The 144,179-nt window shown below is 44.9% G+C and overlaps 2 protein-coding genes and 2 non-coding genes across 9 annotated transcripts; 1 reads left to right on the top strand and 3 right to left on the bottom strand.

The window, feature by feature from the left end:
• Nucleotides 1–18,016: 18,016 nt before the first annotated feature.
• Nucleotides 18,017–18,088, bottom strand: Trnae-cuc. Its single transcript has one exon. It is a non-coding gene; the product is annotated as a tRNA-Glu (tRNA).
• Nucleotides 18,089–37,352: 19,264 nt separating this feature from the next.
• Nucleotides 37,353–64,740, bottom strand: Znf777 (zinc finger protein 777). 3 transcript variants are annotated; one of them, XM_032906620.1, is made up of 7 exons: nt 64,532–64,740; nt 64,178–64,232; nt 60,266–61,123; nt 58,412–58,538; nt 53,471–53,584; nt 42,556–42,807; nt 37,353–38,956 (listed from the first exon to the last, which is right to left on the bottom strand). In XM_032906620.1, exons 1-7 carry the CDS (start codon nt 64,645–64,647, stop codon nt 37,776–37,778), a joined length of 2,703 nt encoding a protein of 900 aa, XP_032762511.1. In that variant the 5' UTR covers nt 64,648–64,740; the 3' UTR covers nt 37,353–37,775. The 3 variants fall into 3 exon arrangements, with proteins under 3 accessions (XP_032762511.1, XP_032762512.1, XP_032762513.1); XM_032906621.1 differs by having other exon boundaries at nt 37,353–38,953; XM_032906622.1 differs by lacking the exons at nt 64,178–64,232; nt 64,532–64,740 and adding an exon at nt 61,900–63,024.
• Nucleotides 64,741–77,226: 12,486 nt separating this feature from the next.
• Nucleotides 77,227–101,079, bottom strand: Znf746 (zinc finger protein 746). 4 transcript variants are annotated; one of them, XM_032906615.1, is made up of 7 exons: nt 100,686–101,078; nt 97,770–98,069; nt 97,559–97,640; nt 96,644–96,757; nt 81,992–82,183; nt 81,261–81,386; nt 77,227–79,820 (listed from the first exon to the last, which is right to left on the bottom strand). In XM_032906615.1, exons 1-7 carry the CDS (start codon nt 100,707–100,709, stop codon nt 78,706–78,708), a joined length of 1,953 nt encoding a protein of 650 aa, XP_032762506.1. In that variant the 5' UTR covers nt 100,710–101,078; the 3' UTR covers nt 77,227–78,705. The 4 variants fall into 4 exon arrangements, with proteins under 4 accessions (XP_032762506.1, XP_032762507.1, XP_032762509.1 ...); XM_032906616.1 differs by having other exon boundaries at nt 77,227–79,817; XM_032906618.1 differs by lacking the exon at nt 81,261–81,386 and having other exon boundaries at nt 100,686–101,079.
• Nucleotides 101,080–139,667: 38,588 nt separating this feature from the next.
• On the top strand, nt 139,668–139,739 carry Trnac-gca. The gene has a single exon. It is a non-coding gene; the product is annotated as a tRNA-Cys (tRNA).
• Nucleotides 139,740–144,179: the final 4,440 nt, after the last annotated feature.

Below are 144,179 nucleotides of genomic sequence, written 5' to 3'. Positions count from 1 at the left end.
TTATTTATTTATATGAGTACACTGTCACTCTCTTCAGACACACCAGAAGAGGGCGTCAGATCCCATTACAGGTGGTTGTGAGCCACCATGTGGTTGCTGGGATTTGAACTCAGGACCTCTGGAAGAGCAGTCGGTGCTCTTAACCACTGAGCCATCTCTCCAGCCCGACAGTAGGAATTCATATAATAGATCTTTACCAGGGATGATGTTACTGCCAGGGTAGCCACCTACAGCACAGAGGTGGACATTAACACATTTTCACCAAGTGCATAGCATCCTAGGGCTCTACAACAGAGCGATTCAAATACTTGCCATGCTTTACGTTTTAAAGGGGGACTCAATGGGTAGAGGTGCTTGCCGCTAAGTCTGACCATCTAAATTCAATTCCTGAGACACGCATGGTGGAAGGTGGGAACTGACTTCCAAAGCCATCCCCAGACTGCTACACGTGCACCATGGGCACCCACACTTTTTAAAAAGCCGAAATAACAGCACGGGTAAGGGTGGAATAGGACCTTAGCTCACCACTTCATTAGATATTCATATCTGTTCTAGTTTGTTTTCTGTTTGCTGTGATAGAGACCATGACCAAAAGTAATGTGGAGGGGAAGAGTTTATTTGGCTTACGTGTCTGATCCACTGTAGAGGGAAGTCGGGACAGAAACCTGGAGGCAGGAACTAAATCAGAGACCATGATGGAAGAATTTTTTTTTATTGGGTTGGTTTTGAGTTGAAATCTCTTTATGTAACCCTGGCTGTCGGGAACTTGTTCAGTAGATCTGTCTGCTGCCTCTCCCTGCCCCTCCTTCCCTCCCTTACCACTCCCTGCCCCTCCCCTCCCCTGCCCCGCCCCTGCCCTCCCCTGCCTCTCCCCTGCCCCTCCCCTGCTTCTCCCCTTCCCTCCCCTGCCCCTCCTGCCTCTCTTCTGCCTCTCCTCTGCCCCTCCCCTGCCCCTCCCCTGCCCCTCCCCTGCCCCTCGCCTGCCCCTCCCCTGCCCCTCGCCTGCCTCTCCTCTGCCTCTCCTCTGCCTCTCCTCTGCCTCTCCTCTGCCTCTCCTCTGCCTCTCTGCCTGTGAGTGCTGTGATTAAAGGCTTGCACCAACTGCCTCCAATTCCCAGGTCAGCTGGTCTGCCCAGAGGTGGTACTCCCTCTCATCCTGCAGCAATCACTAATCAAAAAAATGTCCCACAGACTTGCCACAGGACAACTTGATGGAGCATTTTCCCAGTTCAGGAAGGAAGTCATTCTTCCCAGATGACTCTAGCGAGGACAAGGGGTAAAATAAAGAACTATACACACAACAAAGCACACACAGTCTGACTCTGAGAAACAATTCTTTCTATCATTTTTCCATTTTAGTTTTATAATTCTGATTTTACTCCTTCTTCCTACTTGAGATACAGACAGGATGGCTGGAGCCCCAGCTGTGGATTTTGAGAATGGGATCCATATTTAAGGAAAGCTGACAGAGATAAAAGAAAGCTCTTTTCCCAAAATACACTAAAATCACCATGCCAGTCCTGGCCAGCCATGACTCCAAAGATTCTTTATTCAAAGAAAACTTTCTATCCTGTTAAAATCTCAGGGGAGAGACCTGCCCAGGGAACTCTAAATGAGCACACTTCCTTTACAGGACAGTTCCTTAGGTGAATATGTTCCCATTGCTACACTGGAAACTCCTGTGGCCTTCTCAGCTTACTTGAAATGTGAGACAGTGTAGGCAGACCTGCTGTATGTGTGGTCACTGACTGGTGTCTGTGCCCCCATACAATGGAAGGGTGCTGCTTCTTGTGGCTTCCTACAGCATCACAGGCAGGAACAGATGGGTCCCATCTTCCAGTGATAGGGATGGACATGATGGTCCAAGGCTGCAATCCCCACACGAGGCACGAGGATCCTGATCTTGGTCAAGGTCATCTTTGACTACACAAGTTTAAGGCCATTGCTCTTGTATCAGCAACCGTGAGACTACATCAGATCTGCATAAGATCAGGTCCAACAACATTTTTTCTTGGTGAGGCAGGAGCTCTTGAGTCTCTACTTAAAGATGCTGCTGCTAAAATAACTGTGTTACTGTGAACGATCATTCACCCAGGCACCTGGAAGCAACGCTAATGAAATGAATTGGCTCATTAAAGGGAGAACACTCAACACACAGGAGGCTGACCTATGCGGGAGTTGGGTGAAGATCAAACTTGCCCCAAGGAACTGAACACCCCTAATCAGCAGGAAGTACACTAACAATAACATCTCTATCCTTCCTTCTATCCTTTTCTCTCTCCTATCTAGTGTTAGGGTGTTGAAAAGGTAAAAAAGGGTGGAAAGGGGATGGAAGAAAGAAAATCACACAAAGTAGAAAATACTGGCCATAAGTGGTGTCCAAATGTGGGGCTTGAAAATTAAGGATAAAAATGGGAAATTTGATTCCAAACGTCATAGAGAAAATGGCAGGGGACAAAGGAATGGGTATTTCTTTTCAAGATGCCAGCAATATATTGAGGCTGCTACCTCTGCGAAATCCCCTGCTCTGCTCCTGGGAGGGGGGGTTTCCATTTTTTTCTTCCTTTTTTGTATATACTGTTTCATAAAAAGTTAGGAGAATGGCTAAGCAGTTGGAAAATTTTTGGGCAAAAATGAAAGGACCTAAGTGTACTGGCTGGTTTTGTATGTCAATCTGACACAAGCTGGAGTTACCACAGAGAAAGGAACCTCAGTTGAGGAACTGCCTCCATGAGATCCAGCTGTAAGGCATTGTCTCATTTGTTCCTGGGTTCTGTAAGAAGGTATGCTAAGCAAAGTAGGGGAAGCAACCCAGTAAGCAGCAGCGCCTCCAAACCCGCCCCTAACCCTATGTCCTCTGCATCAGCTCCTGCCTCCAAGTTCCTGCCCTGTGTGAGTTCCTGTCCTGACTTCCTTTGGTGATGAACAGCAAAGTGGAAGCGTAAACTGAATAAACCCTTTTCTCCCCAACTTGCTTCTTGATCATGGTGTTTCATTGCAGCAATAGGAACTCTGACTAAGACACTAAGAAACCAAAAATGTCTGAAGTGGGAAAACAAAAGTGTTCTCTCTGCACTTTCTTTTCTGAAAGGGTTGCAGATTGGCCATGCAACTGGAAAAATCTCAGGTGGAAGTGGGAGTGTGGGAAGGTGAGGAGCATGGGAAAAGAGAGGATGACCAAGTTTCTGATAACCAGAGTTTCTGGCAGAAGGGAAGAGGGAGACTGTGGCAGTCAGTCACCTTCTTCCCTCCACCATGTGAACCATTGCAACTGCAGACCGGAACGTAGCACAGCGGTTAACAATCAATCCCTTCCAGTCTTAGAGAATAATTCTATTTTGAGTAGCCCAGTTATTTAGAATTTGTTTCACATAAAGTGAATGGGTCATAAAGGGCGGTCAGGTCAGAGAAGTTGAAAAGGCGGGAGGACAATACCATGGAACAGCCAGTTTAGAGAGAAAGGGTTAATTTCAAACTATCCACAACAATGGACTGGGAAGAGGAGCAGCCTAGGGTTGCTCAGCTTTCCCAGTAGTCAGACAGCATGTGCCTGCTAAAGGTGTGGAACAAGGTTATGGCAAGATAGGAAGGTGTGCTACAGAAATGATCGATTCAAGGTGTTTTTAAAGAGGCTATGATTGCATGTAGGATTCATTCACTTTATGTATAACCATTCGCCGATGGTTAACATGGCAGAGGGAAGAAGCTGCAAATACTGAACAGTGAAATGAGCAAGGGGAATGAATATAGTTAAAAATCAGTTGCTGAATAAAGAGCGGAATTCTGATATACAGAAACAGATTCAATTTGGTGACATTACTGTGGTACAGTGTCACTTAGTGGCTTTAGGAGTTGGGACAGACTGGAGAGATGGCTTAGCCGTTAAGAACACTGACTGTTCTTCTAGAGGTCCTGAGTTCAATTCCCAGCAACTACATGGTGGTTCACATTATCTGTAATGGGATCTGATGCCCTCTTCTGGTGTGTCTGAAGACGGCTACAGTGTACTCATATATAAAACAAATAAATAAATCTTAAAAAAAAAAAAAAAAAAAAAAAGAGGTTGGGACAAAGTTGAGGAGTCTGGGAAAAGGTCCACTTCATTTACAAAGATTATACAAGGCTCTGGAGAAGCCTTCACTGATTTTTTTTTTAAAAAAAGGGTAAGTCTCAGTTGCGAACAAAGCCATATCAGATCCCAACACAAGAGGTATTGATAGAGACTTTGGTGTTTGAAATTGCAAATACTGAATGTAAAAAAGTTATTAAATCATTGTGATGGTTTATATATACTTGTCCCAGTGAGTGACCCTATTAGAAGGTGTGGCTCTGTTGGAGTAGGTGTGGCCTTGTTAGAGTAGGTGTGTCACTGTGGTTATGGGCTTTAAGACCCTCCTCCTAGCTACCTGGAAGCCAGTGTTCTGCTAGCAGCCTTCAGATGAAGACATAGAACTCTCAGCTCCTCCTGCACCATTCCTGCCTGGATGCTGCCATGCTTCCGCCTTGATGACAATGGACTGAACCTCGGAACCTGGAAGCCAGTCCCCAATTAAATGTTGTCCATGTAAGACTTGCATTGGTCATGGTGTCTGCTCACCATGTTAGTATTTAGTTACTAAGTTAGTTACTTAGAAAAATCCTAACTAAGACAACTATTAAAGGCACAGGCAGCACCTATAGACGAGTGGGTAAGGGATAAGGCTGATATTGATTCTAACATGTACCATGCTATTATAATAGGTCAAGCTATAGCTCAAGGTCTCCAAAACCAAACTGCCTGTGCTTCAACTGCAGGAGACACGCTCATCTGCAAAGAAACTGTGACCAAAAGATCTCAGATCTCAATGCCCAGTGCTTCATTTGCAGGATTGAAAACCAGGAGAGAAAAATGGTTCAATGCAGCCATCCAGGGACCAAGGAAGATAGATGCCTTGCTAGATGTAGAGCTGCTGTGCAGATGGAACACAAAGAAGCCACTTTCACAGGCTTCAAATGAGAGAAAAGTTAAGCAGCTGATATCAAACTGGTGTGTGCAGTTCTAACCTTAAGACCTCAGAATGTAACTGTTTGGGGAAGGGGAGGCGGCTGGAGAAATGGATGACTGGTAAAGCACTTGCTACTTTCACAGAGGGTCTGGATTTGGATCCCAGCATTCACACGGGCAGCTCACAATGACCTGGAAGTCCAGTTCCAGGGATCTGACATCCTCTTCTGGCCTCTGTAGGCACCAGGCATGCATGTGGTGTACAGACATGCACCATTTTTAAAGGTTGAAAACTGTTCATGTGAAGACACAGAGGCAGAGAATAAAAGAGAGAGGTTTCAGAAGTAACCAGCTAGGCCAACACCTTTTCTGACTTCAGGCTTTTTGAATTCAAAGAAAATATATTTCCCTTGTTCAAACCACCCAGTTTGGGGATGGTGGTGGTCTGAATGAAGATGGCCCCCATAGACCCAGAGGGAGTGGTGTTACTGGAGGTGTGGCTTTGTTGGAGTAGGTGTGGCTTTGTTGGAGTAGGTGTGGCTTTGTTGGAGTAGGTGTGGCTTTGTTGGAGTAGGTGTGGCTTTGTTGGAGTAGGTGTGGCTTTGTTGGAGGGAGTGTGCCACTAGGGGTGGGCTTTGAAGTTTCAGAAGCTGGAGTCAGGTCCAGTGTCACATTCTTCCTGTTGCCTGCTGATCCAGATATAGACTCGGTTACCTCCCCAGCACCGAGTCTGTCTACATGCTGTCAAGTTTCCCTGTAACTTTCATTTTTTCAAATCCTATTTTTAATAATGGTTCTTAAACATTTTAACGTCCCTTGTAGCCCACCACCCACCAGAGGTAGTGGAAAAGAAAGATGGGAGTGGGGGGAGTAGACCTGTTTAGAAAGGTTCTTTGGAGTAGCTCCCATCTGTGTTTTCTGGAAATGAGCAGTTTGGTTTACAGGTAGCAGCGGCAGCTTGCTCCACTCACAAACACCTCACGGATACACCAGCAGTCCAGTTCAGTAGAGTCAGGTAATCAACTGCTGTGACACAACCTTGAAGAGACAGCCAGGCCTCAGCCTTGGCTTGAGTCAGCAGGAGGGACCAACAGGAACATCAGGAGAAGTTTTCTGCTGTGCCTCTCTCAGGAAAGTGAAGGTCAGCAAAGACACGATACCGAGTGTTGCACAGCTAGCTGTACCAGCAAGTCAAGCTCTGCCTCTGTCACTCCGTGGGGTCCTATTTATACCCTCCAAACATCACGTGTCCTCCATGTGCCTTGCCTCAGCATGGGTCTTACCTCACCACATGCACCCAATCAGCCAGAGTCCTTAAACTGCAGCACACAAGCAGACATTTTTGGTGCATTTCTCTCTATGGAGTCCTGACAATTCAGCTCAACTACACAGTATAAGGTGGACCAATATATGCATGTCATTGGCCAAGAATCTTTTACCACATGTCCTTTCACATGCTTGCTTTAGCAGAACACCCTCTCTCCTGTGTCTGCTTCAGCGAAATGTTCCTTCTTGAATCAGATTTCACACCTGTGTTCACTTAACTACATGTTCCTTCACGTGTTTGCCCCAGCAAAACACCATCCAACTGACTTTCCAAAGAGCCCTCAGTTTCCAGTTCCTTTCCCTCCATGACAATAATGGGCCAGCCCTCTGAATTGCCTTCCTTTATAAGGATTGCTATGGTCATGGTATCTCTTTACAGCAATAGAAACCCTAAGACAGGACCCTTCTTTTAGCAGTTGCGGGAAACTAATGTACCAGAACCACATTTTTTCCCTGTAGCAACAGGGATATCCATGATTGAGCATTCTTCTAGGTAAGTGAGGTGTTGCATTTATCCTAGGTTGAGTTTTGCCTTACAAGGGCAAGTAGGAAGAGAGAGGCAAGGGAATGAAGAGCAGAGTCATGACAGGGGATTAGAGAGTTGGTGGGTAACAGTGCTTCCTGCTTTCCCAGAGGACCCAAGGTCACTTCAACTTCAGTTCCTAGCACTGACATGGGGCACCTCACAACCACCAGGGACTCCAGCTCCCGGGGATCTGAGCCTTCTTCTGGCCTCCATGGGTACTGCACTCATGTGCACAAACCCACACAGACAGGCACATAATTAAAACGAGAGTAAGTATAGGGCTGCAGAGGGCTCAGAGGCTAAGAACACATCTTGCTCTTGCAGAGGTCCTGAGTTCGATTCCTGGAACCCAGTCATGTGGCTCATGACCATCTATAACTCCATCTCTAAGGGAACCAGTGAGTCCGGTGTCCACACCCCATGGTCACCTGCACTCACATGCATATAAGCCCACATACACAAAGAGTGATACCGAGTGAATTATTTTTCCAATATTATGAACATCACTTTAATGACTTTGAACACATCTCTTTCCCTATATCAGACTATATCCCAAAGATTGACTTTTTTCCCTTTCTTGTTTTTTTGAGACAGGGTTTCCCTGTGTAGCTTGGGCTGTTCTGAAATTGCCTCTGTAGACCAGGATAGCCTACAACTCAGAGATATACCTGCCCCTGCCTCCAGAGTGCTGGGATCAAAGGTGTGTGCCACCACCACCTGGCTCAGGATTTCTTTCTTTTTTTTTTTTTTTTAAAGATTTATTTTATTCATAAGAGTACACTGTAGCTGTCTTCAGACACACCAGAAGAGGGCATCAGATCTCATTATAGATGGTTGTGAGTCACCATGTGGTTGCTGGGGATTGAACTCATGACCTCTGGAAGAGCAGTCAGTGCTCCTAACCTCTGAGTCATCTCTCCAGCCCAGGATTTATTTCTTAATGTGAGAATTTCAGGGTTCAAGGCTGCTCGTACTAATGTGTCGTACAAGTAAGTCTCAGGATAAACTCTGGAGAGTTCCTGGCAGTTCTCTTTCTCCCTCACCAGTGTCTTCTGGTTCTCAAATTCATTCTGCCCTTTGTCCTCATGAGAGTGCTAACAATTAGCTTAGAAAAAGATCCAGAAATCCCGACCTAGCAGACCTTCCGCACAGCCATCTGGGAGTGGATTTGGAACCTTGGATTTGCAGCCAGATCCCTTGACTTGTTCAGGAACCCGATTTGACTGTATTCTCAAGACCTCCTTAATTACATTCTCAAAGACTGATACATAATAAGCCAGAATGCCCTTCAGGTTACCTGGGAAACCAAATTAGCCAACAGAAGGTTGCTTAGTGAGGCTGCCATCAGAGCAAATGGAACTGAATGCTCTTGAGACTATTTTCTCAGGCTGTGGAAGAGTAATATGAACCATTCATGTTGCAAAATACCGGCCCCTCTCTAGAGGCCACAGTGCCTTCTCCCATACACAAATTCTAACCCCCAGTTGATCATCCCTGCTTTCCCAGTTCTGTGACCTGCTCTGCAGGTCTAAATCTTCGGGCACAAGGTGAGGGATAGAGGATAAAGAGGATAACTTTATTCTTTCATAGTAGAAACAACCGGAAGCTAGGCTTGATGGCACACATGAGCACTAGGGAGCAGAGGCAGGAGGCTGTCAGTGAGTAAGCCTCCTTGGTTTACATAGTGAGTTCCAGGATAGACAGGACTACTTAGTCAGTCAGACCCTGTCTCAGATAAAAGAATAAAAAATAAAACAACTTAATCTAAAGTTTGGGTTTAGCAGAAACTGAATGGTCCAAACTTAGCAGCTTCATTCCGAATCTCCCCACGCTTCTCTCACGTCTGTAAATTCTGAAGTGGCATTCTGTGCATGACAGTGGTGAGGTAGTGATGGGGCCCTGGTCTCCCAGGTTCTCTCAGTCTCATAGGGACACGAGTGCCTCTGGTCTCCTCCTGCCTGAGTTTAGGTTCTTTTCAGTGTCTCTTCGCTATATTCTTGAAAATGTCTAGCTGTGTGCAGTTGTTTCTGCTACTGGCTGTTCTCATTTCAACATCAATTTCCTGAATCCCCCAGCATGCAGTGTCTTAGGGTTTGTTTCTATTACTGCAAAGAACATGATCAAAAATCAAGTTGGGGGAAAAATGTTTGGCTGACCCGTCCACGTTGCTGTTCATCGCTGTTGGGGTCCAGGAATCGCCTCACAAAGTACTCAAAACACTGACAGTCAGACAAGGAGAGTTTATTTAGCATACAAACCAGGACTGATTGACCAGGGCCATCATCCAGTTTCAGGAAATGGCCCTTTGTTAAGATCCTACAGTGTTTTTTAAGCCCCAGATCCACAAACATTTGTGCCAAGTTATTTTACCAATCAGGATTTAGGGATGGGGATTTAGGAACATATCTTTGTCGTACACTTATCCTGCCCTGGTTGGGGTATTCAATTGTGGCAGGGGACTTGCCTTGTCTAATGTTCATGTCCTAACTTCTAATGTTCAAGTCTACCAGGATGGGACTTGTGTAATATTCATGTCTTAACTTGCCAACTAGGAAGTCAGTTTCCAGGGAGGTTTTGGGAACTTAAACTTTACTGGACCACTACTCGAAATGGAAGTCTTATTCCAAATGGCTTCTTATATTGGTACAGGTGTCTCTTATGTTGGTCCATCCCAGGGGCAACTAATACCATAAAAGTAGGAAATGCTGTTGGGCAGATAGTTCTGTCCAAGCTTGTTGTGGGTAACCATACAAAACAGTTGTATCGATTTTTATTGTAATTGGTTTCCAAGGACACAGAACAAAACAGAATATGTAACCAATCCTGGAATTAGAAAGTTCCCTACTAACAGCAGAAACATCTGAGAAAGTTTCCTTAAAATGGCAGCCAAGTAACTGTTACCCAGGCCTTAACATTTTACCTAGACCTTAACATTCCATCTAGGCCTTAGTATTTCACTTAGGCTTTAACAATCACCAAAGGAGTCAGGAAAGGAAATTAACCAGTCCAGGATCCTGGAGGCTGAAGATGATACAGAAACCATGGGATGGGTGGGGGGTTCTTACTAGTTTGTTACCCATGGCTTGCTCAGCACCCCCCCCCGTTTTCTTTCTTTCTTTCTTTCTTTTTCTTTCTTTCTTTCTTTCTTTCTTTCTTTCTTTCTCTCTTTCTTCCTTTCTTTCTTTTTGTTTTTTTGAAACAGGGTTTTGTAACTGTGAGGTTTCCCACACAGGCATAAGTTCACCAAAATAACAACTCTTGAGACTTTATATATGTGAATAAATGCCTAAACCAATAGCTTTGGCCTGTTCCCTGATTAGTTCATGATTCAATTATCCCATTTCAAGTAGTCTAAGTCATGCCATGTGGCTGGTTACCTAGTCTTCAGTTTCATGCAACCATCTTCCTCTGTGTCAGGGTAAATCTCCCTGTGCCTGACTCAATGCCAGAATTCCCTTCTCCTCACTGAATGTCCCACTATAACTTTTAAGTTTTTCAAATACTATTTTTAACGATGGTTTTTAAATGTTTAACCTCCTTTTTAGCTCACCAGCCACCAGAAGCAGTGGGAAAGAAGGGACTCAGGGGTGGGGGGAAGGGATCTGCTTCGAAAGGTTCTTTGGAGCAACTCCCGTCTGTGTTGTCTGGAAATCAGCAGTTCAGTCCACAGGTCAGCAGCAGCAGCTTGATCCACTCACAAACACCTCACAGATACACCAGCAGTCCAGTTCAGTAGAGTCAGGATAGCAACAGTGGTGATAAGATCTAGCAGAGGCAGCCAGGCCTCAGCCTCAGCTCAGGTCAGCAGGAAGGACCAACAGGAACACCAGAAGTTCTCTGCTGTGCCCCTCTCAGTGAAGACGTGAGACCGACAAGCATTGCACAGCTAGCTCTATAAGGAAGCCAAGCACAGCCTCTGTCACTGTCAAGTCCTATGTATACCCTCCAAACATCACATGTCCTCCACCGGTCAGGCCTCAGCAGGTGCATCTGTCTCGGCTGACATCACTCTGCCAATCAGCCTCAGTCCGAGGAAGCAGCAAGAAACGGCAGCACACCACCAGAAGATTTTTGGTGCAGTTTCTCTCTATGGAGTCCTAACAAATTCAGCTCAAATATGCAATGTAAGGCAGACCAATACATGTGTGTTGTTAGCAAAGGCACCTTCATCAGGTATCCTTTCACACATTGCTTGAGCAGAACATCCTCTCTCGTGTGTCCACTTCAGGAAAACATTCCTTCACGTGTTTGCCCCAGCAAAACACCATCCAACACAACTGACTTTCCAAAGAATCCTTATTCCACTTCATCCCACTTTCTTTCTTTTTTTTTTTTTTTTCCGGAGCTGGGGACCGAACCCAGGGCCTCTACCACTGAGCTAAATCCCCAACCCTCTCATCCCACTTTCTAATCCTGCCTCGGTTCATTGGCCAATCAGCAATTTATTGACAGGTGGCGATTTATTGACAGCTAGCATTCTTTGTAGATGGTTTGCCTCCGTGTAACTATGTGCAGGATGTGTCTGAGGACATCAGATCCCTACAACCGCAGTTACAGATGGTTGTGAGTGTGGGAATAGAACTTGTGTAGGCTTAGATTTTTCAAAGACTACTTTCATAAGGGTTCTTCTTTTTAAAGATTTATTTATTTATTATATGTAAGTACACTGTAGCTGTCTTCAGATACACCAGAAGAGGGCATCAGATCTCATTACAGACGGTTGTGAGCCACCATGTGGTTGCTGGGATTTGAACTCAGGATCTCTGGAAGAGCAGTCAGTGCTCTTAAGAATACTGAGCCATCTCCCCAGCCTTTAATAAGGGTTCTTATATGTTTCAACCTCCCTTGTAGTCCACCACCCACCAGAGGTAGTGGAAAAGAAAGATTAATAGGAAATGGGGTTGTGGACTGTTTAGAAATAGTTCTTTGGGATGATTCCAATCTTCATTGTCAGCAGTCCAGCCCACTCAGCAAACAGCATTTACAAATCATTAATGGCAGCTCAATTAGATCCAGAGGAAACTGAGAGGCTCTGCCAATCTGCCCTAGTCTGTGGAAGCAGCAAAAAGCCACTGGAATATCACAAGAAGTTCTCTGGCAAGTTACTCTCTATGAAGTCACAACAAGGTAAGCTAATACAAGAGTGCCATTGGTGAAGACTAGCGAGGCAGAGCAATGCGAACCAATGGCGGAGCCTCCTCCCACTGCCCACGGGGTTACATTTATATTCTTTCTAAACATTACACATGCTCTCGTGAGTCTGCTTCAGCAAAACGTCCTTTCACCTGTGCCTGCTTCAGCAAAACATCATACGACATAACTGAGTCCCCAAAGAAACCAGAATTTTCTACTTCAAACCTGGATCCTTTGCAAGTGCAGCAAGGGCTCTTAACCACTGAGCATGTCTTTGACCAGCATTCCTGAGTTCCTGGGTTCAATCGTCAGTACTGTCAGGAAATGTGGAGTGTGGAGTACGAACACCTCTGATTCTATACTGTAACCTTTTTCTCTTTTCCTAGGGACAAAACAGGGGTCAGAAAGGTCCTGACCTCACCCTCCCTGTCTGAGTGCAGGATCGAGCTTCCCAGTTCCTCTGTTGTACTTCGGTTGTCCCTCATACCCGGTTGCTCTCCATTCTTCCACACACAGATTCTGTGAGGGTTTAAGGACTGGGATGTGCCTGTTTCATTGGATTGCCTCCCTTAGTCTTCACATCAGGAGAATGGCTGTGCTCCTAACTTACAGCTGAGAGGGATCAAGTCTCACACTAGAACCAAAATCTGTGATTGTACTGTAAAAAGTCTTCCTAAAATACAGCCTGGGGCTGAGAAATTAGCTCATGGTAGGCCTTTCACCTAGCATGCACAAGGCCCTGGGTTTGGTACACAGTAGCAGAGGTGGGAGGAGAGAATTCCTGAGGGTAAATCTCTTAATGAATAATTTTTAATATAATGTAATAATATAATATAAACAGTGAATTAATCAGGCAGCTGAATTCCTTTACCTTATGCAATTCTCCAATAACTGCACAGAAAAATTAAGATTTATTTAAAACTGCACCGTAATAGCTGAGCAGTTAAATGGTCTACCTTTACCTCCTATGCTAATCTGGCTACTCCCCAGCCCCATCCAACGATGCTTGCATATTATTATTGATCTGGTTCTTCAAGCTCATTCTTTATGGCTCCAATTCCTCCAAACATCAAGCTCATCCGAATCTCCCTGTGTCCCTCTCTCCTTGTGTCCCTCTGTCCCTCTCTTCCCCTCTCCTCTCTTTCCTGTCTGGTGGACATCCCACCTTATTCTCTATTCTGCCCAGCCATTGGGTGATCAGCATTTATTGACAAGGCAGAGAATAAATTGTAAGAACTATTTAAACAAACTTGAGCCAGGAGATTCTTGGTATAAATTCTGTGTTCAGATTGAAACAAGATTTGAGAGCAGAGAAATCAGCATTCGAATAACCAAAGGCTAAACTTTACACCTTGTACAAAACATTATCCTTACACAAATCCCCTCTGGTTATAAAGAGACCCTCTCTGTTGTCTTGTGGGCAGATAGTAATTAAAGCCTGGAATCCCAGCTCTTGGGAGGTAGGGGCAGGAGGGTTCAAGGTGATCCTCAGCCATCCTGTGAATTCATGACTAGTCTGGGATAAATGACAACAATAAAAACAAATCAAAACAAAAGCCCCATATAGGGTCTTCTCAGTGGGGATAGGGAGACCTGCCAATCAATCTTCTTTCTTTCTCTAAGCAGATTGAGTTCCATTTGAATTAAACACCTTGGTTGCTCACAGATGCACATACCTGGGTCATTTCTGCACACCCTGCACACTGGCTGTCTCACTTTCTCAGGGTGACAATTATCTCTAAGTGACTAAGGATTACCTAAAGTTCTGAGAGTAGGTCCTAGTTTTATTTCTATCCTCATGACAAAATACTCAGATAAAACATTAACAGGAAAGGGTTCACTTAGCTTAACATTCCACACTGTGGCCCATCATTTGGAGGAGGTCAGCTTACTTCTCTACTCCTCTACAATTTAGACTCCAAACCGAGGAAATGGCGCCACCCACTTTCAGACTGTGTCTTCCCACACCAATGAACGTAATCGAGATAATCCCTCATAGATATACTGTCAGGCCAACCTTGATTTAGACACTATCTCATTGTCAGGATGAGAAACTCTCATATCTGTGCTACTAGAGTATCCCATAGTATCTACCCATGTGATACTCGAGTGTGTCAGGTTGACAATTAAAATTAATCACAGGGGCTGGCAAGTCTGCTCAGCAGTTAAGAGCACTTACTGCCCTCACAGAGGGTCTGAGTCCAGTTCTCAGCACCTGCATCAAGAGGCTCACAAACACCTGTAACTCCAGTTCCAGGGGATCCAACGCCCTCTGACTTCTGTTGGCACCTGCACACATGTGGTGCACACAAACTCATGCAGGCTCAACTTACATACACATAATAAATAAATCTAAAACAAACAAACAAACACCCAAGAGCATCGGCCATTTAAAATCTAAACGAGAATTGGGAAACATTTCTGCCTTGTAGCTCAGGCAGGTGATGAACTCATGAGGCACCTGCTTTAGGCTCGCAAGGCTGGGATTACAGGTGTGTGGCACATTTGTAAATTTTGAAAATTGTTTGAGGCAATGGGGATTAAACACAGGGGCTGGGTCAGCACACTACTACTGAGCTTAATCCCCAGATTTCTTTGTTCTTTGGGACAGGATCTTGTTATGAGGTATCCACCAGAGAAGTCTGCTCAGACGGGGTTTAAGCAAATAGAAAGTCTTTTATTAGCTGAGCACCTACAACACCGTGTGTTGGAGATCCCAGTGTAGCACTTTTTCAGGGTGAGCTTTTGAGCATAAAAACCACGTCCTGGGTTGACACACTTCAGTTAACAAGAACAGCTGGCAGAACTACAGGAGCCAACAAGCAAGGTTAGTACAGTTAGGGACCTCCCAGAACTAAGGACTTTGATGGATTAGGCTTTAGTTTTAGTTTTGGCAGGTGGCATTGTCGACATGCTGAGTTTACAGCTCGAATGGCACTTCTATCATGGAGTCAGTTGTGCTAAGGTTTGACTTGTTATAGTCTCACTAAGTTGCCTAATCAGGGTTTAAACAGTGTAATTAGTCTGTACCACCATGCCCAGCTTTAAATACTTAACATTTTTTAGTATTATCATTTCTGAGTGTGTGATGAAGAGGGATGTGCGACTTCATGCATGCGTAGGTTATAGGTCAACTGTGGCATTAGCTCTATTCTTCTTCTGTAAGTTCCTGGGCCAAACTCAGTATTATGCTTGTTGCGGCAAGCACTGTACCCACTAAAACATTCTGTTGGCCCCATACCCAACTTTAAATTGTGCCTTTTAAAACATTTATTTTTTTTGAGACAGGTCTCATTGTGCTGTTCTGGCTGTCCTGGAACTCCTCGTTCTGTAGATCAGGTTGGCCTCGACTCATAGAGATCTGTCTGCTTCTACCTCCTGAGTGCTGGGATTAAAGGTGTGTGCCACCATGCCCAGCTAAGTTGTATTTTTAAAACATAAACACTGGATTCACAAAGTTCACATTCCAAAGAAACATATCAAGCACTAAAGATTCTCCTCTGGTTGGTTCATAAACCTGGTTTCTGAGCCCACATGTGATGGTTAGTTTAAACTGTTAACTTGCTACGACCTTTTGGATCACAAGGAAGAGTCTCAATGAGGGACTGTTCACTGGATTGACATATAGGTCTATGGGGGTGTCTTACAAGTTAACTGATGTGAGAAGATCCAGCCCACTGGGGGCGGCGCCATTTCCTAGGCAGTGGTTCTGATCTGTGTAAGAGTAGAGCTGACCACAAACAAACAAGAGACAGAGCAAGCTTTCATTTCTCTGTTCTTGACTGAGAATATGATGTCAGTTGCAGTAAGATTTCTGGAATTTTCATTTCTTTAAAAAACCCAGATATAAGAATATGTTTTCATTTTAACCCCTGGTATGGGGAGATGGGGCTGCCTGGCAGCAGCTGAGTATGCTTTGCCTCATGCTCTAGCAGAGGAGTGATTTCACCAGCTGTAGATAGTTTCTGTAATTGTGCAAGTTTTGGAATTCTGGGAACTTTTCAGGGGGTATATATGAATGCTAGGGCCCCAGAGGTGGTGGGAGGTTGTTTCTGGTTTGTTGGTAGTCGGGTTCAAAGAAGAAATAAGCATAAAGAAATTAGATTCAGAGATCTCTCTTTCTCTCCCCTCTATCATTCTCTCCTATCTAATGATATGGGGTGAAACTGGAGGTGCAGGGGTACAGGGTGGGAAAATGAAGAACCCATAAAGTAGCAAAGGCCAGCTACAGTCAATATGTGTCTTAAGCTCCTCACCATGATGGACTAACTGTAACCTAGAATTATGAGCTTAAATAAAAATTTCAAACCCTTTTGTCCTTTTTGCCCAGGAATGAAGCTAGAACAGGAAGTTAACTTCCTTTGTGTTCTTCCAAAGGTGGGTTATTATCAAACAATCCCCCCTTTTCCATAAGCATGAATGTCAGAACACACAGACACAGACACACACACAGACACAGACACAGACACACACACACACACACACACACACACGCGCGCGCGCACACACGCACACACTGTACTGCATTTCCTTACTTTCTAATTTAATTTATTATTAATTTAGGTTTTTTTCAAGTGTAGACCTGGCTCTCCTGGAACTCACTCTGTGGACCAGGATGGCCTCAAACTTGGAGATCCAACTGCCTCTGCCTCCTGAGTCCTGGGATTAAAGTTGCATGCTACCATCCAGCATATCCTATTTAATTTTATCTCAACAGTAGTGTATGTGAGCAACCACCCACTCCCCAGATAAGGGATGTAATTCCCAATGCCTGGATGTTGTCAAAAGAGAAGGATGTCATCATTTCTCCCGGTTTCAGGAGCTTTGCTGGGAGAGGAGCATCCTGGAGAACCCAGTAGGGCACAGAAACACCTATGCTAACTAAGGGGGTGGCTGCACTTACATTTGAACCACAGATCTTTATGTCTGCCCTCAGATGATCTACTCCTAAGCTGCACCTGAAAAGCCACTGCCTGAGCACATCTCACTTTAATAGCCATGTCTAAGATGCACGCAGGACTATGCCTACGACTTTTCTTGCTTTGTGTGTATGTGTGTGTGTGTGTGTGTGTGTGTGTGTGTGTGTGTGTGTATACACCTTTTTTTGTTTTTAAACAAAAGAGATTTTATAGATTTATTTATCCCCGCATGAGTTTATATGTACTGGGTGTGGTACTGTGTGTGGAGGAGTCTGTGAAGAACCGAGCGGGTCAGAATTGAACAGTTGCGGCATTATCCTGAGGTCAGCTGTCCTTCCTGCTGCTGCTTCACAACCAACTAATGCTTCCTTCTTGTCTGTTTTTGACCAGTGCCTCCCTCTGTGAAGAGGTTGCCTGAGGATCAGAGATGCCACTTGGCCTAGTACCTTGAGAGGGCTCAACAGACAACGGATGTTTAATGTGAAATTTATTGTTTGGTTGGTTTTTGCTGTTTCGAAACAGGGTCTATACAGCGCTGGCATCCTGGAACACACTGTGTGGCCATGCCTGCCTTGGACTGGTCTTTATACCTCAGAGCTAGGATTACAGGCTACACCACGAAACCTGGCTAAACTGAGCTCTTTATTTTATTTTATTTTATTTTATTTTGTTTTATTTTATTTCATTATTTTTTGAGGGCATGTGAGCTAATTTGCCCTTGTATGAACTGTGGTTTCACACAGATGAAAATGGAAAAGGCACAAAATGGCACACAGCAATTTAAGACTCCAATCTGTCACGTAGTCTCCATGTTACCCATTTCTTATACAGCCTTGAACAGGAAGTGCTTTCTTAGCCTCCCAGGGTTTAGTTTATCCTGAGGCTTGTATACAAATAGCTACATAGACTGAGACATAAATGCCCACGCCTCAAATTTCATATAAGATTTATTTATTTTATGTATATGAATACACTATAGCTGTCTTCAGACACACCAGAAGAGGGCATCAGATCTCATTACAGATGGCTGTGAGCCACCATGTGGTTGCTGGGAATTGAACTCAGGACCTCTGGAAGAGCAGTCAGTGCTCTTAACTGTTGAGCCATCTCTCCAGCCCCAAACTTAACTTCCCTGACAGGGAATTGAACCCAGGCAGTAGCAGTGAGAGTGCTGAATCCTAACCACTAGACCACCAGGGAAATTTCATACATTGTTAAGGCAAAATAATTTTAGAAATAAATACGAATGAAACTGAAAGTGGTAATTTGCACCTATAATCCCAGCTTTCAGAAGACTGAGGCAGGAGGATCGCCATAAACTTGAGGCCAGCTATAGTGCAATAATCTGTCTCAAAATTAAACCAGAATCATATCTCTCTAGACTCTCAAGTTAACAGCCATTCGGTGACACTGTTTACGCTAGATCTGACAGGCTGTGCTCGAGATACTTATGAGGCTGCCAAGCGTACGACCACCCCATTGACCCCAGTACTCCTCTAACAATATAGCCAGCTCTTGTCCTTCTGCTATCACAGGTGTTAAAGTACCCTGGAGTGAAGCTGAGCACGCAGACACTCTAAAGCACCGAGTATCTATAAGTAGCTCTTGATTATAAAGCGGCCAGTCAAGCAATTCCCAGCATGCTTGCATGGAAATCGTCAACGCTGCGGGACTGATGGATTGCTGGAGTGGTTTGTATGCCTGTAGTCCCAGCACTTGAAATGTGGCAGCAGAAGGATCCGGAGTTTAAAGTCATCCCTAACTGCACAGTGAATTTGAGGTCAGCCTGGATTATGTGACAGCCTGTCTCAAACAAAACAAACAAAAAGCAAGCAAGCAAACATACAAACAAACAACCCTGAAAAGAGGGCCAGCAGTTAAGAAAACCCAGGTTTAATTCCCAGCACCCATGTGGTGGCTAACAACTGTCTGTGACTCTAGTCCCTTGAAATCTGACACAGGCATGCGGTTCACATACATGTAGGCAGATACCTACATACATATAAAAGAAGTGGGGTTACAGGCATGCCCCCCCCACAGACACACACACAGAGAGAGAGAGAGAGAGAGAGAGAGAGAGAGAGAGAGAGAGGCACAGAGAAATATAAGACATAGAAGAAAGACAAAAAAAGAGTATTCATAAACTCTTAAGAGACAATTCCTTTGAGCTCTGTCTGAAAGAGGCTCCAGGTTGCATGGCACCATGGGGGCGGTGGTGACATTCAAGGATGGGAGATTTGGCTTTTCTGGAGTCTAAGCCTCAGACCCCCAGGAGTGGGGTTTGCCTCTGCTTCTCCCTGCTCTATGTCCATTCCAGCTGCAAGTTCATTCTCCTGAGAGTCACCAGCAAGTGCTGCAGCTTCAGGAGCTGCACAGCCCTCTTCTCCTATGGGGAGCATGAGTCACAGTGGCAGCAGGGACAGTTATACTGTCAGGTCGGTTGCACTGGCATCAGTAGTGAGAATGTTGGTTTCCTTGAAGACACAGAAATAATAATGCGTTTTCATTTAAATCCTGGGTGTGGGATATGGGGCTGCTTCAGACTGTCCACAGCAGCTGACTATGATTCGCCTCATACTCTGTCAGAGGCATGATTTTGCTAGCTGCAGATAGTTCCTGCTAGTGTGTGAAGTTTGGAATTCTGGGAACTTGTCAAAGGGTATATAAATGCTAGAACCCTGATAGCTAGGTTGTTGTTGTTTACAGTTTGTTAAGTAGTTGTGCACAAAGAAACAAGAAATTAGACATACTGATGGCCATAGACTGCAGCCCCTCACCTCATCTCTGGAGGAGTCCTATGGTGTCACCCCAGGCTTCACCATATGCTTCACCTTCTCCGTCCTTCTAATCACAGACATATTAATCAACTTATCTCCTGGTTAATTCCCCCATCCCACGGCTGCCACGTTTTAGAAATGTCACTACCTCAGGGAATTCTTGGGACCACTCATTTGAGAGTAATGTCTTGGCCTTGTTCTGGGCTCATAGCACCTACCACAGTTATAACTAAGGTGACGTTGAATGACTATGGTGTGTTCACTAGAAGCCTCTCCTCAAGGGTGGGAACCAGGAAGACTGCATGAGGTTTATTGACTCAAACTTGCCCCAAGGAACTCAACGCCCCTAAACAGAAGGAAGTAGTTTAACAATGATATCACCCCCCCTCCCCTTCTATCCTTTTTTCTCTCCTATCTAATGTTAGGGGTTTGAAAGGGTGGAAGAAAAGGGGTATAGAAGGGTAGAAGAAAGAAGGACCCACAAAGTAGCAAAAGACTGGTTACAGGCATCTATTCAGGACATCAAGCTCACCTTTTGTCTAAGGTGAAAACCTCAAAGCACAATCAGCACTTAAGAGTGAGGCCATTTTGGTCAGGGTGAGAGCTCCAGTTCACATGCACTGCCTCCCCCACCCCTGGGGGATGGTGACAGTCAGATTAGGACCTCCTGATGACAGGACCAGTACCTCTGAGACCTGCCTGATGAGCATTTGCAGTGGGCTTCACATCTGAACTCATTACCTCTGACCTGTCCTATTGAAACAGGCTTCCCATGCCAGCCTTCATGCATCTCAGCCATGTTGAGTTACTGATTCAATAAACCTCATGCAGTCTTCCTGGTTCCCACCCTTGAGGAGAGGCTTCTAGTGGAGGAAGCACAGGTGAACACACCATAGTCATTCAACGTCATCTTAGTTATAACTGTGGTAGGTGCTATGAGCCCAGAACAAGGCCAAGACATTACTCTCAAATGAGTGGTCCCAAGAATTCCCTGAGGTAGTGACATTTCTAAAACGTGGCAGCCGTGGGATGGGGGAATTAACCAGGAGATAAGTTGATTAAGATGTCTGTGATTGGGGTTGGGGATTTAGCTCAGTGGTAGAGCGCTTGCCTAGCAAGTGCAAGGCCCTGGGTTCAGTCCCCAGCTCCGAAAAAAAAGAAAAGGAAAAAAAAAAAAGATGTCTGTGATTAGAAGGATGGAGATGGTGAAGGCTGGGGTGACACCATAGGACTCCTCCAGAGATGAGGTGAGGGGCTGCAGTCTGAGGCCATACTGTAAAGGAGGAGCCTTCAATTCACTATGGCTCTTGTCCTTCTAATGAGAGAGAACTGGAGTCAGGAAACAGCCACATGAGGTGAGACAAGCCTGATGTAGAATAGAAAGATAGAAAAAAATGAAGCAACGTGGGAAGGGGATGGGGGCCCTGCCGGCCCTGTGGCTGAGTGTGACAAGAATCTCACAGGTGCTGTAATTCTAGCACTTAGAAGGCTGAAGCCGGACCATCACATTTAAGGCTACCCCTACCACCCTGGGCTACAAAATGTAGAGGGCTGCGAGGTCCCGGGCCCTGGGGAGGGCGCCGAATTCCGCCTTCCCCTCATTAAGAAAAACAAGTCCGGTTCCTGCCATCTGCTCATTGAGAAAAACAAGTCCTTGAGAAAAACAAGTCCTTATTTGGCTGTTCCTGCTTGGCCTGGTCGTTTCCACAAAGTACAACCTATCCCACATGGCTTGCTGGGATTGGCTAGTGCTAGCTATTTAAGTGTGGTGCAGGGATTTCCCGGGGTCAGAAGATTGTATCAAGGTTCCTGAGTAAAACTGCTTGAAGAAGATCTTCGCTGGTCGTGTCTTCCATGCCGGTCGAGGTTGGGTGCGACAAGTGGTGGCCCATACGGGGATGGAGATGAGAACTTCTCGCAGTCAGGGCAGCGCTGGAAAAGTTGCCAAGGTAAGGTGGGACGATGAGGACCGCGGGAAATTAGCAGCTATAAAGTTTCAGGGTAGTGAGCAAGAAAGTTCGCAGTAGTAGCGAACCGAAGGTAAAAACAGGCAGCCTTGTAGTTGATGGACTTTTTCATCCTCCTTATTTTGTGGCTGCTTCTAAACCTTGTTTTTCATTTAGGAATCATTTTTGCCTATTGCTGTGATGGGAAATTCACAATACCACCCGATTTTTCTGGCTCTTCAGGAGCTGTTTGAATCAAGAAAGTTAAAGATAAAAAGGAGCACCATAGAGAGGTTTCTGAGTGAATGTAAAGCCATTGCACCCTGGTTCACAGTCTCAGGTAATCTTTCTGTTGCCTGTTGGGACAAACTAGGCGAAGACTTAGACCTTGCATGGTCCCAAGGAACCTTAGAACCAGGAGTTCGCCAAGTTTGGTGTCTGGTTGAAAGTTGCTTGGAGGATCAGAGGTGCTGTCAGGAAGTGTTAGAAAAGGGATGTACAGCTCTCGAAATGCTCCAGGAAAAAAGATCGGAAAAGCAAGGAAGTGAGAAAAAAACAGATACGGAAAGATCAGATACAGACAGAGAGACAGAGGGGACGGATACTGAGGATGAGTTACAGGAATTAATAGAACAAGTCAGTCCTTGGTTTATAGCTAGTGGTGGTTTGAATATTCTGGATTGGAAAGGGAGGTTGAGAAATTGGGAGAAAATGGGCCAGGAAAGGCCCCAGTAAGCAGAATTCAGAAGGACTGCAGAAATTGAAAGCAGGTGCAAAGATAAAGATTTGGGGTAGTGCTGAGTAAACCTTGTCAAAAGGGACAGGGTTATAATGGTAAAATTTTTTTTGTATATGTGTTCTCTTAGAGTTATGCTAAAATCTAAAGAAGCAAAGTTGATTCTCATAGATGCTTTTAGTCTTTGGACCCTGACTGGAGACAGTTTACACCCTAGACAAGAGAGAGAATGGGGTTGAGAGAAACAGTCCTCCCGGATTCTCCACAGATGTTTTGGCAAAAGAAGAAAATGAGCTTAAGCCTTTTTGGAGCTCTCCTGGGAACAGAAGGAGGTGGGAGACGTCTTGCCTCCTTGCTGGCTCCTCTTGGAGAAGTGCTTATTTCTGGTTCTGGGTCCTTTAGGATGTCTGGGTCCCTTTGGTTGAACACCATCTAATTCTTTTCCTCTATGTCTATTGTTTGTCCTTGGTGCACCAAGTTGTCCATGTATGTCAATTTATGTCTGGGTTTTGCTTCTCGTTGCTTGAATGTTTTGTGTTTCATGTTTGAAAGAAAAAAAAATGGTTAAAACTTTAAATGCTGGTTGATTCACCCATTGATGTAGTTTTAACTCCTTTCAAGAAAGGAACAAATACAAAGTTTCAATTGGCTTTTGGAGCCTACATCTATAGCTAGAAGCCTAAGTCCGCTGAGGAAGCTCCCCAGGGGGCTGGCTAAATGTTTACACTGGCCGATCCTAGAGGCACTAGGAGCTTCTATGGTAATGGAACTGAATTTTTCTCTTAGAAAAATTTTTGACTGGGATTATTGGACTCTACAGGTGACAAGGTGTTTCTCTTAAAACTATAACTAGAAAAAGTAAAAATGGTGATTGGTTTAAATATTAAAGATATGTGTAGCCACTTCAATTTTGTTTCTGATTGGTTTTAAGTGTATAATACCTCTACATTGTCTTGGTTAAAGGTTACTGGCTTTTAAGTTAATGAGTATGGTTAAAAGGTTATAACATTGGTAACATAAAGTTGGCTTAAACCCCATGATAGAGTAATTTTAGACAACACGTGGCATGAGCCAATCCAGGGAAACAGGTCTTAATTGGAATAATATTTTAATATAATTCTTATCCTAGAAACCAGACTTATAAAAATTTAGGACAATGTCTCTTTGTTGAGAAATTAGAGCCTACACCATCATCCATTCATATGCAAGAATTGGCGGTCAAACTTTAAAACATGAGGAATGGACTTGGTTTTGGAGAGACTGGATTTTGGAGAACAGATGGTTTGTTGGAGGTTGAAGTTTTGTTTTCCAAAGTTATGGTTGTGCTCTGGTGTTAAAGGGAAGCTTAAAGATTGTGGTTAAAGATTGCCAGTGTTGCACTGGCTACAGTTTACAGTTTGATCACAGACAGGCTCAAGATTCTAACTCACACATATTTGTAATTAAGAAAAATCAAACAGGTGGAGATTGTTAACAGGATTTACAAAAGGTTGATGAGGCTATAGACACTATTTGTTTACTCAAACTGCTATTTCGAGAAATATATATAAAATTATTATGGATTTAAGAGATTGTTTTTATGCTGTTTCTTTACATCCTGGTGATTGTAAAAGATTTTCATTTAGTGAGCTTGCTTGTAATTTTGGAGAGCCCATGAAAGTGATACCATTGGAAAGTTTTGCCTTGAATCACTTTTGGCCCTACATTATGTAAAAATTTTCTTTGTCACTGCTTCAATACAAGAAGACTTTGAAATTTTCAGTGTATTATTCATTATATAGACATTTTAATTTTACTACAAGCTTACAATGTGCTTTAAATTTTTGGGAGTAGCTGCTGCTCCAGAAAAGATTCAGTATTTCTTTTCAGTATTTGAGACGTTGGTCAACTAAGAAGAAAGAAAAAATGTTCTAAAATCTGTGCCATGTGGGTTGGCACCCCTTTTCCTTTGGTTCTGAATGGGGCTAGGACAGTGTCAAGGGAGGAGATTCTCAATTGTTCTTCCAGGTCCTATCCTACTGACCAGTTGTTGGGAACAAGAAGATTCTACATGGATTGTTCGAGTTCCTGGTGTGATCCCCATACCTCTGGATAAAGGCTGATTCCCAGTGATACTCTACAGGCATAAAAGAGACTTTGACATTACTGCGACAGTCATTGCTGCCATCGCCATTTCAGCCACTACTGCTACAGTGGCCAGTGTGGCTATATCTCAGTTGACAGTTGTCGTTGGGACTGTGGGACTATGGATACAGTCTAGAGAAGTCGCCACGTCATTGGCTGTACAAAATAACATTAATATTCAGATTCAGTCGGTTATTCTTCATCTCAACCAACAAACTGTTCTCAATTAGACTTCCTCTGTGAAACCCATGTTATATCTTGTTCTGACTTTTATCATTTTATGTGTGTAAACCCTGTTAAGGTCCTTAATAGCGGCAAGGCTGTTGGGGATGAATGCTTATCTTGATTGCTCGCTCTTAGCAGCTGCCCTTGGGCTGTTTTAAGGTACCAACAGATCCAGTATTTGTAAAAAAAAAAAAAAAAAAAAAAAAAATTTTAATTTAAACAGGTGAAGATTGTTACAAGATTTACAAATGAATAATGATGGCCTTTCTGCCGCTGCCCGACATCAATGTCGGGCGGGCATGTTGAAAGGTTATGTGAAATGGAAAGATGTGATCACTGGCTTATGGCATGGGCCAGATCCCGTTCTGGCGTGGGCGAGAGGGTCTGTTTGTGTGTTTCCTCAGGACCGACAAGATCCGTTGTGGGTCCCTGAAAGATTGACCAAGAGGTACAACAAGATTAAAGATCCTGCTGTTGCTGACACTTCTCTTGGTGTGACCCAAGTGCTGGTCCAAACGGAGCCCTGGTGGGGGATACTATCGGTGTTCCCGAGACCCATGCCGATACGTCATGACCATTAAGCCCACTCCGTTAATTTGTCTAAACAGTTGTTAAGTTATCTTTTGGGTAATTGGACTGGAGAATTCGATTTTTTAAAGCATCAGCTACGTGTAGCCATCGTGACCGTGAATTCCACGCGTACGGATGCTGGACTGGCTTCGGGATTGTCATCTTGGATTGCTGCTGCTGTGAATCATCTAGGGAGTGGGCGGGTATGGGAGCCCTAGCTGGACTCTTGCTGCTGGTCTCCCTAGTGAGCCTGTGGTGTTTGTACAGGATGAGGTTCGTACAGAGGCGACATGCGGCCATGGTCGTACAGGCATTTACAGTCATTGAGACAGGACAGTCCCCCCCAGGCGTTGCTAACAGTCATATAAGATATATAGCCACCCTTACTCTACTGGGCCCCTGTTTCCCCTGACATATTCCATCGTCCCTGAGCATATCGAGTGACCCTACTCAGTGACGGACAACTTCCCTTCTCACCTAAGACATGGAGCCTTGAGGACGACAAGGTAATCCTACGACGGGTACACAAAGGGACGATCCTAAGACAGGGGGGGTCACCACACTCAGTATATGCCAGTGTCGTCTGGGTGCCAATAAAACAAAAAGGGGGAACTGTAGAGGGCTGCGAGGTCCCGGGCCCTGGGGAGGCGCCCGAATTCCGCCTTCCCTCATTAAGAAAAAACAAGTCCGGTTCCTGCCATCTGCTCATTGAGAAAAACAAGTCCTTGAGAAAAACAAGTCCTTATTTGGCTGTTCCTGCTTGGCCTGGTCGTTTCCACAAAGTACAACCTATCCCACATGGCTTGCTGGGATTGGCTAGTGCTAGCTATTTAAGTGTGGTGCAGGGATTTCCCGGGGTCAGAAGATTGTATTAAGGTTCCTGAATAAAACTGCTTGAAGAAGATCTTGCTGGTCGTGTCTTCCTTGCCGGTCGAGGTTGGGCGCGACAACAAAAAACATTTTAATTACACACACACACACACACACACACACACACACACACACACACACACACACACACGACAGAGTCTTACTGTGTAGTCCTGGAACTCCCCGTGTCACAGCCTGGACCTCACAGAGATTCTCCTTCCTACCTCTGTCTCCACAGTGCTAGGATTAACGGAATGAGCTACCACACCTGGTTAAAGAGAATATTTTATAAACAAAGTTATGAGGTGTGTTTATATCCTGACTTCCTTGTGACCCGGGTATGATTTAGAATTCCTTGGGATGGGAGAGGCAATGACCTAAGAGTTCTTGTAGAGGCCTGGAGTCAGTACACAGAGGCTCAGGAGCTGTCTGTAACTCCAGTTCTGGGGACCTCCCCATTCCTCTGGAAGAGCACCAGATGTGTTTCCAGCCCTGGTTCATGCGGTGCTTGTGGAGACAGGGTCTCATGTTGCCCAGATTCACCTCAAATTAGCTGTGTAGCTGAGGATGAATCTGAATTCCTGATCCACCAAGTGCTGGAATTACAAGCATGGGCTACACTCCAGTTTCTCTCTCTCTCCTACTGTTAACATCTGTGTTCAAATTACATTAAACCCTGTTCTCCAAGAACTCTGATTTTACTTCACCCTGACTTGTCCTGAGATTATTTTCCTCTTCTGAGATTCTTTGGTTTTGAGACAGGGTCTCACGAAACACAAGTTGGCCTTCATCTACCTATGCAGATGAGGATGACTTTGAACCCCTGATTCTGGTGCCTCCATATCCCAAGAGCTTGGATTACCGGTTTCACCTCTGGGACCAGCTCTTGACATAAGTCATTGATCTCAGCTCTATCTTACTCTTCAGGCTCCTACAGTAGTGCAGAGGGCAAAGAGTGCTGATCTACACAGACAAGCACAGGAGCCAGGAAAGTTAAACTCTCAGCCCCCTTCATAGGAAAGAGATGTTTAACCTGTCTTCCTCCTGGAATGCTGAGAATGGATGTAGTTTATAGCCTGTTGATCCTTTGCCATCTGGTGAGTCGGGCTCTGCATGTGCGTATCTCCCAGAGTTTATGTTTTACTTCTCCCAGACCCCTTTTCCCTGAAACCTTGAATATTATGTCTAGGCCATAAAACTCACCCTTGTGAGAGATGTCATTTGTACTTTAAAGTGACTTCTATGCTCTCTTAGGGCCAAATCCTGACTTCCACGGGGGTTGTATTCATCTCAGTCATTCTCCTTAGAGAATTCTCCCTAGACCCTTACTTTGGGTTTTATCGCTTCCACAAGAACGGATCTTAAGGACGAAGCCACAACTACTTTGTAAAGAGCTTCCATGAAATATGTCTTAAGCATTGTGGTACTCACTGGGCTGAGTTGATATCTGAAAACTTTCCCCAAAATTGTGCTATGCTTTAGAGCAACATTAAAGGAGCTGATGTCAGACTCCAAGAAGTCTTGACCTACCTGAATCAGGCTAAACTGTGTTTGAGTTTTACCATCACTGTGATAATTTCCCTGCCCGCAGTGTCTCCTGCTGAAGCTGGTGGGTCTACAAGCCAAGGGTTGCTGAGCAACCATCAGAAGCTAAGAGACAGGCAGAGAGCAGATTCATTGCCAAGGTCTCTGTACCTAAACTGGGTCCTTTTCCCTTCTAGGAATTGTGGAGCCAATATAAAGACTGAGTAGTGAGACGTTTGTTATTATCCGAGAATAGGAGGCGTGGGAGGAAAATCCATAGTCAACTCTTGGTGTCTAGGAAGTTACAGAGTAAAGGAAATGGGGACAGGTGGGCTCATGTAAGAGAGCAGGAGCAGGCTTTTTGAGAATGGGAAATTTGCAGAGAATTCTGACGCCTCTCTCTCTCCCACCTCATCCTTCTCGGTGGTTCTTTCTAGATATAGCTGTGGAAACTGTTAATCGTTATGGCAACAGTGGTGTGTTCTTCAACATGCAAACGATTGATGATGAAGTCACAGGGTGTCTAGTGGTCATTCTGTCAAGCATCTTAAATAGTAGGTTCTGATGGCTCACCTAAGGAGAGATTTCTGGCTTACAAGCATCCTGTCTTCAAAGAGAAGAATGGGGCACAGTGGAAGCTCAATTGGGCACAGAGGCAGTACTCAGGCTAACACCTAGCTGTCCCACAGTGAACTTAAACTTTCCTCCATGATTGTGAGAGAATCAGTGAGTGTGGTGATCCAGCACTGGGAAGACTGAGGCAGGAGGATGTTGAAAATGTGAGGTCATCTGCATAGTAAGTTGTAGACCAGCCAGGGCCATATAGTAAGGCCTTCTTCTCAAAAGACAGAGTCTGGAGGATGGCTGACCGGTTAAGAGGACCAGGATTCAGTTCCCAGTACCCACACCATGTCTCATAAGGAGTGTCCATAACTCCAGCTCCAAGGGACCCCACGCCTTGTTTTGACCTTTGCGGTGAACATGTAAAACACTCTTACACATAAAATAAAATAAAAGTTCAAAAACCAAGCAGCAGCTCAGGTCCCAGCACTCACATCAGGCAGCTCCCAACCAACAATGGAGCGGGTGTCTCTGGCCTTGGGAGCTGCACTTATGTGCACACACCCATGCTCAGAGGCACATACACATTAAAAAACAAAAAACCCAAAAACCATAAACCTTAAAGGACCGTAAACTCATTCATTTCTTTCTCCTCACTTTTGGCTTTCTTCTCTGCAATTGCTTTGAGCCGTCGGTTGGGAGTCTCTTATCTATTATCACCTGCAAATCCCTGAGGCCAAGCCTTGGTGTTTGCACAACAATTTGCTTGGAGATTAGGAGAAAGAACCCGCAGCACAAGCCCCAGGGAACAAGGCCATGCTGCCCCGAGGGTGCAGGGCAAAGAGAACGCCGGCGTTGAGGAATCGCTGCAGTGGAAGGGCACGCCGTGGCAGGCGAGGCTGGGACTGGCCTTTCAGGGGCCAGCCACCCCTGGGCGTGGCGCGGGGGGACTCTGCGCGCGGAAACAGTCTGCGCCGCCACCACCGAGAGGCCCCCCCCTTCCCATTCCTAGAGCGGCCACCAGCAGCCAGGTGGGCGCCGGCCTCCGAGGCCTTCTCGGTGCTGGCCGCCAGGGGGCAGCACAACGGCCAGCGCGGCCCGACGTGGCGGGGCCTGCAGGAGCTTATGTAGTGTGCCTGGTCTACAGAGGCCAGGGAGATTCTGGAAGGAAGGACGTTTGGAATTGACACCATTAAAATTGGTTTAAACGTATAAACAAATGTCGATTTATATTTATTGAAAATATAGAACCCTAAAAATTCTGTTTGGGGATTAGAAAATAGGATGGCTTTCTGGAGTCTTGGTTCATTGTCTCTCTGCCACACTTGTGTTCGGGATTTGAGAGGTTTCTATAAAAGAAACCTTGGGGTAGAAGTGATGGGCCCTCCTGGGGGTGGGGTTCTCTGGGACTCTGGAGGGCTTGCCCCCTCTGGAAGGGGTTAGATGAGGGGGATGGAAGATCTCGCCCAGGGTCAGAGCTTCTGTTCGTGCCACAGTGGTCAGACAGCTAAATCAGGTTTCTAAAACAAGGGCCCCAGAACCTGGCGTATTTTGGATTCCAACAGTTTATGCCCAGTTAAAAAGGTGGAGTGGGGTCCTTGGGGTATGGTGACACAGCACACCATCTTCCTTGGGTCTTGCTTTCAGCCTGCCTACCTTTGGATTCCTTGTCAGACTCTAATTACCTTTCTCTCACACACCAGGCATATCCATTTGAAGGGTTTAGCAGGGGCCTGGAGACTCTACCTAGTATGTGGGCTAAATATGAGAGGCAATATTAGAGTGAATACATATTAAAAGATAGTACCATTTAAAAGTTTTGATTTTTGTTTGTTTGTTTTTTGTTTACTGAGGCAAAATTTTGCTATAGCCCTGGCTGGCCTCCAATCATCTATACAGTGCATGCCGGCCTCAGCCTCCTGAACACTGACATCACTGTGCCACCACACATGGCTCTGGATTGGGATTGTCTATAATTAAGGAAGTATTTCTGACTGGGAAGGTTGTATCGCATGGTGATCTTGAGTACTTAGGAGGAAGAGGCAGGGTTCTGTAAATTTGAGACTAGCCTAGTCTACATAGCAAGTTCCAGACCAGTCAGGGCTACCCAGTCTCTCTCTCTGTCTCTCTGTCTCTCTCTGTCTCTCTGTCTCTCTCTGTCTCTCTCTGTCTCTGTCTCTCTCTCTCTCTCTGTCTGTCTCTCTGTCTCTCTCTCTCTGTGTGTGTGTGTGTGTGTGTGTGTGTAGTATATATTCCTACAAGGCCAAGTTTTTTTTTTTTTTTTTTTTTTGGTTCTTTTTTTTTTTTTTTTTTTTTCGGAGCTGGGGACCGAACCCAGGGCCTTGCACTTCCTAGGCAAGCGCTCTACCACTGAGCTAAATCCCCAACCCCCCAAGACCAAGTTTTTATCATTGTTGACCTGTAGCGTATATATCCATGAGATTGATAAGGCTGGGTGTCAGACTCCAGAGCAAGTGCAAAACAAGTAAAAACTACCCCAATTGTGGGGAAATTAAACACATGATGGCTATGAAGTGCTGCCCCCAGGAAGTACCAGTAATCCCAGGACAGCACAACCCTTCCAGGAGGCTTACAAGTTATGACGCAAGGTCCCTGAATCTTCCCTGGAAAAGGGAAGTGGAAGCATGTGCTGTGATTATAATGTACCCGTTAAGGACATCTGTAATTATAATGTATCCTTTAGGGACATCTGTGCTGTCATTTCCAAACCCTTCCAGGAATTCCTGGTAAGTTTTGGCTTCTGAGATTTTCCTGGTGAGTTCATAGGGACTTACCATCTCCTGATAAGAATATCTGCCAAGCGTACGAAACCCTAAAGGAAATTGAAGTTAAGAAACTTCACTCTATCCAAGAGTGAGGTAACCATAGCAAGTGTCACTGAATAAATTAAACATCCGGAGCTTGTTTTGAGACTGGGAAATGTTAAGGAAAGGCACGAGTACTTGGTCAGAACCTTCGGTTTGAAGCAAGCTTCTCCCTTAGTAGTCCCCTCACAGAAGCCCAGGCGGCAGTGGCCAGCAGGAAGGATGCCATGGAAATTGATCTATTTGAACAAGGGAGTTAGAGCTGAAAACAAAAGTTCTGGGATACTGACAGAGTGTGGAAAATCTGAGCTGCAGATTTGCTAATCTTCATGTAGTTGATAAAGCTTTGTGTCTTGAAACTGGTTGTTCCGGCACTTGGAGGACGAGGCAGATGGTCATCCTTCCATACATAGTTCTCCACCGACCTGTGTCCGTGAGACCCTGTCTTTAAGAGGGACAGGGGCAACAGGCTTTTCCTAGTGACACAGTTCATGTTGACATCACAGGTATGGAATGGCTACAAGTCCTCATGCCAGATGGTAGCTAGTGCACACTTCTTCTTCATGATTAGGGATGAAATTAATTAGCAGAAAACAAGTCGTTTGCTCATTTAAAAGTTTCCTCAGTAAGGAACGCCCACTTGGTCCTGTCACAGACACATTTAGCACATCAGAGACCCTTGGACAGTGTCAAAATGAGAACATTTTCTTAGCCTAAGGATCTGGGCCTGACCCCAGCCCTTAGATTTTAGAATTTATAAACATAGTTTATGTGCAGGAAATCAAATCATGGAAGTCTGTAATTTTGAATTGCCTTTCATGGAACAAACAATGTCATAGTTTCAGGTGTGTGTGTGTGTGTGTGTGTGTGTGTGTGTGTGTGTGTGTGTGTGTACACCATGGTGGAGGACAGAGGACAGCCCTCTAGAGCAGGATTTGTTTTGTACTTCCACTATGGAATCTATGGAATCTAGGAGTTGGAGTTTGGTTGTCAGTCTTCCTGTTGAGAACTATTCCCACCCGCTTCGTTTGCTTTTTTTAAAGTTAGCTTAAATCCAGTCAATTTTAATTCTTTGAGAGTATAGTTTTAGTAGTTATATATCTTGTCAATAAAAAACAGGTTGAATGTTGGCCTTAAAATGATTCTGACCCAGGTCTAGTGGCATCTATAATCCTAGTTACTCTGGAGGCTGTCAGGAACGACATAATTTCAAAGTTTGGTTGTGTTAGTTTAGTATCTGTTCTTATTCATGTTGGGAGGGATGGTAGCACTCTCCTGCAGCAGGCAAGGTGAGTGACCCTGCAGCAGGCAAGGTGCCTTTTCCCCTTTTCCCCTACTGCTGATCTGATCACTGCACAAAGGGCTTTTTAGATGACAACCTCAGACAGAACCTCAGGAGGTGGCCTCTCGATCACCTCAGTGTACAGTGTAGCTCACATCACCACAGCCATTATTTTGTCAAACATGCAAACTGGCACTCTTCTCAGAGTCCTGTTTCAGTGAGTTGGCAGCACCTACTAGATCTTGGTTAGGGAGAAACGCACTGACTATCCCAGTGTTGTGACAGGGTGGACGATGTCCACGTTTACCTGAGGTGTCCATGAGAGGGTCAGAGCTGCAGTTTTGCCTTCTTTAATTAAATATCATCTGAATTGAAATGGGGAGGCATGACAGGAAATTCTTTGGGTCCACTTAGATTAAATTTTGGCCATGTGAGTTTGATGGCTTAACTTCATCTGGTAGAAGGGACAGGGATATCAAATTCATAGCTTGTCATGGGATAAAACAGAAGCCTGCTTTGCACAATACCTGGTAATGGTAAGAGTCAATGAATTACTCATTATTATCATCATCCTTGATAAAACGCTGAGTGATAATTTCAGACCAGAAGTTTTTATGTAAGGCCACTATCAGTAATATTAGGTTAAATTCTTTTTCTTTCTCCCTTCCTTCCTTCCTTTTCTTTTTTGATTCTGTGAGCCTGCAATTGTCTCCTTTGTTAGAAAGAGTTAAACTGTATGTGTTTACTACAACATTTCAAGGAATACAACTAGAAGTGATCAATTCAAATTGATTTTGAAGAAATTTTAATTTAAAGGCTCCCATCATGAGGAGCAAGATGATTCTGCAGCCAAATCATTTCCCAGAAGGCTGATGCAGAGGCCTGGGCCTGACTCAGCGTTGCCCTGGCAACAGGAGGGCCTACAGTGTTTCAGTCCCTGATCCCTTAATCTGAAGAGCTGCCACAGGGCACAGCAAGAAAGGTCTTCCCTGGGCACATGGCTGTTGAAACCTGCTCTCTGGAAGAAAAGAGGAGAAAAATCAAGAAGATCGACTTTTTTTTTTTTTTTTTTTGACAGCGATACCTGGGTAAAAAGTTCTCCCTGAAGGCCCAGGCTTCTCTGGATCTCAAAGGTTCAGCTTAGAGAAATGAAGCCCAAAATCTGCTCCCAGATTCCAAGCACTGTCAAGGCAGTTGGTTTCATTTCCCTATGGAGCCCACAACATAGTAAGTTATATGATGCTGTATATCCAAGAGCCTTAAAGGCCCCAAACCCAAGCCCTGCTGTAAATGCTCCCCCTGCTCCCTACACAGCCTCTCAGATGACTTAAAGAACACACCCTTGGCTGCTTACTTGATGTCTCCTGCTAGGAAGTGCTGTCTTGCCTCGAGAGTTTTCTGGATCCATCCGCAGGACACTCAGCATCCTGACACATGCAGCCTATCCCCCTAATGGATTCCCTTTCCCTCAATTTCATTTTCAGTTAAAAAATATCTGGGGTAATGGGGATAGTTATCTTTCCAACAACCTCTGGATCCCAGGAAAAGAACACAACCAAACATGGGTTTGGGGGCTCAAGACTTGAGTTCATCTGGACTGTAACTAGGCACGGGTGGTTCAGGCTTTAATCCCAGCACCTGGAAGACAGAGGCAGGTGGATATCTACCAGTTCCAGGCCACTCTGGCCTACACACAAAGTTCCAGACCAGACAGAGCTATACAGTGACACTCTGGCAAACAAAAACCAAACGAAACCAAGAAATACACACACACACACACACACACACACACACACACACACACAAGCACGCATGCACACACACACGCACGCACACACACACAGTCATGAGTTTGTGACCAGCCTGTGCAAACAAAAACCAAACGAAACCAAAAATACACACACACACACACACACACACACACACACACACACACAGCATGCACACACACACACACACACACACACAGTCATGAGTTTGTGACCAGCCTGGTTAAGAGTAAGATCCTGTTTCAAAACACTAAAACCAGAAAAGTAACCAAAAAATCCTGGAATCCTGGTTCCCCATTTCCTTCTTGTGACTCTGGGCTACATAAGTTCTCTACGCCTCAAATTCTTCGTTTGCAGTAGATGTGGGCTGGAGAGACAGCTCAGTGGTTATGAGCATTGTTTGATTCCCACATGCTGGCTTATAACCTTCAGTACTCCAGTCCCAGAGTCACACTCTCATGTGGTACACAGACGTACGTGCAGGCAAACAGTCCTGCACTAAAGATAAAGGAAAAAAAAAAACAAGTGGATGTAACAGCCTGAGAGCCTGAAGTCACAGTGCGGGAGTTTCTCTATCTGGTACCCATCCACATGGGGCAATAACTCCAGGCAACGTAGAAATCTGAAAGTCTGTCTTGCTAATTACATTAAGGGCATCCCAGGAAATCAGGATGGAAAAAGCTCTGGGAAACTCAGACAGGTGGGCTTCAGCCTGCAGGAACTAGATGTGGCTGAGAGGCCAGTTTTGACTGTCACTGTCACAACAGGATCACAAAGCAGCTGCTTGGTTGGACTTAAATGTCCTCTCTTCACAAGTGAAAGTGTTCTGCCTCAGCAAGCGATTTCCCCACAGGCCTTCTTGCCTCGGGAACTGACTTCTCTAAAACTGCCATGACTCTCCTTTCAAAACACAGAATTCCCTTCTAGGTGTGAGATAGCACAGGCCTGATGACCTTTGCTCTTTACCAAGCCAACCTCCGTCTCCCAGCTTTACCAAGTTACAACACCATTGCTTAAGTTAAGATGAAGGAATCAGTAAGCTTTTGAGTTCTTAGTAAGACCACAAAGTCTGCACTAGGTATTTTTCTTTCTTTGTTATTTAAGCCTCAGGACAATGTAACTTGACCTTGACTTAATTTAACAGATAAGGAAATGGATGTTAACTAAGGTGAAAAGCCCTAGGCTTTGACAGGATTTGGTTGAACTCCTTAAAAACAAAACAAAACAAAACAAAACAAAACAAAACAAACAAAACGCCCAAAACTAAGTTTCCTCAGAAGGAAGACTCTTAAACCTCCTTTCTACTTGCTGTATGTTTCAGTAACTTTGTGGTTATGAAAAGAACGCTCTTAACTTGGATTCTACATTGAACTTCACGCACAGTCTACACTTAGACAAATAAAGATCTTAGGTGACTATCAAACACCTCCAAGAGACCTTAGTCTCTCTTTGGAGCTTCAGATAGCCTGGTGTCCAGAGGAACTATTTCCTCTGCTCTCCTTTGACCCCTCACCCACTTCTGCCACTTGTAACCCCTTCCTATGGTACTCAGCTGGCTCTCCCAGCTATCTGACACCCCCTCCCCCATCCAATCTGCTCTGTGTTGTCCGCTGACATCATGTCCCTCACCTGCTCAAGTGGCAATGATTTCTTATAAAATGTCTAGTTAAATTCCACGGTCTTAAAGCCTTGGATCAAGATCTGCTCTGTATTCCTGGTCCACTGCAAGCCAGTGCCTAGACTTTTTTCCTACAAAGCCTTCTCAGGCTTAGTGTGCTTCATCACAGGAGCCTTCCTGTCACCTGTTAGTTCTTAAGGACAGCCTACTTATAAGTCCTTATAAAGAAATTCTCCCCATTCAACAGATTCAGCTGATTGTGCCACTGGATGGGGAGCCTTCGCTCCGACTCCTGCTGGGCAGTCTACTTTCTGCCCCATACTTGGTGTTTGCTGCACACTGATGTAATACCCAGGCCAGTACCTGCCCTAGGTTTCTGCCTGGTTCTAGGGCCTGGCCACCTCCTTTCTTGGGGAGATCTCTGCTATCCTACCACCATTCTGGATATGTGCAAATAAAAGCAAAATTATATCTTTGTGCCTCAGTTTATCTTGTTTTTATTTTTACATATAAAGAGACATGACTTATAGTCACCTTAAAACCCACATCGGGTCACCTTTCCCTCCAAAAGCCCCTTGAAGCTCCCATTAAATAGTTTGTCACTTGCTATGTCTAGCTTCAACAGGCTCTCCTCTTCAGCCAGTATCTTTCTTCCATAAGCCTAGCTTCTAGTAGGCTGAGCTGGACTCAGCCCACTGTCCCTTCTGATGACTAAAATCTTCTCTGGCTACCTCCAGGCCCAAGGTATGTGAACGCAAACAGCTCATGGTCAGTATGATATGCTTGCAGTTCCTTTTGGAGATGGAGCAGGAGTGGGACAGGAAATACACAAATCATTACAACTGTGTCCAATACATCTTCTCAGCACCTTCAAATAGAGAAACGTGTCCTGGACTGGAGCGCTGGCTCTGTGCTTAAGAGCTCTGTGGTTACCTTCTTGCAAGAGGAATAGAATTTAATTCTTAGCACCTATTTTGGGTAGTTCACAACTGCCAAAGAGTACCTCTGCCCTCCGTGTACTCGTGTGTGTGTACACACACACACACACACACACACACACACACACACGATTAAAAATAAAGGAAGAGGAGGAGGAAAAGGAAGAGGAGAAGGAAAAGGAAGAGGAAGAGGAGGAAGAAGGGGAGGAGGAGGAGGAAGGTGGGGTTGGAGGAGGCTGTCCCGATGGTGCTATTTGTGGCTATTCCATAGACCACACTAGAGGCTCCCTCACTCTTCTACTCCACTCCTGTCAGCGGCTTTCCAAACTACCAGGAAAGGACAGGCCCCGTGGAATCCCCCAGATTTTGTCATAGGACTATCTTTTCTGATCATTCTCAACTTGACCATCACTTTCTCCCTGATCACTCTGGTCAATTGGGACCTATTACCCACTGAGATACCACAGTCCAGGTGGACAGGAAGGTACTTCTCCCCTTCCCCAGATTCTCTCCTTCAGTTGGTCAGCGTCCCTCCTTCAAATTTTATAGTCAGCAGCACCAATTTTCCTCCATCCAGCAGACAATGAGTTTGAGAAAAGATTGGTTGTCTGTCAACTGATATTGGGCACATGTACCTTGGGCCACTTCAGCCCCTCCCCTTACAAACCAAACAAGAACAGCAAACAGGAAACACTCGTCTTTTAAAAATTACTCTATTATTATCAAATAGAACCACAGTATCCAAAAGGTAATTAGAAAGTTCTATTCCCGACTAAATGGCCCTGCATCGCGCCTGCGAGTGGCTGGCAGCCAAATCACTGCCCCCGTGCAGATTGTTTTCATCCATTTTATTGTCAAGGAAATTAACAGCCTGAAGGGGTTCCCCAGGCCCAAGCGCTCCCCCCAGGGGCCCTGGGGAAGCAGGCAACAAGCGACCTGGTTTCACTACCCCGTCCTGGGGAGAAGGGACGGGAGAGGAGAAGGGTTCACAGCAGAAGGGCTTGGGGCGCCCCGCTCCCGCCCACTGAGCTCAGTCTGGGGGCAGCCGAGGTACCTGTCCCAGGGGCCTTAGACCCTTGCACCTGGCTGCGCATCTGGCCGGGGCAGGGGCGGGGCGCATGCTCACTCGCCCGTGTGGGTCCGCAGGTGGTACTTGAGGGACTGTTTGTAGCGGAAGCACTTAGCGCAGTGCGTGCAGGGGTAGGGCCGCTCGCCCGTGTGCGCTCGCTGGTGCTCCAGCAGGTGGTGCTTCTGCGTGAAGCGCTTGCCACACTCAGCGCAGTGGTAGGGCCGCTCACCCGTATGGATGCGCCGGTGCTCCAGCAGGTGGTGCTTGCGGATGAAGCTCTTGCCGCACTCAGGGCAGGCGTGCGGCCGTTCGCGCGAGTGCACGCGGCAGTGGTTAGTGAGCTTAGATTTCTCACTGAAGCTCTTCTCACACTCCGGGCACTTGAAGGGCCGTTCACCGGTATGAGTCCGCTGGTGGCGCAGCAGATGCGACGGGCGGCTGAAGCTCTTGCCGCACAGGCTGCAAATGAAGGAGACTTCGTGCTTGCCAGCATGCACGCGCTGGTGGATCACCAGGCTGATATGCAAACGGAAGCTCTTCTTGCATTCTGGGCATGTGTAGGGCCTCTCGCCCGTGTGTGTGATCTGATGCTTGGTCAGGCTTGACTTGTGGCTGAAGCTGCTGTCACACTCTGGGCACTTGTAGGGCTTGGGGCCTCCACCACTGCCTGAGCTAGGCGATTTGGGACGCGGCTTGAGCGAGTGCTTGGGATTGAAGGCTGATCCGCGCTCAGGGGAGGCGTAGCCGCTGCGTACTCGGTGGATGCGCTGGTGCAGCGTGAGTTGCTGCTTGTGGCGGAAGCTGATCTCACACTCGGCACACTCATAGGGCCCCTCCTTAATGTGGTTACGCTGGTGGATGATGAGGTTAATCTTCAGCCGAAAGCTTTTGCCACACTCCATGCAAGTGAAGGGCCGCTCACCACGCCGGTTTCGCTGCTGCTGGCTGGAGTTCCCACGGTTCTCACCCAGATGCCGCTCACCATGCCCATGCCCATGTGTATGCCCATGAATGCTGGGTGCCAGCCTCTTCACTGCTGGGTTGCCTAATTGCAGGGGTGGGGGGCTTTCCTCGCCCTCGGGGGACATCTCCCCAGGGAGGGGAGTCTGGTACATACTGGCCTCGTACCTCCCAGACAGCTGCCCAAGGGATTGCAAGTGCTGTGGCAGCTCGTCCTCCTCTTCCTCTTCCTCATCCTCTTCCTGCTCCTCTGTCTTTATCACGATCCCCTCTGCTCCAAGGTTAAAAAGAAAGCATTTAGCTATTGTCTAGAACACCCAATATCCTGGATAAGTTCAACATGGCTTCAACCTCACCAACACACTTTGTGCTACACAAGTTCACACACACGTAGACACATGTATTTGTCCACTTTCCTCCTTTCAGGAAATCGAGTTTCCTGTCCCATGATTCCTACCATCAGACAACAACATGAAACTCAGAGCTTCACAGGGTTCTGGAAAAGAAGCAGGGGTAACGGCTTCTCAGCCTCCTGGCAGTCATAATGGGAAGCTGCTGGAGGACTAGTCTCCAGTGGGGAACCAGCCTCAGGAACTACTACTCCCTGCCTGAGCTTGCCCTTTTCAAGGACTCAGGTCTGTGAGCCAGTGAAGCCCACTTGGGCTTCTGGAGCGCCTGGGGCTGTACCTGCCAGTGGTTACAGCCTGCACTGCGGACCTGACATCTTCTCCCTCTGCATGGCTCTGCCTCCTGAGCCCAGCCGGGCTTTTCTCGTCGTGCCTTCATTCACCCACCGTGCCCTCATTCACCCACCGTGCCCTCATTCACCCACCGTGCCCTCATTCACCCACTGTGCCCTCATTCACCCACCGGGCCCTCATTCACCCACCGTGCCTTCATTCACCCACCGCTATCATTTCTTCCCTACTACTTCTCAGTCCCTGTCTTCTTTTGTGATCCTGACCTGTGAGTGACATTCAACACCAACTGAGCTTCTCTTTGGGGACATTAGTCTCTGTCTTCTGTGGCGACTTGGAATGTGAGGCAGGTCTCATTGTGCAGCCAGGAACAAGGTGCTTTTAAAACACCAGCCTTAGGCCTTCTCCAGAGTGCAGTACCTACCACACATGCGTGACTGGTGGATTCCCTTTACCTCCAAGCCCCACTTGTCCCCACGGACCTAACTAGGGCTCCTGAGAACCTAAGCAACTTCTAACTCATTTGAATTTCTTCAGGTGATTTTTAGTCAGTCATCTGGAATTTCCTAACCAGTGTTAATTGGAGCTCTTTTGTTTTGTTTTTGAGACAGGGTCTCTGTGTAGCCCTGGCTGACATTGCTGGTCTCTGCCTTGAGTGCTGGGATTAAAGGTATGGGCCACCAAGCTGAGATATTTTTTGGTTTGTGAAAATTAAAACATTTTTCCTTCCCTTTCCTCTCTCCAAGCTCTCCTTGCTATCTTTCAAATTAATGGCTTCCTTTGAAGTTGCAATTACATACATATACATGTGTGTCTGTGTGAATATTCCTAAATGTAACCTACTCAGTCTGTAAAATATTACTTGTATGTATGTTTTTAGGACTGACCATGTGGTATACCAGATTTTTAAAAATTATCTTTCAATTGTGAATCGTGTGTGGCTCTGTGTGTGTGCATACATATGTATATATACACACACAAATGCAGGAGGCCATGGTGGCCAGAGCTGTCAGATGGTCTTGGAGCTGGAGTTACAGGTGCTGGGAACTAAATTCTGTCCTCTACAAGAATAGTGTGTTCTCTTAACCATCGAGCCACATCTCCAGCCCATTTTTTTGATTTCTAATGAGATCTTTTCTAAAGCATTTTAACCTGTCCTCTTAACCTGAGCTGGAAGAGGACAAAGTCAAGCAAGTATGGCCACATTTCACCGCTGGGGTATCCAAGCCCAGAAACCAAAGGATGTTTCTAAGTAAAGTAACAGGTCACAGGCCATCTGGTTTGCCTTCACTGACAGGCAAAGTAAAGGAAGCAATGCCTGTGGCATAATGGGGCTCATGTTTTTGTTCAGGTGTGTGTGTGTGTGTGTGTGTGTGTGTGTGTGTGTGTTTTAGAGACTGAGTTTTTCTGCAGCTCTGGCTGTCCTATGTAGATCAGGCTGGCCTCAAACTCAAGAGAGCCACCTGCCTCTTCCTCCCAAGTGCCCAAGTGCTGGGATTAAAGGGCTTGGGCCACCATGTCCTGTCTTGTTCAGTGTTTTGCGTTTGTTTTTGGTGACTCCTCTGGCACACGTACTGTAGAACTTCTAAAGCAATGGATCTCCCCTTTGGGAGTCAAACCACCCTTTCACAAGGGTTGCCTAAAATTATCAGAAAACATAGATATTTACATTAGGATTCGTAACAGTGGCAAAATTACAGTTGTGAAGTAGCCACAAAAATATTTTATGGTTGAAGTCATCACAACCTGAAGAACTGTATTAGAGGGTGCCATATTAGGAAGGTTGAGAAATCTGCTCTAGCGTGTAAACTGCGGTGCTCAGTGGGCAGCACAGGTGTGCTGTGTGAGCCGTAGCCACACCTGGCCGCTGCGCTCTCATCTGAATGTAAGCATTAGATCCTGATCACTTGACCAAGGTTGCCATGAGGTTTTTATTAATTGAAAACATACCAATTATAACCATGTGGAGGGTACATGCATGTACTCCCAGCACTTGGGAGGCCGAAGCAGGAGGACCAAGAATAATGCCAATCTAAGCTATAACTGGAAACCCTTGGTCTAAAAAACAAACAAACCACAAACATCTAGCCATCCAGTGAGAACTGGGGCAGCAGAAAAGCTGTCATGAAGGATGTCCCAGGATCAGCACCAAGTGCCTTGCTGCAATGCTGCCCTCATGGGGACTGAATGAGGACATGTGATTATGGAGTTAACAAGCTCTATGATGGTATGATTTGTGCCAAATGCCGAAGCAACCTTCCTGCAAAGGCCACTGAACACAGAATCTGTGTGATGCTGTACCCATCCTGGATTTAAACTAATGGAGAGTAAATGAGAGTAGATTTGTTTTAAAAAACAAAAAACAAAAACAAAAACAAAAAACCCCAAAAGCCCCCAAAACCCAAGCTCTATGTCCAGAGTCTACCAAAGAAGACAGGAGTCCCCAGGGCAGGCAGGCAGGCAGCTGTCAATCTTAGCAGCTGCTTAGAGGGGGCTGGGGGTAGGGTGGAGAAGTGAAGGAGGAAAGCTGTGCTGTCTGAATTAGGCGGGGAGAGGCTGGCCAGTTGCAGGGAGACGGACAGGGAGGTGAAAAGGAAGAATTACCCCTTCCTAGGTTGGACTCAGACAAGCTGGCAGAGCCAGTGGACCCTCGTAGCAGCTCACAAGGACTGCCCCAGAGATGTTTTTTAAGAAACATGCTTTTCGGGATTGGGGATTTAGCTCAGTGGTGGAGTGCTTGCCTTGGAAGGGCAAGGCCCTGGGTTCGGTCCCCAGTTCCAAAAAAAAGAACCAAAAAAAAAAAAAAAAAAAAAAAGAAACATGCTTTTCTTGCAGGGGTTAGCACACACTTAATCCCAGCACCCAGGAGGCTAGCTTGGGCTACTTAGGTAGACTTTTTTCTCAAAATCGACATCCCCACCCAAACAAAGCAAAACGGAAGTAGCAAACTCCAAATGCATAATGGTGCTGGGATGAATGGCAAGGAAGCTGGAGCTCTGCCACTACCTGTATGACCTTGGACATGTTTCTGACCTCATTTGCTTTGAATTCTTGTTTGAGCCAATCTTGAGCAGAACAACTTCTTTGCTAGGTAGGAGATGCTAATACATTCTCAATTTATTAGGACCATGTCCTAGGAGCCGGCCCTCAGCAGCCCCACCCACCCAGAACTTACCCGTGCAGTTTCTCTGCTGCACCAGCATCTGCTTGAGCTCACTGAACTCACTGGAGCCTTCAGTGGACTCCTCTAGCACGTTCTCTTGGTCCTGCATGTCCAGGTCTGGCTGCTCTCCACAGGGGTCACCCAGCTCTGAGTCCTGAAAGCCGTGTTCCTCCACTTGTCCCATCAGCGGCTCTGGTGTCTCCAGACCTTCTGAGCCCTCATCGTTGGTCTGCACCTCGATCTTAATCACGATGCCATCATGTGCTGAGGGAAGGTGAGGACACACAGAGCAGTCATGGCACATCCCCAGGTTTCTACAGTCCTAGCATTTACATTCCAACTGGTCTTTTTTTAAAAAGAGACCCTAAAAAATACAATAGAGTTAATGGTGAGCAGAAAGAATTTTCTGGACACGTTGTAGTCTTGAATGCTAATACAAATTAGAGTCAAGTTACAATAGATTAAAACTTTATTCTCTACAAATTGTTTAGAAAATCATTTTACTTTCCAAGTCAGGCAGCCAAAACCCAGTTTTCCTTGTTGGTCTATTCACATACCAAAGACCATAAAAAGGTGAGCTGTCTCCTCACTCTGGCCTGTTTCTGAGAGGCACACTTGCAGGAGGCCCTTCACCTAGACCACATTATCGTCCAGCACACTGCACGACTGTGAGCGGGATGTTTGGCTTTTGTCGGTTAGACAGAACACCGTTAGATACACGGCTGTAACATTCGCATTTACTTGTTCCAGTCTATAGACCAACTTCAGATGGGCTTTATAGATACAGCATCATTCTATGCAAACAGTGACATGACACATGTTTGCTCTTCGGTGCCACCTATTTTCTCTAATAATTAGCTTTCTCCTCTCACTTCTCCGTCAGGCCCATGAAGATAGCTCCAGTATTAACCAAAATTGCATCCATGATTATTCAGACAATTCACATCAGCTTATACACATTTATTTTTCCTTGGGTCATTGTTGGGGTAAAATAAAACAGCCTCTTTTCCTCCTCTGTGATCAAACATAGAAATTCCTTTATGCTGATTTCCTATGGTGCTAACCACTCTTTAAAATGATGCAAATGTCACTCTGGCTCATGCTATAATTTATTAAATTATTCCCAAATGGAAAAACCTTGGGGTTGGGGATTTAGCTCAGTGGTAGCCCTGGGTTGGTCCCCAGCTCCAAAAAAAAAAAAAAAAAAAAAAAAAAAAAAAAAAAAAAGAAAAAAAAGAAAAAAGAAAAAGAAAAGAAAGAAAAGAAAAAACTCTTGGTTCTTATCTTTTGCTACAGTAAAACAATACTACAACATTTGCTTACACCCCCAATAATAAAAGCGTTGCATTTCTATGAGTCGCTTAGCAATGTGACCACAGAATCCAAAGGTTAAGTATTTTTAATTTTGGTGGCTGTTACCAGATTGCTTCTCAATGGCCATGACAGCTCATCCTCCCACTAGGGGATCCTTTCCCCACACCCCTGACAACAATGAATGAATATGCTCATTTTTTTCAACGAATATAAAAAGTGGCAACTTATTTAGATTTTGATTCTATTCTTTTCTTTGTTTTGTTTTTGTTGTTTGAAACAAGGTATTGTGTAGCCATGGCTGGCCTGGAATTCAGAGATCTGCCTGCCTCTGCCTCCTGGGTGCTAGGATTACAGGCATGTACCAACAGGCTTGGCTAAGCTATTTCTTGGAGAGGGTAGTTTGAATATCATTTCCCTTATCTATTGGTCCTTTAGAAGGATTTTTGTGTAGTGAGTGCCACCTATTTTTTTTTTCCCCTAGAGATAAGCTTGCCCTTGGGACCCATCAAGAGTATAGGTCACCTTTGGCTGCATGTGCTCCTCAGCACTGGGCTGTCTCTCTAGCTCCTATTTTTCACTTTTGAGAGAGGCTCCTGTTAAATTTTCCATGCTGTCTTTGAACTCACTCCAATGTAGTCAGGTCTTAAATTTGTGACCTCAGCCTCCCACACTACCAGTCCTGGTGGTCTGGGTACATTTTGAGTATTTTCTAAAGGTTCACATGCCACCTTTAACACCCCCTGAGACAGAGGGGTGTTAAAGACAGCTAGACCGGGGGCATGGCTCTTGTGAAGGCAGGGATGCTGGCTTAGTCATGACTTTTTCTTCCTCTCATCCTCAGGATACATCTGCCACACTATGATGTGGCCGGGGCTTCTAAGAGTAATGAGGTGCTGGCCACAGGCTCTTGGAAGGCAGAACTGTAAGCTACACAGACTTGCTTTCTTGTCTAGCTTCAAGGGCTTACTCTGCAGCTCAGGCTAGGCTGGAACTCAGGGTAAAGCCCAGGCTGACCTCGAACTTTGATTTTCTTTACCTTTACCTCCCAAGTAATGGGAATATAGGGGCATATTACAAATGCACAACTATTTCCTGTATAAATTACTCCTCCAATCCTCCCTCCTTCAACCTATATCCACTCGTGTTGCTTGTTTTTACCCTGCAAGTCCTATGGGTTGTGCCTTCAAGCCTATATTAAATTATTACATCCTCCCAGAAACATGACTTCCCTAATTGAATAAACTCCTGAAAGTATTTTACATATTTATTCCCTAAAACAAAATTTAAAAACTATGGTCTCTCTGGATCTTTGTGAATAAACATTTAGGCAAACTGGTCACCATTGTGACCCTTGGGATGCTGGGACAGAGGGATGTTACTAGTTTGAGACCAGCCTGGGATACAGTAAGGTGGCCTAAAAAAGTTACAACAAAAATGTGATTTGTGGAGTAAATATTGAGATAGAAATAAGCTATTCCCTCAAAACCTAATGTCACCAATGGAATCTAACATCCCCAGAAGTTTTAAATCCATCATTAATTGCTTTAAAAGTGCTCAGATAATTCCTCTTGGACAGCTGGGCTCGACTCCCTTTCCTCTCCGAGCCTCTGTTTCCAATCCCACTTTACCCACAGATTGCTAACAGTTATCCTAACACTTTCACTCTTAGAAGCCTTTTGCTGATTACCTCATCAGCCACAAAAATGCCTCTATAAATTGAAAGATAACATTGCCTTCATTTCTAATAACCACAAGATTGTGCATGTTCACTTCTTCCTGGCTGAAGTTATCCTCAGTGATGACTATTCAGAATGATAAACAGCCATCTAATATGGAAAACAAGAAACTCTGGAAATGAATCTCTTCTAAGGACAGGTAAGCTCACTTCGTAGAGAATGAACACAAACTCTTACTACAGGACAGATCAGAGTCAGGCCTGCTCTGTCCTTTGCTTTTCATAGATGCAGGCCCTGTGGAACTCCATTTACAGCAGCATGTGGGTAGGTTGGAGTGTGTGCAGTTAGGAAACACCACTTGAGTCTTTGAATTTACCCTGAATTACATGCTACAAAAATCATGTGGTTAACATAGTATCACGAATTGTTCTTAATGACCCATTGGCTGACAGCTGAACTATGTTCTTTTAATTTTGTTGAAAGCAAAATATTGGAAAAAACCTAACTTGCAATAGGACTGCCATACAGGTCCAAGGTCCTCTGCCAGTCTGGATGATCTAGGTGGTGACCCAGAGGTTTACACCTCAGAGATCTCCATGTAAGACTGGTAAGACAGGAGGTGCCTTCTCATCTTTTGTGGTCCTTGGGATGGAACCTGGGATCTCATGAAAGTCAGACACGTGTATCACTAAGCTGTGCTCCCAGCCCACGCTTTACTTTTTAATTTTTGAGACATACACCTTATGTGTAAATAATGAAATCATATTAGTTTTGTACTAGAGAAAAGCCAGGGTGTGTACATTTTACAACTAACTGAGCTGAGGAACAGCTGTCTGCAGACCTTTGAGGCCTCACATGCCCCTGTGAGGGGCTGGGTGGTCAGTCACACAAACCATTAAATGTTCTAGGTCCATATCAACTATGAGCTTCTGCTATTAAATTTTTTGCTATGTAGCCCAGGCTGACCACCTTGAACTTCAGGTTCTCTTGCCACAGCATCACAAGTGCTGGGATTACAGGTCTGTGCTGCTATGCCAATATTTTGTTATTTTATCACAGCTGTCCATGTGCATGCTCTTGTGTGGACACAACCTGAGGGACAGTTAGCTGAGTCAGGATTAGAAGGTGGGACATCTGGAAAAGAGACAGGACTCTGGGAGAGTTAGGCTCAGGGAGATTTGCCACTGAGACTTGGAGGGAGTTAGATGTACGGAACTGAGGAGAGGTAACTAATCAGCCACATGGTATACACAGAACAGTATGAATGGATTAATATAAGCTAGTTGGGGAGCAAGCCTAGCTCAAGATCATAAGGCCATTCGTAAATAAGTAAGCACCACGCCATTACTCAGGAACCGGGATGGAACAGGAAAAGACCAAACAGCTGCATCACTGAATCTGAGGACCTGGGGTGACACACACGTGTCACTGTACCTATCTGTGACTGCTTCTCAATCTCTGTAGTCACTTTTTATAAAAACTGTTATGAAATGGGAAAACTCAATCCTTTGGGCTGATTTTTAATATATAAAGGATTACTTGTTAATGGAGCTTATGCAGTGTTATATTTGAAGAAACTTAGTTAAAATATTCTTTGTTTGGTATTTTTTTGTTCCCTAGGGCAAAAACTTTATATTTCAAATATTTTGGGGGTTTTTTTCGGGGGAGGTTAGGATTAAGTCTAGAGACTTTTGTGTTTGAGTACTGATCTGTAACCTCAGCCCTCTTTATTCTGAGACAGGATCTCTCTGGAATCCTGATTATCCTGGACTGGACTTGAACTCACAGAAATCTGTCTGCCAGCTTTCCAGGCGCTGTGATTAAAGTTGTGAACCATGGAACCCTGCTCCGTGTTTTTACTTTTTTAAAAAAAAGATATATTATTTCACATATAGGAGTACACTGCAGCTGTCTTCAGACACACTGGAAGAGGGCATCAGATCCTATAATAGATGGTTGTGAGCCATCATGTGATTGCTGGGAATTGAACTCAGGACCTCTGGAAGAGCAGTCAGTGCTCTTAACTGTTGAGTCATCTCTCCAAACCCCTCTTTTTACTTTTGAGATAGCAACTTAGTTGTCTAGTCTGGCCTTGAGCTCCAATTTCCTCATCTTCCTAATTAACTTCTAACAGTTTTTAGTAAGCTCACAGGCCTAAGAACACAGCATATTATGTTCATAGTATTTACTGAGTAAAATGCCTCAATATTTCTGTAGTTGATATGAAACCCAGATAACATAAAATGACTGATTAATCTCAATTCATTAAAAACTTAAAATAATTATAACACAAATATTAATACTATATATAAAAGTATTCCCAAAATTAAGGAAATCTCTTTTATAGATATGACAGATAAGAGATAATACTTTTGGTTTTGTTTTTCGAGAGAGAGGTCTAATTATGTAGTCCAGCCTAGACCTCACAGAGCTCTGTTTACCTCAGTCTTCCACTGCTGGGACAGGCGTGCATCACCATGCCTAGCATGTCACTAATATTTAAAGAACCGACACGCCCAGCACAGCCTTTACAGCTTAGCATAGTAGCAGTTGGGAGAGCTAGAGGAGGTAGGATCAGGAGTTCAAGGTCAGCCTGGGGGCTATAACAGAATAAGACACAAAGGTGAGACTTCATGCATGAGTACTATTCTTCTGTTTATACTGGTGGTTCTTAAGCTGTGGGTTGTGACCTCTTTGGGGTTGAATGACCCTTTCACAGAGGTTGCATATCAGATAGCTATATTAAAATTCATAACAGTATCAAAATTACAGTTATGGAGCAGCAAGAAAATAGTTTTATGGTTGGAGGTCACCATAACATGAGAAACTGTATTAAAGGGTTGCAGCATTAGGAAGATTGAGAACCACTGGTTCATACCCATAGCTTCTACAAGTTACACAAAGCTAAAAACCAATTATTGGCCAGGGTGTATGGCATTATTCTCACATTTAGATGAAGGTAAATAGACTGGGGTAGTAGTTGAAGGGCATTTGCCAATATCTAGTAAATGTTTGTATGTGTATATCCTTTGATCTAGAAAATCCATTTCTGAAAGTTTTAGATCATTGCAGGGATCTATCTACTTATAAGGGTCTTTACTGATGCACTAAAATTGTGAGCCCTGTAGAAAGAACATCTTGTGTTTTGTACAGATGCACCACCTGTCAATTAAAAAGTCTATCGACAAAGGGGTTGGGGATTTAGCTCAGTGGTAGAGTGCTTGACTAGCAAGCACAAGGCCCTGGGTTTGGTCCTCAGCTCCGGGGGGGTGGGGGGGTGGGTACGGGGGACAAAAAAGTCTATCGACTATGGCTTAGACAGGAAATAGAACGTGGGACACACAGGAGGTAGAAAGAGTGAAAGAGTTCTGGGATAGAGCAAGTCTCAAGCGATCCACCCAGGAATACGTGAAATGGACACATGGCACCTGAGCGTAGATAACCAGCCACATGGCAGACTGTAGGTTAACATAAATGGAATATTTTAAGCTATATCTAGTCAGAGAAGAGCCTAGCTAGATGGCCAATGTATTTGTAAATATATTTTGAGTCTGCATCTTATTTCTGGGAGCATGGGGCTAGGAGGAAGAACAGGACATAACTTCAACAGAGCCCCCTAAATGTCTATCAACAGGAGAGTGCTTCTGTATTATCTGAGCTTGTTTTATAGTAGAATGCATTCATTGTAATTTACAATGTATGTGTAAGCATATTTATAGAAAACTGGAAAAAATAAAAAGGTTACTCTTAAGAATTTATTATCATCACCCCACCCCAATCTACCTTTTCCTTAAGACAGGGTTTCAGGTAGCCCAGGCTGGCCTCAAATTCACTCTGTAGCCAGGGATTCGAAAGCTTCATGTTTCTCACCTCCCGTCTCCTGAACACACACCTGTATGTGATTAGACAGGACCATCCCCTCACCAGCCACTAGGTCCTCATGATGCAGAACCATGGAGGACAGTTAACATTTGTAGCTGGCTCTCTCTTTAGATATGATCGTCTTTGCCATTGCCTGGCTCACTGTTAATGGCCACACATCAGTTCCAAATTCTCCTCAGTTCCCACGCTGTCTAGTTCTATTATTAAAGCACTCACACATGTGGTATTTATTTAGTTTCACCTACTTGTAAAATTCTAGAACCTTCTGGTGTATCCAGGATGCTTCACAGCTTGCCTGGTAGACAGTGAGTTCTAGGACAGCCTAGACTACATAAAGAAACCTTATTTCAAACAAAACAGAACAAACAAATAAAAAAAGGGGGGTGGTGCTTGTTCTTACAGAGGACTTGGGTTCAATTCCCAGCACCCACATGGTGGCTCCAACTGTCACTAACTCCAGTTCCAATGGATCCAGTGTCCTTTTCTGAACTCCATGGACACCAGGCATGTATGTGCACAAACTTACAGTCAAGCAAAATACTCATACACACAAAATAAAATGTGAGTTTTAAAATTGAGCTGGGGTAGAGAGAACATCTTATTGTCTGTATGAATGTGGAACCTGTTAATAATAAATCTGATGGCCTATTGCTTAGGCAGGAGATAGGGGGTGGGACATCTAGGAGGCAGAAAGGATTCTATGGGAGGGCCAGGCAGGAGATTCACCGGGGGAAGATGTGAAGAGATGGCAACATGGTACAGGTAACCAGTCACATGAATGGAGATTAGAATAAATGCCATAGTTTAAGTTATGATCTAGTCAGAGAAGAGCCTTGCTATATGGACTACATATTTGTAAATATATTTTGAGACTGAGTGTTATTTCTGGGCATATGGGGCTAGGAGGAAGAACTAGACTAACTTCTACAGGCCAGGGAGATGGTTAAATGGTTAAAGTGTTTGCTATGTAAGCAACCACTTGGATTCCCAGAACCTATGCAAATGCTGGTTGGGTATAATGGCCCACCTGTAATCTCAGTGCAAGGAAGGCAGGGACAGGGATGTCTAGACTAGGCATATCAGCAAGCTCTGGGTTCAACAGAAAGACCCTGCCTCAATATATAACGTGGAGAACAATTGAGGAGGATTCTTTTTTTTTTTTTTTTTTTTTTTTGGTTTTTTTTTTTGGAGCTGGGGACCGAACCCAGGGCCTTGCGCTTCTTAGGCAAGCGCTCTACCACTGAGCTAAATCCCCAACCCCGGGGAGGATTTTTGATGTCACACCCAGAAATAGGAATTTGCACACACACTATACTCACATACATAAAACCTTAATTAAAATAAAACAAGACTTGGGTTCCTTCTGCTCAACAGATTGCACATCCCCAAATCTTCCAGTTTGCTCTTTACAGACTGGTCAGTTCCTCTTTACACCACTAACACTTGATGTCCCAATGACAACCGTCTCTAGTTCAGAGCTCTGCTTGTAAGCTCTGGGCTTTATTCAGCAGCTTCCTCCTTAGTGTCTCGCTGGGATCCAAACCCACATAAGTTCACAAGGCCATTTTTACTCTTCCTCTTCATCTAAGCCTCAAGTCCGTCTTACCTGAGGCTAGGAGTCACCCTTCACTCCCTCCACTCCCTTAACTCACATCCACAGTCATTAAGTTTTTCTGGTTCAACAGCCAGTCCATATCTCGCAAGTAGCCACTGCTCCCACGGGGCTGTGCCAAGGCCTCAAAGTACTGCTGTCTACTAGTTTCCAGTGTCTTCCCTTCAATCAGTTTTTCGAGGATTGAAGAACCTATTTGATATTTAGGTCTCTACTAAAATTTCCATGTTCCAAGATCCATCTTCTTTAATAAATGGTTTTATTCTATTTTTGTTCTGTGTATGTGTGTGTGAGCTTTCATGTGTGCAAACTACTATCATATGCATGTTGAGGCCAGAGAGCATGTTGGCGTTGGCTCTCTCCTCCTATCATGTGCACCCTGCGGACTGAACTCAGCCGCTCATGCTTGGCAGCAAGCACCTTTACCTGTTGTGTCACCTTGCCAGTCTGTATAATGCCCTTTCTGACCCCAAGCTCAGCAGAGTCTTCTGTGCTTTGTCTTGCAATCTGGCTGCTTCTTGTCACAGCTTTATTACAGGAAGTGACTGGTTTTCTGTTTCGTTAAGACTTATTTTGCTTATGTGTACATCTGTGGCATATAGATGATGTGCACATGTCCTATTCATGAAGATGCTTGGGGAGGTCACACGGCAGTGGATCCTAGAGCTGTAATATCAGGTAGTTGTGAACTGCCTGATGTGGGTGCTGGTAAGTCATCTCTCCAGGCCAGTGACTGTTTTCATAGAGTACAGATGTGGTTGCTAACAGTGGTCTTCTCCACTGCAGGAAATAAGCCTTAGTGTGAGCAAGAACCTCTTGGGAAACCAGCTACTGACATAGTGCCTTGATATATAAAGCATCTGATGAATTAAATAATAAAGAAACAAGTAAATCTATGGCATAAAAATCCTTCATAATGTGACATCAGAGGTAACAGAGTGCACCATATAATATATACATAGTATGTGTTAAACTATATTTTAGATTCTGTTCAATGTTACAGACTCTGAAAGGACATTATTAGGTCAAATGTATTGCTTTAAAATATTTAAAACATATATATGAGAACACACGTTTTTGCCATGGCTCTGGCTTGTGTACACAGGGGAAGGGAACAAATGGATGGACACACAGATGAAAGACAACCACTCTGAGTATTTTCAGTCATGTGTTAATATCTGAATTCTCTTTGGGTCTCTTAGGGATCCAAAGCTCTGAGTGCATTTACTGAGGCGATTCATTAAAACTGTCACTCTTGACATATGTGGAACTAGGACAGTTCTCAGTTTTCTAGATGCCCTGCTTGGAATTGCACTTCTGGGTTTGGTTCAGGGTCGCCTCTACCACCTTCTTGCTAGGGAAAAGACACTGGACAGATTACTCCACTACGTGGAAGGCTGATGCCTACTGTCTAAGGTAGCAGTTGCTTGGCTAAGTACTCCACGGCACAGTGGTCGTCTCATGTTACCTGCCCTCCCGACTGATGTCACCTCCAGGGGCTGGAAGGGATGAGTGCAGCAAGCGACACAGTTCAGCAACATCAGGCAGTTTCTCTAAGGCCACTGCCTCTGCAGAAGCTCAGGCTATGGGCACATATATGCCAGACTAAACCCAGCTCAGCACAAAGTGGGCTTGGCCATTTGCTTTTTACTTTCAACCCTATTCAAACACAGTCTCTGGACATCAAAACTAGCTGGAGCAGCAGCCATATTTCAGGCTTTTGGCCAATTCTCACCTTAACCCTCCCTGCCTCTGAGTTAAATCATAACATCTGTCTGTTGGGGTCTTCAATTGAGCTCCCCAACAGGATTATTTCCTTTCTGCAATCAACAGGATCCCAAATGATGCACTATTACTCCTGATTATTACATATGCCCACCAAGGACAAAGGCACATTTCCACTGAAAAAGGGGGCAAGTGATGCAAGTCCAAAGGAAAATCCCCAAGTCGAGCCTACAAAACTGACGCACCAAGACAGCACTCACAGTGAATGTATGCAGGCTACTGCTCCAACCACTGTGAGGAGGACACTGGCTGTAGCTGTGTTTACTGAACCACTGTGACATGTCAATCTCCATGCCTGTCCTCTCTTCTGCAGGAACATGGCCCTTGTATGGGAAATCTAGGAGCTAAGAGCATAACACAAAAATGCACTCTGAGTTTCTTCCTGCAAAAAGGATGATAAGAATGGATCATGTCAACAAAAACAGAAAGGAAACAAAAAAACTGCAAGACAATGAACTTTATGCATTCCCACTTATCAGCTACCTGGGCTACTGGAGACTGTGGGACACTAACCACCTGCAGGCCTCCTTCCTGCAGGGCTTGATACTGTATCACCCTTTCAGGTCCTCTCTGGACCTCAGCAGTGCTCCATACTGGAGCTGGCTGAATACTGAAAGACCCAGGATGCAGGGCCCTGGGTCACCCATCTGCTACTCACCAGCACTGGGATCCGTGGGCGTCTCGCCCTCCTCAGAGTCCTCTTGCTCCTGCATGGCTGGCCTCTCGCCACGCTCCATCTGTGACATCAGGTCTGGTTTGGATATTGCATAGTCTGGGCAGAAGGGAAGAAAGAAAATATTCTGTGTCCGAGGGAGCACTGTATGCTGTAAGGTATCACCTGTAGGGACATGGCCCAGGATACCCCCTTTGCTGGGGGACAGGCTATGCTGGCAAAGAAATGGGCAAGTTTTCAACCTCTTTTTCCTGGGCCCTTTAAGTGTGTGTCTCATGCTGCTGGCAGACACTGAAACTTGCACAGGATCATGACAGTTGAAATTATATGAAGTAAAAACTTAACCCTGATAAAGTGTAAACTTTATAAAACAAAATACAGATAAGAGTTCCTTATATTAAAAAGGGTTGCCAAGCATGACGACTCATGCCTGCAATGTCAGCACTTGGGAGGTAGAAAGAGAACCTCTGTGAATCCAGTGCCAATTTGGGCCACAGACTGAGATCCTGTTCCAAAAACCAAGAGTTCAGATGTGGTGGCACACACCCTTATCTCAGCACTGGGGAAGCAGAGGTAGGCAGAGCTCTGTGAGTTCAAGATTAGGTTGGGCTGCTTAGTAACTTTGTGGCTGGCCAAGGCTACAAGTGAGACACTGTCTCAAAATAAAATTAAATTAAATTAAAATTAAAAACAGAAAAAAAAAGAAAAAAGAAAGGAGCAGACATGAGGCTTAGTGACAAAGTATGTGTTTAACATGTATGGGGCCCTAGGTTCAGGTCCTTATACTCCTCAGAACGTTTATAGTTATTTTGAAATAAAAAGAGAAGGAAGTATTAGAAACACACATATATATGCATCATATATGTAAATGTAAACATTCATATATGTAAATGTAAATATTCATAACTATATAAAACAACCCTTATAATTAGTAGAAAATCAGAGTAAAAGATGAGTAGATAATTCGTAGGGACAGACAAATGACTAGTAATTATATAACACAGATGCACAAGTTTACTAATCACCCTAGAAATACACTCGAATAAAGATAGTACCATTTCTTTCATCTATCAAAAGGACAAATATTTGCTTAGATTAAGTACTCAGGGTATAGAAAGATCAGGAGTTCAAGGTCAGCACATTTGAGGCCAGGCTGGGTTACATGATCTTGTCTCAGAAAAACAAAATAAAACAAACACAAAGATATTAAGACAGAATAAACTGGGCATGGAGAGATGGTATCCGCATGTACACGCAGAAGAGACACTGGTCCAGCTGTTTAGGAGATCCCACAGTGTGCATCCTCTATTCCACAACCTACTTGGTATCTGTCGTATCAAACACTAGGTCACTGCACACATACATAAGGCTGTTTACCACAACATTCTGCAGCGAGTGAGACAGAAGCACCCACGGATCAGCAGCAGTGCAGTCAAAAGCCAGAGTTCAGGGGGTCAAAGAAAGGCCAGGGGTTAAGAACACTTGTTTTTCTGGTACATAACCTGGGTTAGGTTCCCAGCATCCACATGATGGCTCACAAATACCTGTAACTCCAGTTCCAGGGGACCCAGCACCTTCTTCTGGTCTCCATGGGCACCAGGCATGCACATGACACACATGTCATTAAAACAACAAAAACCAAAACGTTTGCCTGGATACTGAACTTTCTTTCCAAGGATTGTGGCCTATAGGTGCTGATAAAGGTCCCCTGGTCTATCTATGCGGTATTGTAAGTGAATGGTTGCCTTTGGGCAAACTCCACACTGCATGTATAACAACAGGACATACACTGTGTGTATGTTTACACATGTACAGAACATGAGCGAAGCTCCTGGTGGCTTCCTCTATGGGGTGGCACTCTGTGAGGTGTCACGGGTGAGTGCATAGGAGACGCTCTTTATTATGCTATTATAAATTGCAAGGTTTTCATAATTGCATATGTATTTAAAAAGCATGTATTTCTTCGTAGGCAAATGGTTGGAACTGGAAAATATCATCCTGAGTGAGCTAACCCAATCACAGAAAGACATACATGGTATGCACTCATTGATAAGTGGCTATTAGCCCAAATGCTTGAATTACCCTAGATGCCTAGAACAAATGAAACTCAAGACGGATGATTAAAATGTGAATGCTTCACTCCTTCTTTAAAAGGGGACAAGAATACCCTTGGCAGGGAAGAGAGAGGCAAAGATTAAAACAGAGACTGAAGGGACACCCATTCAGAGCCTGCCCCACATGTGGTCCATATATATACAGCCACCCAATTAGACAAGATGGATGAAGCAAAGAAGTGCAGAAGTGTAGATCGCTCCTGAGAGACACAGCCAGAATACAGCAAATACAGAGGCGAATGCCAGCAGCAAACCACTGAACTGAGAATAGGACCCCTGTTGAAGGAATCAGAGAAAGAACTGGAAGAGCTTGAAGGGGCTTGAGACCCCATATGTACAACAATGCCAAGCAACCAGAGCTTCCAGGGACTAAGCCACTACCTAAAGACTATACATGGACTGACCCTGGACTCTGACCTCATAGGCAGCAATGAATATCCTAGTAAGAGCACCAGTGGAAGGGGAAGCCCTGGGTCCTGCTAAGACTGAACCCCCAGTGAACTAGACTGTTGGGGGGAGGGCGGCAATGGGGGGAGGGTAGGGAGGGGAACACCCACAAGGAAGGGGAGGGGGAGGGGATGTTTGCCCGAAACCGGAAAGGGAATAACACTTCGAAATGTATATAAGAAATATTCAAGTTAAAAAAAAAAAAAAAAAGCATGTATTTCTAAAAAGTAATGCTAGCCCATGGAAAGTTCTATCTAAAATTAATTATTCTTGCCTGAATCAATTATTTTTAAAATATTACGTTTTTAACTTAATTTTTTGGAGATTTTACTTCTACTTTATGTCTAAAGGCATTTAGCCTACATGTCTGTCTGTCCACCACGTGTATGGTGCTTACAGAGGCAAGAACAGTATAACAGATCCTTTAGAACTGAAGTTACAAATGGTTGTGAGCCACCAATGGATGTTGAGAACCAAATATAGGTAGGTCCTCTAGAAGAGCGGCCTGTGCTTTTAAATGTTGAGCTCGCTCTCTTTCTAGTCAGACCCTTACTTATTTTTACCTTACGTGCCCAACAGAGCACTCAACATTTAAACCTTTCTCTTTCTCACTTGTGTGTTCACGGGGTTGGGGGAGAGGATGTGCAGGTGTGCTCACCTGTGGACATACGTGGAAGGCAGAGACTTTATCTTTCACTTGCCTCCATGTTTTGAGATAGGATCTCTCACTGAGCCTGAAGTTGTTTTGACTTGACTGGCTAGACAGTAAAGCCCCAGGCATCTGCTTGTCTCCGCACCCCCGGCACTGCATACACACACACACATGGAGGTGTCTGGCTTTTATGTGAGTGGTGGTGAGCTGAACTTAGGTTTCCCGTGCTTGCACAACAAACTTTTTATCTGCTGACTCATCTCACCAGTCCCCTCAGATTTTTCTTTTGTCTATGTAAAAAAATTCTATACACAAGAGAAAAGGATACCTAAGGGAAGAAAGTCCAACTTCCTAGTTTTCTGTCCTTTCATGTTTTCAATGAAAAGAAGAATTGATAGACACTGGCATAGACAGATTTTGGTGAGACTAGGACTTCCTGATGGGGACCAGGATCCTGGGGCCACAGGCCTAAGTGATAGTGTTCAGTTGTATGAGTAAGAAAGCTAGATCTGTAATCTTGTCATCAGTCCCTCACTACATGTCACTCTTGGGAAGCATTTCACACCCTCCTGGCACACAATAGATCCTCAGTACATTTGTTTCCTTCTAGTCTTTTCCCGTCTTCAATGATAGTTTGCTAGACAAATGACTGTTTTAAGCAGGGTGCATGGGAAAATGCTGATGGCGAGAGGCCACCACAGTCCAGCCTGCTCTTTCTCTGCTGCCCCAAGCAGTAGTGTGGAGTCTTCATGGACAGACTGTGCCTGCTTGTGCCATACTGACATACAAGGGGACACAAGAGGCTTTTGTCTGTATTAAGTCTTTTTAAAAGAAAAAATTTATTTTAAATTACATGTATATGTATGTTGTGATTCCAGAAGAGATTCAGATCCTCTGGAGCTGAAGTTACAGGTGGTGGTAGGCAACCTGATGTCTATGCCGGGAACTTTTAACCACTGAGCAGTCTCTAGCCTGTCTGAGGCATTCTTTACGATTCTGTCTGCAGGGCTGGGAAGATAGCTCAGATAGTAAAGTGCCTGCCCGGTAAGAATAAGAACAAGGGTTTGATTCCCAGCACTCATGTAAATTTGGATGTAGTGCCAGTTTGTGACCCTAGTGCTGGAGGGGTGGGGACAGAGAGGGAGGGAGGCAGACAGGTCCCACAAGCACTCTGACTAGGCAGTCTAATCATCATAAAAACTAATGAGGAGAACAAAGGAAGCTGAAGTTTGACACTGACCTCTGGCCTCCACATGCACACATGCATACGCTCCAGTATACATGTACACACAAAACAAGTAAAATTCTGTTTGAAGCCAGGGAGGTAGTGCATGTGTATGATCTCAACATTCAGGAAGTGGAGGCAGCAGAATTCTGAATTCAAGGCCAGCCTTACTCAAATGTAAGACCCTGTTAAAACTGTCTGCTGGGCAAGATAGTGCATGCTTATAGTCCTAGCACTAGGGAGGTAGACACTGGAGGAGACTAGTGAGTTTGAGGCCAGCCTGGTCTACACATCAAGTTCCAGGCCAGCCAGGGCAGTCCTATCTCAAAACAAAATAACACATACACACAAACCCAAACAAGTGCCATACCCCAAACAACCAAGTAAAACCAAAGCCAAACAAATATTTGCCTTTCCCCCTACAAGAGCTTCTGTTCACATTTCCTACACACAGGCCTCGCACCCACGTCACGGTCCTTTGCTCTTACCCATAGAGACCAGAGACTCATAGTTGCCCCTCATTACATTCTTGTAGAGCTCCTTTTGCCACTCAGAGAGATTTCCCCATTCCTGCTCAGAGAAATGGACGGCGACATCATCAAATGTGACAGGAACCTGAAACCAAACAACTGGGTCAGGAAAGACCAAACTGATATCACCGTAGATGGCCAAACCCCACTCCCTCTGTTTAGGACTAGAGAGGGAAACCTTCCTCCCCTGCACTGGCTCAGGGCTGTGTGCTGTACGGAGCTTAAACAACACCCTGCTGAAAACTGGCCACATCCCTGGCCAAGGAGTGGAGGACTCATCTTGCCTGGATCCTTCCACTAACTTTAAAACATGGAGCACCAGGGAACACCAGGAAACCTGCTGAAAATGTAGACTCTTGGGCCTCATCCTGGACCTTCAGAGATCAGGAAGCCTTTAGTGAGATCCTAGAGTTCTAATGTACAACAGCTTTCAAGAGGAAATGGCTTACAGACTCAGTCTGTTTGTTACAAAAAGAAAACTGGTCTGCACTCATGTTCCTTTAGAACCTTCTAGAAAATAAGATTAAAGCCTATTTCTTAGCTGCTTAAGGATACTTCCTGAAATCAATTTTACTGAAATTAAGGATTTATAAGTAAACTGACAAAAAGACTAAACAGAACAAAACCTAAGAGTTAAACTATATTTTTCTCCCTGTCCAGCCTGATGGCAAACAATTAAGCACTGCTCATAGGTACAATTGTCCCTTAGTATCTGCAAGGAGTCGGTTCCAGAACCCTCAGGATACCAGAGTTGGCAGATGTTGAAATGTGTGTGTGTGTGTATGTATGTATGTGTGTGTATATATATATATACATACATATATATATATATGCACAATATTTGCATAAAACCTATAAAAAGCTCCAGCACTTTAAGACATCCAATGATGCTAAGCAATTCTGCTCAAGGTGAATACTGGGTGCGGTTGAAATCTATATTCAGGGCTAGGAAAAGTGTTCATGTTCAGTGCACATATAATTTTCTTTTTTCCAGTGTTGTGAGAATTTTAGTTTCTTTAAAAAAAAAAAAACACAGAAATAGGAGTGTGTTTTCATTTTAATCCCAGGTGTGGGATATGGGGCTGCTTCGGATTGTCCACAGCAGCTGACTATGATTTGCCTCGTGTAGGGGTTTGATTTGCCAGACTGCGTGAAGTCTGAAATTCTGGAAACCTTTCATAGGGTTTGTAAATGCCAGCTCCGAGGGGCAGGGTGGGTTGTTGGTTGCTGTTGGTTGTTAAAAAATAGTCTTGTAAAGAAGAAACAAGAGTTAGCTATCCTGGTAGTGAAGATCAGACTTGCCCCAAGGAGCTCAACAATCCAAATCAGCAGGAAGTAGGCTAACGAGAACATCGCCCTCTCCCTCTATCCTTTTCTCTCGCCTGTCTAGGGTTTGGGTTGAAAGGGGGGAGAAGGGTAGAAGAATAAAGAACCCACAAATGCTGGCCACAATATTAACCAGAGTGGCCAGAAACCACCAGCAGAATCAGTGTGGAGGGCGGACTGACAGGACATGCTCTCTGTCAGCCCTCACAGACCTCTCTCTGCATCCTATCGCAGGCTCTGGGAAGGGCTTTACTCACCCCTCTCTGAATGGACTTTTCTACCAGTTTGTGCTTTTACCAACAGGGAAATAATTTGCTTTTAGTGTGCCCCATTCTTGGTGAAGCAATACTGGAAGGCAAGGACACTTGCTCCTTGTTTTTCCTTTTCCAACCATCACTTTCCCTTTCTTTCAACCGAATTAAATCTCTAGGCCATAGTCCCCTGCAGATGGGAAGCCTTGGGAAGCCCCCAATGGAATGGGTGTACCTTGGGAACTTCTCCGTTGCTGCCTGGGGGTAGCCGCAGGATCCAGAAATTTCTGTTTTTTAGCAGATTCTCCATGTTCTCCAGGCGCCGCTGCAGCAGCCCATACTCCTGCAGCAGGGTCCCCAGTACAACCCACTTGCTCTCCAGATGATTTGCAAACTCCACAGCCGTTCTCTCACAGTCCGCTATCTTCTTCTCATTTGTCCCTGTCCTGCTCTCCAGAGTCAGTAGTCGCATGGCCTGGGCCTCCAGTTTCCTCTCCACTGCTTGTACCGCAGCCCACACGGCCAAGCGAGTGATCTCTGCGGTGGGCAGTGGCTGTTCCTTCTGGGCTGCAGAAGAGGTATGGAAGGGAGTGTCCTTTTGTAAAGTGGGACTCTGGAGCAAGGGGTCCATGTCGGTCTCGGGAACTGTGGGTGACAGAGTCAGTGAGTCTTTCTCAGGAGCTTCAGGAGAGTGGAGTGGAGCGTCCTGATGGTGGGTGGAGTGGGAGAGGAAGGGGATCCCTTGACCAGCAGCTGAGGGAGGGGAGTGAGTTTCTTCCTGGGAAGCCAGGGATACCTGGTGAGGTGTGTCTTGCTCAGAAGTGGCAGGACACAGGAGTGAAGATCCTTTCTGGAGAACATGTGACATCTGGCCGGATGTCTCTTGCTTAGGAGGACTGTCAGTCTGGGGCAGGGCAGCTTGCCGGGGAGCAGTGGGAGACAAAGGAGGAATTTCTTTGGGGGGAAGGATGCAAGACGAGAACACAGTTTCTCTAGGGAGCCGGGCAGGGGCCTGATGCACAGACTCTTCGTGTGGAACTCTGGAGAATGACAGAGGTGACGAGCGGTCGTCCTCCATGTCCAGCTGCTGGACCTGTGTTCAAGGAGAGAAGGAAAGACAGGATTGAAGGTCACAGTGTCCAGATGGCAAAAGAAACCTAAGAGACAAGCATTCACACTAAAAGGTTCTCAGTGTTTGAAGCAATAAGACACAGTCCAAAAGAGTAGATCTCTTCCAAAAGTGGCACTGATCTAGACATCAGTGAGATGCTATTAGGAACACCACATAGAAAATGGCTATGCTACCTTCTGTTTTCTACAGAGCCATCTTTCCCCTACATGTTCCAAAAGTGATGAAGAGCATGCAGGAAGTGAAGGGTACTGGGAAGAAATGAGAACACTCTGCTGTTGGCTCCGTCAATGCCCACTGCTACCCCATCCACTAGAGCCTGCCCATGTGACTACGCCTTCGCCTGGGAAGGGCTGCAGAGGCCACATGGACCTGTGGTATTGCAACTGGCTTTTGTTACAAGTGATGGACAGTGAGACATGATGAGGGCTAACGCAGGCAGTTCGGCCTCCTCAGGAGCCCAGGTTTCCCTAGGTAGATGGTCCACTGGGGCAGGGGTACACTGCTGGGCTGGGCTCCCATATTGTGGTTCTTGAGGGAGGGAACAGGAAGAAAGGCCTGTGGTGGCTGAAGCCATGAGACATTAAACTAGTTTTGAGTATGACAAGAACGTTGGGGACTGAAGCAGAAGAAAGATGCATTTTCTTTTGGCACTCTGGTCCCCATCTCGCCATACCCATGTTAAAATCTTAAACCACCAGGGAGGTGCAGCCCAGTTCAGTTACCTAGCCATTCAATACCTTTACTGGATCTGAGCGGAATTTTTCCATGACAATTTTTGTTCTTTTCTTCATAATATTCCTTCAAGGAATCTGTTCAGTTTCTATGCTCCCTATGAGTGTTCTGTAAGGAAGGTAATTAAAACTTATTTTCTTCACTTGAAAATTAGCATATCCCTTATGTCCAGTCTTAGAGTGTGTGCTCAGTAAATGCCTGTTGAATGAGTCACCCGATAAGTTAAAAAAATTATCACGATAGTAATGAGGGTCCTTTTGCCATCTATCAGAGACTTATCTAAATCCACTTCATACCTTCCATAGCTGTCTTTCTTAGTTTGCTCATTGGTTCACATACAGGTGACTCAGTAAAGAAGCATCCTACTTTTAAGCCAAAGATGGGATCTTAAGACCTTGTCTACTAAAGATCTTTGAAAAAGCCAAACCTCTGTTATATGGGAGCTCATCAGCAGAATAAATATTTAGGATTTATTATGTGCCATAAACTGTGTTAAGCATTTTAAAAGACTATCTCATTTAAACCTTACAAAACCTGATGAAACAGGTACTACTGGAATTATTATCCACACTTAGCCTACAAAAACACTGAAAATAGGAGAGGCTATATCTACCTTGCCTCAGGTAACACAGACTCCAGAGATTGTAAGTGACCTCTAGGCCTCAATTATAGACAGAGGCAGCTGATAGGTTTGAGTCCTGAATCAAAGGCTTGGTGATTAAACGGACCTGTGAGAGACTTACTATAATAAGCGGTCATGTTGGGATGAGGGCCCTATCCCTTAAAGATATACTGTTTATTGTGGTGTCAAGAACCCCCTAGGAAGCCTAATGCAAGTGATGAGGTCTCAAAATACATAACAGATGAGAGATTCTGCAAACCTTGAAAGAGTTCAAAGACCCCTAACTCTCAACCCTTCTCTGTTAAGTTGGTAGCAGACTAGACAGCGCCCTTAGGTGGAAGCCTCACATCACACAGCTAAAGGAGCCAACACAATAGGCATATTAAGACAGTCTGCCTGAGGGAGGACTAGGGTATTTGCCTGCAATTAGTAGGGAGAGGGGAAAATACCTGGAGGGCAGGTTAGGTGTCAGAGTAACACAGGGCTTTACCTCAAACAAGAAAAAAAGCCAGCTGGGGCTGGGATTTAGCTCAGTGGTAGGCGCTTGCCTAGCAAGTGCAAGGCCCTGGTTGGTCCCCAGCTCCGGAAAAAAAAAAAAAAAAAAAAAAAGCCAGCAGGGCAAGACCTCTTTATTAACCACCTGAACCAGAGCTCAAAAGAAAATGGTATTTTTTTCCCCCTCCATTTAGGGATTTGGAATACGGGAAAGGGGTGAGGGGTCACAATGTATGCTCTCTCCCCACTACCTAAGTCCTGATACAATGTCATCAGTTTCCAGCAAACCTGTGGCTTGATCTTACCCTCAAGCAAACATATCTAAATCGAATAAGCTCAAATTCTCAAGCTGCTGCTAGCTGCTAGCAGGAGAGGAACGTTAGAATTCCTCTGCGCCACATTTCACAGCTTCTACCTGTCTTTTTCCTCCCCGCCCTTGTGTGGTTAGTGAATAGGAGCTCCAGGATCCATGCTACCATACTAGAAACATACATAACGACACACATCTGACTTTTCTTTCTTTTTTTTTTTTTTTACAAAAGCTGTGCCATTTTCTTACATGACCCAGGATGGTTCACTCAGAATTACATGCCATGAAACGATGTTGAAGACTTAAGCCCAGAGGAAGGAATGTTAGAAAAAAAAAAAAAACCCTTCATTTTATTTCCCAGGAGTTTTGTTATTGTTATTTTAAGAACTGTGAGGCTTTTAGAAAGCCATCTATCCCATCTCTTCCAGTATACATGGAAACAGGCTCAAAGGCACGGACTCCCATGCAGCAAACCTGCCTAGCACAGCCAGGGTGCCTCAGAGAGCATGTTTGGTGGAAGGGCATTTAATTATTGAATGGCCCTCGGAAGAGGCACATCAACCTCCTAGCCTCTCACTCGCCAGACCCCATTTAATCGTACCCCAAGTTTGACTCGGGGTGCTCCTGACGCAGAGGCTATGGATCACACCGTTAACCACGCCGGAGTCGCTGGGCTGGGCGCTGCCCGGCCTTCCCCTCCTCCCCCGACGGGCCGTAGCCCGTGCTCGGTCAGCCCAGGCTGCCCACCCTGGTGAAGCCACCGCCAGCGCCGCCCCTCCCCGTCCAGGCCCGCAGCACGCTGGGCAGGCCTCTACGGGGCTGCGGGCACCCAGCCCGGGCCGACTCGCTACGTGACCTTGGGGCAGGCAGAGCAGGTCGCCGCCGGGTGTCCGTGCCTCAGTGTCTCCGCTCTGCGAAATGGGAGAGCCGCGTCAGCACCGCGCCCAGGCCGGGAGCCGTTCCGCGGGGCCGAGCTCTGCGGAAAACGTGCCGCCGGTCACCCCGACGGACGCAGCGCCGGCTCCGCAGCCAGGGAGCGAGCGCGCCGCCCGCGCCCCACCTCGGGCCGCGTGTCCGGGAACCGTGCGGCCGCGCAGCCTCGCACGGACGGCCGCTGCTCCCGCCCGCCCCGGCCGACCTCCCCCCCAGGGGGCGCGCGAGCCCGCCAGGGCGCCCCCTCCCCGCTAACGTCGCCGTGCCCGGCCCCCACCGAGACCCCAGGCCGGGCCGCCGAGCCCGGAGCACGCAGGCAGTCCCCGGGGCCCCGAGGCCGCGCGTCCGTGCGCGCGCGGGCTGCCCTCCCGGAGCCGGGGCCGCCTCGGCCATGGCCCCGCGCCGCCCGGCCCGCGCCGCGCGAGTCCCCGCCGCCGCTGCCGCCGCCGCCGCGCGCAGCCCCACGCAGGCCCGGCGCCGTGGGCGGGCTGGCAGTGCGGCGCGGCCTGGCCTCACCCGGAGCTGCGCGACCGTCGGGCCCCGGCCTGCTCCGGCTGCGCTCGGCGGGCGGGCGCGGGCGGCAGTGGCGGCGTCGGAGCGCGGCTGTGCAGGCTGCGCCCCAGCGGCGAGCTGGGCCCCAGCGTTCTGAGGTCGCCCCGGCGCGCTCGCCCGCCCCGAGCGGCCGACGCTGCGACCCCGGCTGCGGCCCGGGTCCCGGCTGCGAGCTGCGCAGGCCGTCCCGGCGCCTCTTCAGCAGGGGAGCTACACAGCAGCTGCCATGTTGCTACAAACTGCATCCTGGGAGGCATGTCCCTCTCAGGCGTTTCAAGAGGAGCGCTCGGAGGCTCGTCGGAGGCGGCCGGAACCCAGACAGCTCCATCTACAGCCGGTAGGAGCGAACAGTGAGGCGCGGGCCGCCGCGGCGCCGGACACGCCCTGAGCCCGTCGCGGCTCCCGGTCCCTCGCGGCTCACCTGGCGTCTTGGCGGCCCGGCGCCCTCAGGCCAGGCCGCGGCGGCGGGCGGCGGCGGCGGCGGTGGAGGCGGCGGAGCGGAATCCGGGCGCGCGGCCCGCGCGGCGCGCTGGGTCTGGAGGCGGGCCGATGGGCTCCGACAGCCTTCCGCCCGCGGCCGCCTGCGCGTCTCAAACCCAGGACCCGGTCGTTGGCTTTCAAAACCTGCGCTCACAAAGGGATCGGAGAGAGCCGTCACACCAGAGAAAGCCGGAGTTCATGTGACCAGCGCAGTGCAGCCCGGGTTCCAGGGACGCGGGCTGTGGATCCAAGGGGAGGGGGGGGTGGGGGTGGGAGTGCTTTGTGAAAAGCCTCAGTGTTGTTTTCGGCCAGAAAGGACAGAATTCCTGGAATCTTTGAGGGCACGCTTTGGAAGGGGCTAGACGGGCTGCTTAGGAAACTGAGGCCGAGCCGGGAGTGACTTGCTGATCCCAAGTTGCAGTTTCCACCCCCTCGTACACAGTACTCTTTCCAACCATGAGAGATGACCCTCTTTCCTGGACAGGTTCAGTGAAACGCACGTTTACTGAATGTGGAGGAACTGGCAAGATTTGGGAACGTAATGAAAAAAAGAAAAAAAAAAAAAAAGGTGTGAGCAGGTGCCCTGGTTACAGTTAGGGATGAACGAAGCCCAACTGGAACCTAGAAGAGAAGACAGAATAATTTTTTCACTCCATGGAACCCGTGGATGTCTAGGTTGGAGTTTGACTTAGAAGGCAACTGGGCAAGATGCAGCTCTCAGTAAAAACAGAGACCAGGCCAGGGCCATCCCACTTATCCATGAAGTGTCACCCCCCCATATGTCTATGCTTATCATGTGTGCAATACACAGGCAGTGCACACTACTGGCTTCCATGTTCTTGAAATTTTATGTATATTTGTATTTTTTTTTCAGCCCATGTCCCGTTGCAATTTTTTTTTTTTCTTGGTGGATCATGGTTATTTTGAGATACAGTATGTGTCTATCTACCTGGTCTATTCATTTTAACCCCTATATAGCATTTCTTTATCCTTTGAGGGAAATGAAAGCAAACCTGCTATACATCACAGACATACATTGTGCTGTTCACCAGCTGTGGAACAGTGGTAGGAGTACCTTCACCTTTCCCAGGCTTTCTACTGCTCACCAAAGGTGGTGCCCACAAACCCTTACCACCATGCATGACTTCCTGTTTTCAGGTCTCAGCCACTGTTTCCTGATAAGGGACTTGGAAAGTTTGTCAGAGAGTTGAATGAGAAGTGCGACTCCTTATTCTCATTGATATTTATGTTAATGTTGCCATCATTAAAGAAGTCAGTTGCTTTTTAAAACTTGCAGCGCTGACTTTAGTTTTCTCACTTGCTCTGTTGGATGGTTTTTCTCCCATTAGTTTATAGTGTTTTATAAAAAATACACTCTGGTTATTAATCCCACCGAACATTTAATGTAACAACTGATTTATTTGATTCAGTTTCAATTATCTATTTATTTAATGCCTTACTGAGACTGGAGATTGAACCAGGGCTTCTCGCAGACCAGCGTACAGCTCTACCACTGAGCTACATCCGCAGCCCTTATTTCATTTACATTATTTGTTTATTTGTTTATTATTTGTGTGTGGGATGGGGGCGTGGCCATCCATATGCTATGAGCACCTGTAGAGATCAGAGGGCAACTTTAAGGTTCTCCCCTTTCAACACGTGAATTTCTGAGATTAAACTCTTGGTGTATACAGTATGGCATTTCAACATTTCAGTGTCTATACAACATAGAGAAGGAAAACTGGCTTATTCATTAGTTCAAACCTTTACCATTTCTTAGTGTTTTGAGTTACCCAAGATCCTCTAGGCTAAGGCGTCAAGTGTGCTAGGCAAGCACTTCACTACTGAGCACCCCCAGCCCTCTGCGGACTGTTTTGAAATATCCAGTAAACTACAGCCACAGTTTACTCTGTTTTGCTGTAAGAATTCTAAGAGGATTCTACTTAATCTCCCACCTTATGAACCATTTTCTACCTCTTAAGGATGTTCAAAGATCTCTCTCTCTCTCATGGTCTGACCATTTAGTAGGGTTCCTCAAAAATTACTTTTTGTTGATAAGTCATGACTGTAGTTAGTTTTGCTACTGTTATGGATCATAATGTACATATCTGTTTTCTGTGAAACTTAGGTGACCCCTGTGAAAAGTCATTTAACCTCCAGAGGGGTCAGGACCCACAGGTTGAGAACCACTGCTAGAAATTCAGCAGCTCTGTGGAACATTTTCTTGATTGATGATTGATGTGGGAGAGCCCAGCCCATTGTGGGTGGTGCCATTTTTAGGCAGGTGGTCCTCGGTTGCATAAGAAAACAAATTGACTCTAGCCTTCTTGCTCCCCCCCACCTCTTCCCCCTCTCCATGTTCATGGCTGGCCTCTAGTCCCCCTCCCTCCCTCTGCTTTTCTTTGTCTCTACTAACCTCTCAACTCCCCTCCCTATGCCCTGAATAAACTCTATTCTATACTAAGGAAGGAAGGAAGGAAGGAAGGAAAGAAGGAAGGGAGGAAGGAAGAACAAATTGGGCAAGCAAGTAAGCAGAAGTTTGCTTCAATTCTCACCTCCAGGTTCCTACCTTGAGTTCCTGCCCTGGCTTCCTTTCATTAGGTGCTGTTATGTGGTATAAGCCCAATAAACCGTTTCATTCCCAGGTTTCTTTTGGTCATGGTGTTTATCACAGCAGTAAAAAGCAAACTAGGGCCATCTTGCTATGTAGCCCACACCCTGGTGTCAAACCCGACACCTTTCTCCCCGAGTGCTATGATTTATAGGTATGCCACTGTCACAGCTACCACACACCGACCCAGCTACGTTTCCCCCTGCCCCCTCTGGCTTTTGTAATCCTGACTGTCCTGAAACTCACTCTGTAGACCAGGTTGGCCTCAAGCCTGTAGTTCTGCCTGCCTCTGCCTCCCAAGCACTGGACTAAGGGAGTGCACCACACCCAGCAGTATGCCTTTCATTTTAACAGCCTGCTTTGCATTAGTTATTCTACTTCACAGGGGCCGGACGGATGGCTCGGCAGTTAAGGGTACTTCCTGCTCTTGCTGGGGATCTTTAATATATATTTTACATATATATCTGGGGCTATGAAGGAAGATAGCTTAGCGAGTAAAGACATTTGCTCTCAAGTCTGATGACTGTAGTTTGATCCCTGGAACCCATATGGTGGAAGGAGAGAACCAGCTCTCACAGATTATCCTTTGACCTTCACATATGCCTTGTGACACCCCTCCTCCCCGCTTCCACAAAATAAATAAATGCAAAAAAGTCTAGAAAACCGTATCTCTACAGAATTTTTTTTGCAGTTATTCCCCAAACAATACTGTATGACAAGTATTTACATATCATTTGCATATATTAGGTAAGCGCCTGAGCACCCCTGGGTTTTTGGTATGCATGCATGGGGGTCCTGATCATCCTAGGTATCGTAGTGCTGTGCTGTCTGGAGCCTCGGGACCCACTAGGGCCTTGGACTGTATTCCATTTCACATCATGCAGGGATGTACTTTTCTCTGTATTTTGTGTCTTACAATGGTATATTTAATTGTTTCTGTAATTGTATGCATTTTTAGTATTTCTCCTCTTAAGATTACCAACATGAATGTTATATATCCTGTAATCAGTTGTAATTTTGTTATGAACTTCCAATAGAAAACATTGCTCTAGTCTGTGTCCAAACTGCCTTGAGCTGGTCTGATCTCAGAAGCTGAGCTGAGGTTAATACTTGGATGGAAGGATTGCTTCCCCCAAACAATATTAAATATTTTACATTTTGGTCAATAAATGATTATTCTCTTTACAAAATGTTTTGTTTTGTTTTTTTGAGACAGGTCCTACTATGTGTCTCTGTCTACACTGGAACTTAATATGTAGAGCATGCTGGCCTTGAACTCAGAGTGCTTCCTGCCTTTGTGAGGATTAAAGGCATTCACCAACGTGCCTGGTTACAAAACTTTTTATAGGATCAGGATATAACTGGGTGGTAGAATGTTTGCTTAGCATGTGAAAGGCTCCAGGTCAAACTCTCAGTACCATTCCTTTCCACCACCTCCATTATATATAATTTTAGTGCATGGTGATTTTTAAAAGTAGTCTGAACAAAATAGAGTACTTGAAATGTGTTGTGTTTTGCTTTGTAACCCTGCTGGTCCTTTTTATTTTGAGACTGACTTCAAGTAGACTGGCTTCATGTAGATTGGCCTAGAACTTGCTTTGTAGGTAAGGATGATCTTGAAAACACATGATCCTCCTGGTTCCACCTCCCAAGTGCTGGGATTCCAGGTGTGCACCACCACATCCAGTATGATTTTTGTAAATGACTAAAAAGAAAGTCTCTTGATTAAAAACTAACCATGCCTTTCAAGTTTCTTATAGCCTTATTACTTTATCAGTAATTAAGATAAGTATGTGAAAATATTTCATTTTTATTTTTCTCATAGTTCTGTAATTTTTTTGCTTTATATATTTTTGAGGACAAGTTGGATACAGTAAACTTATTTTTCCTTTGATATTGTTGCCTTCTAGAGCCTAGAAATTAGAGCCTCTGGCATTAAAACATGCTTTGTCTGGTAGTGTTAGCACATGTTTGCTGTCTTCTCTCCTCAACCACAGATGATCTTCGAACTGTTTTCCATCCTTAGTTTGTAAGTCATCTGTTTTGCAGACAGTTTTGTGGCAGGATGTTGAGCATCCTTTTGCCCTTATCTAGGGATCAAGGCAAAAGACAAAAGATTTAAGGTACCCCCCCTTTTGAATTTCATGTGGCCCCATGAGACAGTCCAGGCTGTCAGGACTGGCTGGTCACTGACCTGTCCCTATAACATGTACAGAGCAGATGTGGAGGCCTAGCACGCACCATGTGATCTCTTAGTCTCTTTAAGAAGTGGGCACACTTAAGACACAGAACCAGGTTTTAGTGCAGAGATTCCAAAGGACAGGTGGCTTCTAGTCCTTCTTAGCTCCTCTTGAGCCCTGGTAGTCCACTAACTAGGTAAGAGATAAACGACTTAACCTGCCGCCATCTTGCTGACCCTTCCCTGCTGTCTCACCTTTTTGGGTTACTTTTTCCTTTTCCTTGGATTAATTAGATTTCCTTCCTTCCTGTTTTGGGGGAAGGGTATATGTGTGCAGGGAACTTTATTGATTGTATTCAGAAGAGTAGGGCTCCCTAAGCCCTTCCCCTTCTTCTGGGGGTCTGTGGTGGAAAACTGAGGGGACAGGGACTACTCAAGGACTACTCAGCAGCCAAGGGTCTGGCCTCCTCTCTCTTGTCTTTGCTTGGGTGATAGTCTAGGGCTTCTTACTTCGTGGAGACCTTCGAAGGCCATGAGGTCGACCACCCTGTTGCTGTAGCCATATTTATTGTCATACCAGGGGATAAGCTTTAGAGAGTTGTCTTGAGGGCAACATCAGCCTCAGCATCAAAGCTGGAAGAAGTGGAGACAACCTGGTCCTCAGTATAGCCCAGGATGCCCCTTAGTGGGCACTCAGATGCCTGCTTCACCACTGTCGTGACGTCATCATACTTGGCAGCTTTCTCTATGTGGCATGTCAGATCCAAGTGGACACTATGAGGGTAGGAACATGGAAGGCCATGCCTGAGATTCCCATTCAGCTCTGGGATGACCTTGTCCACATCCTTGGCTGGACCAATGGATTCAAGGATGATGTTCGGGGCAGTTCCACATACATTATGCCATAGCTTCCCAGAGGTGCCATCTACAGTCTTTTGGGTGGAAGTGGTGGCATGGATTGGTCATGAATCTCTCTCTCTTTTAAAGATTTATTTATTATATATACGTACACTGTAGCTGTCTTCAGGCACACCAGAAGAGGGCATCAGATCTCATTACAGATGGTTGTGAGCCACCATGTGGTTGCTGGGATTTGAATTCAGGATAGCAGTCAGTGCTCTTAACCGCTGAGCCATCTCTCCAGCACCCAGGTCATGAATCTCTTGACAGTGGCAAAGTTGATGTGGATGACCTTGGCCAGAGGACTAAGCAGTTTTGGTGGTATAAGAAGCATCACTGACAGTCTTGAATGGGTTATCACACTTCTTGTGGTTCACACCCATTACAACCATGGGGGCATCAGCCGAAGGGGAGGAGATGATGATCCTTTTGTCCCCATTACTTTCAAGTGGGCCCTGGTCTTCTCCATGCTGGTGAAGGCACCAGTAGACTCCTCAGCCTGCTCTGTACAGCATCATTCTATGATGTTGGCATAGTCTCACTAGGGAAGACAGGTGGCCTTCCAGTTTGATGACAAAGTTTTCTGTTCTCCACCTTGACTGTACCATTGAATTTACTGTGGGTAGAGCCATACTGCTACATGTAGGCCATGTAGTTGAGGTCAAGGATGGGGTCATTGATAGTAATAATATCAACTTTACCAGAGTTGAAGGCAGCCCTTGCAACCAGGTACCCAATATGACCAAATCCATTCACTTCAACCTTCACCATCATCATCTCAGGGATGAGGCTGGCACTACACAAGATGTGGCTGTCTCTGGAGGAGCAGAGAGCATTTTTTCTCTCTCCTTCCTGGCTGTCTTAGAACTAGCTCTGTAGACTAGGCTAGCCTCACAGAGATCCGTCTTCCTCTCTCTGCCTCCTAAGTGCCTCCTAAGTGCTGGGATTAGAGGCATGTGCTGTCACTGCCTGGCTTCTCCTTACCTTCCTTCCTCCTTCTCCTTTTTTTTCCCCCCTTTTTTTTTTTTTTTTTTTCGAAGCTGGGGACCAAACCCAGGGCCTTGCGTTTCCTAGGCAAGCACTCTACCGCTGAGCTAAATCCCCAACCCCTCCATCTTCCTTCTTCTTCCTCCTTTTTTCTCTCTTCTTTCTTCTTCAATACAGTGTCTCACTGTGTACCTCAGGGTGCCTGGAACTCAAAAGATCCCTCTGCCTCTGTCTCTGGGTGCTGGGATTAAATGAGTTCACGACCATGCTCAATGAAGCAAGTTTTCTTCCTATTTTCTCCCTCGGCTAGGAGCCATTCTGATGTTCTTTTAGCGGTGTGAATGAACATTTTAAATTGTATAGCTGACTTCATAAGTCTAAAACCTGCTTCACAGGATGTGCTGGTGGATACCCGGTAACCCCAGCGCTCAGCAGGGACAGAAGCAAGTGGATCATTATAAGTTTGAGGGCAGCCTGGTTTACACAGTGAGCTCCAGGGTAGCTGGTGTTACATAGTGACACCCTGTCTCAAAAATATCTAAATGAACTGGTACCTTTGCTTTTTTTTTTTTTTTAAAAGTTTAATTCTATTAGTTTTTGAGATGGAGGCCCAAGTTGCTAAGGCTAGTCTTAAATTTTCTCCGTACTAAGAATGGCCTTCCATTTCTGACTTTCTTGCCTCTGCCTTCCTGGAGTTGAGATTACAGGGGGTAACCACTACTCCTGACATCGCCTACCCTTGCTTGAAGTCATAGAGACTATAAAATGCTTTCATCTAAATCACCTCCATCTCATATTTTATTGTTGTCCATTTTAATTTTGCTTTTTTTATTCATTTACTTATGTGTATATGTGTGTCTTTGTGAGTTTATGTTGCGTGCATATGCATGAAAGTGCTTGCAGAGGCCAGAAGAGAGCATCAGATCTGGACCTGGAGTTATAGATGGAGAGTTACCAACTGCCTGTGCTGGGAACAGAAGCCAGGTCCTTTACAAGAGCACCAGGCACCCTAACCACTGAGCCAACTCTAGCTTATGCTTGTAACATATTTCCACTTACCATTTTTTTAAAAAAAGATTATCTATTTTACTTATGTGAGTACACTATAGCTGTCTTCAGACAAACCAGAAGAGGCCATCAGATTCCATTACAGACAGCTGTGAGCTACCATGTGGTTGACTGGGAATTGAACTCAGGACCTCTAGGAAGAGCAGTCAGTGCTCTTAACCACTGAGCCGTCTCTCCAGCCCTCATTTACCATTTCTTTATTCTTCATTCTAGGTTCTTTCTTCATCTATCTTCGATGTAGCTCTCATTATTTGCGGTTTTAGACATATACTTTATAAAAATCATCAGTATTCCCTAAACAATGTATTATATCAACTATTTGTATTGCATTTATATCATATTAGATGTTAGTAGTAATATTGATATGATTTTTCTGGCAGGGTGTGCAAAGGTTATATACAAATGCTATGGGGGAAGGGCTTTGGAATGAGTCCCTTTCCCCGACACTGATGAATGACCATTTTTTTTTCAACTGTTGCTGGTGCTGTTGTATGAGCACTTCATTAATGTTTTAAAATTTCTGTCCTGGCTAGCTTTATGTCAGTTTGACACAGATAAAGTCATCTGAAAGGAGGAACCTCAACTGAGAAAATGCTCCCATATGATTCCGTTGTAGGATATTTTCCTTATGCGTGATTGATGGGGGAGGGCACCACTGTGAGTGGTGCCGTCTCTGGGCTGGTGGTCCTGGGTTCTGGAAGAAAGCAGGCTGAGCAAGCCACAAGCAGCAAGCCAGTAAACAGCACCCCTCTGTGGCCTCTGCATCAGCTCCTGCCTCCAAATTTCTTCCCCATTTTGAGTTCCTGTCCTGGCTTCCTTCAATGATGGGCTACAATGTGAAAGTATAAGTTAGATAAACCCTTTTCTTCTCAACTTGTTTTTTGGTTATGGTGTTTCAGCATAGCAATAGAAACCCTAACTAAGACATTATACTTTACCTCTAGAATACCTTATTAATTTATTTATGCAACAGGTTCTCACTATTTAGTCCTGGCTGGACAGTAACTTTGTATGTAGACCAGGCTTGCCTCAAGTTCCGAGAGATTTACCTGCCACTGCCTCCCAGTTGCTACAATTGAAGTTGTGGGCTTATCATGCCTGGCTAGAAATACTTTTGTTGTTGTTGTTGTCTTTTTTGTTTTTTAATGGTACATTGTTTTATACAGTATGTCAGTTTTCTTTTCTTTTTTTAAGGTCTATTTATTTTATGATATGAGAACACTGTTGCTGTCTTCCAACACACCAGAAGAGGGTATCTGATCTCATTATAGATGGTTGTGAGCCACCATGTGGTTGCTGGGGATTGAACTCAGCACCTCTGGAAGAGCAGTCAGTGCTCTTAACCACTGAGCCATCTCTCCAGCCCCCAGTCAGTTTTCTTAAGGTTTGGTGAATACACACACACACACACACACACACACACACACACACTCATATATATGTGGGTCTCTGTGTTAATTGCAAAACAATTTAAAAAGAAGCTTCTCTAATGAAGTTTGGGAGATGCACTAATCTATGAATATATATCTATATGCAATTGAGAATTTCACATTGTATTTTGATCATATTCACTCCCAACTAATTTCAAATCCATCCCTAAGTCCATGCTTGCCCAACATTGTATCCCTGATTTAAAAAAAATTCAGCTCATTTAGATTTGGCTGTATCCGTCTGGGTATGTGGCTATCCACTGTAGTGTGCTTAACCTACTAGAGACCATACCTTAAAGAAAACTAACTTTCCATCTCTTGGCAACTATCTACTACCAATAGCAAGTCAGCACAGGGCAGCTTGGGGGCATAAAGTTCACAGTACATCATTTATTACGTACAAATGTTTAGACTTACTTGTATTTTGCCTGCATGTATGTGTGTTATGCATATTTGGTACTTTTAGAGATCAGAAGAGGGTGTTAGATCTCCCAGAATTGGAGTTTCGAATGGGTGTGAGCTACCACAGTATTCTGGGAGTTAAATTTGGGTCCTCTTCAATGCCACGTGCTCCTAGCCACCTCTCCAGTGGCTCCCATTTCCCCATTTTTGAAGTGGTCTAACTGTAGCCCACATGAGCTTGGAAAATGCATTACATGGCCTAGCTTGCCTGGAACTCAACCTTTCGCTTCAGCCTCCCGAACTCTGGAACTAACACTTGTGAGCTACCACATCTAGCATTTCCTCCACCATTTTAAAAATAAATTGAGAGTATATATTAATGTATAAATGGTCTTCAATATTTTTACACAGTCATGTGTACATTGTAGGATAATTTGACAATTGCACCCATATTAGGAACTCTGTCTTCTAGTTGTCAAAGAAAAAAGGCCTTATTTTCTAAGCCTTTTGCCTTGTTTTTAAATGGACAACTTTCATCGACATCTACAAGGTAGGAAAGGGTTGGATAAGGTGACAGATGGAGTCCACACAGGAGTCTGGGAGAAAGGCAGGGCTGGTGTCAGTTCCACTTGCAGCGATCTAGGGAGGTGGATGATTCTTTGAGCCAAGACCCAAGGGGAGGTAGAATGTGCCAGGTGGACTGGGGACAAAGGGAAGGTGGATATTGTTTGCAGTGGCTGTGGCATGGAGTTAGGGGAGAGCCTAAGTTTGTCTAAGGTGTTCCCAAGTGAAACATAGGAAAGAATAAGGAAGCCCCCCTCCGCCATCCCATGTGAGGGGGTAGAAATACTATGCTGATCTTTAGATTTTAACTAGCAGATAGTGGGGAGTCCTTTCAGCTAGGGAGCAGTCGTGACCAGGTTTCCCAGGCAGAAGAATCACCATGGAGCAACGTAAGGGATGGCATGGAGTCTCTGTGGTAGTGACAGATGCTGAGGCCCAGAAGACCTTCAGTGATGCAGAAGAGTTAAGTGTTTTGTTTTTAAATCACAGTGGGTTTCAAGATATGGTTTAGCAGTTAAAAGCTTTTGCTGCCCTTGTATAGGACCGAGATTTGATTCCCAGAACCAGTGTGGTGCTCACAACAGCTTGCAACTCCTGGGGATCCAATACTCTTCTGGAATGTCAGGGCTGCTGCACATACATGGTACACATGAACTCACACAAGCAAATGCACATGAAAAGAAGTCACTCCAGTTATGTTTTACAGGGTCTCATAAAAAGCCATGGCTTGCTTGACACTATGTAGACCAGGTTGGCTTTGAATTGCAGTGACCCTTCTGCCCCTGCCCTCTGGTTGCTGGCATGATAGGAAGGTGCCATCTTACCTGGGTTGGGGTTCTTGATGTTACTGCTATGGTTAAAATACAACCCATCTTGCCTTTGGTGATCTGGCAGTGGCTCCTGCCCCAGATGGAGAAATCCTTCATTAGAGAGCCATACTGGGCTCTGCTTCTTAGTCTTCCAATGAGAGGCTGGGGTAGAGCAAGAGCACAGTGAACTGGGTAGGACTCCTTGCTGGCTTTCAAAGACTGGAGACATCTAGTGAGGGAGACGACCAGAAGTGAAGGAAGGTGCCAAGTTGGCAAGAAGTTAGGCACTGCCATGATTTTCCATCATGGGCCTGGTGGAACCTTCCCTACTGTCTCATTCTTATGTCCTTCATGAAAATAATATGGAATAAATGAAAAATAAGTTTTAATGTCTTTATTCTTAATTATGTGTATCTGTGTGGGCGTGCATGTGCCTAAGAGTACAGGTGTATTCAGGGGCCAGGCCCTTAGAGCCCCCGGAGCTAGAATTACAGGTTCACTTGCAGCGTAACACAGTGCCAAGAACTGAACTCAGGTCCTCTGCAAGAGCAGCACATGCTCTTCACTGCTGAGCCCTCTCTCCAGCCCCCCAAAATATGTTTTCCTTGCCTTAAAAAAATGCTGAGCAAGATGATTAGCCCGGATGGGAGTGTGGCCAGGATGCAGCCAGACGGACTGGGGAAGGAGTAACTCACACCCATGTTCTTGATATTCTGTAGTTTTCTCCAAGAATTTCCCATTTCCTGAATATCATCTCAAACTAAATTATATAAACCTTGTTTATAGTCTGTTGGCAAAGAGACGGTATGTTTTGATTCTCTTTCCAAAAGCCAGTTTATCTCTAGGAAGTTAGACTTCCCTGAAATCATCCATCCCTTGTTCCCAAGGTGGCCAAGCACTATGGGGGTTAAGAAATGGCTTCCTGGAGGAGGTATTTAAAAGCAGCAGGAAAAATGATGAATGTCTAAGAATGGAATCCATGAAACAGCCTTGGTGCTGGTTAGATTTTATTTTAACAGGATGTTTTCTGTTCATCTGTTTTTCAAAATATCAGTTATATCAATATTAGAAGTGTAAACAGGTACAAAATATACAGTACATAGAAACAATTTTCTTAACTAGTCTATTTCTAATAAAAGTATGCAGGAAGGAGCTGAATGGGCACCATGGTCTCTGCCCTCTTCAGGGAATCATTACCCATTTGGGCAAGAGGACCAGTGGCTGCTTTAACAAAATGGGAATGGCTATGTGTGATGGGGACAGCACTGTTAAGACAGAAACTTGGACCTAGCTCTAATTCCACTGTGAAGATACTCCAGGCAGGCCTGAGAGCCATTTACCCAGTTAGCTGGCAATCCAACTGCCTCCTGCATGTCTATGATGTGTAAGCACACACACCGGGGACTGTCCAGCTCGAGCTGCTGAGGCAGGAGTTCTGTCTTGATGATCTATCTGATCCATGCGTGTGGGACAAATCTTTTAAGTGGGCAAGATCTCAAAACCTTTCCACTGTTCTAGGACCCGGTATCACTGCTGCTCTCCCTAGCTCCTAGAACACACAGTACTCATGGAGAGGCTCTGTCCCCTCTGAGCCCTTTATTCCTCTTCTCTAGAAAGAACTGCCTGTCTACCTGCTTTGCAAAGTCATGGTTAATGGTGGAATGACATGTGAGGTGGAACCAGTGAGTCCATTTTGAAAATGAACATACTACACAATGGGCAGCCAACTGAAGCATCTATGGGTAATGGAGGTAGCCCAAGATGGGTGGCCCTGGCTTTCTGTGACTTCATGTTCGAAGGCAAAACACCCTTGAGATCAAACACTACTATAGCTCCATGTGATTCTTCTTAGCCTGGCCCAGGAGTCACTACTACAGTGGATGTTACCACCTTGGACAGGTATCACAGATGGCTCAAAACAGGAAAAGTCAGGCCTTGGCTTAAAGGGTCTTTTCAGAAGAGAAGGGCTGCTTCTAGTGGGGTCCTTACTGCTGAGTGGAACCTGTCAGTCTAGGCCCCAGCATGCCTGGACAGGACTGGAACTCAACCTGCCACAGGACTGTGTGGTCCACGGCTGGGAGTGCCCTTGCCTGCTTCTCCCACTGACCATCTTTCCAACACTGCTAAGACAAGGTGAGCACACACCTCTCAAAGCCACACCTCAAAAACTGGTCGTTGCTACCGTTTTTCCAGCTTTTCCCTCAAGAATTAGAGAAAAAACAAAACAAAAAAAAAATGAGTAATTAAATTACTTAAGATCCATTAAGGTGTTCAGTTTCACAGTCGGAATTCTACTTTCAGGCGGAGGCTGCGTTGATAGTCCTTCTTTCCAGTGATCAGTTCAGCAACATGGGATTTGGTTTTCTGCCATGTTTCCCTTTCTGCTTCTGAGCTTTCAGGCCATCCTGCTATCTGCATTCAGGGCTGTACATTCGTGGCTTGCAGGGGCCACAGGAGGGTTGGGGGCCCTCACAGGTCTCCACCACCATCATTGGGTCCCAGGACACTTAGGCCACAAGTCCAGTCAGTCACAAGGTCTGTGGATGCCATGGGTCCTTTGGCTGCGGGGCTCTTGAAGGGATCAGGAGGAGCCGGCAGTGGTGGGAGCGGCTGACCGTGTGCAGGTGCCTTAGCCACTGCCGGGTGGTTGCGCTGGTGCTTGCGGAGGTGGTCCTTGCGGATGAAGCTCTTTCCACACACTGTGCAGGTGAAGGGCCGCACGCCTGTGTGCGTTCGGTAGTGGTCGATGAGCTTGGAACGCTCTGTGAAGCGCTTCTCGCACTCGGTGCAGGGGAAGGGCCTCTCACCAGTGTGTAGCATGCGGTGGCGGATGAGGTGTGCAGGGCGTGTGAAGCAGCGGCCACACTCCCCACACCTCAGAGCGCTGCTGTCCCGTGCACTGCTCCCACCTGCGCTGCTGCCTCCGCCCCCGCCCCCACCTCCGCCTCCTGTAGCGGTGGAAGCTGCCCCGGTACCCGCCCCGTCCGACAGTCCGCAGCTGCGCTGGTGAGCACTGAGGCTCACCTGCAGCTGGAAGCTCTTTCCGCAGGTGGCACAGGTGAAGGGCCGGCCTCCGGGTGGTGCTGCTGGGTGCTTCTTCAGCCCCGGTTTGTGGCCGAAGCCTTTTGTCCGGCCGGGGTATTTGCAGGGATCATTGAAGGGTCTTGGGGCTTGGCTGGGATCCAAGATGGCCTCTCCATTGTCTGGAGATGAAAAAGGGAGCCCCTCGGGCACCGTCCTTGGGTTCAGGCTCACTGGAGGTTTACACCGGAAATTCCAGCCCCACCTGACTCCTCCAAAGAGCCAATCCCCGGCAGGAGCCTCCTCCTGTGCTATGGCAGGACTGAGCTCACCAATGTCCCTTTCTGGCCGAGTGGGCTCCCGCAGGCCCAGCACTGGGTCCTGGCTGGGGAAGGAACTGCCTTGACTCTCCCAGGCTCCTTCCTGGACAGGGCTGGGGAAGAATCTTGTGGCTTGGCCTGGTGCAAACAAAGTCCCATGAGCCTCCAGGTCGGTGGGATGCACAGGTGTAGCCACCACCTCCTCTTCTTGGACTTCTGTTTTGATAACAATTTTTACATCTGCTGAGAAAGAGTAGGACAGAGATCATTCTGGGCATTTTTAAAGGACAAAATGGGTCAGACACCTCCATCTGGAAACTCAGCAATTACTCAGCCCCACGGGCTCAATACCATAAGTCAAATGAGCATCCCGTCCTGGGTGAGGCTAACCAAAAGCTTCACCTGGCCTGGTGACTTCTTCACAGTAAAAGTAGCCCTCAAATTTGCTCCTCAGATTCTGTTTTCTCTTTCTTTAGCTATTAAAGTAAATTACGAATTTATTCTAAAAAAAGATTTTGAGTGTGGTGATCATGTACTAAAAATAAGGCAGAAGCACAGGCTTGCCTTGCCCTCTGAGGTGTCTGGGACTCTGTATAGCTGTCAGGCACATTCTTAGTCACAGCTTTATTTCATAGGGCTGCAAGATTAGCCAGGACAACACATGGAAAGGTCCCGGGCACACCATCTGGTACACAGAAAATGCAGCTATCTGATGACCAAAATGCTATCGAACAAGTGGAGCTGTTTGACTTTATATAAATGTATGAATCTCAACCTCAAGACCTGATAACAGCGTTCTTGGTGTTTTAGTATATTTGGTGGTGGGAGTGGTAAAAGATGACAGAAATTTTTATTAAGGTAATAGATAATTAGCTTTCAAACAAAAGAACATGAATATAAGAATGTGAACGTTGCTCTTCCCAACTCTGGCGGCTGCTGTCTTTGTCTATGGATATCTAGGAAGTGGTTTTAGCTCTGTCTGTCTGCATCTGGGCCTGGAAGCCACAGGTTGCCTGGGGGGTTGGGAGGTGGGGTGGGGAAGGCTTATCCTCTAGAAATCAGCTTATTTGAATGGACTGGCCAACTCTACCAGGAAAGAACTACAGGGAGAATCTCTTTTAAGCAACACCTGTCAATAAAAAAGCCTATGGCCAATGAGCTGAGGGAGGAAATAGGAGGTGGGACACTGGCAGGAAGAGAGAGGATTCTGGGAAGTAGAGAGGGGTGCAGGTCATTCCGGCTGGAACACTGAGGAGATGGAGTAAACCAGCCATGTAGCTGAACCCAGGTTGGAATAAAGGGAGATTCCCCCTGGATTTGGACCCACGAAGCTGAGGAGAGGAAACTAACTATGTGGAAGGCATAGAACAGTTTGAATGGGTTAAATCAGTTACAAGCTAGTTGGGGAATGAGCCAAAACTTGTGGCTAGACATTTATTAATAAATAGCCTCACGGTTGTCATTCCAGGAGCAAGGGCTGGGAGGAAAAATGATTTTTTTTTTTTAACAAGGAACTGTCTGTAAGAAACATGGGTATCCTCAAGAAAGGCTGTTCAGAGAGTTCTGAAGGAGATAGAGAGTAGAAGGCACAGAGAGCCATAAGGTAAGTGCATGCTGGCCGAGAGGATGGGACAACAGAGTCCCCATCCAGGCATTCACTCTCCTCTCCTGCCACTCCTGTACCTTCTGTGGATGCTGCTGTGTTGAGCTTCAATGTCCCATCTGAGCATGCTGAAGAGGGGTGGTGGGGAGGGAGGTCTGCTTGCCAGGAAGTGGGTGGGATGGTGGTTGAAAAGTTGGAATGGACACCTGTAAGGAAGAGAAATCGCAGCCTGTGGGTTAGGGAAGGACAAGGACATGTGAGAATAGTGAACAGGAAAGCGGAGGGAGGGAGGGCAGGGCAGTGAATCCTTGAAAGCTCCCAGTGAATGGCCATGTGCCTTGGTCTCTCTGAAGCCAGTGTCTTTTGTTTCCTTCTCTGAAGCACTGGGAAGTCAGATATTATAAACTCGCTCACTTTTCTCCGGTAAGAGTTGAACCTATGCCTCAAGGTAGGTTTGAAGAACTTGTTAGGCCAGATTTTCTTCTTTTTTAAAAAGACTTATTTTTATTTTATATACATAGGTGTTTTGCTTGCAAGTATATCTGTGCAACACTTGCATGCATTGTGTACCCTCAGAGGTCAGAAAAGGGTGTCAAATCCCCTTCTGACAGTTAACTGCTATGTGGGTGCTAGGATTTGAACCTATGTTCTTCAAAGAGTTGCCAGCACCTTAACTATTGAGCCATCTGTGCAGCAGCCTCCAGGCTGTATTTTCTGAGAGCGCACAGTTTCTCATATGCTCTTAGGCACTTTTCCAACCCCTACCCTCAGTCCCTAAAACTCAGTCTGCTTTCCTGCCTCAAGTACTTACCAGAGGTAGCATCTGTGGAGATGTCTCCTGCTCCAGAGTCCAACTGGCTGAGGCCCCACGGCTCTTCCCCAATATCTGGTTGTCCAGCTGCCCAGGCTTCCACACCCAGAGCCTGCTGCTCCTGTAGTTGGAGCTCCCCCTCTTGCTTGATTTGCATCAGGAGGTCAGGGGCAGGAACTGGTGCTCCAGAACCTAGGGAAAGGAGAGCACGTGAGACCTTTGGGCCCTTGGGGTGACCCTTAGGGTCTAATAGTACAAGAAAGCCATGGCAGTGGGTACCTGGGTTGATGAGAAGGAGAACATGCCAATGTGTTCAGGGTTAGGGATGGACCAAGGGCACTCCCAGCTGCCCTGGGATGCTGCCTTCACCTGTATGTAATATAGGAGCAGCAGCTTGAACTCACCCTATCTTACCCCTCCATTCTTGGTTAGTCACATGAGTTTAAAACAAAGAGTCCAGAGGTAAAGGAAAGCAATTCAATGAGCAGACACAGTGAGGAGCTGAGGATGTAATTCAGTTGGGAGAGTGCCCACCAAGCTCAAGGAGCCCTTGGTCTAATCCCCAGCACTGCGTAAAACAGTATGGTGGCATATCCAGGTAATCCCAGCACTTGGGAGGTAGAGGTAGATGGGTCAAAAGTTTAAGATCATCCTTAGCTACACAGAAACTTTGAAGCCAGCCTGGGATGCATCAGACCCTGTCCCCCCTCTCCCCAAAAAAGTGTATGTGTGGGTGGGTGTGGAATCATCAGAATGGATGGTAAATGACTCAGAGAGTTCTTGACAGATTAATAGCAAAGTTGCTGCAGTCATCTCAATGGATGCTAACAGTGGCATTTGGAGTTTCTGTTTAGGGTGAATGGCAGCTAGACATGGAGAGAACCAGAGAAACTCCCCCTAGTATTAGCATCTAAAATATTGGGGAAAACACAAATGTTTTTTTGTTTTGTTTTGTTTTGTCTTTTGAGACAGGGTCTTCCTGTGTAGCCCTGGCTGTCCTGGAACTCCCTCTGTAGACCAGGTTGGCCTGTAACTCACAGAGATGCACCTGCCTCTGCCTCCTGAGTGCTAGAATTAAAGGTGCCCACAACCTCTGCCAAGCAAAGTATAGCTTTCAAACTAATTAGAAGTAAGATAGTCTGAAGTGGGGGGGACTATAAATAATTCTCAAAGGAAGAGTGGGATAATGCAAAAGAGACAGGAATAAGACTGACATCCAAGAGAGGTGGGCGAAAGTCAGCAGGCTATCTGGACCAGTCATAACCTACAGGATGGCGCAGTTCACCCATATCTCCAGAAGTGTTCCAGTAGCAAAATTAGAAAAGGGCGAGCAGGTGGAGAGATGGCTCAGCACTTCAGAGCACTGGCTGCTCAGAAGATCTTAGAGCCAGGTTCCATTCCCAGCATCCACATGGTAGCTCACAATACCTGTAATGCTAGTTGCAGGGGATCCAACACTCTTTTCTGGTTTCTGAGGGCACCAGGCATACAAGTAGTAAACAGACGTGCATGCAGAGAGAACATACATACACATAAAATAAAAAGATAACAGAAAGCTAAATAGAAACCAGAAATTCCATGTAGGTATGTAAAAAGGTACATATATATATATCTAAGGGCTTAAGGGAAAACTGAAACATGAATTAGAAGATGGTGTCTGGATACTAGAGTTCATGAAGATATCAAAAAATGTGTGGGTTGGAGCGACAGTGGCACATATGTGAAATTTTATAGGTTTGCATGTTTATGGTAGAAAAGACAGGATGAAAATTAATGGGCTAATCAGGTAATGCAAGGTATCACAAAAGAAGAAATGCCAGCAACAAAAGCATTTATGTATTTGTTTATTTATAGAAAGAGTTTCACTGTGTAGCTGTGGCTATCCTAGAACTCCCTCTGTAGACCAGGCTAGCCTCAAAAACAAAGGTCTTTATAAAGAATAGAAGGAAGTTATACCTGTGCTTATGCCTCAAAGGCAGTGGGAGGGGATCACCACAGCAGATAGTTAAGGTCAGTCTGGGCACCAGTCTGATATCCTGTCTCAAAATAAGAAGTGGGAAAAGAAACCAACCCAAAAGGCTGGGGACATAGCTCAGTGGCAAAGCACTTGCCTAGCATGTGTGAAGTCTGGGTTTAATCACCAATGTGGGGTGTGTGTGTGTGTGTGGATCGAGACTGGAATTCGTATATTAGTATAAGGGAAAATAATGCAAAGAACAAAGGTTAACTAATTTAATATTAAGCTAGTTCAACGCTAATAAAATCCTAGGAGAAGGGAGAGAGCATCTGTAACCAGCCTCAGAAGGAAACAAAAAAAGTAGACTTGGTTGCAGCTAAGGTTTAAGGAACATACTGTAACAAGTATTGTGAATCTGAAATGTCTGAGGCAATGGACAAATTCCTAAAGTTACACTTCTAAAACCAACTAAAAAAAGGAACAGAATACCTAAATAATCTTATAAGTAAAATAAAATAAATCTGTTGTCTAAACCTTCTCATGAAGAAAATCTGAGACCCACGTGGCTTCAGTGGTATCTTCTGAACACCCAGAGCAGATCATTCCAACATCAAGCAGACTCTTTGAGCAAATAATATTTAATACTAAAAGCAAGAGAAGGCAGTCTACAAAAGGAAAATTACAGTCTAACTCAAGAACAATGACAGATTTAACAGTTTTAGAACAAACAACATAATCTATAAAGTACACAAATGATCATGATACAATAAGGCTTATCCCAAGACTGCAAGGTTGGCACAACTTCAGGAAATAATATAACTTACTGTATCAGTACTCTAAAGAAAACAAACAAAAACTATATCATCTGAACAGATGCCAGAGTCAACAACAAGCCCATTCTATACAACTGTAGTCCCTCCTGCTGGATGTGGTAAACATGTAGGAATTATTTTGTGGCATTCTCAATGTGGAAAGTCCAAAGCAGTTTCTTTGAAATCATGAATAACCAGGGTGCAGACTATCATGTGTATATTCCTAGGGTGTCCATTATTCTGCTATATCACTAGGGTTCCTGTTACCGTCTCTGTATCATTAGGGTGCCCCTTTTCTACTGAAGGATTTTCTGGGATTTCTTAACAGAATAAAACAAGAAAAACAAGCCATTATGGATTTAAAACAAAAACCAGCACATCTTTATTAATTAAGAGTGTGATTAATTTCTCAGAAAACCTGAGAACAATTATTAGAAAAGTTATTAGTATTAATGAGAATTTTAGTAAGGTTTCTAGATAGAAATGTCAACAAATTCTTTTTTAATACACTATTAGTGTTCTGAGGTGCTGATCAACTGCTATTTTTCTTCTGGGTTATGGATCTTAACCCGAGAAACAAAGGAGGAAAGTCAGTGAGGCTAAGTTATTTTCTTGTGTGATGATTCAGGATTTAGCTTTTGTCGTGGACAAAGACAATTTTTATAATGACCCTAGTGTCAGAGGTTAGCCTGGGCTGGGCTGGAGCCTGTTCCCAGCAGGGAAGTTGAGGACCTGTGTCTGGAGGTGCCTAAGGCCCAGACACTATGCTAGTTGAGCTCCTGATCCTTACCTCTTCAGTGTGATGCGTTACCTCACACTTATCAGAGGCTGGATTGAAAATAGAACCGGCAGAGGTCCTGTTATGTGGGAAGGGTGTTTTCTGCTTCTACTCTCCAGAAATCAGCAATAAACAAAAACTGCCAGTTAAAACAAGATACCATTGAGCACAGTAATTGGAAACAAAAACAGAAGTACAAAGGAACACAGAAATATAAGTAAAAAGTAAAGATTTTTTGGGCATAACATTATGGAACTTCAAAGAGATATTATTCAGAACATTAGATTAGACAGAACAAGGACTGCAGATCATCAAGGATAACATGACCCAATGACAGTGAAAGTGTCAATACCTTGCAATCTTCAAACCCCATTTATAGTTTTCATGGTACTCGATTAGGCAGATAAAGTTTCCCCACAACAGTAAAGGAAAAAAACAAAATGCTAGCTGAAAGTACCATGGTCCCTTCTGCTCAGCATAAAACCTAATTCTGCTGGGTTAAGGACTTGAACATGTGAAAGCTTAACACTTTCATTTCAGTTGGAAATACAAGACTTTATGATCTGGTGACTGGGAAACATTGCTTAATGGAAGACACAAAAAAGTTCACTCACAAAGGGAAAGACTACCGAATCCAAGTGCAGTGGAGGGAGAAGCATCTGTGCTTTTCAATGCAGCACTCAGCACACTGCTCAGTGGTGGAGCACTGCCTATTCTATACCTGACCCTGGAGCTCCATCTCCTGCATACACACAGCTACCCACAACTAGAGAAGGTATCAGCACACACAGATCGTATTAAGATATGCAAAGAACTTACAGTAATAAAAAGACAAATGGAACAGCCCACAAACACAGCACACAATGCCTCATCTCACATACAGTTAAAGCCACTTCACTCCTACATGATGGTCACAAGTGAAAAGAATCTTTCAAGAGGCGGGAGAGGAGTGCTAGGTCCTGCTGGTAACCCACTTCAACAACACTTTGGCATCACCTGTTAAAGTCGAGTCCTGGCCACTGCCAGGTCTGCACTAAAGAAACCATTGCAGATGTCAAAGGATTCTCACAGCAGCATGCCTTTAAAGCATAACCACCAACCCAAAATCCACAACTAACTCCAAATAACCCAACATTTAGAAAAAATGCAAATACTCCCTATCAGTAAAAGAAATACATTGTGTTTGTCATAAAACTACAGAGTGAAAAATCATGGAAGTGAACAAACTGTCCGGGTTTTTTTGTTTGTTTTTAATCAACACAGGAGGCTCAAGATGCCAAATGAAAAAAGCAAGCCCAAGAAGGAAATCTGCACTATGGTACCATTCATAAAAAGTTGAAAGCCAGGTAAAACCAAATAATGGTTTTTGGTAATAAACAGAGAAAATAATGTAAAGGAAGGCAGGGAACGATCCACTCAATTTCTGATTTCTATTTGTTTACAAGGAAAGGGCTGGGCCTTGGAAGGTTCTGGTGGTTCTCATTTCTCATGCTGGATGTTGGACATACAAGTGTTCCTGAGTAGTCTCTTGCCATTACGTGTGATGCACAGTAACAGAAAACCATACTCTGTTGAACAAAAGCACCCCTCAATGTTTGATAATAACACTATCTACAGTAAAAACTTCTGGGTAGATGGGATAGAGTGTAAGTGGTCTTTGCTGCTTTGTGGGTTCTTCTTTTTCCCACTCTTTCTTTATCCCCTGCCCCCATAGTTTTATCCCATAAGAGAGAAAGAAGGGGGAGAGATAGAGATCCTTGAGTCTAATTTCTTTCTTCTTGTTTCTTCTTTGAGCTCTACTAACAATTGGCAAACAACCCCCTGCCCCCAATGACCAATAACCACCAACCTCACCTCTCAGGGCCCTGGCATTTATATATCCTCTGAGTTCCCAAAATTCAAAAATGTCACACAATTGCACAAAGTGTCTGCAGTTGGCAAAACCACGCCTCTGCTAGAGCACGAGGCAAATCATAGTCAGCTGCTGTGGACAGTCTGAAGCAGCCCTATATTCCCACACTTGGGATTAAGATGAAAACATTCCCATAATATTTCTGTGTTTTTAAAGAAACAAAAATTCCAGAATTCTCATAATAGAGTACTTGCCAACCACATGTGTTGTGGATTCCCACACAAAACTGTTGGCTAGATACAAACAGAAGGAAGTGTGTGTATACATGTGTGCATGGTTTAGGTGGAAACTTCTGATATCTTTGGAAAGTTGATTATGCTAAATTGATATTTTGCTGGGGCAAACAGGTGAAAGGATGTAAGGGGAGGTACTGATACTAAGGTCTAGTTCCCTAATTGGTTCTTAGATTTGTCAATAAAGAAGGGTGGGAGCCCATTGCTGGGCAGAACTTCCAAGTGGGACTTCTGGGTCCCAGGGGGAAAAGGCAAATGAAAGGAAGGAGGACAGGGTTTTTTCTGCTGTGCTTTGGAATGAGAAAAGCAGCAGTCATGTAAGGTCTTGGGCAGCTACATCCTTCAGCCTTCGCTGTGGAGGTGTGCTGGGGGGGGTAGGTGGGGAGGTTGGCAGGGGGTCTGAGGAGGTTGGCGGGGCTAGCTGATACAGGCCACAAAGCTTAGGACAGGAGGAGAAACACTGATAATAATTGACGAGGGCATGCCTTTCACAAGGCAGGAGATTCTGTGCCCAGCAATTGTGCCTAGCTGGCAAGTTCTAAAATAATAAAGCTGTCTTGTTTGTCCTTTATCCATTGATTCTAGGGCATTGGGAGTGGGCTGGTGGAGCGGTCGACTCCCAGAGCATAAGGTGGGTAAAGAGAGAAGCTAGGTTAGAGCTGGTGGATAAGCTGCTGGGAGGAGCTGGTAGCTCCAGGGCTAAGTTGGTAGTGTGTTTTTAAAACTACACACAACAAAAGGGTGTTTTGCTAAAATAGAGACATGAAAGAATGTTTTCCTGGAACAGACAAGGTGAAACGATGTTTTGCTATAGCAAACACCTGAAAGGACTCTTAAGGAGTATAAATATGACCGCATAAACAGTGGAGCATTAGTTTGGTTTGCTCTGCCTCGATACTCTTTGCTCATCTTCGCTAATGACACACATGTATTGGTTCTCCTTACATGGCATTTTAGAGCTCAACATGTGATAACAATGTTGAGAGAAACTCGCCTGCTCATGAGGTTCCTGTGGTAGCTCGCTGCTTCAGTGGCCTCGCCTCAGGCTGGTTGGTGAGCCTGGTGGTTTCTTTAGGATTAAACTGCCCTTGCTGATTCGTGTGGTGACTGCCAAGTGGACTGGACTGCAGCTGCTGATTGATATTTGGTGTTTGCTACTGGACTGAACTGCTGGTATCCTGACAACAAAGACTGGACTCAGCCCCAAAGAACAATTTCTAAACAAGTCTACTTCCTCCATGTCCTAATAACTTTTCTCTTCCACTTCCTCTGGTGGGTGGTGGGCTAGGGGAGGCTGAATGCTTATTAAAATAGGTTGAAAAATTTATACCTACATACAGTACCAAAGGCAGTAGCCAGGACCTGATACATATCAGGCAAGAGCTCTACCAGTGAGTTACATCCCTATCCAGCCTTTGTTGTTTGAGACAGGATTTCACTATGGATCCTCAAATTTCTGATCCTCCGGCCTCTGTCTCCTGAGTCATGATTATAGGTATGCATAGCTATGCCATTAAAGCTATATTTTATTAAGGTTATATACTAAATCACTGATTTAATAGGACAGCCTAAGAAGCTCTTTTAAAGATTTATATGGTGTGTGTCTGTGGGTATATACAAGTGAGTATAGGTGCCTGGAGCTGGAGTAACAGATGGTTGTGAGCTGTCTGACATGGGTGCTGGGAACAGAACTTGGGTCCTCTGAAAGAGCAGCAAATGTTCTTAATTGTTGGCTCTCTGGCTCCTTTTGAAGAAATGTTGGCTCCTTTGTTTTTGAGACACGGTCTCACTGGGTAGCCTTGGCTGGCCTGGAACTTGCAATGTAGACCACCAGACTGGCCTCAAACTCAGAGATCTACCTGCCCCTGCCTTCCGAGAGCTGAGATTAAAGGCATGCATGCTTTACCATGCCTCGTCCTTTAGAAGATACTTTAAAAGAAAATCCCTAGCCAGGTTTGGTGGCCCACACCTGTGATAAGTAAGCAGGGATTCAGATGTGAAGTAACCAAGAAATGGAAGCTGTTTTCGTGATACTGTGTCTGTGAAATGTTGCTTTGTGGGTGAGCATTTTGAAACTGCAGGAAAGTTATTCCCACTGTATTAAAACTAAGGGGAGGGGATACTTTCCCAATTTGCCACATTTGTGAACTAATAAAAGGGTCTGTATCATCCAAGGACCCAGGCTTCAAAATAGTGTTGATGTTATGATTTTGATTTCTTAAGAGGGTTTTAAAATAAGATCATGGGAAGAAATGCCCTAGAAGGTGCTCCAGTGTACCATGATTTGGGAGGGAAAAAAGTTACCTTTCCCCACAAATAAGCTACTTACGTCATATAACCTCTTAAACAACAAGTGCAGGACAGTTTCCAGATACCTCCCCAGGTCAGCTCTATAGAGGGCACTACGTCTCTGCTTCACCTTGCTAAGTAAATCACTGCTTCAACTGAGGCCCTCTGCTGAGTTCTGCCCTGTAAGACAAGAACCCAAGCAAGGTCCACCCAGGTAACAGACCCAGCAAGCTTGGGCACAGTGAGATTCTGTCTCAAGATGAAAGTAAATAGATACATTTTAAAGGAGGCTGGGGTCCATACAGCTCAGCAATAGAATGCTAGCTCGACATGAACAAGACCCTGAGTTTGATCTTCAGTGCTGAAAACAAAACAACCAACTTCATCAAGTCACAATGCATATGGAAACTCTAGAAGTGTACCAGCAGCAAGGAAGTCTCCTTTACAACATCTTAGTCAAATTGCCAGAGCACAAAAAGTGTTACACAATTTAAAAAAGAATGCACAAGTCCCTGGGTTTTATTCCTACCTTTGCTAAAAGGACTCCCCATGAGTTGTTTTTTTAAAGGATCAAAAAATCAAAGGGTGTCTGAAGAGATGACTCATCACACTAAAGAGAGCAGCATTTTTTAAAGCCTGAACTGAAGTCAAAGAACACATATACCTGTTAAAACTACATAAAACACAAATAAGTCTAAAAGAAAATCCTTGATCACCTAAGAAACTATCAACAAATGAATCTTGTGGACAGAAAAGCTCTGAGTTGTAATGATGGCAGGCAGTTCTCTTTAGTTAAACTATAAAGTAAGTGGATGCAGTTCATCCATGCTCCCAACAGGATTACATCAAGAACTTAGAGACTCCATAATGCACAGTGAAGAGCAAAGATGTGAGAATAGCTAGACCAGTTTAAGTTGCAAGCAGGGCAGGTTTGATACACGAGGTGTTAGGGCTCATGAGAAGAACAGCTACAAACAGGACAGAGAGCTTGTGAACAGCCTCATGTATATGCAGACATTGGTTCAAGCTGGAGGTGATACTAGAAACCAGCCAAGACAGGAGTCTACTACCATGTTTTCAGCCAGGGTCTCATGTATTTGAAGCTGGTCTCTGGTTAGTTTTTAGACATTTCTTATTATTGTGTATGTGTGTTTTGAATGCCAGTGCCCAAATGTACACAGGTTGGAGGAAAACTTTCATGAGCTGGTTCTCTCCTACTCCTGCTATTAGTCTTGGTGGTAAGTGCTTTTCCAGAAGAGCGTTTAGCCGTCCCTGCAACTTGCTTTGTCACCAAGGATGACCTTGAGTTTCTGATTTTTCATGCCTCCAATCCTCAGTGGGTTAGAGGTGTGTGCCACCATGCCCAGTGGAAAAATTTTAAATCTCTTTTGCAGCCTATATAAATATTAATTCTAGAGGATTGAAGAATTAAATGTTTAAAAAGTAAAAACCTTTAAATACATATTTAAAAAATACAGTATGGACTAGTAAGATGGGTGAATGTGTTTCAGGTGCCTTTAAGCTGTCCTTTGACCTCCATGTATGTATGTTTATACAAACACATACATATATACACACATCCCTAAATTTAAACTGTAATTTTAAAATATTTATATTTAAAAGGGCTGCAGAGATGGCTCAACTATTAAGAACACTTGTTGTTTTTGGAGAGGAACCAGGTTCAGTTCCCAGCACCCATATAGTGGCTCCCTACAATCTGTCAATTCTAGTTCTAGGGTGTACATGGTGTCTTTTTCTAGCCTCTTTAGGTACTACAAACACATGATGCACCTATATAAATTCAGATAAAACATCTATACATAAAATCTCTCCAAGAAAAAAATATTTAAGAAAATACCTTTCTCTGCTTTCTGCCTGCTCTGAGATGAGCAGACTTTTTTCCTTTTTTTTTTTTTAAAGATTTACTTATTTTTATTTATGTGCTTACACTGTTGCTGTCTTCAGAAACACCAGAGGAGGGTGTTGGCTCCCATTACAGATGGTTGTGAGCCACCATGTGGTCCTGAATTGAACTCAGGACCTCTGGAAGAGCAGTCAGTGCTCCTCACCGCTAAGCCACCTCTCTAGCTTCTTTCACTCCTTTATATATGATATGATATTCTGTTGGAGAAATAGCAATTAAACTGAGATAATATTTCTTCCCTGCCTCACTGGCAAATGTTTCTTATGAAAAGTGGGAAAAGACATCAGAAACACATTTCCCAATGCTGATGGGAGAAGCTTCTGTTAACTCTGGAGAGTGGGGGTACTGCCAGAGGTGGAGTCCAGTCCAGGGAGGCACCTTGGGTCTGCCCCAGAGAAACATCAGTATGCTGATGCAAAGACTTGCTTAAGGATGTTGCTGTCATGCTGTTTGTGGCAGTGAAAAAACAAGACAGTACTAGGAAAAAACCCTACACCAGTTGTTCTTCCTTCTCCTCCTCCTCTTTGTTGTTACTGTTGTTGATTGTTTTGATAAGGATCTTGCTATGTAGTCCCAGGTGGCTTGAAACTTCCTATGTCATCTAGGTGGCCTTGAACTCATAGCAATTCCATCTGCCTCAGCCTCCAAAACACAAGCATATATTACCACACATGGATTTTTCTTTGATTGTGTTTGAGAGAGAATTTCAGTGTTGTACTCCTGGCTGGTCTCAAGAGTTTCCTGTGTTTCAAATGCGGAGATTACAGGCATGTGTCACACCCGCTATATAGTTGTTTTTCACCTGTTGAAAGGTCTAGACCAGGAGCACTAGCCCCACCTTTGACCCCAGTACTGAGGCTATGGCAGGAAGGCCTGCACTAAAATAGCAGGTCTGTCTCCCACAGCAGCAACACCCTAATGAGTTAGTAGACAAATGTGAAATGTAGAGTAAAATACAATGACATTTATTTTGACTTTGAAAAACACAAGAGTAATGAAGGGCAATCAATCAGTTACTGTGTGAGGAATGGGCCGAGTCTACAGAGGTAGCTAATGGTACCTTAAAGATGGGACTGAGCATACACTCAATACCACTTCCTGAATTCCTACTGTGTTATGAAAGATTCTGCATCTCAAACCATCCGTGAACAAAACACATACATTTTTATCCCTTGGAGTTTATAAATGGAAAGACATGTATATAATAAAAAGATAAATGCAAAACTACCGGGCTGGAGAGATGGCTCAGTCATGTCAGAGATGGCACTGACTGCTTTTCCAGAGGTCCTGAGTTCAATTCCCAGCAACCACATGGTGACTCACAACCATCTGCAATGGGATGTTCTCTTCTGAAGTGTCTGAAGACACCTACAGTGTACTCACATATAAATGAAATAAATAAATCAGCCCCAAATGCTAAACAAATAGTTTGGATGGACAGTGGGACCAGAGCAGAAAGACATGAAAATGGGAGGATGGCTGTGCTATGGAGATCAGATGGAAAGTCAGGAAGTATATTTTAAGGGGATCTCTGCTGGGTCAGCAGACTGTAGGAACTAAGGATAGGACCAAAGATGGCAACCATTTCAGGAAGGGACTGAGATTTGTTAGGAGTCTAGATAACTCAGTGGGAGGACTAGGGAGAAGGTGTGTGTGTGTGTGTGTGTGTGTGTGTGTGTGTGTGTGTGTGTGCGCGTGCGCACGTGCGCGCACACACACACACACATGCGCATATAGAGGACTAGAGAACTTGGGTTTTTGGGTTATAGCTAGACAGATGGAGAAGCCAGAAAGATGAGGGAAGAATGGGTTTCAAAGGGTTACCAGATTGCCTTGCCTTGGATGTACTGGCCATGGTTATGGGGTGTGGGAAATTCAGGCAGAAGTCAAGGGTGGGGCACACAGCTAGACACAGACAGGTACTGAGACCTAAGCTGCTTTGAAGGAGAAAGGGACTGTGAGGATAAAAGCACACCGTTTTGGGAAGGTCTCATGGGGCAGGAATCCCAGGAGAGGGAGGTGGCCTGTGTATCCAAAGACATAGCTTCAGGAAGCAGTGCTGATTGGGTGTGTCCATGGAATCCCTGTGTTGCAAACTTAATCTCTTGATCTCTGTTACTGGTATTAGAGGCAGAGCCTCTAGAAGCAATCAGGATTAGATGAAGTCATGAGTATGGGATCCCCTGTAATAACCTGAGTGGCTTTTTAACCAGGGGAAGGAAGACTTGCTGTTCTCAAATGAAATATCCTTTGGTGAGGTCAGCAAGAAGGAGCTCACCAGGTATGGTTCCGTGACCTGGACTTTCCAGGCTCTGGGTAGGGTATAATGACCCAGCTGTGGTATTCAGTAATAACAGAAAATGGATTAAGTCAGTGAGGATGGTGACAAACTCATGAGGAAGAGGCACCCAGATGAAACGGATGACTTAGAGAATACATGCTCTCTCTAGAGCCTGAATGGAGGCCAGAGAGGTAAGGCCATCTTGGGAGGGGTCAAGGGAGGGAATGTCTGCTGCCCTTGAGAAGGTAGCATAGGGCAGAGCTTACGGCCAGGCAGAAAGGATGTCCTTAGACTATAGTAGCTAGGTGAGCAGAGCTACAATTATGACTTCAGAGCAGCTGACCCAGAATAGGAGTTGGAGGGCCCTAAAAGAATGTTGTTCTGGAACTGCTGTGTAGTCCAGGCTGGCCTTGAACTCACAAAACTCTGCCTGCCTCTGCATCCCAAGTGTGGGGTCAAAGGCATTACCACTGCTGCCTGGCAGATTCATTTTGTCTTCTGTGTGTGAATGTTCAGCTCATATGTATGTATGTGTACCACATGTGTGCCTGATGCCTAAGGTTGTCAGAAGGTGTCAGATCTCTTACAACTGGAGTTACAGATGGTTGCAAAACACCATGCAGGTGCTAAGAGCAGAACCTGGGTTCTTTTTAAGAGCAACACATGTTGTTAACCACTGAGCTGTCTCTCTAGTCCCTGAGAGTACGTTTTTAAAATTAAAAATGCCCTTTTAATACTAAATTGAAATACTTGGTTTGTGAGCCCTATATAAACAGGGCTAGGTTTGGCCTAGGAGTAGTACTTTATCAACCTCTGAGCTAGTGAGGGAACTGAGGTGATCTGGTGATTGCTGGCTGATAAGGAGCTCCCACTAAATGGTCAGGAATACCAGGTGAGTGCTGCAGGTTTATAGGTTTGCCACTGGCAGCTGTCTGAGTGCAGGTGCAGAGCAGACAGTCAATTTTTCGGGATTACAGTTTTGTCAAGTAGAGTGAATATAGGGAAAGTGAGAGGAGGATGAGGAGTGTGAAGGCTTAGAAGGTCCTATAGACTGAAGACCTATTGGACCAGAGGTTCAGACTGGAAGAACCAGGAGCAGTAAGTAGCTGTGGAGTCCATACTAGAAATGTGGAAGGAATAAGGAAGCCATAACCATGCCAGGACAGTGAAGAGGGTAAAGCCACCACATGGATATAGCAATCAGCAAGAGTAGGGAGGAAGAGGATGGCAAGGTGCTCAGAGGTCTAACATTGTAGCTCTCAAGACAAGGTTTCTAGAGAGAGGGAGGGAGGGAGGGAGGGAGGTAGATAGGTGTGTGTGTGTTTGAGTGTGCTCAAGGGTCAGTGATGAGGAGCAAGGACACCTGACTTTTGAAAGCCAATGCCAAAGCACACGGGAAAGGACAAACAGCTGTAGGGCAGCAGCACGTGGGAAGAGCCAAGACTCAGCCTGAGCCGATAGATGGGAATACACTGGACCCAGGAGTACTGCTGTGCATGGTGGGTCCTGTAAAGCACCATGGAGATCACAGGAGGTGAAGAGAAGAGTCCCGACAAGGGCATGCACCAACTCAATCACCCCAGACGACTAGACTGGGGAGGGAAGAGCAGACAGGTTCCAATGGACAATGGAGTGAGGGCTAGCAACTAGCCGTTTCTTGGACCTTATTGTTACAAACATTCAGAAATAAAAGCAGGCACCAGTAACCTCTCACCCTTGGCTTTGGAAGTCAAGGCCACGTGTTCCCCATCTCTTTCAGGGAAAGAACTCAACAGGCACCTTTCCACCATCCAGTTGGCACTGTTCCATGTGCTCAGCTCTAGACTTGTTTCTGCCCTTGTCTGACTTACATGAAGTACACACGTACAACACATAGAAGGTAACCACAGGAAGTCGGAGTGATAGGTCAAGGACACAAACCCAAGGACAGGCAAGGGAGGAGGCAGAGGTTGAGCAGAGACAATGTCTCTCACCGAAGGACCCAGCAAGGTCTTCCTTGCAGCATCCTAGCATCCTAGCATCCTGTCCTCCCTAAACATGTAGAGGTGCTGACTGGCTGCAGGGAAATCTCAGACACTGTTTAGTATTAACATCAGCTGAATAAACGCCTGATTCCAATTTCACTGGACCACACAGCTTGCCAATGGGTTCTGAAACTCCTAGTGTGTTTAAGGTTGGATGACTCCTTGAATGGTTCTGAACAAGCTCGTCTTCTACTCTCTCTCCCTCCCTCTTCTCTCATCCTCTAATTCTGTGCCCCTGCTTCTGGCTCTGCTATCAATGTCCAGGAGGGAAATGACTAGTTTCTACAACATAGCTGAGTAATCCGGAGTTATGACTCAACCATGAAAGATTTAGGTTTGAAACGTCCTCTCTGTCTCTAGGAAGAGTCACACTATCCTGGACCTTTACTCTTGTGTTCATTTGGTCACTTGCTGTGTCCCTGACCTTTTCCCAACCCTTCACCTGGACTTGGGTCCACAGGAACCTCCGGGACCTTGGGGCCAGTGCGACGCCAGGTGCATGGCTCCTTGCCTTGTTCAATCTGGGAGAGGACCTCGGGTTTGGAGATGGCATAGTCTGAGGAAAGACAGGAGGTTAATCTTGCCACATTCTCATCAGAGCTGGGACAGGCAATTGTAAAATCACTAACAGCCTAGAAACTAAATGTCTTGAGTGGTGCAGAAGAGCAGTTATCAATGGTAGGCATTCTGCTCAAAGTCTTCGAGCAGTCCTGTGTAGAGTCCAGAGGGTGGGAAAGGTGCTATTGCACATGAACAATGCAAGTGAAAGACCCTACCCCCTAGTCGTCTGTCCACATAGCTGGTGGTGCTGGACAAGGCCACATTAAGCAGCAGCATGTCTGCAAAGCAGAATCCCACCAAATACTCTTGGCCAGGAAGGAAGACTAAGAAGAGGGTCTTTCAGAACAGTAGCTCCAGGGGTGGGAGGAGCAGGGCTCTGGGGCAGAGAAAGAGCATCTGTCTTTAGAGGCAAGGTCTACTCTATTATCACAGACCCTGTGCTGTGTCACATAAAAGCCACCCAATCCATGTTAAGAGAACAATTCCTTTGCTAAAGTGGAGTTGGTTAAAAATACACTGCAGAGCTGCCAGCACACCTGTACTCCAGTCTCAGCCAAACTGGAGCCTAGTGAGAACGGAGGTCACCACTTTCCTCAGTCTGCTACTTCGTCAAGCAGAAGGGAATATCTGACTCTGCCTTACAATATGAGGTGGGAAGACAGAAAGGTGGGGGAAAAGGAATCTCCTTGCTCAGATTATCTAGGACTCTGCATACGACTGTCATGAAAACAACCATATCACAAAGGGAGGTCTGGAACTTGTAAAATCATGCTTTCCAGAGGTGTGTTAGGCTTACCCAGGGAAACCAGTGTCTCGTAGTTGCCCCTCATCACATGCTTGTAGAGCTCCTTCTGCCAGTCTTCCAGCTTGCCCCACTCCTGATCAGAGAAACACACAGCTACATCATCAAAGGTCAGGAGCACCTGAAACCAGTGTCATACTCGCCCACCCTCACACTCTCAGGCATGGACCCTCAGGCTAACCACACCAGGGCTCCCAAAGGCTACCTTGGGGACCTCGCCCTTGCTGCCAGGGGGCAGCCGCAGGATCCAGAAGTTTCGGTTCCGTAGCAGATTCTCCACATTCTCCAGCCGCCGTTGCAGCAGCCCATACTCCTGCAGCAGGGTCCCCAGCACGGCCCACTTGCCCTCCAGCTGGTTGCTGAACTCCACAGCTGTCTTCTCACAGTCAGCCAGCTTCTTCTCTGCCATCCCAGTTCGACCTTCTAGAGAAAGTAGTCGAGCAGCCTGTGATTCAATTTTCCTTTCCATAGCCTGAATTGTAGCTGCCATTGTCCATGGAGAAATCTTTGAGAAAGAAGAGAAACTAGCATCATTCTTTGCACTGTTGCCCTGAGCCTTCAAGACCCTAGGCATAGGGGAGCCAAGCTGGGATTGGGGAGCCCATGTATATAGGAAGTATCCTATATCATGTAGCAGATCCTGCCTTAGTGACAGCCTCTTTCGGTATAACAGAACTAGCCAGAGTCTGGCAGGTGCTTTGCCTCAGGACCTAGAGCACATTGTGTAGATTCCTATCTTGGTGCTTTCCACCCTATTCAGTCATTTCCTGTATGTCACTACACTGAGAATCTCTTCTGGTGGACACTGTGTCTTTTCACAGCACAGTGCTAAACACATGGTAAACACACAGTGCGATTTTGCAAAATAAACAGTGACTTAGCATTGCTGGGTGTTTTAGTGGAGAAATGATACACTGCAGATTTACTAGGGCCCAGCCTGCACTCCTGTCACAATCGCACAGGAACTGCATGATGATGACCTAGCAAAAACCCCAGCTGCTTCAACTGAGAGGCACAAACAAGGGGGTTGCTCAACTGCTTTTTTAAAAAAGCATCTCATGTCCCCACTTAACAGACAGATAAGCTCAATGGCTAATTCTCCTTCTTCTAGGACAAGCTGATTTGATCCTTTCTTAATTGCCCCACCTCCCTGGGCTAAAATTACCATTATTGCTAATTTTAACCAACCAAAGAACTGAGTATTTTGCTTGTTTTTGTGACGAAGTCTCACATAGTTTTGGCTGACCTAGAGCTTGCTAAGTAGCATAGGATGGCCTTGAACCCTTGATTTTCCTTGCCTTCACCACCCAAGTTCTGGGGTGACAAGTGTTGTTATGTCTCGCACTCTTTACATCACCTGAACTTCCTGTAAGGTAAGAATCATTCTCAGACATGACCTGTCTTGAGATCAGGGATAAACTATAATCTGGTGAGGAAAGCAGATAGACAGTCATACTTTTCACATGTGCAACAACAATCACAAGACTGATGTGTCCCTGTCATTGGGAGTGGCATAGAAGCTTTAGTGACTACCCACTGGGGATCAAGAACACATTTGGGTAGGGAGTGGGAGGAGCTCTTCTATGTACATCTAAGGTGCAACCCACAGGATAGATTGGAGATCCTGGCATGGCACCATTTCTGGTTAGTGCCTCGAGATGATGTTTCTTATATCCTACAATATTCTTCAACAAAAAAGGTTGGTGAATATTTGCAAAACACAAGTTCTAGAAACTAGTGTGGACTCCTCTGAGTTGCTGAGAACAGAAAGTGAGAAGACCTGAGAAAATGGGGACAAGAGAGCTTGGCCAGAGGCAGAAGAGCTTGCCTGGGTGGTGCTCAAGAGTTTCTCAAGCTGTATAGGAGGAGGGACACTGGGTCTGACTGGCAGAACTGTTAGAGGGACCAGCCCTGACTCAGGCTACCCCAGACTCTAAGAGTTTATTTCATTCCCTCTGCTGCAGTCCCTGTGATACACAAAAAGACATCTGCACAAATATCTCTCTTGTTGATGTCATTCTTGTTTAACGTGTTTTTAAAAATAGGATCCATGGGTCTTTGAAGTGTCTAGTTGGAAGTAGGGGCTGTGCTCTGCTGAAGCCTAAACCTTGCTATAGTTAAAGGGAAGATGGGATAGTCAACTGCTGAAAAGCCAGGAAAGCCAAAACTCTGAGCTAGAGAGGAACCGCTGGTCTAAGAGGATGCCAAATTGTTCAACTCTTTCCTACCCACATGCTGAAGTCCAGGCCTTCTCCAACCCCTTCCAACTCTGCAGCCTCATATCCAAAACCTCATCTCCAAGCTTGTGGACCAGTCTTGCACTGTCCTGTGTCTGTCTGTACCTTATCTCTCTTTGCCCAAGCCCTAGAAACCCTAGCCAACTCAACTCACAGAAGCACAGATTACCTGGCCAGGCAGGAGGAGCACCAGTCTGCTAAGCACCTGCATTCGAACCTCGTTTCCACCAGGTTGCTATGACCTCTTTCTGTTCGACCATATGGCTACTCGTGTACCTGGATTGCTTTCCTTATTACAGTCATTGAACTGTGAGCACTTCCCACACTTTTCTTGCTGAGATTCTTGGCAAGTTAACTTCGTTGGGCCTTCAGCTTTTCTTTTGTACGAAATAATAACTATAATAGTTACTACCCCACAGGTTTGCAGTGCAGACAAAATCGTGCCTAAACCGGGCTGAGTGCAGCGCCAGTCTGGCTGGACAAATACGAGCAGTACTCGCGTGCCGCCCGGGGAGGGTTGGGCACATAGTGGGTGCTCACTATCTACGGAATCGACGTCGGACACCTCCCAGGTGCCACCAGGCCGCTGGGGGGAGCTGGGGGAGGGAAGCACCGGCCCGGCGCTGAGGAAGGAGCCCGGCCCGGGTACGCGCAGACCGGGAACTTGGCGCGGATCGGCCTCCCGAGCGCGGACGGCCGTTCCCTGAGCTCGGCTCCACCCGGTCCGGTAGGCCCCGGCGGACCTCGCGGCCGCTCGTCGCAGCCACAGGACCCGCAGGCCCGGTCTGGCCCGGAAGCCCTCCTGGGGCCTGCGGCACAGTGTGCTGGGCCCCGGCCTTCCGGGGCCCGAGGCCGCGCGGGCCAAGCGCGCGGGCCGCCCTTACCGGAGCCGCGGCCGCCTCGGCCATGGCCCTGCGCTGTCCTGCCGGGAGCGGAGGAAGTCGACGCCGCGGCGCGCGGCCCCACGCAGGCCTGGCCGCCGGGTCCTCTCCGCCGGCAGCGCCGCCCGCCTGCCGCTACCTTCCCCGCCGCGCTCCTCGCAGGCCGGCCTGCTGCCGCTCCGCCCGCAGCCGCACCGCCGCCGTCAGCGCCCGGCCGCTCCACACTGCATCCTGGGAGCCGGCGCCGCGGCCAGGCCGACGAAGGCCCGTGAGGCTTCCTGGAGGCAGCGCGGCGGCACAGCTCCACCTGCAGCTCGAGCGGCGAACGGCAGCGCCGGCACCCGCCTGCTGCCGCGTCTGGCCCCGCCCTCCTCACGAGGCCCCGCCTCGGTCCGCCCTCCGACCACGCCCCCGCGCGCCGCCACGCCCCCTGCGGCGCCAGTGCTTTCCAGAAATGTCCACGCAGTCACGGAGCAGTGGCCACCTGGTTTGGCGGTATAAAGCTTGGGCGTACGGCCTCGGCAGGCACCCCTGGCACGGTCACTTCCGCAGCTGGCCAGCTGTAGCACGTCTATCTTTGCCTTGAAATGGAATGAATACTTCCAACAATAGAAATATGGCTTGATAAGTCACAGTAGGCTCTCTGTAGGATTATCTATGTGTGTTATAATAAACATTTCAATGATACGAAAAATGTGGGATTTTCTATAATTGTAGTATAATAAACATTTACCTGGTGGGGTTTTGTTTTTGTTTTTGTTTTTGTTTTTGTTTTTTTTTGGAGCCGGGTACCGAACCCAGGGCCTTGCGCTTGCTAGGCAAGCGCTTTACCACTGAGCTAAATCCCCAAGCCCAATAAACATTTTAATGACATGAAAAATGGGTTAAAATGCCATCGTTTAAAATTGTTTTGAATGGAGCTGGAGGGTATAGCTCAGAGGCTAAAAGCGTTTGCTGTTCTTGTAGAGGGCTGGGTTTTGGTTCCCAGCATTTCACAACAGGCTGTAAAATAGTTTCCGCAGATCCAACGCCCTCTTGTGATATACCTGGGTACCAGGTATGCATGGAAAGATGTTGATATAATGAGAGTAGTCCGGAACTATCCCTTTTTGGCGTTAAAATGTGTGTATAACTGGATGTGTGTTATCATGTTTATTATTCATGTTCATATAGTGTTCATATAAAAGGTTATGTCTAACAAAGTTTAGGTAGATTTGGAAGCATGTACATTAACATGTCGGTAGCTTTATGTTAACAGACTACAGATCGTTTGGAGGCATCTAATTTTTTCAATTCATATTTTTGTTTTGTAATAACAAGGGAAAGAAGAAAAAAGTCAAAATGTAAAATTTCTCCGGAAGCCTGGTGTGGAGCCCCCGTGTGGCAAAGAAGATGTTTTGCCTTTCAGAATTACCTTCCAATGCACCCCAAAGTAGGAACAACCTGTAAGACCTGGACCAGTGCCTGAGATCTTTTTTTTGTCATTCATAATTTATTTTATGATTTACTTTTATTTTTGATTATGTATATGCATGCATATATGCAAATATGTGTACTCATATGCCGGGGGAGGGGTTCTCAGGTTCTGGGAGCGATCTGGGAACTGAAGTTTTGTTCTCACTTTTAATCACTGACCCTCCTTTCCCAGCTCCCTGACTGTGCTGGCTAATTTTATGTTAACTTAACACAAGCTATAGTCATTTGAGAGAAGGGAATCTTAATTGAGAAAAAAATGCTTCTGTTGCCTTGACATCAGCATCTGCCTTCAGGTTTCTGCCCTGCTTGAGTTCCTGAACTGACTTCCTTCAATCTTGAACAGTGCTGTGGTAGTGTAAGAAGAATAAACCCTTTCTTCCCCAAGCTTTTCTCATGGTGTATTGTTGCATTGCAGTAAGAGAAACTCTAAGTCACTGACCGAGACCGTAACACTTCCTTTATCCTCTCCTCAGCCTGCATGGTCCGTAGGGGTGTGAGAAGAGATCGAGCCTTTAGAATATATTCTTAGTGTGTAAAAATTGAATCTACCCTGGGGACTGCCCTGAGCGAGCACTTAATTTTAATATTTGAAGAGGCTGGTTCCCCAAACCTAATTTCTTCTCTTCCTGCTAACTCAGCTGTGTTCTGAGGTCTCTAAAGTTTTGGGATTGCCTCTCAAGAGAATTACCTGGATCCCCTGACATGGAATCAGTTCTTGGAAGGGTGAAGCCCAGCTCTTACCCTTACTACAGGGGACAGCTCTGGCATCTGCTCCAGGTCCTTTCCTATTGTTTCTTTTGGTATTTCTTCCAAGGAGGAATTCCTCCCCCTTCCAACACATCCCCTCTGCTGGGGTGAACCCATATGTGGGACCGGTTTTATGATCTGGAGGGAAGTTGGTAAGGAAACATCTGGCAAGAGTACCACTGTAGAGGTGGGTGCAAGGGGAGGGGGGTGCTCTGTGGCCTGTGGTTGTTAGCTTTGCCGCAAGCGAAGGCACCTTTCCACTGAAGAGGCATGCCCACACACAGTTCTTACTTTCTTCAGCTTTTCTTTGGAGAAGCCCACAGCCACGGTCTCAGGCATTTTGCTTTTTCCTGAGCATCTGTCTTTCTCCTAACCTTTGTGTTTAAGGGGATATTAAATATCTTTATTAACTCCAAGTCTTCTTTATTAAAAAAACAAACAAACAAGCAAGCAAACAAAGGCCAGGGCTAGAGAGATGGTTCAGGAATTAAGAACACTATCTGCACTTTTCCAGGACCTGGGTTTAGTTCCCAGCACCCACATGGTGACTCACAACTGTCTATAACTCCAGTTCCAGGAGACCTGACACCATCTTTCTACCTCCAAAGACACCGGATGTGCACATTGTACACATACTCCCGTGCAGGCAAAACATTCATGCATATGAAATAAATAAATCTGAAGCAACCAAAGTCAGCAAATAGTTTAGAACAAGCCCTGTTAGCCTGAGAGGTAAAGTCCAAGGGTCTCATGGTGCTTATGAGAATGTAAACAAATAACCACATAAAGGGACCAACAACTGGGTCACAGCTTAAACTGTGGGTAGCAAACCTCCATGGGATTGTGTAATTGAATGTGGGGGTCCAGAAACATTTGTTAACAGTGAACGGTTTCTGAGTGCATGAAGACCAAGAAATTAATTCATGGAGACCTGGGAGCCTGGAAACCTGCAGCTTCTGCTATTAACAGCCAGAGATTCTTGATCAAGTCAACCAGTCTCCCAGGGGTCTCTTTGTCTTGTGTGTAGATGGTCACTCTAGAAACTTGCTTACTTGATCTGCCATTTATTTATTTATTTATTTATTTATTTATTTATTCATTTATTTATTTATTTATTTATTTTTGAGTCAGAGTCTTCTACGAAGTCCTGGAACTCACAAAAATCCACTTGTACTGCCTCCCTCCAGAGTTTTGGGGGTTAAAGGCTGTGCCACCACAGCCAGGAGCTACAAACTTGCTTTCATGCTGGGCCCAGTTGAAGCCTAAGTACTTCATTCCTTCTATGGTGGCTTAGTTCAGGGCTCCTTAAACTCTTTAAAGTTAAAAGCATTTTTATTTTACATGTATGGGTGCTTTGCCTGCATGTATGTTTGTGTACCACTTGCATGCTTGATGCTTTTGAAGTCCAGAAGAGGGCATTACAGGTCAGTATGTTGGGCTGCACATTTGACTCTGAGTTAGCTTTTTGTCTTCATGCCCTCAGGGTCCTTTGGCTGTTGCCACATGTTTGAGAATCTCCCATTTGTAGAGGGTCCATACCTGCTCTTTACGAAGGTGTGGCCCAGTCGCTGGTCACTCTGTATGATTATTTGCTCATAATCTCATGTTCCCTCCCACCCCTGACCCAGTGTAGTACAGCCTGGTCTTGAACTCATGATCTTCCGTCTCCCAAGTGCTAGGATTACAGGCCCAGTATAGCACCGTTCCTGGTAGGCCAGTCCATTTCATTTTGCCTGAAGTAACTGTTTATAGTACCTTGGAGAAAGGCCTTGCTTCTTCTTAAGGACAAAGAGGTCTTAGATCCATGGTGTTAGCCCATTGCTTCCTCAGTGAATGCCTGCTTCCTCTTTGAGGACACAGCATCCAGATAGGGTGTTGCTTGGGTTTAGGAGACCATTTGTGAGTTCTCCAAAGGAATCGTGGAGGAGGGGATCTGGTTGGGTCAGTTCTTGCCAATCAGAGCAGGGCTGTTGAAAGTAATGTCCTCAACAGGTGGGAGGCCGGAATAGCAGTCAGGTACTTGGCACAGATTGTCAGTAACTTTATATAGAGAAAATTACCTTAAATTACTTTCTTTTAAAGGGAGCTGTGGGTGTGAGAATCTTTTAACTTTCCCAGACCTCTTCCAATTTGTATCCCATTGTTTTCTCTATCCTTTTGAGGATGGATACATTTTAGAAGAACAACAACTTGCTTATCTTTGTATCTCCCAAGACTTGCCAACTGTATAACATACAACCGATAAAGTATGTAAGAGATGTATGTGTTTAACTATGTCTTGGTGCTGGGGAGATGACTCAGTGGTTCAGGGCTCTGATGACCTGGGTTTAGTTTCCAGCACCCAAGTAGCAGCTCACAATCAACTCCAGTTGGAAAGGGTCCAACACCTTCTTTTCACACTATAACACACATGTGGTGCACAGACATATATCCAAGCAAAACACCTGCACACATAAAATAAAAATAAAAAATAAACCAATGTTTTGTCATTATCTTCTTAAATGGCAGGTTAAGACTTTATAGAGTAGATAAAATTTGAACTGTATCTTGCAAGATAGGCAGAATTTTAGCAAGAGTTTCAGACCATAGGATGCTAGTAGTGGTGGGAGCTGGTGTCAGCCTAGGAAAAACTCAAAGCAGAAAGATACAAAGTATTTTAGAAAAGGAGAAAAGTCCAGAGTGGCTAAAACTTGAACAATAGAGGATCTAGGCCACTTGATAACTTTCACTATACTCAAATACCTGATATGACAAACTTATACAGAGAAAAGTCTATTATGTGTGCGTTCATGTTTGTATGGATATATACATAAGTATGTATATATGTACATATACACACATATATCCACACAAACAAATAAAAAATATTTACATATATCCACACAAACATGTATATATGTATGTGTATCTGCATGTATGTGTGCATATATGTATGTATGTGTATCTGCATGTATGTGTGTATATATCTATGTGTACATATGTATATATGTATGCATGTGTGTGTATTTGTGTATGCACACACCTGCCTGTGGAGGCCAGAAGAGGATGCCAGATTCCTACAGGTCCTAGGAATCAAACTCAGGTCCTTTGCAAAAATGATAAGTACTTTTATCAGCTGAGCCATCTCTCTAGCCCTTTGACTTACAGTTTTAGAGATTCCCTCTATGACTGGGAAGAATTGCTGCTTTAGTGGAAGTGGAAGTTCACAGAGAAGTAAATCCACTCACCTCATGGCCAGGAAATCAGAGAGAGGAGGGGGCTAGGGTGCTATAATAACTCTTGATCTTAAAATTTCCAACTGGCTAGTTTCTACCTCTTAAAGATGCCACCATTTATCAATAACACCACTCTGATGCCAAGCCTTTAAGTTCATGGCCTTTAGTGGACATTCAATATCCAAACTAAGTATCTGAGAGGCCAGGGGTGTGATGTCTGTGGCTGTGTACATAGGAAGCATCTATGCCAGTGCATTGGAGAAGTGAGCATATAGGAGCTGGAGGGATGGCTCAGTATTTAAGCACAGTTGTTGGTATTGGAGAGGACCCAGGTTTGACTCCCAGCACATACATGGTGACTCCTAACTGCCTGTATCTCCAGTTCCAGGGTATCTGATGCTGTCTTCTGACTTCCTTGGGCGTTACTACACAAATAATACACATACATACATGTAGACAAAACATTTTCACATACAATAAGATGAATAAATATAATGTTAGATAATAGTTGTTTTCCTTTTATATCTGAAAGAAAAGAGCCCTTTAATTGGGCAGAAAGGGGGAAACGTAGTGCTGTTTGTATTCTGATGTTAATTCTGCTTCCCCAAGAGGGGCTGCTCCAAGGAGGAGTGGATCACATACTCAGGTGATCTCATGTGAACCTTCTTTCCATTTTAACTGGTCAAATGAAGGCTAGAGCCTGTGATTGGGCAGTAGAGGGGAAAGGTGAGGCTGGAGGTTTTAGAGAGAGGGGTGAAAAGAGGAAGGGGAGAGAGAAAGGCAGAGAAGACAGGAAGAGGAGGTGGAAAGAAGATGTAGCAGAGCCACGTGGCCTGGAGAAGCCACAAGCAGCAAGGGATCTCACAGCCGAGGAATGGAGTAGTGTAGTGGTGAATCTGCCCTATCTAGGAGGGCAGCTTATAAATATTGTATCTGATTTATGTAGGATTTGCACGGACTTACTGGGGTTGGAGATTTACTGCAACAATATAAAACAAATAAAAGTTGCCATATGTCCTGTAGTGGTCCTCAGGGCCAGATATGTTGTGTTGTCACACTGTAACAATCCTTGTAATCTTGCAGTCTCCTATATAAATGTCTATGTTCCTTTGAATTTTAAAAGATTGGAAGGAAGCTCTGGAGAGGCTCAGCAGTTAAGGGCTTTTTCTTCCAGATATCCTGGATTTGATTCCTAGCATCCATATGGTAGCTCACAACATAAATGATGCTAATTCCAGGTCTCCTGCATTCCTTTCTGGCTTCTATAAACAGCAGTCATCAAGGCACAGACACACATGCAGGCAAAAAACAAGCAAGCAAGCAAACAAACAAAAAACAAAACAAAAAAACTCCCAAAAAACAAAAAACAAAAATAACAAAAAACCCCCAAAACCAAAAAAACCAAACCAACTAACCCCCCAAAAATAGCGTAATAAAAATGTAAATTTTAAAAACTTTTGATTCTTTGTGAATGTCACAGCCTGTACCCCATCCCTTAGTAACTGTCCTTTGCCCTTGCAACCTCCAACCCTCAAAGAAAAGAAAATAAGATAGAATAAAAAAAAAAAAAAAAGAATCTCATGGTGGAAGCCGTGGTGTGTCATGGTGTGTCATGGTGTGTTGTGTCATGGTGTGTCCACTCTTATCCACATATGTTCACTTGCAAGTGTTCATTGCAATGACTCCTTGGTCAGGTTCAAGGCCTCTGGCTTCTACGATGATACCATATTGAAACCTCACTGGACTCCTCTCATGTAGTCTGTTGTCGCTCTGTGTCATGGAGATCCTGCAGCTTTAGATCTGCAGGATCCGTCCTTTCATGCATGTCAGCAGTCCATAGATAGGGTAAATGTTGGGTTGGGCCAATCCAAATCCCTGGATCTGGGCCTAGGAGGTAGCTGAGTGGATCAGCTTACCATCTGTCTTGTGCCTGCACCACCAGGGTGAGCTTTTTAGCACTGCCCCAGCTAGCTCACCCAGTGCCACAGCCAGCAAGGGGCAGGGTCAGCCTTGGGGCCAGCTCTCTCATACATTTGCTACTAGGGCTAGCTCTGCTGTGCTGCCTAGGTGAGGTGAAGGAGGGCCTGCGCTCCCAAGTGCTGTAGCTGGTGAGGGGCAGGGCCAACTCTCCTGCTTTCAGGCAGCAAGGCAGGGGAGGATATCTCTCCCTTGCCAATGCCACCCATGCCAGATCTCTTGTACTCACACTCTTAGGACTGGCTCAGCTGTGCCCCCTTTCCCTCCAGCAGGGGTCAGCTCTACTGTGCTGCCTCCTGGCAATGGGACACAGACCCCAGGTGCAGTAGGACCAGGGACCCAGACGGCCCTTAGTGGCATCCTGGGCCAGGATCTCACTATGGCCTCCTCATATCTGCTTGTTTGTCAGTTTCCAGTTCCACTTTTCTCCACAGTGTATGAACTCCTTGGCTTCACTTTCTTTTTCATTTCTTCACGCATATTCCACCTCTCCCATTTCTCCATCACACATTCATCCATAGTGGCATCCACAGCAGGTACTTGGGTGTCTTTCTTCTGACCTCCCCTGGTCAGTGTGGCCCAGGTGGGTGCTTGGGTACAAAATATAATTTTTAAAAGATGGTTTTGGACTAGAGAGATTCTCAGTGGGTCAGAGCACCTGCCATTAGAGGTCTGACCACTGAGCTTCATTCACTGAAACCTACATACTAGGAAAAAAACCAGTTCTCACATGTTGTCCTCTGACCTGCACATGCTGCTATGGCATGCAAGTATGTGGGTGTGTGCATGTGTGTGCACACACACATATCCCCAATCAATCAATTCATAAATGAAATAAAAAAATTAAAGGATTATTTTGATATATTGACTAATGGAAAAAAAATCAATGATATACTGCTTCAAGAGCCCTCTCTTGGTCTGGAAAGATGGCTCACTGGTTAAGAGCACTTGTTGCTCTTTCAGAGAGCTCAGGTTTGAGTCCTAGGACCCACGCGACAGTTAGCAATTGTTTGTAACTCCACTTCTAGGAGATCTGTCACAAGTGTACAGACAGACATACAGGCAAAGCATATATATATATTCATATTCATATATATAAATGAAAAGTCAATCCTAAAAGGAAAAAAGCCCTCTCCTGTTCTTATATCTCTAAATGCTCTGGGTCCCTGTTTTGGAGAGCCTCAGAGGTATTTCAAATGATGTGCAATTTCCGTCATGATGATACCACCCTCAGATCACCTGGAAGTAAGACTTTTGTTGTGACTTTGACCCAGGGCTGAGATGGACATACGGCATATGTAGAAGAAAATCCTGATGTCCATGATTGCCTTTCTTTTCTAGAACTCTTTGTAATCAATTATTGTGACAGGTTGATGTCTGAGCTTGAGTACAAGGTGTCAGTAACTGACAATTGCTTAGGGGGTGGCCCATCCTAGGGTCTCTGAGTTGCCCAGGAATAAAACTCTGAGCATCAGGAATTCAGATAGAGCCCCTGGTAGTCCAGGCTTCCTTTATAGGCCAAAGGCTTTAGGCCTGAGCTTTGCAGGACAGAAAAGGGGCCAATTTGCTCCAGCAGAGAGGAAGAATGTCATAAAAGAATAATCATGTGGGTCTGTCTTTAAGTAAAGTTCAAATATGAAAAAAATCCAGACACATGAAAGAAGTATCAGTTTGTATTTAGATTTAAAAAAATTCAGTAATTTCTCCATAACAAATGTTTTTTAAGCTCCACATTAAAACAATATTTCTTAGAGGAAAGAGATTCACAAGACCCAGGAAGCTAATGAAACTTACAGGACCCAGGAAGCACACAGTCACAAGCCTGACAGGCCCCTTCCTTAAGTTGAGACAAGCAGTAACCGACGTAGGGAAGGGAACACTCTCTGATGAGGCTGACTCTGATGTGCAAGGATCTCCAGGAATGCAGTTTCCCTGAGTCCTCCCCACATTAGTGCAGCTATCTGGTGGTACAGCCATACCTGAGTCCTGTGTGTGATCCCAGTAAATCTAGACTGGGGTGGAAGAGTTTCTTTGGTATTCTCTTTGGGGGTGGATAGATGCTTGTTCACATCTTCTCAGGAAAAGTCAAGTAATGACTAAGTTCTCCATGGTTTTTGAGAATAATGGTCTGGGTATAAACAGTTGAATTTTTCACTGTGTACACTACTGTGCAGAGTTCAGTGCGCCCCAGCAATGACATTAGTAATTATAATAGGGACAAGCTTATTACTCAGATCCTGACTCACATTTACAAGAGATTTTGAAGTTTTATAAGGCTTGTCAATGAGTCATCAAGTTTTGATGACCTCATAGTCAATACAATTCTGCTTTATAACTTTCAGAGTGGGAGAAAGATGTCACATCAAAAGCTAGTCAGAAGTAGGACTGCTTTACAGGGACACGGAGTCCTCTCTAGGTTGGGTATAGACAAACTGCTCAGCAGGAATTAGTCCTGCTTGTATGCAGTTCTTAGTGGGTCCTCTGGCTGGCCTGAAGTATGCAGGGCAGGCATAGAGTCAAGATGCCTGTATCTTCTAATCCCAAACTCATGGATTCTGATAGTCTAAAGGTTTTTTTTTTATGACATTTACCATTGCTGAGAGAGATTAGGAGATATAGTCTTGGCCCTAATTATAGAAAAATGAAATAATTTTTATATTCATCTGGGCAAAAGACTATCTGAGATTATAATTGACCTAGGAAAACAGGTGTGTGTGGTCACTGGCTTAGCACAAACTGCTCAGACTTAAGCAGAATGTTGAATATCCTTGCCTTAAGGGTCTCATTGTGTAGCAGTGTGCAAATAAACATTAAGAGGATGTGTGAGGGGGTTGGAGCACCCATGTAGTGGCTCATAATCATCTGTAGTTCTAGTTCCAGAGGGATCCAATACCTCTTCTGACCTCCACAGAGATAAGGCATTCAAATAGTACACAGATAAACAGTGCAGGCAAAACATACATCCACATAAAGTAGTAACTATTAAGTAAAACCCACCATTGACTTAGAATCCAGGATTCTATGCTTGGAGCTGGGAAGGAAATATGGAGGAGACATTTGGCAAGATTACCCTTAGACTTGCACGGACAGTTGCTTTGAAGGAAGGATAGCAGATGTTAATAGGTAAAGACAGAAGGCCAGGTGAGACACACAGAGAGGATGAATTGGAGTCTCCACCTTTCCAGGAAGAGTGGTACTGATAAGGAACTCAACAAAATACCAGAGCAGCAGCAGTAAAAGGATAACACACACCATGTAAACATAATAAAAAGAAAGTAGGCGACACTGTACTTATATTCCACATACAGTAAATCACAGAAGAAGCTTTCTTAGGAATTTCTTAGGGAAATTTCATAACAAGACCAAGGCCAACATAGCAGAAATATAAAGCACATATAAGTTTTATTTTAAATTACATTCATTATGTGTGTGCACACACATGTGGGTGACATGTGTCCTTTCATTATGTGCATCCCTGGGATTGAGCTCACATCATCAGGCTTGGTGGCAAGTGTGTTTACCTGTTGAGCTGTCTTGCTGGCGCCATATTTAAGTGCTAGTGTGCAAACACCATAGCCTCAAAAATTATGAGAACTAAAAGAAAAACATTCAAATAGCTAACCATGATGGATGATTTTAACAACTCCTCCATGTAACTGAGAGGACGAGTACAGGAAAGATTAGCAAAGAGGAAAGACTTGAAAATCAAAATTAATTTTGCTTGACATACAAGTATAAGATGATAGCCAACAGTTGGGAAGATAATCCTATTGCAGTGTCCCGAGACAGGATAAACGCCTGAGACAGGAAATCAGCTCCACTAGATTTCAGAGTATTCTACACTCTTGGTGTAGAACAGACTAGAAGTTAGTAACAAAAACATGAGGAGACTGCATAAAACATTTTGAAAAGGGGCTGGAGAGATGGCTTTGCCAGTTAAGGGGACTTATTGCACAGGACCCAGGTTTAGTACAAGCAGAATAGATTGAAAAACCAGTAATGCAAGAGTAGAAAAAGAACTAAATCAAATCCAGGAAGACAGAGCACAACAGGACTTGGGGACAGCGAGCGGTCAAGGAGGAATATTATGAACGACTTGATGCCAATCCAAAAAATATTGTGACAGAATGTTTCAGAGTCTATGTAAAACAGAACAACTGAACTAGGAGGCATGGCATCTGTGACACCCTGGAGGCACAGACAGGAGGATCAGAAGTTCAAGGTCATCCTCAGCTTCTTACTGAGTTTAAGGTCAGCCTTAAACTGTGGAAAAGACAAAAACAACGGACCAAGGAAATATAGAAAAACAAATGCTTTTATATCTGCTAAATATTAGATTCAAGAATTGAAAGCCTCCTGAGAGAGAACATTTGTATCTTAGATGCTTTACCAGTGAACTTTGCCAAACGTGTGTGTGTGTGTGTGTGTGTGTGTGTGTGTGTGTGTGTGCCCGCGCGTGCGCGCGCACGAGGGGGACAATATGCACCTTGTACACAATTATAAGAGAATATTTTTTAAAAAGGAAATACTTTCCAATGTATCTCACAAACATTTATTTTACATATCAATGTTATTTAAACCTACGAAAGACAAAAAGCAAAAAGTAAGCTAGATAAAAATATCCTAAACAAAACATAGTTGAGCCAAATGATATGAAGACTGTAACCACTTATCCCTGCAAACAAGGTTGCTTTAACATCTGAAAACAAGTTTTGGTTATTCATTATTAACAGACTAACAAACATAACCACAGTCATCTTAATAGGTACAAGAAAATCATTTGAACAATTCAGTTAGGGGCTGGAGAAATGGCTGAGCAGTTAAGAGCATGGACTGTTCTTCCAGAGGACTGGAGTTTGGTCCCCTGGCATTGATCTCACAGATATCTGCCTGTCTCTGCCTCCCAAGTGCTGGTATTAAGGGCATGTGCCACCATGCTCAACTCAAACTCTTATTACATGGATAAAAGATAGTTCTTTATAGCTCCTTAAGAAATGACCATAGAAACCTGGGCATAGTGGTACACATCTTTTTATCTCAGCACTTGGAGGCAGAGGCAGGTGAGGTAGATTTCTGTGAGTTTGAGGCAAGTCTAGTCTAGGTGGTGGGTTCTAGACATGCATGCCCACATGTCTACACGAACACACACACACACACACACACACACACACACACACACACGCCTAAAAATAATAAATTAAAACAAACTCTAAAGCCTTTAAATCTCAATTATCCAAACCCTTTGATTTGCAGAGCATGACTGTCATGGCTTTAAGGCTTCCAGATCATTTCAACCTACATCAGTGTGGTGGTTTGAACATGCTTGGCCCACAGGGAGTGGCACTGTTGGGAGGTTTGTTCTTGGTGGAAGTGTCACACTGGGCTTTGAGATCCTCCTCCTAGCTGCTTGCAAGGTAGTCTTCTCCTGTTTGCCTTTGGACCAAGATGCAGAACTCTCAGCCCCTCCGGCACCATACTTACCTGGATGCTGCCATGCTTATTGCCATGGTGATAATGAACTGGACCTGAGAAGTGATAAGCCAGCCCAAATTAAATGTTTCCATTTGAAAGAGTTGCCTTGGTCATGGTATCTCTTTACAGCTAACTAAGACAGTCAGTTAGCCTTTTGATGTCTGACATGCATCCTGCATTTGGTGTAGGCTCACCAGCATGGCTGAGCCTCACAAATATAACACTGGGAGAAGGAAGATGTAGGGTCCAACAGTGGGTCCAAATGTCTGAAAAAAAAAAGGGTATTTCTTTATTGTAATCTTATTCTCTGGCTGTCATTACACAGATGCCATGTCCATCAGCAGCAGGATCAGTTTATCCTACCATTGGTGAGGTGAATTTAAGCAGCGTCTGACATATTTTTCCATATTCTGTCCCTACGAGTTCTTGTCTAGAAAAGCTAGTATTTATCAATGATTCTGATCCCATTCAATGATTAGGACGATCACTATAGAGTAGTGAGTCTGTACTTTGACCACATCTTCTACGTTCATTACCTTTTCAATAAAGAAGCTTCCCTTCATCCACTGTCATTAAAAGGAGCTTATTAACAGCTTCTTTAATCAGCTATAACAGGTTCTTGTATGTTTTATTCAAATTGCCCCAAATTTAGCTACTGCTGAGCCTCTTCAAGTTGGTTCCCATGTTGTCTTGACATGTCCATTTAATCTTCTGACCACACTCTTAAGTTCTTGTACAAAATACTCCACATGCTGTAAAGTTTCCAGGTTCCTGAACAACCCAGAAGTCCAGCATTTGCCAAGGGTTCTCGGTTTCCTTCAAGGGCATCTGATGGCCAAGGCATGGTGGCATTTAGGAAGCTTGTGGGGTGTGTGTGTGTGTGTGTGTGTGTGTGTGTGAGTGTGTGTGTGTGTGGTTTCTTTCCAACACCACCATACTTTCTTTCCTCCCTCTGTTATTTAAATGCACAGTGTCCCACAAATAGAACCATAGTTTCCCAAATACAGAAATATATTCTTACCTAAACAAAGTCCGTGTGTGCTCTCAGGAGGCTAAGGAAAGGAGTACAGGGTTCATTCTCAGCTATTGAATGACTTTGAGGCTAATCTGGGTGACTTAAGACCCATTTGAAAAACAAAACAAACACAAACAACAAGAAAAAGCTACACTCAAACAACTTCTTCAATAAAGTTCAATATTTCATTGTAGTTCAACATCTTGTTTTCCTTAGTTACCAGCGGTTTGTTCATGTTATTTGTGTAGTTATACTATTAGTTTTATTGTTTTATTATTATTATTATTATTATTATTATTATTATTATTATTATTGAGACAGAGTCCCATGATGTAGCACTGGCTGTCTTGGAATCTACTAAGTAGATCAGGCTAGCCTTGAACTTTAGAGATCCTCCTGCCTCTGTTTTCCAAGTGCCAGAATTAAAAGTGTATATTATCTGGGGAGAGGGGATGGAGGGGAAATTGGGAAGGGGGATAACATTTGAAAAAATAGAAAAGTGTACATTATCATGACCAATGATTTTTGTTTATTTTTTAGGTTTATTGCCTCATAATGTGGCTTCATTTTCAGAAATGTAAAATATTAAATTGATTAGAAACTTGAGTCAAACACACATACAAGGTGGGGAGAAGGGGAGGAGAAAGGAGTCATGTAAAAAATAAATCCATTTTTTTTCCTTTTAGCCTCTGCTCCCAGAATGACAATCTGAGTCTAATTATTTATTAATAAATGCCTTGGCCATAAGCTTTGGTTGATTTCCCGGTTAGCTTGTAATTTATTTAACCTGTTTAAATTATTTTACATGTTTTACTTTAGTTACTTCTCCTCAGTCCCGGCCTGTAGCGTCCCAGCCCGAATCTCTCCTTTTATTCTGTCTTGAGTTCATCTGTATGGATGGTTACCTCTGCTCAGCGCCTATGCTTCTGACCTCCTCTATATTCCTTGGCAAATCTCGGCACCTCTCACTATTTCCCAGAATCCTCCCTCTTCCTGCCAATGCTCCACCTCCTACTTCCTGCCTCAGCTCATTGGACATGGGTTTTTTTTATTGACAGGTGATGCTTATAAGAGATTCTCTCTACAAGATCACATGTCACCCCATCTCTTCCAGCTCGTATTCATTACTACTTTGACTCATGTTTTATCTCTTGATTTGGATATGAGGTTATGCATGTATTTTAAAAAAATTATTTATATAGCTGAGTACTGATGGCGTGCAGTCTTTTGTGTATGTTTTATGCTTATATAAAAAAGTCCACAGGAAATCTAGCTGGTGAGATATGACAGTGAAATGAGATCATTGCGTATTATTGAACAAAGGCATTTTTATAGGAATAAGATCTAGGAAAGGTGCAGGATGAGTTAGAAGTAACAGTCCAGAAGAGGGAGCTGAGAGATCAAAGAATAGTCACTAGCCTTTCTGTAGTCTGGTGGGCCAGTTAGTTGCATTAGAGGAAGAACCCAGGAAATGACAGACATCCAGCTGCTCTCATGGGAACTTGAAGGGGCTGGAAGAGACTGACGAGAGCTACTTTTGCTTTTCTCCCACTCTGTAGACCCTCAGTCACATGGTTTATGATGGAGGGCTAATGAATAGAAGGAGTCTTCTTTGGCTTATTCCTAACCTGAGTCCCCACACTAGGAAAGCTGAAGCGGAAACTTAGGGGTTCTTTGGAAAGTCAGTTGGATGGTGTCTGGGGCAAACACATGAAGGAACATTTTGTTACAGCCGACACAGGTGTGAAATCTTAAGGCAGACTCATGTTTCACTGAAGCAGACACAGGAGAGAGGATGCTCTGCTAAAGCAAGCACATGAAAGATCACAGGATGAAGGGTTCTTTGCTAAGGACAAGCATGTATTGGTCTGCCTTACACTGCGTAGTTGAGCTGCATTTGTCAGGACTCCACAGAGAGAAACTCACCAAAAACCTTCTGGTGCTGTGCTGCAGTTTCTTGCTGCTTCCAAGGACTCAGGCTGATTGGATGCACATGCTGAGGCAAGTCCCATGGAGGACAGGTGATATTTGGAGGGTATAAATAGGACCCTATGGAGTGATGATACAGAGCTTGGCTTGCTGGTACAGCTAGTTGTGCAACATTTGTTGGTCTCTTGTCTTCGCTGATCTTCGCTTCCCTGACAGAGGTGCAGCTGAGAACTTCTCCTGGTGTTCCTGTTGGTCCCTCCTGCTGATTTGAACTGAGGCTGAGGCCTGGCTGTCTCTGCTAGATTGTGTCACCACTGTTACTAACCCAACTCTACTGAACTGAACTGCTGGTGTATCCTTGAAGTGTTTGACAGTGGATTCAGCTGCAGCTGCCTGCTGACCTGTGGACTGAACTGCTGATTTCCACACAACAGATGGGAGCTGCTCCAAAGAACCTCTCTAAGCAGGTTCACTTCCCCCTATCCTTTCTTTTCCATTACCTCTGGTGGGTGGTGGGTTACAAGGGAGGTTAAAGCATTTAAGGATCATCATTAAGAACAGGATTTGAAAACAATTAAAAGTTACAGGAAGCAGTTTCAGTCATACCAAATTGTCACAGACCCAACTGTCACATGAGAACTGACGGAGGTCTCTTCAGTGTGAGTAGACAGGAGAAATGATGAAAGATGAGGGAGACAGGTGAGGTAGAATTGCTCAGATTCTCTAAGAATTCAATGTACAGGGTTAAGGAAATGGACATCTAAGAAGTGGCCTAGGCTCTGACTTAGACAAAAATTAATGGTTTGTTCCTTGCATTGAGGCTAAGACTCCAGATGGGGAAGACAATGGGCAATGGGCACAGTGGGGGTGGGGGAAGGGCAGTTAGTGTTGCCCATGCGGAGTGTGAGGGGCTGATAGGACTTCTGACAGAAACTCACATAGATTGTTCTTTTTGTATGCATATGTGTGGTGGTGTATGGCACACTGTGTGCTGGAGACAACTTACCTACTGTGTGTGTGCTTTCGGGTTTCTATTACTGTGACAAAATATTTGACTTTGGAAGCAAAGTACCAATTTCAACTTACAACACTATCACTGAGGGTAGTCAGGGCAGAAACTTGGAAGCAGGAACTGAAGCCAAATGCATGGAAGAGTACTGCTTATTGGCTTGCTCATCATGGCTTGCTCGGTCTGCTTTCTTGTACAACTCCAGATTATCTGCCCAGCGGTGGCACCACCCACAGTGAACTAGGCCTCCCACATCATTAACGATTGATACGTACCCCCACAGACTTTCTTACAGGCTAATCTTATGATGATGTTTTCTCAATAAGGATTTCTTTTTCCCAGATACAGACAAGGTGACAAAAACCAGCCACCACATGTGTATTCCCCATGTGCAGAGGTCAGAGGTCAGAGGTCAGAGCCCATGGGTCTTGGTTTTCGCCTTCTGACACGTGGGCCTAGGTGTCTAACTCACATCATCAGTCTTGGCAGTAGGAGCCTTTGTACACTTAGCCATCCTACTGGTCCTCTGCCTATGTATTTTGAGACAGGGTCTCTCACTGAACCTGGAGCTCACCTATTTGGAAAGATGGGCTGGCCAGTGAGTGCTGGTTCTGCCTGTCTCCATTATCCAGTGTTGCTGGAATTACTGGATGCCTGGCTTTTATATGGGTGCTAAGGATCCAAATGCAGGTTGTCACGGAATGGCAAGCATAGAACCATTTCCACATTTTTAAGGGCTAGATGTCATATGACCAAGATTAAGGCTTATTGTAACTGGAGTTTATCATGCAACCTAAAAAAACAATAAAGACATGGAGAATATGTGAAATAATCATTTTCAAGATACTGGACACGAGGCAGTGAAGTGCACAGAAATCCATGAATGATGGAGGGCAAACTAGCAAAGCCATATAGGTGCCCAGTTTACTGACAGGAGGGTCTCTGTCCTGTAAATATTCGGGGCCAAGGCTTATGTTTGGTGATTAGAGTATTTTACAGTGGGAAAAGGCTCAATTAGTTAAGAAGGAACTAAATGTGCTGGGCCTGGTAGTACACACTTATAGTCTCAGAACGTAACAGGCTGTGATAGGGTGAGTGTGGAGAGTCCAAGCCCTGTGTGTGTGTGTGTGTGTGTGTGTATACGTGTGAGTGCACACAGAGAGAGACAGGAACAGAGAGAGAGAGAGAGAGAGAGAGAGAGAGAGAGAGAGAGAGAGAGAGGCAATTTAAGTGTGAATGCAGTTAATTACAAAGTTTTAAAACATATATAGTAAAGGCCAAGGTAATCATAAAGAAAACTGACAAATTTACAGTAATAGCTGGAGGTCTGAGTACTTTGTTTTCAGTAATTAGTAAACTAAGTAAACAGTAAGGCGGTAGAAAATATAAACTACACAATTAATCAGCTTATCTAAATCATATTAATGTTGCAAATCTTACTTCTTCATGCCCCATTCTTTTTAATAGTCGTATGAAACATTCATCAACATGGACCACATGCTAGACCACAAAACAACTTTGATCAATTTAAAAAGGATTCAAACCAGGCAGATCATGTTTGTAGATCACATCTGAATTCCATGTCATAATAATACGGCATATAGATATATCCACAGTTTTATAATCTTTTCATGACATAATATATTTACTGATTGGAGGTTTCACACAATGTGCCCTGATCACATTCACTTCCTCATCCTCCCAGTTCCCACCCCAGATTGTGACTTTCCTACAAGAAAAGAAGAAAATAAAAACAAAAATATCAAGTCCAATTCGTGTTGCCTGTATACCCACTGGAGCATGGTCAAACTGGCAGAATCTGGCCCCTTAAAGAAAACCGAGTCCTTCCCCAGGCCAACCCCTGCCAGAAGCCATCGACTGTGAAGAGCTCCACTTCAGCACTGCTCTCATGGATTTTGAGAGCTCTCCTCAGTGGCTTCCTGTCTGGTAAGTGTGTAGAGAGAGGTTTCCCAGAGGCTTCTATGCCTCTCATTCTCAGCTGTGAGTCTGCAGTCATCAATACCACACCAAGAAAAGCTTCCTTACCCCTTCTAGTCAGCGGCAGTACAGATCATGGATTTCCATATGATTTCTGCAAGGGGATCCATGAGCATCAGCACAGACCATGAACATCAGTACAGCCCTCAGTGGTGACACGAATCATGGACATCCACACGGCTATCTGTGGCAGTACAGGCTGCTGACTTCAACATGCCTTAGCTGGCTGCACAGGCCATGCACATCACCATGGTGCCCAGCAGCTGCAGCACAGTTTTATAATTAAGCATACTTGTTATTTATGAGTCAAAAGAAGAAACTGTAAAGGAACCTTGGACTTAATGACATAGTTGAAGAAGCACTAAGAAGAAATTGTGTGTGTGTGTGTGTATGGTGGATGTGTGTGTATGATACACGTGTGTATCTGTGTATATGATGTATATTTGTGTATGGTATGTGTATGATGTGTGTGTTGGTGTATGTGTGCCACCGTGTGCATGTGGGTGGTCAAAATGTCATTAGGTATCTTGTATGAGGCAGTTTCTTTGCTGTTTGTTACTTTATAAAACAGACTAGCTGACCCTAAGTCTCCTATCTCCTTCTCTTATCTCCCTAGTCCAGTGGTTCTCAACCTTCCCAATACTGTGGCCCTTTAATATAGTTCTTCATGTTGTGGAGACCATCAACCATAAAATTATTTTTGTTGCTACTTCATAACTGTAATCCTGCTACTGTTATGAACTGTAAATATCTGATACTCAGCATATGTAACTCCTGTGAAAGTGTCATTTGACCCCCAAAGGGGTCATGACCCACAAGTTGAGTAACACTGTCTTAGGAACATGGGGGTTGCAACTATGTGGCATGTAGTCTCTACTAGGCCACTTTAAGCTCTGGGTGGACCACTCTACCAACCATACCCAGGTTACCTTGGATCTGTGGATGAAAGACACACACATACATTAACTTACTTTTAATATGCTCTTTAGCTCAATGGCTGGGAACATCTAAGCCACCCTCGGCTAACGTGCCCTTATCTTCACTCCCAACTCAACACCTCTAATTCTGCCCTAACTTAGTTGCCTGGTTATCTTCTCCTTGCTCAGTATCCTTCTTTTACCACAATCTGTAAAGAAAGTAGAAAAAGGTACAACTGGAGGCTAACAGTGGTGGTGAGGTCCTGGTGATATGAGAAGGTCATGGTGAGGTCCTGGCCCAGGATGCAGTCAAGGGCCATGTCTGGATCCATGGTCCTGCTCTGACTGGGGTCTGTGTCCATGTCTGTGGCCCAACTTACCACCAAAGGCCAAGTGGATATCTATGGCCTGGACTGCCAGTAGAGACCACATGGATACCTGAGGGCCTTCCTGCTGTGAGGGGACATGCTGATCTGAGTGGCCTGTGTTGCCACCTGAGGCCATGGGGACATCTGGGCCCAGGCTGCTGCTGTGGTCTGGGTTGATGTCCAGGCCTGTGTTACCATCAAAGGCCATGCAGATGTCCCTGATCTGGCCTGCTGCCTGAGGTACTGTGCTAAGCTGACTCCGCCTCTCACCTGGACAGCATAGTAGAGCTGACCCTGACAGCAGGGCAGCAGATGAGCCAGCCCTGAGTGTGAGCTTAGGAGAGCTGGTGCCACTTCTCATCTGCCACAGGGTGGCATGGGTCAGGGAGAGATGTCCTTCCCCACTCTTCAATCCTTGCAGCCTGCAGCAGATAGAAGAACAGGCTCCAAGGTCATCAGAGTGGGAGAGCTAGCCTTGCCCCTGACCAGCTGTTACATTTGGGAGTGACCCTGTACCTTGCCTGGGCAGCACAGCAGACCTAATCCTGGTGGCAAATGTGTTGGTGAGCCGGCCCCAAGGACACAAGAGCAAGAGAGCTGACTCTGCCATTTGCTTGATTTGGTATGGGGTGGTGCAGGCCCAAGAGCTGGAGGGCCGACCAATTCAGCTACCTCCCAGGCCCAGATCCAGGGCTTTGAGCTGGCCACCCCAATGTAAACTCCATCTATAATCTGCTAGAGCTTGTGAAGCAGCCAGTTCTGCACCCCAAAGCTGCAGGATCTAAGACACAGGGCAACAACAGGATGTCTGAGAGGAGTTCCTGTGAGGATCCAGTAGTGATTCTGTAGCAGAAGTCAGAGGCCTCAAAATAGACCAATGACTCATGGCAATGAACATTTGCAAGTAAAGATGTGTGGACAAAAGGGTGTACTGTGTGACACACTGTAACACACTACAGCTGCCAGGACAAGGTCTTTTTTTAAAAAAAAAAATGTTCTTTTTTGAGGAGGAGGTTGACGGGTGGTGGGTAGGTATGAAGGGATGGAGAGATAAGTGGGATTGGGGTGCATGATATGAAATTCAGAAAGAATCAACAAAAGTTAAAAAAAATATAAAAGGTTAAAAATCAATGGTTGACACTAAGATGTGTATAAGGCACAGCTAAACAAACTTGCCCATAACTAAAGGCAAGGTTTTCTATTAGAAAAGATTCTTCTAGTCCTAAGCACAACAGAGGAAAAGATAACCCATCGAGTCTGTCAGAGTTCCTATCAATGAATAGAAGAGCCAAAGGAAGACATTTAAAATTTGCGGGTGCTAGAAAGATGGTTGACTGGGTGAAGACACCGGCTGAGAGACTAGCAGTCAGGCAAACTCTCGGGCAAGCAGACGTTAGGGAGAGTTGCTATGGCCTAGGTAATAAAGGTGGCAAATTTCCAAGATGGACGGCTTCTTGTTTACCCTCCTGACCTGAGACAAAAGTCTGGCAGCTTAAAACAAAGGCCTTGTAGGCTTTTGTTTCCTTCCAGTTCCCTGCTGATGGACTTGCTCAAGTTCAAGGTCACATCAGGACAAGCTGCACAACAGCTCTGGGCCAACCAACTCTAAATTAGGGAAGGAAAAAAACAAAAACAAAACAAAACAAAACATCCTCAGAGACCTGAACCCCAGCCCCAGAGAAGACACTGGATTTCTGCTTTCCAGTTCCCCGTCTGCCTTGTGGAGAGTCTTTTCTGTGTGTCTGCTGTGTGTCTGCTGTATGTTTTGCCCCCAAATACATTTCTTCAGCTGTTGATTGTTCGCTGCTGCCTGTTGTGTTTGAAATTTCTCTGTTTTTATCTGCTGTTCTTGAGAATTTTCTTGCCTTTTAATTCTTTAACTGGTAGAAAAAAAATTGCTCTACCAAGACCTCTAAACTGTATCACCAGCAAACCCGATGACCAGAGTCAGAATGCCAGGACCCACAAGGTAGGGGGAGAGAAATGACCATTACTCATATGTGTCCACACACATACACACTTGCCTCCTACATAATACATAAATAAAAATGTTCTATAAACTATTACAGAGTGAAAGGATCAGCAATACACTCACAACAGGAAATCCCAATGTCATCTTTTCATCAGCATTACTAGAGCCTAGAAGGCAGCAGGGTGAAGTTCCTGTCACATACCCAACTTACATCCTACAGACAGACGGGTGTGGTTAGGGTGAATCAGATACAGAGAATCTTGAAAACTTTATCTTCAGATACCTTTCAAAGAAAGGAGGTTATTTCTCCAAATGAGGAGTATTATTTTGTAAAAAAGCATTCAAGAGTTGAAATCCAGGAAAAGAGGATTTCCATATAGGAGAGAAAGGAAGAAATAATGTCCCGGTGAGGGTGGAAAAAGTCATTTGGTTCAGCAGTAGGCCATTTGGGGAAAACAGGACAAACGGTGGAGGAATCTGGGCCCCTGCTGGAAAACATAAAACAGAAGTGTTCCCTACCTGGCACCTTCAAACATGGGAAACAGTCCTGCAAGGTATAGTTACCATCTAGGGGTTTGATATGGTTCATTTTCTTTTCCAGTTAAATAATTAAAAGAGAGAAGAAAAAGCAAACCCAAAAAAAAACGAAAGAAAAAACCCCTCAGTCGCAGGCAGCAAACAAGTGACAGAAGCAGTCAGTTAAAGAAAGGCTTCTATTAGGGATAAAATCTCAATCTCTCTCTCTCTCTCTCTCTCTCTCTCTCTCTCTCTCTCTCTCTCTTTCTTCCTCCTTCCTTTGAGACAGAGTCTCACTATGTAGCTCAGGCTGGCCTGGAAATCATTATATAGGCCAGGGTGGTCTCACACTTCCAAGCAGTTCTATTTTGTCTCTGCCTCCCAAGGGTGGGGACTAAAGATGAGAGCCAGCAAGCTCTGCTAACCTGATTCCTCTAGACTAATCATGTCATACTTGATAGGGAGGTAAAACAGGATTCCTATGAGATTACAGATGAACTTTCTCAGCCTTATTAGCACAAAAAGGAATGTCTGTAGAGATAGCCTGTCTCTCAAGAAAGCAAGAAATGCGGCTACAACAGCAACAATTTCCTCATTCCCACACCCCTCCCTCATCCTTATAAAGGGGCATTGGCTCAGTTAGGTTTTTCTTTTCTTTTTTTTTTTTTTTCATATTCTTTTTTTCGGAGCTGGGGATCGAACCCAGGGCCTTGCGCTTGCTAGGCAAGCGCTCTACCACTGAGCCAAATCCCCAACCCCCAGTTAGGTTTTTCTATTGCTGTGACAAAACACTTTTGCTCTGCCCTTGACAATAAGCAGTTGGTCTTCTAAGCTCAGGCAGGCTCCACTTAACTGGTAGTCATCCCGTGGTACTGACATCTCCAAACACTGGACTCTTCTGCTGCAACTGGGCTGTACTTTTACCAACAGCCCTGCCTAGGCTCTCATTATGTCTCAACTTCTCTTCAATCCTGAGTTTTCAACTGCCACTTAGGCTGCACTTTCACCAGTGGCCTCCCTGGCCTCTCACAGAGTCAAGCCTAGCTGTTGTCCTCCATGACCCCTTCATGCCTTCAAAACCAGTCCTACCTGGTGACTCTTATATTTCCAAGTTCTGCTACCATAGTGAGGTACAACCTTGACCTCCTCTGTAACTCAGCTTCTGCTCAGGAAACACTTCTCAGAAGATTTCACCTTGATGATATTGGTCTCTTTTTAATTACCACTAATTTCTCAGCTCCAACTAACCAGCATTGATTATCCCAGTAAAACAAAGGTTTTATTTTAATGGTTCTTTTGCTAATACTTCAACTTCAGCTGACCATAGATTCATCATATAAATGGTTTGGTAGATTCTTTGCTTCCCTGTGAAATTTCACAAGCCAGGTTTCTATTGTCTGCCTTGCTCTTCACATTCTTATCTTCCAAGCTCTGACAAAACATCCCACAGAGCTCTCAAGTGCTCTTATAGCCCAAAGTTCCAAAGTCTTTCCACAGTCTTCTCTAAAATATGGTCAGATCTGTCATACACCAATAGTCCACTATGCTGGTACCAACTTGTCTTAGTTAGGGTTACTACTGCTGTGATGAACACCAGGACCAAAGAGCAAGTTGGGGAGAAAGGGTTTATTTGGTTTACACTTTAATATCACTGTTCATCACTGAAGGAAGACAGGAAAGGAATTCAAACAGGGCAGAAACCTGGAGTCAAGAGCTGATGCAGAGATCATGAAGGGGTTCTGCTTACTGGCTTGGTCTTCATGGCTTGCTTAACCTGCTTTCCTTTAGAACCCAGGACCACCATTCCAAGGGTGGCCCCTCCCATAATGGGCTGGGCCCTCCCCTATCAATCGCTAACTGAGAATATGCCTATAGTCTTGCCTGTAGTCTGATATGGAGGCACTCAGAGGAAGTGAAGCTGAACTGCAAAGAAAACTCAGACAAAATGCTGCCTGGAAGAGGTTTAGACCAACTGAAGCACCTGGAAAGGACACTCTCCAAATTTTTGAGCTGCTTGAAGACTGGACAGTGTGCTCCAGGTTCCCAGCTTTTGCCAGCTATCACCCATGCTGGGGTGAACTTTAGTGATGCGGCTGTCTTTGAGTCATTTCTGCTCCTGTAAGCAACCCCTCACCCATATTCCTGTAAGTAGCCCCAGTAAAACTCATTGGTTCAGTTATACCTCTGTGGTATCTGTGCTTTGGTCTGTTGTGGAATCCTTATAGTTAATGAGTGTGTTTCATTTCCCCAGGGAGAATTTTGGCACGCAACACTGTTTGTTGAAAGTGAGATTCTGGTCCCTTTCTGCCTCCTGTCTCTTTACACCGCTTCAGAAATGTAACAGTACTTACTTTATTTAATCTGACAAGGCTAAAAGACCAGAAGGAAGAACTGTGGAAAGTGGCTGCCTCTAAGTGACAAAAGAGATTCTGAAAGAACTGAGAATTTTTTTATGATAAGCTTTAAAAATAACATTTGACCTTTGTCTTAGTCATTGCTCTATTGCTTCGAAGAGACATCATGCCCAAAGCACCTTTTATAAAAGAAAATATTTAATTGGAGGCTCACAGTTTCAGAGGTTTAGTCCATTATCATCATAGCAGGGGGCATGGTTGAGTGTAGGCAGGTGGTGGTGTGGTAGCTGAGAGCTTTACATTCTGATTTGCAGGAAGAGAGAGAGAGAGAGAGAGAGAGAGAGAGAGGAAAGGAGAGAGAGAGAAAGAGAGAGAGAGAGAGGAAGAGAGAGAGAAAGAAGAAGAAGGAGAAGGAGAAGGAGAAGGAGAAGGAGAGAGACAGATAGACAGAGACAGAGAGACAGGGAGATATACAGAGACACAGACAGACAGACAGACAGACAGACAGACTCTGGTGCTTGGCATGGGTTTTTGAAACCTCAAAGTCCACCTCCCTGAGTGACACTATTCTTCCAACAAGGCCATGCCTTCTAATCCTTTCACATAGTGCCACTCCCTGGTCACTAAGTATTCAGATATGTTAGTCTATGGGAGCCATTCTTATTCAAACAACCACATTCCACTTCCTGGCCCTCACAGGTTTGTAGCCATATCATAATGCAAACTGTATTCAATCCAGCTTCAAAAGTTCCCAAGTTTATCACAGTTTATCACAATACTGCCTAAAAGTCCAAAGTTTGCCAGATAGTGGTAGTGCATGTCTTTAATTCCAGGACTTAGGAGGCAGAGGCAGTTGAATCTCCAAGTTCAAGGCTTGCCTGGTATATAGAGTAAGTTCCAGGATAGCCAGAGCTACACAAAGAAACACTGGCTTGAAAAAAACAACAACAAAAGTCCAAAATTCAAACTCTCTTCTGAGACTCATAGTTAAGCAACCTCTAAACTGTATCCTCCCATAAAATCAAAAGAAAAATGTAGATCGCATACTTCTAACATAATGACACAGAATACCCAGTACCATTCCAAAAAAGACAGGAAAGGGAGCATAGTGAGGAAATACTGAACCAAAGCAAAACCTAAAACCAGCAGGCAAATTCCAAACTCTGTGTCTCCATGTCTAATGTCAAAACACTTTTCAGGTCTCCAATTCCTTTCAGCTTTGTTGACTGTAACATATTCTTTCTCTTGGGCTGGTTCCATACCTTGTCAGCAGCTCTCTTTGGCAGGTTTCCAATTACTCTGTCATAGCCAACAGCTTGGGGTCTCCAATAAAATCCAGGCTTCACTTTTATAGCTTCACACAATGGCCTCTCCGGGTTTCCATGCAGGGGCACCCTAGATACATGTGTGGCCTCAGTGGTTTTCCTTAGCCATGGAGGAAGATAACCCTTTTTTGTATCATTGACTCTAAAGCCAGAATCATGTGACCCAAGGGCTGACAAGTTCTGCTGCTTGATGGGTCAGAAACTTGGCCCACTCCCTGAGTTACATTTACATCAGATTTCAGCTCCTAATGGTTTCCTTCACTGCTTAAGCCTTAAATTTTTTTTTTTGCACAAATTGGAAGTGCATTGGATGGGGTCTTGCCACAACTTCTACTTCATTTAGCTTCAAGCTTTTCTTTAAACTTTTTATCTCCTTGAGCACTAAACTTGGTTCCAACAGTACATTTCTTTGGTGCTCTCCCCCTCAAACCATATATTTTATACCTTTTCTTCCTTAACATGCTCTTTTTCATTGTAAATCAGTATAAGACTGACCATTAATAACCAAGTGACACATTAATACTAGGCAGTCTTGAAGTCTCCTTTGCCAATGCCACTAATCCAAAAGTCTTCAGTTTAGTCTCAGGTAGATTTTTAGAAGAAGGGCAAAAAGCAGTCACATTCTTTGCCAAATTATCATGAGAATGGTCTCTTGGCCACTTGCTAATATTCTTTTCTTCTAAATATGTTGAGACTTTGGCTTTCACAGTTCAAATCTTTTTTCTGTCTTCCATGCTCCTAAAAGTATGACTTAGTAAACCCTGATTAAAGTATCCAACTGCTTTCCTAATCCAAAGTCCCAGAGTACACATTCCACCAACAAGCAGCATGGGCAGGCCTGTCACAACAGCACCCCACTATCCTGGTACCAACTTCGTTCTGTCTTAGTCAGGGTTCTGTTGCTGTGAAGAGACACCATGACCAAGGCAACTCTTATAAAACAATTAATTTGTGCTTGCTTCCAGTTTCAGAGGTGAGCTCATTATTATCACAGTGGGAACATGTAGTCTTGTGCTGGAGTGGTAGTAGTAGAGAGAACTGCCTCCTGATTCATAGACAGACAGAGAGAGAAAGAGTGGTGCGCTCTGGTCTTGGCATGGGCTTTTGAAACCTCAACCCTCCCTTGAGTGACACACTTCCTCCAACAAGGCCACATCTCTTTGAATCTTCCTAATCCTTTCAAACAGTTCCATTCACTAGTGACTAAGCATTAAAATATGTGAACCTATGGGGACATTCTTATTAAAAACCACCACAATAAACAGTTGACACATTCATGTAGTGGGATAAAGGTCACAGTAGGGCTGTCTTGATGGAGGCTCTTTGTGGTTCTCATTCTATGTTGTCCTCATGATGGTTCTCAGAACTCCTTCATTGTCCAATCAAGACCTGGGATGTCTACAACCTTCTCCTGCCTTTGCTCTCACAGCCTACTGCACATATCCACAGGCCAGAGATCTGTGTTCCAATGTAGGTACAGCAGGTGTCTATAAAGAGTTTACTTTCTAGAAGCCACTTAAAATGTAGGATGTGAAGGCAGACATTTGTAACCCTAGCAGTCCCGCGGTTGAGATGGGAGGCACGGACAGGAGAATCAGCCAGAGCCTGGTGCATACTGTCTGTCATAGTAAACAACAGAAACTATTTCCTCAAAACACAGTGGAAGGAGATAACTGACTCCTGGAAGTTGTCCTTTGATTTCCATGACTGTGGTTTATTTACATCTGCACTCATATGTACATAGAGAATAAATGAATAGGTCTTTTCTTTTTAAAGGAGATAGGCATAATGCCTTCTGTTAGTTACTTATTCCTATGAGCAAAAGCAACTTGTGGAGGAAAGGGTTTAGTTTATCTTATACACCTAGGTAACAGTCTCTTGCCATGGGAAATCAGAGCAGAAACTCAAGGCAGGAACTGGAGGCAGGAAGAGGAGAGGAAGAGGCCAGGGAGGAGTGCTGCTTACAGTGTTGTTCCTCCAGGCTTTTTGAGACTGCTTCCTTATTTCACTTAGCACAGCCAGCCCAGACAGGGCCCTCCTATACCAATCAGCCATCAAAAAATGTCCCATAGCTTGACCACAGACCAATCTGGTATCAGCCATCAGAAAATTTCCCATAGCTTGGGACATTTCCCTAGATCTAGGACAAGTTCCTAGATTTTTTCAATTGAGTTTTCTTCTTCTCAAATGACTCTAGTTTGTGTTAAATTGACACTAAACTAACCAACACAGCATCCACCTAAGTTGTGTATAACACAGGGAAATGAGATAACTTCCAAAGGCCCCATAGTATAGTATATGTAGCATACACCTGCTCCTCTGATAGCCTAAAAAGAATGGGTATACAGACTTGTGGACAGAGGTAGAGTTGGGTACATGGGATTGAAGAAAGACTTTCCTGGGTTGTCTTTGCAGAAGAATCAGTGATGGTCTTACTAACTCTATAAAGATAAGTATAAACTTCCAATCTATCAAGAGAATGCTATGCATGTCTGTGACTATAAAAACTGGTTAGTAGACATCCCCACCCCCATTACAGGGCAGTGGACATAGCTCAGGGGGGTAGAGCATCTAACTTTGGTTATTGAGTCCCCCAGTTCAAGTCCAGATGACTCCTGTCCTGTGTTTCCCCCCTTCACTTATAGAGCTATTGTCTACATTAAATTCTTCCTTTTTCCCATTTACCCTAGTTATAGTCTTTTAGTGGCATTGGGGGCTACAGGCCAGCCCTTGTACATATGTCATTTGGATGCATGGCTGCCTCCCTCTCTTCCTGAAGGCAGAATGTCCCTCCCATTCTTAGCATTGGACTGCCCTCTTGCCCCAAAGCAATGAGCAGCTGAGGGGAGACTTAGGAAGAACAGAGTGGAGAAATGGGAAACAAACCTCCAAACCATGAAGTGGCGGTGGTAAGTGTTGGCTGAGACAAAGTGCCAGGCCTAGGTCAGTGCTCCATAGGAGAGAAAGGAAGGAAGGAAGGAAGGAAGGAAGGAAGGAAGGAAGGAAGGAAGGAAGGAAGGAAGAGAGGGAGGGAGGGAGGAAGGAGGAAAGGAAAGAAGATGTGGCTCTCTGCTCAGAGAAACTGATGTGTCCATGTATTAGCACTGTATCTTGTCCTGCATGAGAATTAAGCAGGTTGGAATTGTCATGGATGTACATTATGGGCCTTCTAAGTGCTGTGATTCCAGAATGGCACCACAGCAGGTCCTAGAATGAAAGCTGTTAGGAACCATAATTTCATATTTTAAAGTGAGCACTTGAACGTTTACTGATTTTTATTTTGACTATACTACTTTTTAGGGATTGTTCTTCTTTGTTAGAATCATAGTGGTTTCAGGGAATGATTACTGTAGCTTCTAAGTGTTTATATAAAAACATGTTAGGGGCTAGCAAGATGGCTCAGGGGATGAGTTGCTTGTGTCCAGTCTGACAGTCTGAGTGGCATTGCTAGTTTCTGCAAGGTGGCAGGAGAGAGAACTGACTCCTTAGAGTTGACCTCACTCAATTGTATTTACTAAAATTTCAACCTCACCCCCAACACACTCTAATGAGTTAATGACTCTCAAGAATACCAGATTTTAAACTATTAAATAATAAGGTAGAAAAGAAAGGGGAAAAAACATAAGAATCAAAACTTAAAAAAAAGAAGTGGGTCTCAATCTGATAAAGAGTTCAGTATACATAGCAGTGGTACATGCTTTTAAAAAATACCCACAGGGTTGGGGATTTAGCTCAGTGATAGAGTGCTTACCTAGCAAGCGCAAGGCCCTGTGTGCCTTTGGAATTTAGATCCCTAGGATTAAAGACGTTTGTGAGCTGCTGTTGGTGGGTGTTGAGAACATACACATGCTCTTAACCACTGAGACATACATGCTCCCCATCCTTTCACATCTTATTGAGTATGGGTGTTTAGCCTGCTTGTATGTTTGTGCACCACCTGTGTTTGTGGTATGCGGGACCCCCAGTGATTGGAGTTACTGATTGTTGTGTGCTGGGAATTGAATGGGGACCATTTGTAAGAACAGCAAGTGCTCTTAACCATTGAGCCATCTCTCCAGACCCTTGCTTACATTGAATAGTCAACATTCTGAATGATCTTCTTTGAAGTTTTATTCTTTTTTAAGAAAATAGGCTTAGTTATCTTCCCTTACCACTGTTTCCTCTTATAACTGGCCTTTCCTGGGCAGAATATCCTGTCTCTCCTGTACCATGTTGCTCTGTGGGGTTGGTGCTTGACACATTTCTTGAAGAAAGCCCCACAAATTTTAGGACTAGTTCACCATGTTTGAAGGAGTGCACCATCAGCACAGAAGGTTATAGAGGACTTGGGGAAGAGAGGAGTTCTCAGTGTGGCCTTCCTTGGTTACTTCAGACTAGAATATTGAAATTGATTCAAAGTGATTTTAAAGCTAAAAAGAACTAAAAATAAAATGGCCCTGAAACTCAAAGCCATCTCTGCCAGGTTCTAAGGGCCTATGACTGCACTCTTCCTGGTTTCCTAGAGAGTCCCATCTCCTGCAGGATTTTAAAAGTCAATCACTTCTCCATGTAGCTGTGAGTTAATTTAAACAATAATTCCAATCTGTCATGCACATGGCACTAAAGTGATTCCTTCACATAATAAGCTGATTAAAAGGAACTACTAGAAAGCTGCCCCCATCTCACATCAGAAGTGTGCATAAGTGAAACAGCAAGCCATTCATCTGGCATGGGACAGTGATTATCCCGATAAGCCACCAGGGTGCATGCACTAGAAGAACATGCTGCTATACAGAGAAGGCAGGGGCTGGGGCATGGCAGTGATAGAGGAAGACCCCAGCACCCGACATACACATACCACACATGTACACACAGAAAAGCAATGCATTCAACAGTAATTTGATAATTTACTATAAACCCAAGGAGGGAAATCCAGATTACAGATTTTAAAATACTTTGAGCATTTAATGTAGTATTTAGAGTAGTTATAGGATAGGCACAAGAAATTTGTAAATGTGGTTGGGAGACAGCTCAGTAGTTAAAAGCATGGGGCTGTTCCTCTAGAGGACTCAGATTTGGTTCCCACCATGGGTAACAACTATCGTTCTACAGGATAGGATACCCTATTCTGGTCTCTGGGAGCACAACATATATGTACAGGCAAAACACTTGTACATATTATATAAAAAATAAATCTTTATTAACCTCGTTTTACTCACTTTCCTTGTGAGCTAATTCATTGTAGTTCTGTTTTCACTTTGAGGTGATCTGAGCTCTCTTCCATGAACTTTCATTTTATTTTGTCTTAAGACATAAAAGGTCTTGGTTTTACATCGTATTTATAAGGAGGTGTTTTTGTTCTTAACATTTTTTTAAAATTCATGTTGGTTCTTTTTTTCTTTAAGCAACTGCCTTGGTTATTCCCATTGGGAGTACCTGCAGTTGTCCATGTCAGAGCTTATGTGACATCCACTCCACTGCTGAGTGGATGGTGTGTAAGAGCATATCTGCATTGCCCTTTTAGAAAACAACACAATGCACTTCACCCCTTGGCTTCCTTGGCACTCAAATGAAAAAAAAAGTTCACTCATTTGCATACACCAATTCCTTAGATATAGGTATTACAATACAATTACAACTAATCCAGGTTGACTGGATTTAGAATAACCAAGGAAGAACATCTCTGGGCGTGTCTTACAGTTTCTGAGAGGTTTAACAGAGGAGGGAAGATTCATTCACAATGTGAGTAGAACCATTCCATGGCTCTGGTTGGCTCTGGATTCCATGGTTTCCTTGTCTGAATATGAAAGGGAAGAGGGAAAAAAAAGCTGAGTGCTAGCAACTATGTCTTTCTGCTTCCTGACTGTGAGGTAACATGATCACCTTACATTATTGCCACCATGCATCCCTGCCATGAAGAACTGTCTCTCTCTCCTACAACCATGAGCCAAAAAATAAGCCCTTCTTCCCCCAGCTTGCTTTTGTCAGATGTTTGGTCACAGTTAGACATAACTACTAAAGGTAGAAAACCCAAAAGTTACAGAAAAATGAATCATAAATACTGTACTCCCACTGAGACTTCATGGAAGCTACCATGGAGCAGCTAGCTAACCCCTGATGGCATTGGTCCTAGTATAGGAGTGCAGAATCTCAGGCTCCAGCGCAGGGCATCTGTGTAGTCTGAATGTGGTTCCTGAACTCATTGAGGAAGCTTTAGGCTTGGAGCCTGTGGTCCTTCCAAGGCAGAAGCCAACTGATGCCCACATTGATCAGTAGTTTGACTGTTCCTCTAAAGACACTGGCCCCACTCCACAGGAGTTTCTGCTCACTTCTGATTTCAACATCTATCTATAATAGCCTTTCTCTGTATTTTTAGCATTCTCATCTCCTGACAGCTTCCTTTTCTTGGTTTCTATTATGATAAGAATTTTAAAGAGAGAGCATCTGATTAGTTGCAATTGTTATATGCGGAGATCTCCAGATAACTGATCTACCTGTTAATTGGCCAGACAGGGAGGAAAGCTTCAAAGAAAGTGATACCCTAAAGATAGGAAGTATACCATATATGGAAAACAAAGAGGTTCCTATATTAAGTGACCCCCTACAGAACAAAAATTAGCTTCTAGAAATTAAAAGAAATAAAATGCAGAAGATATTAAGGGGATTTTCCAAATAATAAAGTAAATTGAGAAGACAAAAGAAAAAGTAATAACATATTAAAATTAGTGTTTAAAACTAAGATGTATAAAACAACAGCTAATGAAGTGTTAGAGAGGGGAATAACAGTTAACAATATAGAAATTGTCTTGAAGAGGACCAGAGTTTGATTCACAGCACACACATCTGGCAACTCACAAATGATCTGTAACTCCAGTTCCAGGGGCCACTAATGCCTTCTCTGGTTTTTGCAGGCACCTGCACACACATGCATATTTCCACATACAGACACAGGAGTAGTATACATAACTGAAAATCAGTTAAAAATAAACTAATGAAAATAATAGAAAAATAAAGTGATAAAGGGACAAAGTCCAATAAACTTTCTCATAACAAAAGGCAAGGTTTTCCATTAGAAAATATCCTTCTATTGTTGAGCACAGTAGATAAAAAATGATGACCATCAACGCTATCAAAATTCACAGCAAAGAACACCAGAGCCAAAATCTCTTAAAAATGTAACCAGGGAAAGAAGCAGTAGATACACACAGGATAGGAAATCATGATGGCTAAACTTTTCAACAGCAATGCTAGGCACTAGAGGATATCAGGAAACAGTTCAAAATGGGAAGGACTCTGGCTTGTATCCTATACCCTCCAGACTGCAAATCAAGTTTATAGATGGAATGGCAGCACCATCAAGCTTGGAAAATTTCCTCTGCTCATCTCTCACAGAAAGCAACCAGAGGAAGGTTTTTTCCCCCTTTTAAATTCAACACCAGAAATCTGGGAAAGACGAGCTTTCCAGACATAAGAGAGAAATTGTCTTAGTGAAGGTGGAGCTACCATGGGACCTTGATTGAACAGGGGACGATTTGGTGTAATTAGTACAAAGTCAGCAGAAGCTTTGATTACTGCCAGAAAGCAGAGAGTGAACAAGTTTACGACCCAACGCTCTCCTGTATGGAATACTGTTCTGAAGGGCATTTCATAGAGCTCTCACAGGTTGAGGAAAACTAGATACTTGAAGGAGACAAGGAAGTTGTAAACATGAGACATCCTAGTTACTGCTCTGGTGCTGTGAAAACAACTTGGGAGAGGGGAGGGTTTATGTGACTCACATTTCTAAGTAATAGTCCATCACAGAGAGGGCTACCATGACTATGGAAATTGGCTGTGTGTAGGTGACAGGAGAGATGCACCGAGAATTGAGAAGGGTTTTCTTTAACGATTACATTTTAAAAACAATATTTTTACCCTTGAAAAATAATTGTGGAAGCTATTTTGTTATACAGTGGACACCTTTGTGTAGTGGGGATAAAGTTCACAGTCGAGCTGTCTCTGTAGAGCCCCTCTATGATCCTTGCTCTATAGTGTCTTCAAGGTCGTTTTCAGAACTCCTTCATTGTCCAGTAGAACCAGGGAATGTACAGACCCTCAGGCTGGACAGATGTGTTTAGATGTAGGTACTGAAGAAGTCTGGTTAGGCACGGTACCTTCCAACTGAGGTTATTGTGATGTATAAAATGAGAAAATCCTATAGTAGCTGTGGTATTTTATATATAGTGTATGTTTGTTGTTCACATAACCTGGAGACATGTGGAGGGATGTGAAGTCACGTGGGTAGGTAGAGCTGAGGACACTGCAGATCAGAGAAGGATCTTTTTGGGTTGGGTTTAGAAGTATCCTGTACTAGTCTTACAAACCCTCTGGAGCTAAGTAAAAATTTCCTGCCTTTTATGGGAGTGCTGTGTACATCTGTGAGTATAAAGGGTGGTTAGTACACTCTCATAGTCAGGCAGTGAGATGTAGCTCAGGGGTAGAGCATTTGGCTATGGTTACTGAGTTTCCAGGTTCAAGCCCAGCTATCACCTGCCTATTGTTTTGATTTGGTTTTGGGGTTTTTGTTTAATTACTTTCTTTTTTTTACTCATATGAGTTATTGCTGATATTCAGTTCTACTTTTCTTTCATTTGTTCTCATTATGGTCCTTGGTAGAGTTGGAAGCCACAAGCCAGCCCTTAGACACATGTCATGTAGATGGGTAACTGTCTCCTATCTCTTTCTGTAGTTTGAATGTCCTTCTTATTCTTACAATCTGGCTCCCCTGTCTGTATATTTGCAATTTCTCTGGCTCTATTGAACTCTCAGAGGGTAGGTAGTTTGTGGGGGACAGTTCTTTAGGTCAGAGAACTAATAGCTATGCCCAGAGCCAACTTCCCACAAGCAGAGATTAGCTAGCCCTAAGGTATACCCATGCTCTTTTGGCCATGCACAGTAGTCCTAGGAGGCAATCAGCAAACCAGGTTTTCTGTCTAGGGTGGGTGTCTCCATGTGAGTTGTTTCCTCCTGTGCAGTGCCACTGCATTCTTCTTTCAATCCCAGTGGCCAGGAGCCTCACTCAGCTGCTCTTTCAGGAAGGGATTCTGGAGTGTTGCTCTTATCAGTGCCAACTGAAAGTATTTAGGTGATAGCCCATTCTGTCATGGAAAGGGGGGGATGCATGTCTGGGAGATAAAGCAGGAGACAGTTGGTCAGCTCATGAACTATCCCAAGACAGCAGTGTGAAATGAACTTGGGGTCTACAGGTTATGTCTTTCCTTTCCCTGGCTGAAGGGCCCATTGAAGGACAGAGCTGGGAAGGTTTAGAGCTGAGGGACACCATCTTGCTAGTCACATCTAGCTGCTTCCTGAAGGGGTCTAAGTGTTAGCACACAAAAGAAAATTGAGCTAAGAAACACCCGTCCACGGGGGTAACAGCACAGGGTTAGGGCATTTGACTGGAGATCACAGGTCTGTGTGTCCTAATGCAGTTATACATGGTACCTATTGCTTTTGTCTAAAACTTGGTATTGGAACCTGGAACTACCTTTCTTTCCCTACTAGGTGCTGGGCTACAGACTCTGCCTAGAAGAAAGGAGGTGCCCAGGTATGGATGGGCCCACTGTGGGTGGCTTAAAACTATTTTCCTCTGTGTGGACTTCTGTTTCCCTGGCCTTGAGTATTTGTCTTCATATGTGAAAGTGTCCCTTCCACACATGGAAGGACAAGGAGCAGATACTTCTACTGAGAAGCACTTGTGTTAGACAAAGTGATTTAAGTGTCTCACAGATCTCTTTATTTAATCTCTGTGGAAAGCAGGCAGGGCCAATTCTCCAAAGCCTGTATATGAAGCACCAAGAGTTTGCCAGTGAACCCATGGGTAGGGTACGAGGTCTGCAAACTCCCCATTTTAGTTTAGATAACTGGACAACTAGAAGGCTAGAGTAATCTCTTGATGAGAAGAGGGAAGACTTGAGAAGGTTGGGGGAGATGATCTCTATGGTTTGGGAAATGCTAAGTTAGAAATGCTCACTAAACATTCAAGATGACATGTTGAACTGACATGAGGACATTGATTCAAGGTCAGGCTGGGGCCTTTGTCCCATCTGTGGTGATGTAATGGAGGGCTCTGCGATAGTGAATTTGCACAGAGGTGTATGTCTCACAGATCTAGAGGCTGGGAAGTCTGAGGTCGAGGGGCTAGGTCTATTGAAGGCTCTCTATGTTGTAAAGTTTGTGATTGTTCTTTTCAGTTCTGTGTTCTGAGGGTTCATTTGAGTAATTCTCTTTGGTGGATATTTTTGTTAAGGGCAGGAACTGCCTTGATTTCTCATATTATTTATATTTTTATTATAAGATCTGGGCATGTGAACTTCTGTTGTTAGTACTGTGTCTGATATGGACAGAGCAGGTAGGAGCAGATCCCAGGATGTGTGAGCCAATTTGGGCCAATAGGATGACTATAGCTTAGATGGAGTGAAGTCAGGTGGCTGTTGTGTAAGAAGAGTGTCCTTGTCTGAGCCTGGACTTTGATGAGGTGTGTGGAGGGGAGGATTGTGGAGGAAGGGACAAGAACACTGTATTGCCTATTCTTGGCTGTCAGCTTCACTACATCTGGAATTAACTAAAAAACCAAGTGGCTTGGTACAGCTGTGAGAGTTTTTTCTTTTCTCTATTTTTATTTTATGAGCATTAGTTGATGTTTTGCAATGTTTTGAGGGTGCTGGATTCCTTGGAACTAGAGTTACAGACAATTATAACTTCCATGTAGGTGCTGGGAATTGAACTCAGGTCCTCTGGAAGAGCAGTCAGTGAATGTTCTTAACCCCTGAGCCATCTTTCCAGCCTCAAGAGTTTTTCTTAAATAAATCATAAATAATTTTTCTTAAATAAACCCACTTTTTTTATTATTATTAACTTGAGTATTTCTTATATACATTTCAGTGTTATTCCCTTTCCCGGTTTCGGGCAAACATCCCCTCCCCCCCCCTTCCTTATGGGTGTTCCCTCCCAACCCTCCCCCATTGCTGCCCTCTCCCCAACAGTCTAGTTCACTGGGGTTCAGTCTTAGCAGGACCCAGGGCTTCCCCCTTCCACTGGTGCTCTTACTAGGATATTCATTGCTACCTATGAGGTCAGAGTCCAGGGTCAGTCCATGTATAGTCTTTGGGTAGTAATAAACCCACTTTTAATCTGGATCTTTTGAGATGAGATCTACCTTGAATATGGGCCACACCTTTTGTAGAACTGCTCTTCATGTGGATGGATGGCTGCCTCCCATCTTTTCTTACATACTCCATGTTCCTCCCATTCTTATCTGTTTTCTCTGTTTTTGTTAGGGTCTTAAAGAGAAGGCAGGGACTATGATAGAGAATTCGTCTGGGATTTTCCAGGCACAGCAGTTATAGAGGGACCTTGAAATCAGCTCAAGACATGCCAAGTCCAACTTCTTAGCACAAAAGATTTACTTGCCCCAGAGGGACAGAGGGCAGGGGATAAGAAGCCAAGTCAGAAGATAGAGGACAAGGGAGAAGAGGAAGGGATAAGGGAAGGGAAGCAAGGATATTTGTCCAGGAGGGACCAAAAACTGTCTCTGGATAGAGGGGAGACAGATGAAGCCCATAGGCAAATGATGGTTCCCAAAGGTAAGATGGGGGTGTGCACTGGTAAGATAGTTCAGCAGTTAAGAGCACTGGCTGCTCTTCCAGAGTTCCTGAGTTAAATTCCCAGCAACCACATTGTGGTTCACAACCATCTATAAGGGGATCTGATGTCCTTTTATGGCCTGTGGATGTATATGCAGCAGAGTACTCATTCATTAGATAGATAGATAGATAGATAGATAGATAGATAGATAGATAGATAGATAGATAGATAAAATTTTAAAAAGGTGAAATGGGAAACCCAATGTTAGGATGAGCTTATATAATTTTTATTGGCATGTTACTTAGGTGAGCCAAAGGGGGTTTTTGATTGCGGACTTCAATACTTTAATAACTGGACCTTGGTGATCAACCTCAAGAGGAGGAAACAGACCTTGGTGGCTGGCTTTAGAAATGTAATCTAATGGTTTTTAGAAAGGCAGAGGGAATCAGGGAGAAGGGCAAGGACTGCCAGAGCCTTGCTCACCACACTTGAACTAGCCAGAGTCTCTTCACTGCCAGTGTCTAATGATAAGAAAAGAATGCCACTCTGGTAAACCAGTGGTCAGAACTAAGGAGACAAGTCACAAAACCAGGCTGTTTATGTAGAGTGGACGTCCCCCCACCATGAGTTTCTCTCTCCCTTCCAGAGCTCACTGCTCACTTGCTTCAGCCTCATGGGCTAAAGACTGGCTGAGCTGCTGTCCCAGGCAGAGTGGGATCCTGCAGTGTTGCTGCTGATGGTGCAAGATAGGGTCCTGTGAGAACTCTGAGTGACAGCCAATCTGCCTTCAGGTAGAGAAGAGAGGGGCATCTGGGTACCCAGGTGAAGGCAGTTGGCCAGCTCAGGAGCTAACCCAGGACAGCAGTGTGAAGCAATCTCAGCATCTGCAGGCTGCTCCTCTCCATTTCCTTGGCTGATGATGCTATTCAAGGACAGGTCTGGAAAGCTGCAGAGCTGAGGGAGGCGTCTCACCTGTCAGGTCTGGCAGCTTCTGGGATATAGGCCTGTGAGCATCTGTAATTTAACTTTATAGTCAGTCCTACTAGATCACCACTTAGATGACAATTATTAACTGTGTACACTGGTACAGTGGGGGTATAGCTCAGGGGTAGAGCATTTGACTGCAGATCAAGAGGTCCCTGGTTCAAATCCAGGTGCCCCCTTATTTATGTCTGGTTACTGACTTACCATTCCTCTTAGGCAGGCCACCCATGATGTTAGAAAGTCTTCATTAGCTGAGGCCTCTAGAATAAGTGTTACAATGACACCATCTACTGCTGTGGATTACTTATCAGCCACACTATTATCAAGGAACATTAATGCAAGGCACACAGATCTCTTATCTCTGCTGAGTCCTATCTACCTTTATTTTAATCTCCCATCTGTATTCTTTCCCTCACTCTCACTGGGATAGTTAGTTTCAATTTGACACAATGTAGACTCACCTTGAAAATGCAGTCAATGAAGGATACAGTGTCTGGATTAGGTTGGCCTATGGGCATGTCTGGAGGGGATTGTGTTGAGAACTAAGGCAATGGATTATGAAGACCCAGCACTGTTCCCTAGGCAGGTATGCTGGACTGTGTGAGTGCAGAAAGTGAGCTTAGCCATGACAAGCATGCGTGCATTCATTTTTCTCTGATCTTAGCCATAGAAGTGATATGACCAACTGCTTACCATTCCTGCTGCCTTGACTTTCCTGAAATAAGGGCCTGAAATTGGGAATTAACTTTAACCCTGTTCACCCTCACTTGCCTCCTTTCAGGGCATTTTATCACAGCAGCAGAAATGAAAGTATGACATACCTTCTTCCAGTAACCCCCGCCTCCCACTCAGTGAGCAATGGTCCAGTGTGGTCTAGGTGCCCATTGAACGATGAACTGCATTCTGAATTTCAAGACTCTGGCAGGCTAAGATGAGAGTGGACAGAGTCTGAGGCCGTGCCTGCATGGAGAAATACTACCTGAAGTCAAAGACTCGTAGGAGGCAGAAGGCATCAGCAGAGGATTGCTGAACTTTTAAAGCCACTAACTCGCTAATGTCAGCTGTTGAGGAGATGCCAGAGGAGGGCTCTTTCTGCTCAGGAAGATTGTTTGTTCCTTTTGTAAGATTGGTACATTAGGATGTGACTGAAACATCCATTGGGTTGACTGGTTTGATTCCAAAGTACAGGACCTATAGGATGCTCACTGCTGGAAATGTAGGGAATAATAATGAAAGTATATAACATGGCTGTCATGTGACCCAGTAGGACATATATAAGAACTTGCAGAGCTGAAAGGCTAAACTTGAGAGTAAAGTGATGACAGTGTGACTATTTGTGACAGGCTGTTCTTGCCATGCATTCTATGAGAAGGTTTGACGTCCCATGAGAACTGAGTGGTTCAGAAAGAGAATTCAGAGGCAATGCAGATAGAACTTTGCTGTTGGAAAAAGGGAAAGAGATCTTTCTCCATGGCAGGAGGCCTTGACTAAATCAGTTCACAGAAGTAGAGAACCCAGAGCCTTCTCTTTAGCTACATCTTGGCAATGTAGTTGGATGCCCCTTATGAAGACTGATTTGACTGAAGTGATGTCTGGTAAATTCTCTTCATGGGAAAGAGCATCCAGGAAGAAGGAAGCCCACAGAAGCCCAGTGTGTGGAGATGTGTTTCACTGCAGCTTCCTGTCATTTAAAAGCCTGTACTTGTCTCCTCTCTTCAGTGTTCTTCTTTCCAGTCACCTCAAACACGTCCCTCTAGGACCCTATAGCTGTGCTTTTCAAACATCAGTTATCAATCACAAGTGAGAGTCCCATCAATGTCTAATTATCTGTGTCTATTTCAGAAGGTCTTAATTAGTTGTTCCATAAACCTTCCATTGTGGAGGGATAGCCTGAATCTGAGGCTGCTGAGCTATTCTGAGGCTAAGTCAGTGACTCACTCTCCCCATTGTGTGGCAGCAAACCCTGTCCTTCAGTCTTTTTATTTTTTACATTTTATGAGTTTGGCTGCATGTTTGGCTGTAAAATATGTGGTTTCCTGGTGCCCAAGGTAACCAGAAAAGCATTTCAGACCTTCTGGACCTGGACTTACAGATTGTTGAGAGATGCCAAGTGTGTGCTAGGAATCAAACCTGTGCCTTCTGCAAAGCAACATGAGGTCTAAAGCATCAAGCATGGCCCCAGGCTCCAGCCCCACAGCCCTGTCTCAGCTTTCCACCCTCCAGTCTCTGTTTTCTTAGGGACAATTCTCTTACATTGGTTCCCTTCCCTTCCCTTCCCTTCCCTTCCCTTCCCTTCCCTTCCCTTCCCTTCCTTTCCTTTTCCTTCCCTTCCTTTCCCTTCCTTTCCTTTCCCTTCCCTTCCTTTCCTTTTTTGTTCTATGGCCTATGAATCCTCTGTTCAGGGTTTAAAGTTCCCAGAGAGGCGACTTGGTGACAAAACCACTCTGCTTTTAGCCTCAGACACCAGAATAAAGGCTGTGTTTACCTTGTCATGGTCACTTGTGCCCTACAGGTTCCCCTCCCACTAGACACATTGTGTGATGAGAAGATACTGGTGCTTGGGATTCACCACGAAGAGGGAGGAGATCTGTCACCACCCATCTGCTTGGTCAGCAGTGTAAGGTGCATCCCAGCTGGTGTGTGTGTGTGTGTGTGTGTGTGTGTGTGTGTGTGTGTGTGTGCGCGAGAGAGAGAGTGTGTGCGTGTGTGTGTGTGCATGCGCGCGTGCACGTGTGTGTGTTCTTGGATCTCTGATCTTTCAGTGGACCAAGTCTTCATCATATTTAGAAGGGGACATGAGGTCCCTAATCCTAGGCCATGGCAACTTCAGTAGAAAGAAAGGGTTTCTGCATTAGAACCGTGCATGGAAGGAAGCCAGCACAGCCTGTGGAGTGGGCAGCAGGTAAAGTCCCTAAAGCAAGGGGATAAAGAGTGAGCTGACTTCTGCATCAACTGGAGGACTCCAGTGGATCATCCAGAGCTGGGGATTGTGAATCCCAGGCTGTGGGGGTGAAGCACACAAGCCACCAGGATTCCAGGCAGCTCATTGGCATCCAATGGTGGGTGTTGGTTGGCACCTGCTCTAAACGGTCAGGATCTGTGTGGTGGCAGTTGTGCTTCAGTGTTTGAAGTTTCACTGCACAGAACAATATTTATTCCCACCAAAGACCTGAACTTTTCACAGGCAGCCTTTGCTATAGTGCTGTGTGAAAAGCTAAGAGCCTGACAGGGCTGGAGCTCCATCGAGCACCATGGACAGCTCCACAGTCAGCTGCCTTTGCTGAAGACACACAGAGAGAATGCAGATCCCTCCACTGTGTAGTGGCCTCAGCTATTTCTGCAGGGTGGATAGGATTGCATAAAACTGAAACTGAAAACAATAATCAAATTACCACAATGTTGTCTAGTGTGCTGGCTCAGCAGACATCAGCACTTGCTGCACGAGCCTGAGAATCTAAGGTGGCTATGTGTCGTATGTGTATTTTTCTTTCCCACATGAAAAGGACAGACATGTAGGAACGTAGATGTGATCCAAGCAGTCACACAGGAAGATGGGCGTTGACAGGAGAATCCTTCTGGAAGATCATGAAGAGTTAGCCTGGAGTATGTATCCAAGCAATAAGAGAGACTCTGTTTCAAATAAAGCAGAAGGTGAGAGCTCACACCTCTGACTTTCCTCTGAGCTCCCCACGTGCTCCATGGTAAGCACATGCCCTCACAAACACATGATACTTGGACACCCACAGAGATATCTACACATACACACACATACATGTACACTCATCCCTATACACACATGCAATTGTAAGCATACACACACACATCACGAGTGTTGGGAATTTTCAGTGCCCCTATCTCTCTTGAATACTAATTTTCATTAGTGGTGAGTCAGGTTCCCTAGGGCACTGGAGATGAGAAGTCACAGAGCATCCCTGGTGAGGCAGTACATGGATCAGGTGCTAATGAGGAGAGTCTACACAGGTACAAGGGCATAAGTCACTAGTGGAACAATTGCTTACAGTTCATGCAACCACTGACTCAAGACTGTACCCTGTTGGCCACACTGCTGGCCATGTCATGCTCCTGAGACCATCCACTCTCTGATTCTCACTTCTCCATTGTTCTGAAGGTGGAAGCCATTCTTCATGTTATTTCTTCTTCTAATACATCGAGAGATTTCATAAACAGAGACCCAGAGGGAAGAAGATGGGAGACAATGGAGGCTACTCAATCCCTGCTCAGGAAGGCTGGCACAAGAGTCCCTGAATCATTAATGTAAACTCTGCTATGGCTTGGTCATTATGAGTTGTGTCTTGCTTGGCTCTGATTTAACCAATGCTTTTCCACACCTGTAGCATGGAGTTGCTTATACAAAATTAATAGGTATAAGCAAGTGTATCTGAAACATCCCTAGAGCTATTTAGAGACACAGGTAGTCATCCCAAGGTACTGTTCCAAGAGGATCTGGTTTAGGTTTTATTGAGTGGGGACTAAGGACATTTTGTTCTCACCTACCTTATCCTACTTGCCATGTGTTTTGAGCACAACAAAATGTGTTTTCAACCTCATAACTGGCCATGCAGGTCATTATTGCAGTTCACAGAGTCCACAGCTGGGTG

Source organism: Rattus rattus, chromosome 6 (assembly GCF_011064425.1).
Source record: "Rattus rattus isolate New Zealand chromosome 6, Rrattus_CSIRO_v1, whole genome shotgun sequence".
In the NCBI taxonomy this organism is placed as follows: Eukaryota; Metazoa; Chordata; class Mammalia; order Rodentia; family Muridae; genus Rattus; species Rattus rattus.
Note: the sequence above shows the minus strand (reverse complement) of the source record. Positions and strands in the feature narration are given on the sequence as shown.

Excerpts from the sequence above, each read along its gene's own strand:
- Znf777 (XM_032906620.1), bottom strand. The coding sequence starts at position 64,647 with ATGGCCGAGGCGGCCCCGGCTCCGGGAGGGCAGCCCGCGCGCGCACGG. Across the intron at positions 64,233-64,531 it reads CGGCCCGGCCTGGGGTCTCG|AGCGGAGACACTGAGGCACG; the intron begins GTGGGGGCCGGG and ends CCCATTTCGCAG. Across the intron at positions 61,124-64,177 it reads CCTGCTCTGCCTGCCCCAAG|GTCCAGCAGCTGGACATGGA; the intron begins GTCACGTAGCGA and ends CCTTGAACACAG.
- Znf746 (XM_032906615.1), bottom strand. The coding sequence starts at position 100,709 with ATGGCCGAGGCGGCCGCGGCTCCG. Across the intron at positions 98,070-100,685 it reads CCGAGGCGGCCGCGGCTCCG|ATTTCTCCATGGACAATGGC; the intron begins GTAAGGGCGGCC and ends TCTTTCTCAAAG. Across the intron at positions 79,821-81,260 it reads CACAGCAGCATCCACAGAAG|CAGATGTAAAAATTGTTATC; the intron begins GTACAGGAGTGG and ends ACTCTTTCTCAG.